The sequence below is a fragment of the Chrysemys picta genome, chromosome 21 (genome assembly GCF_011386835.1).
Source record: "Chrysemys picta bellii isolate R12L10 chromosome 21, ASM1138683v2, whole genome shotgun sequence".
In the NCBI taxonomy this organism is placed as follows: Eukaryota; Metazoa; Chordata; order Testudines; family Emydidae; genus Chrysemys; species Chrysemys picta.
In genome coordinates this window covers 20,125,296-20,268,079 of record NC_088811.1, presented here as the reverse complement: position 1 = coordinate 20,268,079, position 142,784 = coordinate 20,125,296, and the positions used below count along the sequence as shown (strand labels likewise).

The following is a 142,784-nucleotide window of genomic DNA, read 5'->3' as shown; positions in this document are numbered from 1 at the left end:
AATATTGATTAGGCCTCAAAAGCAGTATTGTGTCCAGTTCTGGGTGCCACATTTCAGGAAAGATATGGACAATTTGGAGAAATTCCAGAGAAGAGCAACAAAAATGATTAAAGGTCTAGAAAACATGACCTATGAGGGAAGATTGCGGGGGAGGGGGGAAGAGAATCAGGTTTGTTTAGTCTGGAAAAAAGACTTAGGGACATAAGTTTTCAAGTACATAAAAGGTTATTACAAGGAGAAGGGAGAAAAATTGTTTTAAACCACTGAGGATAGGACAAGAAGCAACGGGCTTAAATTGCAGCATGGGAGGTTTAGGTTGGACATTAGGAAAAACTTCCTAACTGTCAGGGTGATTAAGCTCTGGAATAAATTGCCTAGGGAGGTTGTGGAATCTCCATCATTGGAGATTTTTAAGAGCAGGTTAGACAAACACCTGTCAGGGATGGTCTAGATAATACATAGTCCTGCCATGAGTGCAGGGTACTGGACTTAGATGACCTCTCGAGGTCCCTTCTAGTCCTATGATTTGTGCACCTTAAGTGTTCCAGGAATCCATGTTGAATTTTGCGAATGATCTTATCACCAGGAACACTTAAGCCTGCAAAACACATCTTTGACAATCTTTTTCCTTTTCCAGTTTAGTCATCAAAGAAGAAAAGAATATGAAATAAAGAGAAGAATATGAAATTCCAGCAATAAGAAATGAACAAAAGAATTGGAACTGAAGACCTTAAGTGCTTGCTTTTTGCTGTTGACCAGATAACTAGACTATCTGCATTATCTATGCAGCATGGGATTTTTATTATTTTTACCTAAAGAAGTCTCCTTTTGGGAACGACAAAAACGTTTTTTAAAGGCCTGTTTTTTCTCAATACACCTTTAAAGGTTTTTAAATTGTTTCATATCTGGTCAAGTTGAGATTTTTAAGAACCTCATTTTTAATTTGTATGAAATGTACACCTGATTTTTTCAAGTCAAACTGCAAGCATCTGTTAATAAAGGTCTTAAAGAATTGCCATGTGTGTTTGTCTGTTTCAGCTCAGCTTTTCCTTTTACTGAAAGGTTACAGGCTGCACCTTAAATGTTAGTGTAAAGCAATATAACTGCTTCTTTTTTAAAATACTTATAAGGGGACTTTGGACTTACTCGATGGTATTTAGTACTATATTCATCGGCTGTCGTTTTGGATTACTTGGAGGTCTTTATCAAAATTCATCTTGAGCACTTGTGCTAGTCAGTCTATTCAAAAGCTCCCTCAACTCTTGCCCCAGTGAGCACATCTTTATATCCAAAGTCCATGTACTTATGCATTCTGTAGCCAACCACTTGATTGTTCTCCCTTCTACCTGCCCTGCTGCAATCTATCTGCCCCATCTCTTTTCTTCAGCTTTCCCGTAAGTGAAGTTAACTTGGTTATCAGCATATGTTTCTGCACTGCAGCAGCAAAATACTGATGGGCAAGGAGTCGCTAAAGCTTCCTGCTTCTCTGGCAGGCACAATTGTGGGTGTGGAGCTTGAGCTGAGTTAACTAGAAAACACTTAAGTTTGTGGAGCTGCAGTTGAGGCCCAGGCAACTAGAGGTCCTTGGAATAGTTTATTCAGTATTTCCCAGCCTTTGGTGACTCCATGTAGTCTGTATCAGTCTTCTCTCTCATGTGTCAGTCAGGGAATGGGAGAGACCCTTGAGCCACTGAAGCCTGCTAGGAGACCACCCCATGTCCTGCGAAGGTAGAGGGACCCAGGTGCCATAGCCATCCAAGTTATCCTGGATCTGCCTTCATTCCAAAAGATAAGGCTTGGTAAGCAGTTTCAGTGAGTGGTGTATAGAGAGGAGGAAACAGAGCCAGTGTTGATAGCAGCAACATAAAAGGGGTAGGAGGGAAGCTGCCTTAGGCAAAACCAGAATGTGTATTCCAGAATATAACAGTTTACATTGTTTCAGAATTGAGTTTTCTGCTGTAGGACTTGGGATCATTGTAGCATGAAGTACATGGGGCCCCGATGATTGTATCCTATAGCCTATTATGCACAATGTCCATTTTTTTTTGTTTTTCACCAAAAAGTTTAGTAGCAATTGGACATCTAATTTAATGCCAATGAAAATGGTAGAATCAGAGGCTAAAATAGGGAAAGAACAAATTAAAAATTACTTAGGCTTTGTCTACACTAAAGAGTTTTGTTGAAGTCAACAATCAAAAACCGGTATAATAACATGGATTGTGCATGTTCACACTACGCTCCTGTCGGCAGTGTGTGTCTAGGTTCTCTAGCATTGACAGTGAAGCAGTGTACTGTGGGTAGCTATATCATTGTGCTACTTGCCACCTTCTGGAGCTAGGAGTTGTGGGAAGGCAGAGTGGATCGCAGTGCATCAAGGGGGTGGGTTCAATGTCCCAGGATGCAGTTCTTTCCGTCTCAGCCTTCCATGGGCTTCCAGCTGCATTTCACAGCATTTTTCAATGGCCCCTGTTTACTGTGTGCCCGCCATCTCTGTCTGAAAGGATGGATGCTGCACTGCTTTCTACAGTTGTAGTTACTTTTATGAACACATCGCGGATGGTCAGGCAGTATACCTTGAGCTCCTCATCTGAACAGGAATCAGTTGCCTGACCTGCTGTGTTCCATGGAAAGAAACACCAGTTTACTTTTGGCGTTCCCGGAGCAGCTGAACATGGTGGACTCGCTTTTGGGCTCGGGGAAACAACCACTGAGTGATGGGATTGTATCATTATGTAAGTCTGGGATAAAGAGGCAGTGGCTGTAGAACTTTTGGATGTGGAAAATCACCTTCCAGGAACTATGTGCGGAGCTTGCCCCAGCACTGCGGTGCAAGGACATCAAAATGAGAGCTGCCCTCTTGGTGAAGAAGCACGTGACGACCACTGTGTGAAAGCTGGCAACTCCAGACTGCTATCAGTCAGTCACAAATCAGTTTGGAGTCGAAAAGTCGATTGTTGGGGCTGCGTTAATGCAAGTGTGCAGGGCCATTTATCTCATTGTACTACGAAGGACTGACTCTTGGCAATGTGTGTGAAATAGTGGATGGCTTTGCGGCAGTGGGCTTCCCTAACTGCGGAGGGGCGATAGATGGCATGCATATTCCAATTTTGGCCCTGGACCATCTTGCGACAGAGTACATCAATAGAAAGGGGTACTTCTCTGGTATTGCAGGTGCTTGTGGATCACAGTGGGCATTTCACTCCTATCAACCTGGGGTGGTCCAGGAAGATGCATGAAACACACATCTTGAAGAACTCTGTCCTGTACAGAAAGCTCCAAGCAGGGACTTTATTTTCAGAGCAGAAGATTCCAGTGGGGGATGTTAAAATGCCCATCATGATCTGGGGAGACCCATCGTACCCCTTACTCCCATGGGTCAATAAGCCCTACACAGGAAACCTGGACAGCAGCAAGAAGCGCTTCAACAATAGACTGAGCAGGTGCAGAATGACTGTGGAATGTGCCTTTGGCAGATTAAAAGTGTTTTGGCACTGCCTTTATGGGGGAAACATACCCATGGTCATAGCAGACTGCTGCATGTTCCATAATATTTCAGAGGCTAAGGGTGAAAAGTTTCCCCCATGGTGGAGTGTGGAGGCAGATTGCCTGGCTGCTGAATTTGAGCAGACAGATACCAGGGCTATTACATGGGCACAACAGGGGGCTATTCAAATCAGGGAGGTTTTGAGGGAACATTTTGATAATGAGAACCAATAATGTCTTTCTATACAGTACTCTGCCATGCTTTGTTAATTTTCTGCCTTGCATGAAAATTGTGATTCCTGAGCTGGATTGGTAGTCAGCAAATGATCAAACTGCCACTATGTATTACTATCAGCAGCAACCACCATGTGTAGGAGACAAAAAACTCCCTAAAAGATGACCAATCTAATTAAATACCAATTAACACTCTCAAGGCTTGGTGGGGAGGGAGATAAGAGTGCAGGGCAGTGTAGGCTCTCATAGCTGGACTTACACACAGCTATCATTTTGAAAGGGGTCCGAATGGGTGGAGTGAATGGGGTGGAGTGAATGGGGTACCAAGATTTTCTGAGAAGTTGCAAGGACCGGGTGGAAGGAGATTGGGGAGGGCATGGGAATCCGTTCTGTATTGGCTGCATGGTGGGGTGCGCAAGCATGTGTTCTGCCTGGCACATGATTAGGGACTTCATCTCTTTGTTCCTGCATCAGTTTTATCATCCACTCCAGGCCCTTTACAATGCGCTTTGGAGCACCTCTCTGAACATGTCCTTGATCCACTTGGTTGCTTCCTTATCTGGTGGAGGCACTCCATTGGTGTGTAGGAGGTTCCCCTGAAAGCCACATGTAGAAGCACAAGAAACAGTACATAGAAGCATGATTGTTAGTTTATGCACTGCACTGAATCATTACAGTAAAATACACCTCTTTACATATGAATCACTTTCTCACTGTCTCTTGGCAAGCACACATCTCAGCGAAGACCCTAAACGTGGTGAGTTGGGCTTGGGTTGTGGGTTGGGTTGGGCAAAAGGTCTATGTGGCTTTTTAAGGGGATCAGTGCAGGCAAATAGGGACAATATTGTAAATTCTGCCACCATTTTCCACAGGCGGGGGTTATCAAAGCCAGTATCTCCTACTGAAGGTAAGCAAGGATGCAAGAATGCATCTGCATACGTGTGGTTTCAGAGCCAGGCCCTATGCTGCTCGCCTGTGTGCTGCTTTTGTCCCTGCACAAGCAATTGCCAAATTGGTGCAGGAAAGCTTCCTACAATGGGGGAAGGAACAAAGCAGCTCTGCTAAGGAACCGTTGGCAGAGCATTCGGGAGTACCTCCAAGCAAGTTTCCTAGAGATCTCTCTGGAGGATTCCCATTAAATCTCTGTGCATTAGCACACTGTTCCACCACACTGCTTAGCTGCACAGGGGAATGTGGCGCACACTCAAACACAACTGGTCTTGTACATTTCTATCCCTCCATCCACTTCTAGAATATACAGAGCAAAAGCCAGCTCTACCTCATATAAGCGAGCAGCATCAACTCAAAAAGATCACTTCCCAGGTTATTCCTCTCCTGCATCATGTGTGCCAGAGATGGACTGTTGGGACTGGCTCGTCCCTTCTGGAGTGGAAAAGAGGTCCTGACTCACTGTGTCACCGGGCGACCCTGCCGTGTGCACCACATTATCCCCCACTCCACATCCACAACTTTGTTGTCAGGGTTGAGTCCACTGTCTGCCGCCTCCAACCCCAGTAAAGTATCCACAGGGCTCTTGGAGGTGGAGGTGGGGTCACTGCCAAAGATAGCATCTTGCTCCTCATAGAAGCAGCAGGTCTCCAGCACAGCACAAAAGCGACAGTTTGCCTCCTTTGGCCTCTGGTACACCTGCTCAGCTCCTCCATCTTCGCGTGGCACTGTTGCATATCCTGTTCATAGCCCTTCTCCAACAAACCATGAGAAATCTGACCATTGGTATCGAAGTTTCTACGGCAAGAGCAGAGCTGGGACTGCACAGCCTCCTCTCCCCACAGTACCAGCAGATCCAACATCCGCTTGAAGCAGGAGAGCATTTGCTGTGTGGAGCTGCCATGGGAAGATGGGTGGTGAGCTGTCCATGCTGAGCAAACAGGAAGTGGAATTTCAAATATTTCAGGGCCTTTAAAGGGGAGGGGCAGAAGCCTGTGTACAGTACTTGAGTGCAGGGCAGTGGAGTTTGAACTGCTGACCAGAGCAGTCCGGATTAGCATTGTGGGACACCTCCTGGAGGCCATTTCCGGTGACACACGTGCGGTGTCTACACTGACATTGTCTATATAACTTTGCCTCAAAAAGCTCTGTCTCTTCTTGAGTTCGTTTTATTTTGTTGGCAAAGCAGAAGAGTTTTGTCAGCAGAAAGAGCATCGCAGTGTTTACACCTCCACTTTTTTTTTTTGTCGATGAAATCTGACCCTTGTCAACAAAACTGTGCAGTGTAAACCAGGCCTTAGACAAGTTAGATGTCTTAAAGTTACCATGCCTGATGAAATACATCCTAGAATACTCAAGGAGCTGACTGAAGAGAGATGAGTCATCAGTGATTATCTTCGAAAAGCCTTGGAAGATGGGAGAGCGTGCAGAGGACTAGAAAAGGGCAAATATATTTCTACATTTACAAGTGTACAGTGGCAAAGCTGTACCGATACAGGTGTCCTGCTGTAAGAGCATTCATGTAGCCGCGTTATTATGCCAATGGGAGAGAGCTTTTCTGTCGACCTAATAAAACCACCTCAATGAGCAGTGGTAACTATGTCAGCGGGTGAGTGTCTACTGTTGACAGAGCTCTGTGCACACGAGCGCTTATGCTGGCAGTATTTGTTGCTCTGGGGTTTGTTTGTTTTTCACACCCCTGAGTGACAAAAGTTATACTGACATAAGTGCTAGTGTAAACATGGCCATATTGGCCAGCTATAAAAAAGAGAATAAGGACAATTCTGGGGCATTACAGACGAGACAGCTTAACTTCAGTACCTGGAAAGATAATGGAGCAAATAATTAAGCAATCAATTTGCAGAGAGCTAGAAGATAAGTAACAGTCAACATGGGTTTGTCAAGAATAAATCATGTCAAACTACTTTTCTCCGACAGGGTAACAAGCCTTGTGGATGCGGGGGAAGCGGTAGCTGTGGTATAGCTTTAGGAAGATTTTTTGATACTGTCTTGCATGACCCTCTCATAAAAACAACAGGGAAATACAATCAGGTGGGTGTGTAACTGTTTGGGAAACTGTTCCTAGAGAGCAGTTATCAGTGGTTCACATTCAAGCTGGATGGGCATCATGAGTGGGGTGCCAGAGGGATTGGTCCTGGATCTGGTTCTGTTCAATATCTTCATCAATGATTTAGATGATGCCAAGCTGGGAGGAGTTTCCACTGCTTTGGAGGATAGGATTAAACTTCAAAATGATTTGTTCAAACTAAAAATGGTTTGAAGTAAATGGATGAAATTCAATGAGGGCAAATGCAAAGTACTCCACTTAGGAAGGAACAATTAGTTGCACACATGGAAGATGACTGCCTAGGAAGGAGTACTGCAGAAAAGGGTCCTGGGGGTCAGTGGATCACAAGCTAAATAATACCCCTCCCCCCAAAAAGCAAACATTCTGGGATGTATTAGCAGGAGTGTTGTAAGCAAGACCCGAGAAATTATTCTTCTGCTCTACTCCACACTGATTAGGCCTCAACTGGAGTATTGTGTCCAGTTCTGGGCACTATATTTCAGGAAAGATGTGGACAAATTGGAGAAAGTCTAGAGAAAAGCAACAAAAATGATTAAAGATCTAGAAACCATGACCTATAAGGGAAGATTGGGGGAAAGGGGGGGGGGGGAAGGGGGTTGTTTAGTCTGGAGACAAGAAGACGGGGGGGACAGGATAACCTTTTATGTACTTGAAAACTTGTTACAAGGAGGAGGGAGGAAAATTGTTCTTTTTAACACCTGAGGATAGGCCAAGAAGCAATAGGCTTAAATTGCAGCATGGGCGGTTTAGGTTGGACATTAGGAAAAACTTCCTAACTGTCAGGGTAGTTAAGCACTGGAATTAATTGCCTAGGGATGTTATGGAATCTCCATCACTGGAGATTTTTAAGGGCAGGTTAGACCACCACATCTGGGAATAGAAATTGTATGGCGGGCCATGAATGCTCACAATATTGGGGTTGGGATGTGGGAGGGTGAGGGCTCTGGTTGGGGGTGCAGGTGGGGTCAGGTCAGAAATTAGTTCAGGGTGTGGGCAGGAGCTCTAGGCTGGGTCAGGGTGTTGGGGTGGGGGGGGAGCCTGAGGACTCCAGCTGGGGGTGGGGGGATGAGGGGGCTGGGGTGCAGGAGGCTGCTCCGGGTTGGGTTCGAGGGGGTCGGAGGGCAGGACGTTGAGGCACGGGGAGAGGCTCAGGGATGCAGGCTCTGGCCGGCGCTTACCTCAAGCAGCTCTTGGAAACAGCAGCATGTCCCTTCTCTGGCTCCTACGCGGAGGTGTGGCCAGGCAGCTCTGCATGCTGCCCCATCCGCAGGGCAGGCACCCTGCCTGCAGCTCCCATAGGCTGTGATTCCCAGCCAATGGGAGCTGTGGGGGTGGCGCTTGGGGCGGGGGCAGCGTGCAGAGCGGAGCCCCCTGGCTGTCTCTATGCATAGGAGCCAAAGGGAGGCCATGCCGCTGCTTCCAGGAGCCGTGTAGAGGGCCCCTGACCCTGCTCCCCAGCAGGAGTTCGGGGGCTGGATTAAAACAGCTGGCAGGCCGTAGTTTGCCCACCCCTGGTCTAGATAATGCATAGTCCTGCCATGAGTGCAGGGGACTGGACTAGACGACCTCTCGAGGTCTCTTCCAGTCCTACACTTCTATGATTCTATAAGTACCTGTTGTACATCAATGGAGAATGATTTTTCCAATTCTGTCATACTCGATTGTTCATGCTGTCAGATTCAACAAAAGTGGGTCTGAATGTACCCTTTCCCTTGCTGCTAGGACAGGAAATCTACTGTCGTTCCCTGTGGAAAGAAGGAGCACCTCTCTGTACCATTGCTGTCTCAGCCATGCAGGGATAAGTATCATACTGGCTGAGTTCTGTCTAACCGTCTTTACAAACTTCAACTCATACATTAGATCTGTACCCCAACTGAGGAGGAATGGATCTGTTACAGAGTAAGCATCCTCTTCTGCTCTTCAACACTATTTCAGCATTTCACCCAGGCGTTTCCAGGCGCTCAGTGTTTGCACACCCTATCGTGAGTCATTTCCTTAAAGGTCTGGAAAAGGTCCATCCTCCTGTAGATGAAGCCCCCTGTCCCGGCCTGGGATCCAAATTTAGTTCTGGCTCAGCTTATGGGACCTCCCTTTGAGCCTCTAGCCTCCTGCTCGCTACTCTACCTCTCCTGGAAGGTTGCCTTCCTAGCGGCCATCACTTCGGCTCGCCGCATCTCATAACTACGGGCCCTCACGTGCGAGCCCCCGTATACCATTTTCCATAAGGACAAGGTGCAGCTTAGGCCTCATCCGGCCTTCCTCCCAAAAGTCGTGTCCCTCTTCCACGTCAGCCAGGATACTTTCCTGCCGGTTTTCTATCCAAAGCCGCATGCCCACCTCCGTGAGCAGCAGCTGCATTCGCTGGACGTTAGAAGGGCGCTTGCCTTCTACATAGACCGAACAAAGCCGTTACCCCTTCAGGACATCTGCAGGGCTGCCACATGGAGTTTGGTGCACACCTTCACGTCACACTACGCCATCGTTCACCAATCCTGTGATGATGTGGCCTTCGGCAGGGCGATTCTTCAGTCTGCAATACCTTGACTCTGACCGCATCTCCGAGGTAAGGCTTGGGAGTCACCTAACTGGAATTGATATGAGCAAGCACTCAAAGAAGAAAAAACGGTTACTCACCTTTTTGTAACTGTTGTTCTTCGAGATGTGTTGTTCATATCTATTCCATTCCCCTCCCCCCCCCCACCACCTTCCCCTCTGTCGGATTTGCTGGCAAGAAGGAAGTGAAGGGGGTGTCGGGCCAGCAGGGTCATATATAGAGCGCTATACCGGCGCCACTCCAGGGGGCTCCACAGCCGGCCCAATGGGAAGCTGCTAGGGAAAAAGTTCCGACGATTGTGCACGCGGCGCGCGCACACCCAACTGGAATAGATATGAGTTCTCGAAGAACAAGTTACAAAAAGGTGAGTAACCATTTTTTCTCCTTCGAGTGATTGCTCATGTGCATTCCACAGTAGGTGTGCGTGCTCGCCACGTGCACCGGTGCCGGAAGTTTTTCCCCTAGTAGTACCTGTAGGGGAGCGCCCCTAGCAACCCCTGGAGTGGCACTGCCACGGCACAGTATAAGAGCACTGCGCGCTTCCCCCCACCCCTCAGTTCCTTCTTGCTGCCAGTGACGGTGCTTTGGAACTGCTGTGCTCCAGCTCTTCGCTGTAGCCTTCCCTGTTTGGACTGTTGTTTAGTTCTGTAGATAGTTAGTAACTGTAGTTTAAGAGTAAAAATAAAAAAAATAGTAAAGTAGAAGAACCGCACCCGAGTCGGGGCATGCCCCGGGCTTTAAGTCGTGCGGCACTTGTAAACAGCCTATGCCCAATAGTGACCTGCACACTAATTGCTAATGCTGTCTTGGAGAATCCCACGTCAGCAACCGCTGCAAAATTTGCAGATCGTTTAAGCCCCAGACTAAGAAGGAGCAGGATATACAGCTCTGAGCCATACTGATGGAATCGGTCCTGACACTGCTGCACCGCTCCGAGTCGGCACCGAGCACCATAGCATCGGTGCGCAGCAACTCAGCGGTGCTTTCCAGGTCAAAGGCAGCTCCAGGTCACAGATACAGGACTATGTAGAACTCCTCCTGTCCACGTGCCCCACACTGGGGCTGTTGGTAAACAACATCAAATCTACATTGGTACTGGTACAATGAATAGAGTTCATTGGCGCGATTCTTGACATGCCATCATCCAGAGCCTCCCTCCCGCCGCACAGGTTCGAAACCCTGAGGGACCTCATCAGGGCAATCACGAGGTTTCCCATGCCAACTGCCAGGGCGTGCCTCCAACTCCTGGATCACATGGCAGCATGCACGTATGTGGTATGCCATGCCAGACTCAGAATGCGGCCCCTTCAGCTCTGGCTGGCCTCGACTTTCTCCCCAATCCAGACAGGTTGGACAAAGTCCTCACCATGCCCGAGTCCGTATTAGCCTCCCTCCTTTGGTGGACCACCCTGGAGAACATGCTCCAAGGGGTCCCATTCAGGAGCTACTCCCCAACCATAGAACTGGTGTCCAATGCGTCGGACTTGGGGTGGGGAGCCCACGTGGGAGACCTCCAGACCTAAGGCCTGTGGTCTGCACCGGAACTAGGCCTGCACATAAACGTCAAAGAACTCCGAGCAGTCCATCTACCCTGCGTGGCTTTTCGCTCATGCCTTACAGGCAGGGTAGTCAGAGTTCTCACGGACAACACGTCCTCGATGTTCTACATCAACAGGCAAGGTGGAGCCCACTCCACTGCCCTCTGCCAGGAAGCCCTCTGGCTTTGGGATTTCTGCATCGCCCACAATATCGACTTGGAAGCCCAGCACATATTGGGCATCTGGAACTCTCGAGCGGATTGCCTGAGCCAGGACTTCTCCTCCCAGCATGAGTGGTCGCTACACCTGGAGGTGGCTCACATGATTTTCTAAACGTGGGGCATTCCCCAAGTGGACCTCTTCATGACCAGGCAGAACCACCGGTGCCCCCGGTTTTGCTGCAGGAGGGGCCTGGGCAAGGGCGCAATTTCCAACGCCTTTCTTCTGTCCTGGTCGGGTCATCTGCTATATGCCTTTCCCCAAATCCCGCTGAACAGCAAGGTCCTGGGAAAAATCAAGATGGACAGGACTCATGTCCTCATGATTGCCCCGGCTTGGCCCAGACAACACTGGTACGGGACTCTCATGGACCTGTCCATTGCCCCACCATGGCCGCTGCCAACCCGCCCAGACCTGCTCTCTCAGGACCAAGGTCGCCTCCTCCACCCCAACCTTTCAGCCCTACACCTCACGGCGTGGTTGCTCAATGGTTAGACCAAGAGGAAAGGACCTGCTTGGAGGGCGTCCAGCGAGTCCTGGAAAGCAGGAGGCCCTCCAGGCGTCAGGCTTACCTGGCAAAATGGTCACGGTTCTCTCAACGGGCCGCTGATCGTGGCGTCTCACCAGTGGCTGCCCCGCTGCAGCTAATTCTGGATTACCTCCTTCATCTGAGAGCCCAGGATCTAGCGCCCCCATCTGTCAAAGTGCATCTGGCAGCGATATCGGCCTTCCACCCGCCTGTGCAAGGCCACACAGTATTCTCTCACGCCATGACCGGTCGATTCCTTAAGGGCTTGGAATGCCTCTTTCCTTATGTTAGGCCCCCCGTTCCAAAGTGGGACCTGAACTTGGTTCTGGCCAGGTTGACGGCCTCCTTTTGAGCCTCATGCTCCTGGTCCCACCTTTCATGGAAAGTAGCCTTTCTTGTGGCAATCACATCTGCTAGGAGGGTCTCAGAGCTCCGGGCCCAGACCTCCAAACCCCCATATACGGTGTTTCATAAAGATAAGGTCCAGCTCCGCCCATACCCTTCGTTCCTCCCCAAGGTGGTCTCAGCCTATCATATGAGCCAGGACATTTTCCTTCCGGTGCTCTGTCCCAAGCCTCACGCATCTAATGAGGAGCACTGTCTACACATGCTAGATGTGAGACGGGCCCTAGCTTTTTACCTGGAACGGACAAAACCATTCAGGAGGTCTACACAGCTGTTTATTGCCATGGTCGGACAAATGAAGGGCCGGCCGATCTCCACTCAGAGTCTCTCCAGCTGGATCACTTCATGTGTCCGTACTTGTTATGACCTGACGGGAGTTCCCCCGCCATCAATTGTAAGAGTGCACTCGACAAGGGCGCAAGCCTCGTTGGCTGCCTTTCTAGCTCATGTCCCTATTCAGGACATTTGTAGAGCTGCAACGTGGTCATCGGTCCACATGTTCACCTCGCATTATGCGATCGTCTCCCAGACCAGGGAGGACGCCGGGTTCGGCAGGGCAGTGCTCCATCCGCAGTGTCTGTGAACTCTACCCACCTTCAACAGGTATAGCTTGGGAATCACCTACTGTGGAATGCACATGAGCAATCACCTGAAGAAGAAAAGACAGTTACCTGTTCTGTAACTGGTGTTCTTCGAGATGTGTTGCTCATGTCCGTTCCACATCCCGCCCTCCTTCCCCGCTGCTGGAGTTGTCTGGCAAGAAGGATCTGAGGGTGGGAGGAGCACGCAGCTCCCCTTATACTGCGCCAGGCAGGCACCACTCCAGGGTGCTTCCCCCCCCCACCCCACGGGTACTGCTAGGGGAAAAACTTCCGGCACCGGTGCACGTGACGAGCACGCACACCTTCGAGATGTGTTGCTCATGTCCATTCCACAATAGAACACCAGTTACGGAAAAGGTAACTGTCTTTTCTTCTTCAAATGATTGCTCATGTCCATTCCAAGACCCACCCACCTTCCCCTCTGTCTGAGTATCCGGCAAGAAGGAACTGAAGAGGTGATGGGGTCCACAGGGACCTATATACACTGCCATCAAGGCGTGACTCCAGGGGTCTCCACAGCCAACCCAACAGGTACCGCTAGGGGAAAAACCTTCCGACAACTGTGCACGCAGCATGCACACTATTTGGAATGGAACACATCTTGAAGAACAACAGTTACAAGAAGGTAGGTAACCGTTTTTTCTGAAATAGACTCCGAAGTAAAGATTGAATGGTATATTTCATTTTCAGGAATTTCTTCTCTGGCATGTAAGCTCTCGCCATTGTGGAGTTAAGAAGAACTCCTATGTGTTGGGGTCAGTAAGGATTTCATTTTGTTGATCAAAAATCCTAACCTTTGGAACAGATAGCATGTGAATTGAGTGACTCCCTTCAGTTCTTCTTTAGAAGCTGCTTTTACAAGCCAATTGTCTAAATACAGAAAAGCAAAAATCCCCTGTTTTCTCAGAAAAGCTACTACTACAGAGAAACATTTTGTAAAGACTTTGGGTGCAGTGGAAAGGCCAAAGAGGAAGACCCTGCATTGGGAATGGTCCTGCCCTCTTGCAAAACAAAGGTACTTCCTGTGTGACCCTTTTACCAAAACATGAAAATAGGGTTCTTTTAGGGTTGAAACAGTAAATCTATCTAGATAGGACAGGGAGGGGATAATGGATCCTTAAATTAACATTCTGAAGTGAACCCTTCAGATGTACTTGTTTAGCTTCCTCAGATGCAGGATTGGATGAAGATCTCCATCTTTCCTCAGAATTAGGAAATAACAGGAGTAGAAACCCTGATTCTTGAGATTTACCGGAGCTGCCTCTATTTCTCCCTTCCTTGGTAGAGAGTTGATTTCTGCTCTTAACACCAATTTGTGAGAAGAGTCCATGAATCAGGAGGGAGGAGGAGGTTGGTTTGGAGGGAACATCTTGAACTGGATTGTATAACCATCTTTTATGGTGTCCAAAAACCATTGCTCTTTTGCCACTCAGTGTAACATTGGCATAAATAGTCTCCAAATATTAAGGGAACAGAATTCAAAGTTGGTTCGCTGCTCTCAAACTTCATGTCAAACCTGCAGTCTAACTGCAGGTGAAGAAGAAGTGGAGTATGAATTCTTTTGTCTCATTTTGGATTTAAAGGAATGTCTTTTATACTGCTGTTGAGAAAAAGATGATTGCTGCTGCTGCTGGTAGTGTTGTCCAATAGATGAAGAAGAAGGTGGATAATATTGTCTCTCATATCTGAAAGCAGGTGCAGAAATACTTTTCTTGAAAGGCTGCAAGAGACCCGAGATCTAGCTGTTGATTGTGTCTTTCATTTTCTCTACAACTTTGTCCGTTTTAGAACTAAACAGCCCATCCCCTTCAAATGGAAGTTCTTCAGTCTCTGACCTTGTTTCATGGGCAGTAGAGAAGGAACATAACCAGGCATGTGTTCAAGAGTTATTGCTACAGCTATTCATTCTGAAGATGTATTTGAGACATCAAAGGACACTCACAGTGTGTGTTCTAGCAACATTCTGGTCCTCCTTAAAAAAGCATTAGTCAGACTGCAATGTTCATAGGGAAGATTCTGGGTAAAGAGTGAAGTCTTGTCCCACAGATAAAACTGATCTCTAGCCATGATGGCTGGGTAATTAGCTATCTGCGTGTTTGCAGAAGATGAAAAGAATACTTTACTTCCCAAAGAATCTATTGTTTGCCCTCTGTCACTGAGAGTAGAATTGCATTGTTGCAGCCACCACCAGAGAATTAGGAGGAGGATATACGTAGAAACAAGAAAACCCTCATAAGGGATCTGATAAAGCTTATCTGCTTTTTTAGCAGTTGATTAACAGGAAGATGGAGTATTTCATAAGGATTTTGTTGGCTGCTGGAGACCCTCCAGAAGGGGCAGAGAAACTTTGTAGAGGTATACCCAAGAATATCAAAAACAGGATGAGGAGTTTCCTTCAGTGAAATAGAAGGTAATTTTAAAGTAGAAACAATTCTACTGACCAACTCTTGGAATTGGAGGGATCCTCATATGGTGAGGGAGCTGAGGCTCCTCTGCTGTTTTTCATCTGGAGAGGAGTCGCCTGTGGGCTCCTGGTTCTGATCAAAACATGGAATTTTTTTTTATTTTTTATTTTTATTTTTTTTGGTGCATCACCTTGCTCTTCTTCATCATGTAAGATATCTTGGATCCATGTAGGGGACTTATCTCTTGGTATCTCATCAGTTGGTGAAGGATCAGAGTGTCTGGGAGCTTAATGCCATGATCTATGGAAACATCTCTGTCTTTCTACGGAACCAAGGTTGTAGCTCTTGAAGGAGGCGGATATGGAAAACCTGGAGTTGAACAATAAGGCCAAGACATCCAGAAAAGGCTCTTGCCACTCCTGCCAATTTGTCCAGTCTGGTACCAGGTCATAAGTTAGGGAAATACATGTATTTGTGATAGTCCATCTCAAAAGAACTGCCCTGAGGTCACAGATCCAGATGAACCGTTGGATCCAACTGTTCATCAATGTGGATCCAAGCCCAGATCCAACAGTGAAATAATTGGGGATACCACTGAGGCAGGGATCCAAAACAGACACGACAGAGCTCTCCGAGGTGACCCATTAGGTGTTGTGGGAGGTGAAGGTAACATCACCAAAGTCTTGTGTGGTAAGTAATCAGGCTTGTGAGGATAGTGTTGGGAGAAGGGTCATATCCATCAGTGGTCAGCAGTTGGAATGAACTGAGGTGGCAGCCACTGCTGTACCCCCTTTTATAGCCTCACCCTCAGGAGGGGAAGGAAAGGGGGGGCATGTGAGTGTTCTAATAGACATGAATAGGCTGCATCATTCAGTGGTACCAGTCAGCACATATCTCAGGAGAGGAACTCAGGAGTAGTTATATGCAGAGAACACTCAAAGAATTGTCTTTCTCTGTTTTTGTACAGTTCCTAGCCGCAGAGGGGCCCTGATCATGGTTTACAGAGAGGAAATTAAGGCGCTGAGAAATAAAAGCCAAAAGTTTGTGAGCTTAAGTAGTCTGTGACAGAGCCAGAAATCTGTTCTCCTTGGTCTAAGGCTAATGTTCTTTTGCTTTCGTGCAGCTCCCTGCCTCATTTACTACACAGACATGGAATTACCCAACTTAATTGCTAGCCAAATTCCTGTGTCTTGGAATGCATGGCAGGACTGAGTCTGCAGACATTATTGCCACGCACAGACAATTAGCTTCATCTTTCCAAGAACCACCATGGATGTGTTCATGTTACTGGGAGCTGGTTTAAATGCCTGGCTGTACCAGGAGTGATTTTGTGGAATCTGCCGCTGCTGTCAGAAGGGTGTGATCGATCCATACTTCCTCTAGGTCAAAGACTGATTTATGGGGCTGAGTTTATCACACTGGTTCAGTGCACATTGAGTTCCTCTCTGAAGGCTTTCGACATAAAAGAGCTCGCTACTGCTCCATGATAAACGAGTTATCTACATTGGTTCAAATGGTTGAAATCTGGTGTTGGACATCCTGACTCCCGGCTGACAAGGGAGTGGCATTTTGCATGGTCATTCTGGATTCCTATTTAGCCTTGGAGGGGAGCTGTTAGTGAAGCTATTTCAGGAGACCTCAGCAAGAATTCTGTGTGGGCTGCCAGCTGTCTAATCACTGGACTCCTGTGACCTATTAGCAGACCAGCACCTCTGTCATTCCACTCCAAGAATTCCCAAGAGACTGAGCAATGAATTGGGACAATTTTTAAAGCAGAAGAGGTAGTTTGGTCAACAGAGTTAAAACACACACTGCCTCGTGGCACTAATTGACCAAACTGGACCAGAGTGCTTTGCAATTGGGCTATTGATTAACTTGAATCAGTAGGTCTTTGACTTAGCGGCATACAATGTGAAATAAAAATACAGCTTGTGAAATCATAGCACTGGTGTTGCAATGACAGCTACCATATAAATATCAAAGCTCTCTGAAATCTGTCAAGCTGAGCTCTCGCAAACAGAACTATTAACCAGGAATGTAAACTGTTTTCTTATGCAGTGCCAGTTCGTCTGGATAGACCATATTGGGAAATCAGTTTGATAGGTGTGCGGCAATTCTCCGTATTTTTGGAGTTTAATGTATCTATCTGACACGCACCCACAATACAGATCTTTTGAAAACTTATTGTATATGATGAGGTGTGATGTGGAGCTCACAAATGGTGCTGTAAGCAAGGTGAGACAATGGTACTTGACATTGGAAAGTGTTATTTTTTCCACAGTGCCAGAAACACTGCAACATGACTGACTACAGTTTTTACTATTTAAATTAATTTCAATACCTTCATGTGGGGTTTATTGGTCAAAGCTGCCACCTGACGATGTATTAAGATTTATATTGGCTTTGCATGAGAATGTTTTTATTTTTTTTCCTCCCAGCAATGATGAAGCTGTTTAACAGATGGAAAAAATGGCAAATATCAACATTTTGCAATATACTAACTAACATGGAATGGTTGCACATAGCATATACCTGATTGTCAACTTATCTCACCAGTGATAATAGTTTTCTATATTTTCAATTGAAATTTGCTGACCAGACAGTCTCTCACTGAAGGTGGAGCATCAGTAGTGGCAGATTTCGTGTCCCTAGTTTCTCATGCATAGATACAAATGTATTTGAATTTATAATGTAATGCTTCTCCATTTGTAAGCTTTCATACATTTAATATAGCATCTAGTCTGCCTGGTAGAAGGCTTTCATTTTTAATTGTCTATTCATGCAGTGCTAGCCTTTGAAATATCCTAGAAACGAGCCTTTCATTTTAGTAACACACATACAGAGCTCAGTATTCGTGTTAGTGATGACAATACACAGCTTCATATTATGACTATGCAAAAGCTATGAGAGAAACCAGTAGCCTAATATAAAATAGTAAAGAAAGTTCACAACCAAGTCCTTGCCTCTGCACTGAAGGGTGATGAAGAGAATATTTACAGCTCTTACTAACCATATCATCAATAATATGACAAAACCCATTTGACTGTGTGTGACGTTCCTCTCTGGTGTTATCTGGACCGGTGATCTGCTAGGTCACCCCAATCCTTGACTCTGGGAGCCAGCCTTACCCTGCTCTGCTGTGAGAACCCCCCCTCCTGGGCTGGTCACGCACAACCTTTAGCATGTAAGCTGCTCCCAGCTACTTGCAAGCAAATAACACTAGCCGACATCTCCGGTCCCAGACACGACCCTAAGAACCTCCATCTTGCAGTGTCCAGTTATGCCCGCTGGACACTGCAAGCTTATGTGAGTTTGTCAATTTAACAAAGAAATTGATATGCGCCAGGCTTGTGATCCCCAGGAGAGTCTCTGACACGCTTCAAACCAAACGCACTACTTCAGATAGAATAAACAAACAGATTTATAAACTATACAGGTGTTTACAAGTATCTTTCTAATACCACGCCCTCTGTTCAGATAGTGTAGTTTGAAGTTGTTCATTACCCATGATGTCCTTTGACTCTCTCCCATGTAATCAGTCACTGGCTTTTCTTTCCCTCCAGTGTTCCCTTCTGTGTGGGCTCTTAATTTAATCATGTTTCTGGCATTTTGATATCTCAGGGTCTGGCAAGCTAAGGGTCCCGTGGGATCCTGCACATTGGCTGACCCTTTGGGGAGCAGTCTCCCAACCCCAGGACTGTACATATGTAGAAAATCCAGCTCTCCTTTTGGGGTTACCCTGTGTTTCCCCCTCCCAGCACTGAGAACTTGCCTGCCATAGAGGGCTGTGATCTGTGCTCTCTGGGCTGCGTGTGTTTACCCTTCGATCAGATTCACCTTTTCCCAGCAGCTTTCCCATAACTGTTCTCTGTGTCTCACCAGCCTGGGGGAAAGCAGACCCCCTCCCCCCGTCAGTTGGGGTATTTGTGTTTTGACAAACTACCACCTGGCAATTTCCTGGTCTCAACTCCTCTGCTGTCACAGGCATTGGAGCTGCATCAGTTAATTTTGCAATCAGGGTAGAAACTCTCTTATCAGGAATTTCATGTATTACACACAGTGTTTCGAAGGTAGTCAGATATTCAGCAATATCATCTTCTTCATTGTATGCAGGACACAAGTGTTCCTATTGGTGGATTTTTGAAGTGATGGGAGTCATTGGGGTCAGGGGGTTCTGGTTCTGCTTCTCTAGCAGGTCCAGTTGGTGTTTTTGCTCTTTCTCTTTTTTCCCCGCTCACTTTCTCTTTCTTCTCTCTCTCTTCTCTCTTTTTCTTCCATGGCCCTTCTGTGTGCAGCCGCCTCCCTGGCTGCCTCTGCCTCCATAGTTTCCCTGGCCACAGCTGCTTCTTTAAGCCTCATTTCTGCCTGCCACATTTGAAATTCGCGGTCCTTTGCCTTCTCTTTTGCCTCCAGTCTGGCCAGCTCTAGTTTGGTAGCTGCCTCACGGGTAGTCATTTTTCTGCTTTATTTCAGTCAAAATAAACAAACAGAAAATAACAAAACTGTGACCTCTTCCTGACTGTTCTTAGCCACTGCACTTAAGACTCACTTAAAATCACAAATATCAGGGCTTAAAGTGTGAACTTCACTTAGAGAAACAAGCCGTACATACACCCTGCTCACTGCGCCGCTGTGACGTTCCCCTGGTGTTATCTGGACCGGTGATCTGCTAGGTCACCCCAATCCTTGACTCTGGGAGCCAGCCTTACCCTGGTCTGCTGTGAGAACCCCCACTCCTGGGCTGGTCACACACAGCCTCTGGCATGTCAGCTGCTCCCAGCTACTTGCAAGCGAATGACACTAGCCAATATCTCCGGTACCAGACACAGCCCTAGGAACCTCCGTCTTGCAGTGTCCAGTTATGCCACTGGATGCTGCAAGATTATATGAGTTCATCAATTTAACAAAGAAATTGATATGCACCAGGCTGGTTATCCCAAGGAGAGTCTCTGACACGCTTCAAACCAAACAGATTTATTAACTATAAAGAAGAACAGGTTTCAGAGTAGCAGCCGTGTTAGTCTGTATCCGCAAAAAGAAGAACAGGAGTACTTGTGGCACCTTAGAGACTAACAAATTTATTAGAGCATAAGCTTTCGTGGACTACAGCCCACTTCTTCGGATGCATATAGAATGGAACATATATTGAGGAGATATATATACACACATACAGAGAGCATAAACAGGTGGGAGTTGTCTTACCAACTCTGAGAGGCCAATTAATTAAGAGAAAAAAAACTTTTGAAGTGATAATCAAGCTAGCCCAGTACAGACAGTTTGATAAGAAGTGTGAGAATACTTACAAGGGGAGATAGATTCAATGTTTGTAATGGCTCAGCCATTCCCAGTCCTTATTCAAACCGGAGTTGATTGTGTCTAGTTTGCATATCAATTCTAGCTCAGCAGTTTCTCGTTGGAGTCTGTTTTTGAAGTTTTTCTGTTGTAATATAGCCACCCGCAGGTCTGTCACTGAATGACCAGACAGGTTAAAGTGTTCTCCCACTGGTTTTTGAGTATTTTGATTCCTGATGTCAGATTTGTGTCCATTAATTCTTTTGCGTAGAGACTGTCCGGTTTGGCCAATGTACATGGCAGAGGGGCATTGCTGGCACATGATGGCATATATCACATTGGTAGATGTGCAGGTGAACGAGCCCCTGATGGTATGGCTGATGTGATTAGGTCCTATGATGATGTCACTTGAATAGATATGTGGACAGAGTTGGCATCGGGGTTTGTTACAAGGATAGGTTCCTGGGTTAGTGGTTTTGTTCAGTGATGTGTGGTTGCTGGTGAGTATTTGCTTTAGATTGGGGGGTTGTCTGTAAGCGAGGACAGGTCTGTCTCCCAAGATCTGTGAGAGTAAAGGATCATCTTTCAGGATAGGTTGTAGATCTCTGATGATGCGCTGGAGAGGTTTTAGTTGGGGGCTGAAGGTGACAGCTAGTGGTGTTCTGTTATTTTCTTTGTTGGGCCTGTCTTGTAGGAGGTGACTTCTGGGTACTCGTCTGGCTCTGTCAATCTGTTTTTTCACTTCAGCAGGTGGGTATTGTAGTTTTAAGAATGCTTGATAGAGATCTTGTAGGTGCTTGTCTCTATCCGAGGGATTGGAGCAAATGCGGTTATATCTTAGAGCTTGGCTGTAGACAATGGATCGTGTGGTGTGTCTTGGATGGAAGCTGGAGGCATGTAGGTAAGTGTAGCGGTCAGTAGGTTTCCGGTAAAGGGTGGTATTTATGTGACCATCGCTTATTAGTACAGTAGTGTCCAGGAAATGGACCGCTTGTGTGGATTGATCTAGGCTGAGGTTGATGGTGGGATGGAAATTATTGAAATCATGGTGAAATTCCTCAAGGGCTTCTTTTCCATGGGTCCAGATGATGAAGATGTCATCAATGTAGCGCAAGTAGAGTAGGGGCGTTAGGGGACGAGAGCTAAGGAAGCGTTGTTCTAAGTCAGCCATAAAAATGTTGGCATATTGTGGGGCCATGCGGGTACCCATAGCAGTGCCGCTGACTTGAAGGTATATATTGTCCCCAAATGTGAAATAGTTGTGAGTGAGGACAAAATCACAAAGTTCAGCCACCAGGTTAGCTGTGACATTATCAGGGATACTGTTCCTGATAGCTTGTAGTCCATCTTTGTCCATCAAAATACTCAAAAACCAGTGGGAGAACACTTTAACCTGTCTGGTCATTCAGTGACAGACCTGCGGGTGGCTATATTACAACAGAAAAACTTCAAAAACAGACTCCAACGAGAGACTGCTGAGCTAGAATTGATATGCAAACTAGACACAATCAACTCCGGTTTGAATAAGGACTGGGAATGGCTGAGCCATTACAAACATTGATTCTATCTCCCCTTGTAAGTATGCTCACACTTCTTATCAAACTGTCTGTACTGGGCTATCTTGATTATCACTTCAAAAGTTTTTTTTCTCTTAATTAATTGGCCTCTCAGAGTTGGTAAGACAACTCCCACCTGTTTATGCTCTCTGTATGTGTGTATATATATCTCCTCAATATATGTTCCATTCTATATGCATCCGAAGAAGTGGGCTGTAGTCCACGAAAGCTTATGCTCTAATAAATTTGTTAGTCTCTAAGGTGCCACAAGTACTCCTGTTCTTCTTTTTGCGGATACAGACTAACACGACTGCTACTCTGAAACCTAACTATAAATATAGATTTTAAGTGATTATAAGTCAAAGCATAACAAGTCAGATTTGGTCAAATGAAATAACAGCAAAACGCATTCTAAGCCAATTTTAACACTTTCAATGCCTTTACAAACTTAGATGCTTCTCCCCACAGGCTAGCTGGTTACGCTTCAACCAGGCTCTCCCCTTTGATCAGCGCTTCAGTCGCTTGGTGGTGATGTCTGTAGATGGAGGTGGAAGAGAGAGGAAGAGTATGGCAAACATCTCTTCCTTTTATCATGTCCTTTCTTCCCTCATGGCTTTGCCCCCCACCTTCAGAGTCAGGTGAGCATTACCTCATTACAGTCCTAAAGTGACCAAAGAAAGCGGGGTCACTCACTCGAGAGTCCAAGAGATCCTTTGTTGTTGCCTAGGCCAGTAGGCGGGCGCACATAGATGCCTAGGCACCGCGTTGGGGACCACTGGACTAGATTATCATGATGGTCCCTTCTGACCTTAAAATGTGAGTCTATAATAAGCTGTCAAGTGGAGGATGTGTGTGTGTGTAGACAGAGGATATATTATGTTGACTAAATTGGTGCTGCATGCCAGTCACCTATTGCAAAGGTTAAAATGTGGGAATTGATTATTGTAGCAACTATAAGTATAAATGGAAAAGGGGTGTTATGTAACCAAAATAAGAAAATCATAGATAATGAATAAATATATCTGAAGTTCTCTATATTCATGTTAAATTCTTTTAACTATAGGATAGGTAAATGCTGTGACCTTTGGACAAACTCCTGCTTTGAAAGCAAAATTCAGGGCTGTCAAGAAAGGATAAGAACTATACCTATAATGAGCAAGATGGCTGGCAAACTTGTGTGGGAGGTGGCAGTGGCATGTGTGATTGAGGAAAGCTATTCATAGACACTTCCGAGGAAGTGTTATCTATGTGGCCACCCCCAGCATACTGCACACAGCTGCCGGAGCATCCTGATGAACTAGAGGCACAGTAGAGCCTAGCAAATGAACTTGCAGGACCAGATGTATGGCACCGTGGAAAGAGCTAAACATGCTGCTCCCATTGTCCTTCAGACTAGACCACAGAACATGGCTACCAGAAAGCAGAAGATAGACAAGGGAATTTCCAAATTCCTTAGACTGAAAACTGAATTCATTTCTTCTCTGGGCTTCCCTCAACCAGTGATTACTGGGGTATGACTGCCTTAATTTTTCTCCCTCCTCTTTGTAACAACATTTAATGTACTTGAAAATTGTTATCATGTCCCCTCTCTGTCTTCTTTTCTCCAGATTAAACAAACCCAATTTTTTCAATCTTCCCTCATAGGTCATGTTTTCTACACCTTTAATCAGTTTTGTTGCTCTTCGCTAGACTTTCTCCAATTTGCCCACATCCTTCCTGAAATGTAGTACCAGAACTGGACACAATACTCCAGTTGAGGCCTAATCAGTGTGGAGTAGAGTGGAAGACTTACTTCTTGTGTCTTGCTTACAACACTCCTGCTAATACATCCCAGAATTATTTGCTTTTTTTGCCACAGTGTTACACTGTTGAAATTTAACTTGTGATCCACTATAACCCCCGGGTCCCTTTCTGCAGTACTCCTTCCTAGGCAGTCATTTCCCATTTTGTATGTGTGCAATTGATTGTTCCTTCCTAAGTGGAGTACTTTGCATTTGTTCATATTGAATTTCATCCTATTTACTTCAGACCATTTCTCCAGTTTGTCCAGATAATTTTGAATTTTAATCCTATCCTCCAAAGCACTTGCAGCTTGGTATCGTCCGCAAACGTTATAAGTGTACTCTGTATGCATTATTATTCCTCGTGGAATTCTGTGCCAAAAAAATAAAAAATATGCCACAATATTTTAAAATTCGGCATATTTTATTTGTCAAAATAATGCAATATAATCACGCCAGTTTCAATTATTTTGGTAATTTGTTTAAACTACAATAGAATGAATGGAGAATGGGAGTGGGGAGCATTGGAGAATATCCCCACGACCCCTTTGTCTAATAGTAATGTAGTTAGGTTTGACCCTTTATTTGTAGTTATTAGTCAACACATTATATGCAGCCATATGCTAGTATGACAACTGAAGAGCAAGTGAGGGCTGGGGAATCAAATTCACAATTTATATTGGCTATTGACTGTTTCCAGAAAGGCCAGTAGTAAACAGGGCATGGAGCACATTTTGTTAGGAAATGTTTTCAGTCCAAACATGTAGACCAGTTCTAATCACTAAAGCACCGTCTGCATTTCTAAGCCACATTGTCCTTTGCAATACGGCTCCTTTACATCACTCTGGCAATGTAGGAGCCTTGAAACTTTTACACCTGTTTTATGCTCCTGGGGTAATGCGCTAAGCATGGGAACGATTCACTAACCACAATGGGAACAACTCAGCAGGCAGGCTGCGACGTTATGCTCTGCCTGAAGGGACAGAGCTTGCCTCACACCTACCTCCAAGCACCTCGAAGTCCTGCCCTTCCACACCGGGCACGCTGCAATAGCGAGCCAGAGGGCCGAGTCTCTCTCATTCACTTGGATGCCAGCCTTGCCTCCCTGGCGGTGATTGACATCTCCCCACACACGCACACCCAGCCCCCACCCCCTGGCTTACGTCTCTGCTGGCACCTTTGGGCGGCTGGGGAGAAGCAAGTAACTGCTCTTGCGGCTTCCCTTTGCTTCCCCTCAGGAGTTGTTTTTCTGCAGTGAAGCAAAAGTCTGTGGACAACATGAATTCTGCACCTGTGCAGTGGCTCAGTATTCCCCCAGGAGTACATTTATCTAAATCATTGATGAAGATATTGAACAGAACCAGGACCAATCCTTACAGGACCCCGCTTGATATGCCCTTGTAGCTTGACTGTGAACCACTGATAACTACTCTCTGGGAACCGTTTTCCAATCAGTTATGCACCCACCTTATAGTAGCTCCATCTAGGTTGTATTTCCCTAGTTTATGAGAAGGTCATGCAAGACAATATCAAAAGCCCTACTAAGGTCAAGATATACCACATCTACCGCTTCCCCCCAGCTTTTACCCTCTCAAAAAAAGTTGTTAGTTGGTTTGACATGATTTGTTCTTTATAAATCCATGCTGACTGTTACTTATCACCTTATTATCTTCTAGATGTCTGCAAATTGATTGCTTTATTATTTGCTCCATTATCTCTCTGTGTACTGAAGTTAAGCTGACTGGTCTGTAATTCCCTGGGTTGTCCTTATCCCCTTTTTATAGATTGGCACTATATTTACCCTTTTCCAGTCCTCTGGAATCTTTCCCATCTTCCATGACTTTTCAGAGATAATCGCTAATGGCTCAGCTATCTCCTCAGTCAGCTCCTTGAGTATCTAGGATGTATTTCATCAGGCCCTGCTGATTTGAAGACATCTAACTTGTCTAAGTAATTTTTAACTTGTTCTTTCCCTATTTTAGCCTCTGATCCTACCTCATTTTCACGAGTGTTCATTAAGTTAGATGTCTAATTGCTACTAAACTTTTTGCTGAAAACTGAAACAAAGTCATTTAGTACTTTTGCCATTTCCACATTTTCTGTTATTGTTTTTCCCCCTCATTGAATAATGGGCCTACCCTGTCCTTGGTCTGCCTCTTGCTTCTAACGTATTTGTAGAATGTTTTCTCGTTACATTTTATGATACTAGCTTAATCTCATTTGTGCCATGGGCTTTCTAAGTTTGTCCCAACATGCTTGTGTTATTTGTTTATATTCATCCTTTGAAATTTGACCTAGTTTCCTCCTTTTGTAGAACTCTTTTTTGAGTTTTAGACCATTGAAGATCTCCTGGTTAAGCCAGGGTGGTCTCTTGCTGTACTTCCTATCTTTCCTACACAGTGTGATAGTTTGCTTTTGTGCCCTTAATAATGTCTTTTTGAAAATGCCAACTCCCTTGAACTGTTTTTCCCCTTAGACTTGCTTCCCATGGGATCTTACCTACCAACTCCCTGAGTTTGTTAAATGTTATAAGTGCTCAGGGGGTATTACTTTTACCTTAGGCGCCGACTCTGTGGGTGCTCTGGGGCTGCAGCACCCATGGGGAAAAATGGTGCGTGCTGAGCACCCACCGGCAGCCCCCCATCAGCTCCCCCCAATTTTCCCCAGCACTTCCCGCCCACTAGCAGGCCACATGGATCAGCGCCTCCCCCTCCCTCCCCTCGCCTCCCACCTGCTGCGAACAGCTGTTTTGCAGCGGGCAGGAGGCTGGGAGGGAAGAGTGAGGACGCGGTGCGCTTGGGGGAGGGGGTGGAACTGGGTGGAGGTGGAACAGGGGCAGGAAGAGGCAGGCGGGGGTGGGGCCTTGGGGAAAGGGGTGGAGTAGGGGTGGGGCCTGGTCAGAGCCGGGGGTTGAGCTCCTCCTGGCAATTTGGAAAGTCGGCGCCTGTGATTTTTACTTACCTTTAAAAATGTAAAACTGTACTGAACAAGTGCCAAGCACGGAGAGAGTGTCTAACTCTCTAAGGCATGAGCTGATGGGGAACTTTTGATTCTGAGGTTTTCCAAAGTGAACAGCCACATGGAGTCAGTGTTGTTCTTTACATTACAAAGCTTTAATCAAAGGAGAGGTTGGCTCTATAGGGCTTGCTTTGTTGGCCGCCGGGAATCACTAGCTGCTTTACAGGCATGTTGTTTTCATGTAAGAATTTTACTGTATCAGATCAGACCAGTGGTGCATCCTGTCCAGCATCCTGCCTCTGCTGCTTCAGGGGAAGGTGCAAGAACCCCAACGTGGACAGTGATGGAATTACCTGTCCACACGGAAGCTTCTTCCCTAATCCTAGTCAGTGGAAATTAGTGAAGCAAAATTAATGTGTCAGTATTTAGACTTAATTGGTGGACAAAATAATGAAGGGCTGGGCTAGTCTGCCCAGCTACCCCTTCTGGGGTCCTTAAAAGAAGAGACATGGGCGGGTGGACGCAAACACTGACTGACTGAAAGATGAGAGAAGGAAAGGGGTGAACATCACCATCATGGCTGTCATTCCCACCGTTTCCTGGGATCCTGAACCTTCATCTCCATAATTCTGAGAGATGTCCTGACCAGACCAGGCCAATGGAGAGGGACCCCGGGGAAACCACCACTATCAGCTCTGGCTAAATACCAAATACCACCTGGGATGTGAGACGTCCACCCCCTCCCTCAATGTATCCTTTTCCTTCCCTGCCTTATTTCTTTTCATTCCTATCCCCTTCTGTCTAATAAGGATCTGGCTTAGCAGGCCAAGACTGTTATTTTGCAACGCTGCTGTAAGCCTGTGACCAGAAAGGGTGGTACAAATTTGCCAGGTCTCGGAGTGGTTGATAAGACCCTGTGTTTTTTCAGCAACAAGGCTGCAAGCAAGAATTAACACCAGAGACAGAAGTATTTTCTATCATTGCTGTTCTTTCCTTTCCCCTTTTGTGTGGGTTTGTCTTGTTTTGTCTTCTAGAAACAGGATTGGATTTTAACGACACCAACAATGACCGCTCCAGCCTCTCTCAACTAACGTCTTCTCTCTTCCCCAAAAGGACAGTTGTTACCATCTTTAATACCATCTGGGAGATGGTCAAACAAGAGGGGTTTCTTTCTAAAAACTCTCTTCACTAAAGGGCATGGGGACAAGGGACGTTGTTAAAGTGAAAGCCTGGCTTAATACTTGGCATTTCAGATGCTTTAACTGGTTTTACTTTTCCCCCTGTATCTTTAATACACATCTAAAAGGATTTTTAATTGTGCGTTTGCCATGCGTTAAGCAGGCTGAAGTCTCTGTGTACCAAACCCTGAACTTTGTTTAACACTGTTTCAGGTTGGACAATTACAGAGTCACATTAACACCTTTGACTCTTCGGGCCCATTTATTCCATCTAAATTATTCATAGATTCCAAGGCCAGAAGGTGCCATTGTGATCATCTACCCTGATCTCCTGTGTAATCCAGGCCAGAGAACTCCCCCAAAATAATTCCTAGAGCAGAGCTTTTAGAAAAACATCCAATTTTGATTTTAAAATTGTCAGTGATGGAGAATCCACCATGACCCTGGGTAAATTGTTCCACTGGTTAATTACTTTCCTCATTAAAAATATATGCCTTATTTCCAATTAATAACTTAATCCAACAGTGGGGTGCTGCAAGAGGTGACACCTTTCAATTCATATACAAACCTGAGCAATTAGTATTTATCAAGGCTCCATGTCAGTTTTCACAAGACAGTTTAAAAAAAAAATTGCAGACATCTTTAAAATTTCCCATTTTTTGCAAAAGCTTCTGCAACATTTGAATTGATACTTTTTAACTGAAAGCAAGATTGACCATTTTGAGTTTCCAGTAATGAAAGTGTTCAATAACGATTTCAAACATGATTTTCATTTATCAAGAACCAAGTCTTCCAGAAACATTTTCAGTTAAAACCAGCAGTGAAAATTTCACAGAAATTTTTACGGAATAGGGTCAATTTTGAACCCTGCAAAATTGAAACATTTCTCAGGAAACTGTTTTTCCTCCTCACCACCCCCAACCACCTCTAGTGTCAGGATCCCACTTGAGAAGTATACATTCAGTTACTGCTCTCCTGTATATTGACTAGCCTGCTCTTCCTTCCTCTCCTGGCACCCATGGCTGGAGTTCCTTGTGGGGAATGGCTGACATGATCAGAGGCAGATTAAGGTTTCTTGGGACCCTGGGCCAGAGCAAGTGGGAGGGGGCCTCCCCATCCCTTCCGTCTGTGGCCCCGCCCACAACCACATCCCATTTTACCCCTTCCCCCATGGCCCCACCCCTGGTCCACCCACAGTCGTCCCCCCATTCCACTCTCCCCACTGCAGCCCCGCAACTTGTTTGCTCCTTTCTGCCCTCTCAAGACCAGAGCAGCTCTGTCCCTCCACCATGGCCCTGGGGCCGCCTCAGGGAGCGAGAGCTCCTCCAGTCCCGCGGCCGCAGCTGGGGTTGAGGTGCTGGGCTTCCTCTGGCGCTTCTGCTGGGGAGCAGGGTTGGGGCACGGGGGCTTCTCCTGCCCTGTGCATCTGCTGGGGAGCAGGGTCGGGGTGTGGGGGCTTCCAGTGGTGGATTTTTTCCAGGACCCCCCAGTTGGCCAGGGCCCCTGGGCATGAGCTCCATCAGCCCAGTGGCTAATTCACCACTGGCCATGATCCCTTCTAGAAGTAGCTGCATTGTATCTTGGGCTTTGTAGTGCAAATCCTCATCTGCTCTTCAGCTTGGCGCTTGTGGGATGAGGCCTAGGGTCTTGCAATATCGGTTAAACAAATGTTAACTTGCAAATGTCAATCTGTGGTGGCTGTTGTGCCTGTTCACGCAGCAGCCGTATCAAGAACCCCATGTGTTCTAAAGCCACGGGTAGAAAATCATTAGATTGGCTTAAAAATAAGATCCAAATACGTTTTTTGGTCTGTTCTCTGATTTTTTTGCTCCTAGGGGAAAGTGTCCCTCTCTCTTTGTTTTCTTCCTAATGGGTGGAAGGGTCACTTCCTCCGGGTCCCTCCCCAAACCAGCTATCTCCCTAGCCCACCAGGAATTGCTTCCAGCTCCCTCTGGTGAGAATTGTTCTTTGTCTGTCCCTTGCCACTCATCTTCCCACCTCACCGGCACTGTCCTCTGTCTCCTCTTGTAGAGTCATAGATTTTAAGGCCAGGAGGGACCATTATGACCATGTAGGTAGACAATCTTCATGGCCCAGCTCAGACAGACTAGGGTTACCATATTTAGTGCCTCCAAAAGGAGGACACTTTAAAGGGGCCCCAGCCCCGCCCCCAGCCCCGCCCCAACCCCTCCCCCTCCCCAAAGTCTCCGCCCCCTCCCCTGCTTCCCGCGAACATTTGAGTCGCGGGAAGCCTGAAGCAGGTATGGGGGGGGGGGGGGGTGTGGGGGGGGGGGGGAGGAGGCGCGGCCCACCCCCGGCACCGCAGGTCCCCAGCCCGTCCCCTGAGGGCCCGGCCCGGCACCGCCGGCTGAGCTCCCGACCCGGCACCCGAGTCCCCGGCCCGGCCCCCCGAGTCCCCGGCCCGGCCCGGCACCCGGCCCCCCCCGAGCACCGCCGGCACCCGGCACCCGAGCCGCCGGCCGAGCCCCCCGGCCCGGCCCGGGCACCGGGCCCCCCCAAGCACCACCGGCACCCGGCCCGGCACCGCCGGCTGAGCTCCCGACCCGGCACCCGAGTCCCCGGCCCGGCCCCCCGAGTCCCCGGCCCGGCCCGGCACCCGGCCCCCCCGAGCACCGCCGGCACCCGGCACCCGAGCCGCCGGCCGAGCCCCCCGGCCCGGCCCGGGCACCGGGCCCCCCCGAGCACCACCGGCACCCGGCCCGGCACCCGAGCCGCCGGCCGAGCCCCCCGGCCCGGTCCGGCACCGGGCCCCCCCGAGCACCGCCGGCCGAGCCCCCGGCCGGCACCCGAGCCGCCCGGCCCCGGGCCCCCCCGAGCACCGCCGGCCGAGCCCCCGGCCCAGCACCCGCCCCCCCTGAGCACCCCCGGCCGAGCCCCCGGCCGAGCCCCCGGCCCGGCACCCGAGCCGCCCGGCCCCGGCCCCCCCCGAGCACCGCCGGCCGAGCCCCCGGCCCGGCACCCGGCCCGGCACCCGAGCCGCCCGGCCCCGGGCCCCCCCGAGCACCGCCGGCCGAGCCCCCGAGCACCGCCGGCCGAGCCGCCGGCCGAGCCGCCCGGCCCCGGGCCCCCCCGAGCACCGCCGGCCGAGCCCCCGGCCTGGCACCCGAGCCGCCGGCCGAGCCGCCCGGCCCCGGGCCCCCCCGAGCACCGCCGGCCGAGCACCCGGCCCGGCCAGGCCCCCCGAGCCCCCGGCCAGGCACCCGAGCCACCGACCGCATGTCCGATTTTCCCGGACATGTCCGGCTTTTTGGGATTTCCCCCCGGACGGGGATTTGGAGCCCAAAAAGCCGGACATGTCCGGGAAAATCAGGACGTATGGTAACCCTAAGACAGACTCACCCAGCGAGTCCTGCATTCCGCTCAATGACTTATTTCAATTTTGAACTTTGCTGATTTCAACTTCAAACCACTGGATCTTGTTCTGCCATTGTCTGTTAGCTCTCTGCTGTCAGACATCTTCTCTGCACACATGGACTTATACATCGCCTCAGCCTTCTCTTGGATAAACTAAATAGATTGAGCTCCCTTAGTCTCTCACAGTAAGGCAGGTTTCCCCAACTGTAAAATGTTTCTTTAGCTCTTTTCTGAACCTTTTCCAATTTTGCAACGGCCCTTTAGATACTTTAAAAGTGTGGACCCCAGAACTGGACACAGTAGCCCAGTAGGGGTCTCACCAAAGCCCAATACAGAGAGAATGCCATCTCCTTACTCCTACTCAATTGTCCCCTCTTTATACAGTCATGTTAGGCCTCTTAGCCACATCATCACACTGGGAGCTTATGTTCAGTCTTTGTATGAGCTCTGAAGAGCAGAGTCCTGTAAGCGTGACCCACATGCTTGGTTTCTAAATGTATGACCTTGTATTTTGCTGCAGTACAACATACAGGCTGGGCACTGACCCTAGACATTCCCTCTATAAGTACCTTGGAAGACAAATCTGTGCTCCAATGTTACCAGCTCAGGTTAACAACTTCTCGTGGTGGGAGCGTAAATGGCACCTGTTCCTCTCAACCTGCCAAAGCCCCAGGATGAGATTCAATGAAGGACCCAAAACTATCATTCAACTGCTGCGGGATCTCTTCCCTTAGTGTTACTCATTATCTTCATAACCTCAGTGTGCTGTGTGGAACGGCTGCAAAGAACAAAGGTCATACTCCATCTTGGCAGTGGGAGCTGGGGCCCACAGGCAGATCAAGGAACTGTGTATAACCCACTGGTTACACTGATCCACTGTGCCTGATCCACTAGGCTATGAGTCTGTTACAACCCCACCTGTAGTGCTTAACAGCTTATATTTTTAGCTCTGGAGGTCCCCGGTTCAATCCCAGTGTTTGGGCCAAGATGGCGGCCATTTCACATGCACTGCTGCAGACAGCAGATTCTGATTATTGTGTTCTGCTGCATTTAAATACAAATAGTTTATTTAACACAAGATTGGCCACATTGGGTCAGACCAATGATCCATCTAGCCCAGTTCTTGTCTTCTGACCGTGGCCAATGCCAGGTGCTTCAGAAGGAATGAACAGAACAGGAAAGTAGTGAGCAATCCATCCCCTGTCGTCCAGTCCCAAAATCTAGCAGTCAAAGCTTAGGGACATCCAGAGGATGGGGTTACATTCCTGACCATCTTGGCTAATAGCCATTGATGGACATATCCTCATGAACTTAGCTCATTCTTTTTGAACCCAATTATACTTTTGGTGTTCACACAATCCTCTGGCACTGAGTTCCACAGGTTGACTGTGCATTGTATGAAGAAGTCAGGGCCGGCTCCAGGGTTTTGGCCGCCCCAAGCAGCCAAAAAAAAAAAGCTGCGATCGCGATCTGCGGCGGCAATTCGGCGGAAGGTCCTTTGCTCCGAGCGGGAGTGAGGGACTGTCCGCCGAATTGCCGCCAAATAGCTGGACCTGCCGCCCCTCTCCGGAGTGGCCGTCCCAAGCATCTGCTTGCCAAGCTGGTGCCTGGAGCCGGCCCTGGAAGAAGTACTTCCTTTTGTTTGGTGTAAACCTGTTGCCTGTTAATTTCATTAGGTGAGCCCTAGTTCTTGTGTTGTGAAGGGGTAAATAACACTTCCTTAGTCACTTTCTTCACAGCAAACATGATTTTATAGACATCTATTTTTTACTACAAACTCTCCATGCCTGACTGAGAACAACATGCCTGCATTGCCAATGTAGATCACGGGCTACAGTAGCAAAAGTGAGGTGTGGACACCACGTTTGTGTAGAACAGAGGTGATGTTGGGACTAAAAGGAGGGTGGTCCTTCCAAATGAGGGATATTTGAGAGGTTTGAGGACACCTCACTCACAGCAGCAGCTCAGCCAGAAACCCCATAGCCAACACAAAATCACAGAATCTGTCACCATTTCACGGCCCTGAAACAGCTGACCATGAGGCCTAGGTGAAACTCAAGCGGTACTGCCCTTCACTGGCGCAGCGTGTCACCCGAATGCGGGTTGAACTGCGCATGAGCTAAGGGGGCTGGAGTTCATATCGTCTGGCAGGAAGGAACCTTCACTGGAAAGGCCCGTATCCGCAAACGCTATTTTTTTTCTTTGCAGTTTAATCCTCACTTAGAATTTCCCAGGTTTTAGCTGTTTGGGCTTTTCAACAATCTTCTCTTACAGTTCTCCACTTTAAGTTGCTGATACTTTCTTAGCCAGAACTCCCTTTAGCCAAGGATCTTTTTGTTTGATAATGATAATCCTGAGCAGAGCTGAATTGTAGAGAATGAGAGTTGGGAGGGCAGTGTGACCCAAAGGGTGGAGCATGACTTGTATTAATTTTGCTGGGCCCCCTGGAAAATGAAGATCATGGTACTTACCCACCTTTTGAGAGGGACTCCGAGAGCAGTACATAATGCATATTAACCATGATTGCTATGAGCACTGATCCTCCCTTTCTAAGCACAACGAAGGGAGTTAAAGTCTTGGGCTTTTGACTGGTGGAATATTTGCATGTATCTTTGCTATCGCTCTAGAAGGGCTCTTTTGCCTTGAGCAAGCTGCCTGTAAGAACAGCAGGAGGCCATTTGCTCTGAACTGCGGCTCAGCTTTCTCTGTAGCTGGCTGTGTGGAAGGGAGCAAGGATGGAAATCCCAACCCCAGCAGCGGCTGTGGATATACTGGGGATGGCACTCGGAGGGCTGGGCCTTCTGTTGTTCGTCCTGTGCACTGGGACAGATTGCTGGAGGGTAAGAACAAGCTCCATGTTTTGTCATTGGCTTTTAACCTAGGAGCAGGGTTTGTTAGAAGTGACAAAAGTTCAGTTTCTGCCACTTCATGCAGGTGGGTTTTGGAGGCAGAAGGCTGCACGGGTAGCAGCATTCCTGGTCTTCGAAGCCGGGCGATGGCCCTGGCCTGTAGCGCTGCTGGGACCTTGGGAATGGTACATTGGCTACAGGCACAGTGGAGTTGGGGAGTCAGGAAGGGTTTGCTCTCCTGGGATAAGCATTGGCCAAGGCAGGTGTTGTGTTGCATAGATGAAAGGCAGAACCATCTGCCCTCCAAGGGAAGGGGCTTGGATTAGTTTTAGTTGCTTCCTGCTGTAGGAATTGCTTGTTTTTTAATGGTTGCTATAAGCTTTATATTGAGATTTGATGTTTTTTCTTAAAGAGCTGCCCTCGCTTAAGGTGGCAGTTCTGGGCTGGATGCAGGGCCGGTGCAAGGCGAAACTTCCACCTTGCGCGCCCCCCGCAAGCCCTGCGGCAGCTCCTCCCCCCCTCCGCCCCGAGGTGCCCACCCTGCGGCAGCTCCCCCCCCCCGAGGTGCCTCCCCTGCAGAAGCTCCCCCCCTCGGGGAGCCTTGCAGCAGCTCCCCACCCCAGCTAACCTCTGCTCCGCCTCCTCCCCGAGCACGCCGCCCCCACTCTAATTCTCCTCCCCTCCCAGGCTTGTGGCATGAAACAGCTGATTGGCGCTGCAAGCCTGGGAGGCGGGAGAAGTGGAGCAGTGACCGCACGCTCAGGGAGGAGGCGTAGGAACGCTGTAAAAAAATTAAAAAATTGGGGGCACCGCTTTTTGGCGCCCCCAAATCTTGACACCCTAGGCAACCGCCTACTTTGCCTTAATGGTAGCACCGGCCCTGGCTGGATGCAGGAGTCACTGGGTGAGGTTTCCTTGCCTGGGCTCTGCAGAAGATTAGACTAAAATCACAATGGGTCCCTTCCTGGCTAGAGTCAGATTTTACATTTTTTTTCTGTGGGAAAAAAAGGGACACATTTTCCAAATCCCCATTTTCTTTGTATCAGCTCTACCTCTGGCCTTAACATCTATGACACTAGTGCTAAAATCGCTGTAGTGTCCTGGACTTGGTTCTTATTGATGGGTGAATGAGAAATGATTAGCTAACTCTCTGCTTGGGATGCTCTAAGCATTGGGCTATAGGGTCATTCTCATACTTGTTCATTCTCTCTCTCTCTCATTTGGGCCAGAGAGAGAGCGAGAGCACATGCATGAGAATGACTCTGTAGCCTGGTGATGAGAACATTCACTTGGGAGATGGGAGAGCCAGGATCCAGGCTTTCATTATTTATCTGGAGAGCTGATAGGAGAGACTGAGGGAGTCTTGCATCAGAATATCTCAGAGCTCAGTGGTTTGAGCACTCAGCTGAGAGATGGTACAGCCCTGTTCAAATCCCTTCTCCCCCTCAGGTGGAGGGGGGACTTCAGTTGGCATCTTCCAGAGCCCACGTGAGTATGCTAACCACTGCGCTAATAGTTATGAGGGGGGTCCTCTCCCCGCACCTCCCAGATTGGAAGGTGGGAGGTGCCCTCTGAGTATGCCTACCGGATTGGGCCCTGCGTGCCCCTTAGCTGGGCAAACACCTGCCTTCCCCGGTTTGTGAATAGCTAGCCTTGGGGCTTAGGTGCGAGATAGTTGCCTGGGCACCCAGAGGGAGGCAGCACTGTGCATGCTCAGAGGCAGAAACATAGGTGCCAAGGGAACTGTTATTGCCCAAACTTAGGCACCGAGTGTGTTTAGGCACCTACAGGGTTCAGCATGAGTTTGTGCATCGCAGTGAAGCCAAACTGGGACTTGGCTGCCTAATTCCTTTTGTGCCAGTGACTTGCCCAAGGTCACACAGGGCACCCGTGATACAGCTGGCAAATGAACACAGATCTGACTCCCAAGGCAGTTCCTTCACCACCAGACCCGCCCTTTCTCTGTGGACTAGTACTGCTGTTGCATAATATTTTTATTTCTCGCATAGTCCGTGGGTTTGACGATGACATTTTCATGCTCTTTTTGTGGATTCTCAAGTGACTCTGAAGTCCAAAGCGCGATGCGCATGCTCGTGAGCAGATCGGGCAGACGAAGTCATTGGTGAGCGTCTTGATAGCTATAGCAGTAGTATGATGCTTTTCTTTCCCTTGCAGCTAACAATCGATTATTTCTGTCCTCTTCAAAGGCTTGGAAAGTTCTGAGTGCTGGGTGTTGTCAGGCTGATCTATTTGACGAAGCCTTCTCAAGATCATCTGGTTTTATTGCACCGAAGCGTGTGCTGTTCTTGATGCTGTCCTTCTAGCGTTTTCTGGGGCAGCCTTGATTCCAATGTCCTTGTGCCAATTCTCCATAGAACATTTTTCTGGGGAGTCGATGTTCAGGCATCCTAATGATGTGTCCAACCCAGTGTAATTGGGCTTTTATCAGCATGGCCTCAATGCTTATGGCATTTGACTTTTGGAGAACCTCCAGGTTGGTAATTTTGTCCTGCCAGCAGATCCCCATAATGGCACGCGCAGTGCGGTTATGGAAGGCCTCTAGCTGTTTGATATGCCATTTGTATGGTGTCCAGGTTGCACAGCCGTAGAGGAGAGATGTGAGCATAAAAGCATTATAATGTTTTGTTTTTGAGAGGGTTATGTTGTGGGATTTCAGGACTTTGCTATGTAGCTTTCCTAATGACTGAGAAGCTTTCTGTGTCCTGTTCGTGATCTTTGTCAAGAGATCCATCATTGGAGATGTTGCTGCCGAGATAGGTAAAATTGCCAACTTGCTTTAGTTGGATTCCAGTACTGGATATGCTAGGGGATATGGCATGAAGTGGTGAAGATGATTGATGCAACACAACAGTTTTCTCCAGGTTGATAGTGAGTGTGACGGGTTGAAACCTCCCCCCCCTCATCTGGGATGCCACCTGATGTACTGGGATACCACTGAGCCCGCCTGTTCCACCAGCCTGGGCTCCCTCACCCTGTCCTGCTGAGCCAGGCCCTCAAGCCTCCTCTAGCAGATTGGCAGAGGCCCTGGAGATTTTTCGCCTTCCTCTGCAGCGTGGGGCACGGGGTCACTTGCTAGAGGATTCTCTGCACCTTGAGGTCTTTAAACCACGATTTGAGGACTTCAATAACTCAGACATAGGTCAGGGGTTTGTTACAGGAGTGGGTGGGTGAGATTCTGTGGCCTGCGTTGTGCAGGAGGTCAGACTAGATGATCATAATGGTCCCTTCTGACCTTAAAGTCTATGAGTCTATGAGCACACACACAGGTAGGGACACAGCCAGCTGCAGAAAGACACAGACACTGAAATCAGCAGTGCTTGGTAAGGCTTCAGCTAGGGAATTGTGCAGCACTCAAGTGCACTCCCCCTCTGGAGCGTAAACCCAAACTTGTATTGTCTTGTGCTGCATAGAGAACTACACAGCGTAACCTAATTGAAATTCGCCCTCTCCCTCAATGCGGAGAGAGAGATGCACAGCTTCCCTTCTCTCCCCCCCCCCCAGTTATGAATTACACAAACTGGGTTAAAAACAAAAACAAGTTTATGAAGTACAAGAGGTAGATTTTAAGTGGTTATAAGGGATAGCCAACAGATCAAAGCAGATTACCGTAGTAAATAAACAAAAACCGCAAACTAATCTTAACACGCTAGATAGGTAGGATATAAATTAGCAAATTCTCACCCTGAGTGATAAACTTGCTGGCAGACTCTTAAGGCACAAGTTGCCTTGACTTTCCCAGGTTTTCATACACAGGCTAAAGATCCTTCTAGCCTCGGACCATCACTCCGACAGTTCAGTCCTTGCCCCTCCGGTGTTTCCAGGTGTGTTGTTGCAGGGAGAGTGAGGACCCCCCCATGATGTCATTTCCTCCTTTTATATCTTCTTCCCACTTGCTGGAAAGCTCTTTTGCTGTGACCTGAGTCAAACAGTTCCCATTGTGTAGTGCTATCTCTGAGAGGTTTCTATTGCACACAGTTCCTGGAGTAATCCTGATGCTTGTGTGCATTTCCTCAGTAAACCATTAACATTGTTCGGCCTTTTTACTGTTGTACCTGAAAGGCTGCTTGTGGGTGCGTTCAACCTCACAACATGTTTCAGTAACACACACATAGCCAAACTTCATAACTTCACATACGACAATAACACATACAATCCAATGAGATATTAATGTCTAGTAGATCAAGACTTTTAGAATGATACCTCACAAGACATACTTTGTGCAAAAATATCCTAATTACATGACAGTGGTGAATATTGGGGTGTCAGGGTGTCACAGTGAGGCCAAACAATTTTGATGCTTCAGTGAAGCGATCTATGATGCACTGGAGATCTCCCTCTGTATTTGCTAAGAGGGCACAAACATCTGCAAAGAGTGCTTCTCTTAGTTCTGTAGTTCTGTTACTTTTGTTTTTGCTTTAAGCCTTATAAAATGGAAAACTGAGCTATTGTATCTGTATCTGATGTATATACCTCTGTTGAGCCCGTTTGTAGCATGGTTGAGAACTTGGGTGAAGAAGAGGTTGAACGGTACTGGGGCAAGGACACAGCCTTGTTTGACTCCATTTGAAATGGGAAAGGAGTCAGTGAAATCTACATTAAAAAGTACCTGACCTTGCATCCCCTCATGGAATAAAAAAATGATCTTTACCAGTTTTGGGGGCAACTAAGTTTGCTGAGGATCATCCATAATCCTTCTCTATTGACTGTATCAAATGCTTTTGTCAGACCAATGAAGACGCTGAACAGATCGATGTTTTGTTTGATATATTTTTCTTGTATTTGATACTGAACATCATGTCTATGGTGCTACGACCAGATCGGAATCTGCACTGTGCCTCAGGTAGATTGGCTTCTGAGACAGATGAAATCAGTCTGTTTAGGAGGACACGAGCAAAGATTTTTCCAGCAACAGATAGAAGAGAGATCCCACAGTAGTTATCACAGATTGTTTTGCTGCCTTTATTTTTAAATAAAGGAATAATTGTGGCATCTTTGAAGTCTTGTGGCATATCTTCGTTCTCCCAGATGTCAGTAAAGATCTTCTGGAGTGTTGTTGCCATCATTGGACCAGCAGATTTATATATTTCTGCTGGTATTCCATCTCTGCCTGTGGACTTTCCTGAGCTCATCATACCGATTGCCTTTTCTATTTTTTCAAGTGAGGGTGGTGAGTCAAGGTGGTGCTGAATAGGCTTTTGAGGTATTTGGTTAATAGCACGTGTTTCAACTGAGGATGGTCTGTTCAAGAGTTGGCTGAAGTGTTCAACACATCTCTCTGTTCCATGCCATGTTTGTCTGTGATGACTGTCCTGCCACCAGCCGTCATGAGTGAACCTGTGCCCACCTTTGAAAGTCAATAGACTAGCTTCAAGGCGTCAAAGACCTTCTTTGTTTCATTTGTTTCCACATACATTTGAGTGTCTTCTGCTATCTTCTCCCACCATTTATCTTGAATTGAGCGTAGTTGTCTTTATGTCTTGCTTTGCAGGTGTTTGGATCTGTTGCTCTTTGAGGTGGACTGAATATCATTTTGCGAGTTTTGGAAAGCCTCATTTTTTCTTTCAAGAGTACTGTGATTTCCTCATCATTTTAGTCAAACCGGTTGAGGTGAGCCCTTTTCTTCCGTCTGAGGTTTTTTTGTACTGTCTCTTTGAATTCCTCCGATGAGACAAGGTTATTACCAAGGTTGGTTTCTAGCGCACTTTGTAGCTTTTCTCAAAAGGATGCATGGTTTAATTTAGCAATAACAGGTGACATCTTGATTGTTTTGAGGCATTTCTGGCAGGTGGATACAATGTGGACATTCAGTATTGACCTACAAAAACAACAAGGAGTCTGGTGGCACCTTAAAGACTAACAGATTTATTTGGGCATCAGAAGAAGTGAGGTTTTTACCCATGAAAGCTTATGCCCAAATAAATGAGTATTGACCTAATCATTCTATGATCTGTCCAGCATTCTGCTCCACGCATGGCTCTGGTGATCCTGACATCCCTTATGTCACATTGTCAGACAATGAGCTAATCTATTCGATGCCATTGTTTGGATCTGGGGTGCATCCATGTAAGTTTATATTTGCCTGTCTGAAGATGGTATTTGTAATTGTCAAGCTATGTTCTGCACACTTGCTTAAGAGTAGGAGATCATTTTCATTCATTTTTCTAATGCCATTTTTTCCCAATCACACCTTGCCAGTTGTTGAGATCATTACCTACTCTTGCATTGAAATCTCCTAGAATGATGTTTGTCACTTTGTGGTGTTGACTTAATGAGAGAGTCAAGATCAGAGTAGAACCATTCCTTAGCATCGTCAGGGCTTGTTAAGGTGGGTGCATATGCACTGAAGACGGTAGCAAATCGCGACTTATTTAGCAGTAGCCGGAGTTTCATGAGTCTTTGGTTGATGCCTGTTGGGAAGTCTTCAAGACATTGCAAGAGTTTGGTCTTGATGGCAATTCCCACTCCATGGATTCTATCTTCATGTGGTTCTTTTCCCTTCCAAAAGAAGGTGTAACCCCCAGCCGGTTCTGTAATAAAGCCCTTGTCTGCCAAGCTGGTTTCACTGAGTGCTGCAATGTCAGTATCATACTGGCCTAGCTCTTTTGAAAGGAGAGCTGTTCTTCTTTCAGATTGAGAAGTATCGTCTTTGTCTATCATAGTCCTGATGTTCCAAGCCGTAGTGCTTTTTTAGTTATCTTTGGTTTTTGTCCGCATTGCGGATGATCCACCAGCCGCGGTAAGCTGGCCGATTGGTTTTGGGCAGGCAATGTTTGAGGCACGTTTTCTAGCCCCTTCCCTTCCAAAGGGAGAGCCGTGCAATCCTAAAAAGGACTGCTCTGTCACCCGGGGTGTTGCTGAACTCCCCTGCTGCCCTGGTGTCAGGGATGGGCGACCAATGTCGAAGGCCCCCTGCGTGCAGGCTTGTGGCTACGGCTGCCAGGAATCCTCTTCACCTGTCACTTTGCCACTCCCCTGTCACCACAGGACTTTTGAAGCGAGATGTGCATGAATGAAGTGTCCATGAGCTTGATTAAAACGGGAGAGTCGTTGCACTGGGACAATCCCATTCTCTCGGCTGCTGAAGCTTGGCCCAGTGGCACAAAGACTGTTACAACTGGAGGCTTCTTTAGCTGCAGTGGATAGCCAGGACTTCTATAGTGCTCCGTCGTGCCTTTCGCCTTCCACAATGCGTTGCTGCACTGCTTTTCAAGCCGTTGGACTAATATATGGTCTCTTCTGCCTTGGCTACCAGAACAGTCTTCATATGCATGGGAGGACAATCCCTAGATCACAGTCACTTTCCACACTTCCGGTTACCTTCTCCTGATTTAGCCTACCTGCTGAGGTGGTTTACTAGGGTGTGGCCACTGTCACAAACTTACAGCTACTTGGAGTCACAGGTGAGAGCTGGGTGTACTGTGAAGATCAGAGAGGAAAAGAACCTCAAGGAGTGTGGCAGTTTGAATCATTCAAACCTGCTACCTCTCCTGTACCCCCCCATACACCCCAATATTTTTATCAATGAGGTGGAAAAAGGGGGTGAAGAGTAAGGTGGCTAAATCTGCAGATGGCACATTATTCTCTCAGTTAAGCAAGACTAGAGGACTGTGAGGAGCTCCAGAGGATCTGAACCATGGGCAACATGAAGGCAGGTGAAATTCATTGCTGACAAATGCTTGGTAGTGCACGTTGGGAGGAAGCATTTCAACTGCTCATGCATGTTGCTTGGTTGTAAATTACTTGTAACTGCTCATGTAAAGGACCCGGATGCCACTGTGGGCAGCTCAGTAAAGGCGGCTGTTCCATGTGCAGACAAAACAGCAAACAAACTATTAGCCTGCCTAAGAAATGGGGTAGAAAATAATGCTGAAAATTTTATGTCATTATATCCCTCAATGTTCCCAGTCATCTGGATTACAGCATTCAGTTCTGGGTTCCTATTTGCCAGATGTTTAGAAATGGATGATGTGTAGAGGCATGGGGAAATTTCCATAGGAGGAGAGATTAAAAAGATTGGGATTGAGTGGAGATAACAGAATAAAGGGATAACAAAATAATGAAAGGTACAGAGATAGCAAATCTGGTCTCCCATTTACTTTCCCATAATGCAAGAACCAGAGGACATCCAATGAAATTGAAAGGTAGCAAATTTCAACTTGATAAGAAACATTTTTCACAGTAGGCATAATTAGCCTGTGGAACTCATTGCCACTAGATATCAGTGAGGCTAAGAGGAAATGCTGGGACCAGGGTGTTGTTATGGCAGAATGGTAAACACAATTTGTCTTGGTCCACATTGATCATCGTCAGCATTATTCCAGCTAACTTGGACTGTTCACAATGGTCATGTATTCCGGTGCAGACAAGGGGGGAAATATTCCAAAGTGCTTGAGAAGTTTAGGAGCCTAAGACTCATTTTTTAAAAAGTGACTTAGTTCACTTAAGACCCCAAATCCAACTTTAAATGAGATTTATGCTCCTAAAGGCCAAATTTAATGGGATTTACAAAAGCACCAAAACCGATTAGGACCCTAATTCCTGTTTAAGCCAATGGGAACTGGACTGTCCTGTAGCTCCTCCTACTTATTCTCCCTGTGATGTCCTGGGTCCCAAACGAACTAGGCCTTTGCCCCAGCAGGAGGAAATGGAGGAGTCTGTTGAATAGCTGAGCACATGCCATGCCATGGCTGGCATTGCCTTGTTGTAAAATAAGAAGAGCGTTGTCATGACGACACTCAGCCGTGAAAGCAGGCAGCTGGGGACATTCACGCTTGTTAAACTGTTGACTGAGTTGAAGAGGCTGGAAATGTCACAGGCACTTCTTTCTCCTCTGGAAGAAACTTTCTGAGAAAACCCGCATTCCTGAGCCCTGGAACCTCCGGAGACTGCCCAGTGGAGGGTCTCTTCAGCTGTGCCCAGCATTTCACCAACATAAACTCCCATTGACTTCAAAAGGGCAAAACCCTTCTTGACTTGAATGGGGTCAGGTCCTACACACCCCACAGCCTCTGTATAGGGCCCTGCTGCACTCCTCACTGCACCCTGGGCCGGAGCGAAGCATACTTCTGGCAACTAGCAGAAGTTGCTAGATCGCAGGCCCTGGTTCTCATGGGAGACTTTAATCACCCTGATATCTGCTGGGAGAGCAATACAGCGGTGCACAGGCAATCCAGGAAATTTTTGGAAAGCGTAGGGGACAATTTCCTGGTGCAAGTGCTGGAGGAACCAACTAGGGGCAAAGCTTTTCTTGACCTTCTGCTCACAAACAGGGAAGAACTAGTAGGGGAAGCAAAAGTGGATGGGAACCTGGGAGGCAGTGACCATGAGATGGTCGAGTTCAGGATCCTGACACAAGGAAGAAAGGAGAGCAGCAGAATATGGACCCTGGACTTCAGAAAAGCAGACTTTGACTCCCTCAGGGAACAGATGGGCAGGATCCCCTGGGAGAATAACATGAAGGGCAAAGGGGTCCAGGAGAGCTGGCTGTATTTTAAAGAATCCTTATTGAGGTTGCAGGAACAAACCATCCCGATGTGTAGAAAGAATAGTAAATATGGCAGGCGACCAGCTTGGCTAAACAGTGAAATCCTTGCTGATCTTAAACGCAAAAAAGAGGCTTATAAGAAGTGGAAGATTGGACAAATGACCAGGGAGGAGTATAAAAATATTGCTCAGGCGTGCAGGAGTGAAATCAGGAAGGCCAAATCACACTTGGAGTTGCAGTTAGCAAGAGATGTTAAGAGTAACAAGAAGGGTTTCTTCAGGTATGTTAGCAACAAGAAGAAAATCAAGGAAAGTGTGGGCCCCTTACTGAATGAGGGAGGCAACCTAGTGACCGAGGATGTGGAAAAAGCTAATGTACTCAATGATTTTTTTGCCTCTGTCTTCACGCACAAGGTCAGCTCCCAGATTGCTGCACTGGGCAGTACAGCATGGGGAGAAGGTGACCAGCCCTCTGTGGAGAAAGAAGTGGTTCGGGACTATTTAGAAAAACTGGACGTGCACAAGTCCATGGGGCCGGATGCGCTGCATCCGAGGGTGCTAAAGGAGTTGGCGGGTGAGATTGCAGAGCCATTAGCCATTATTTTTGAAAACTCATGGCGATCGGGGGAGGTCCCAGATGACTGGAAAAAGGCTAATGTAGTGCCCATCTTTAAAAAAGGGAAGAAGGAGGATCCGGGGAACTACAGGCCAGTCAGCCTCACCTCAGTCCCTGGAAAAATTATGGAGCAGGTCCTCAAGGAATCAATTATGAAGCATTTAGAGGAAAGGAAAGTGATCAGGAACAGTCAGCATGGATTCACGAAGGGGAAGTCGTGCCTGACTAACCTAATTGCCTTCTATGAGGAGATAACTGGCTCTGTGGATGAGGGGAAAGCAGTGGATGTGTTATTTCTTGACTTTAGCAAAGCTTTTGATACTGTCTCCCACAGTATTCTTGCCACCAAGTTAAAGAAGTATGGGCTGGATGAATGGACTGTAAGGTGGATAGAAAGCTGGCTAGATCGTCGGGCTCAACGGGTAGTGATCAATGGCTCCATGTCTAGTTGGCAGCCGGTTTCAAGTGGAGTGCCCCAAGGGTCGGTCCTGGGGCCGGTTTTGTTTAATATCTTTATTAATGATCTGGAGGATGGTGTGGACTGCACTCTCAGCAAGTTTGCAGATGACACTAAACTGGGAGGCGTGGTAGATACACTAGAGGGTAGGGATCGGATACAGAGGGACCTAGACAAATTAGAGGATTGGGCAGAAAAAAACCTGATGAGGTTCAACAAGGACAAGTGCAGAGTCCTGCACTTAGGACGGAAGAATCCCATGCACTGCTACAGACTAGGGACCGAATGTCTAGGTAGCAGTTCTGCAGAAAAGGACCTAGGGGTCAGAGTGGACGAGAAGCTGGATATGAGTCAACAGTGTGCTCTTGTTGCCAAGAAGGCTAACGGCATTTTGGGCTGTATAAGTAGGGGCATTGCCAGCAGATCGAGGAACGTGATCGTTCCCCTTTATTCGACATTGGTGAGGCCTCATCTGGAATACTGTGTCCAGTTTTGGGCCCCACACTACAAGAAGGATGTGGAAAAATTGGAAAGAGTCCAGCGGAGGGCAACAAAAATGATTAGGGGTCTGGAGCACATGACTTATGAGGAGAGGCTGAGAGAACTGGGATTGTTTAGTCTCCAGAAGAGAAGAATGAGGGGGGATTTGATAGCAGCCTTCAACTACCTGAAGGGGGGTTCCAAAGAGGATGGAGCTCGGCTGTTCTCAGTGGTGGCAGATGACAGAACAAGGAGCAATGGTCTCAAGTTGCGGTGGGGGAGGTCCAGGTTGGATATCAGGAAAAACTATTTCACTAGGAGGGTGGTGAAACACTGGAATGCGTTACCTAGGGAGGTGGTGGAGTCTCCTTCCTTGGAGGTTTTTAAGGCCCGGCTTGACAAAGCCCTGGCTGGGATGATTTAGCTGGGAATTGGTCCTGCTTTGAGCAGGGGGTTGGACTAGATGACCTCTTGAGGTCCCTTCCAACTCTGATATTCTATGATTCTATGATTCTATACTGACCCCAGTTCTAGCAGCCGGAGTTGGCTATGACCTGTTAGCTCGTCCAGTCCCTCTCTCCAGAGCCAGTGCCGGAATAAAGGCAACGGGCACATGATGCTGCTGCCATGGAGCGCAAGGCAACAGGACTTAGCTCTGAGGCATCCATCAGTGGGCATCAGCTCTAATGCTCCTCTTTGTCCTCAGACCAATCAGCCTCTGCATGTGCTGTCCTGCCTAATCACCGATTTCCACCTCCTCCCCAGCCCATGGCCGGTGCCGTGGCCTCACTTCTGACCTTGTTGCTTCCTGCAATCTACAGCCCCTAGATTCCCTTCACTACGGGCACCACAGGTAACAGACAAAGAGACATACAGTGGGGAATACAGGCATCTGTGGGGCTACTTCAGAGTACAGGGCTCCCTGTAGGCACCTCCCTTCCCTGCTGCCTCTGCTCCTGCTTCTCCAATCCCAGCAACAAATAGGGAGGCCTTCTGAGCTGGGAGACAGGGCTGGTTTCCGAAGCTGCTGGTGGTGGGTATTGTAGCAGGGTTCCATTCAGCACTAAGGCACCTCCTCCTGGCCGCTCAGGTGATTAGCTTTTTCCAGGTCTGACGCCCCTTCTTCTGCTTGTTATGCATCCTGCTGCAACTCTCTGTGTCTCAGGGTGCTTTCTCTTCATGGCTTGGCTCTGGTCCTTCCCCCTCCCCCTCCCGATAACAAAGACTTTCCGGAGCAACTGTCTCTAGCAGCCTTATCATTCACTGCCCAGATGGTGCCACTTCCCCAGTGGCTGGTAGAGGAACCTGCCCCCCCGGGTTCCAGCTCAGGGACCCTCTACTCAGGAGCCAAGGTCTGCATCATCCCACCATGCAGTCATTTCCTTGAGCCTTTTCCTACACCCTCTCCCCAGGTCTTCTTCCTTTTCTAATGTCCAGAGAGGGGCTACAGAATCCCTCACTGCAGCCCCTGTCTGCTGACAGCTTCCTGGCTTTATACTAGCCCCGCCTGTTCCTTCTCAGCTGGGCTCCATCATGATTCAGGGGTTACTTATGCCACTTAATTCCCCTCAGCTGTGGTCTCTCTGGTTAATTGGCCCCTTCCCAGCCTCATTAAGCCCTTCCAGGCTAGGGTGGGGTGAACACCCCATCACCAGGTGAGGGGGAGTGCTGTACCTGGGAAGGGTTTTTTCTGAGGCTGCGGGATGTTGGGAGGGGCAGTTGTTTTGGGGCTGGGGGTGTGAGATAGGCTCAGGAAAAGGGGTTGGTTCTGAGCTGTGGAGAGGGTAGGTAGGAAGAGGAGGGGTTTTCCTGGGTGACAAGGGTGTGTCTGCGGCAGTTTCTGAGCAGGCGGGTGTTGGGTTGGAGGGGGATAGGTTGGGTTGGCAAGACCAAGTGCTGGGGAAATGGAGTCAGTTGGTGAGTGTGTGCATGAAGTGGGGACGGAGAGTAAGAGCTAGATTGGTGTGGGAGGTTGGGAGGGACTAGGGGTACATCTACACTACCGGGGGGAGTCGATTTAAGATACGCAAATTCAGCTACGTGAATAGCGTAGCTGAATTCGACGTATTGCAGCCGACTTACCCCGTTGTGAGGACGGTGGCAAAATCGACTTCTGGGGCTTTTTGTCGGCGGCGTTTACTACCACCTCCGCTGGTGGAGTTAGAGCGCCGATTCGGGGATCGATTGTCGCGTCCCGATGGGACGCGATAAATCGATCCCCGAGAGGTCGATTTCTACCCGCCGATTCAGGCGGGTAGTATAGACCTAGCCTAGGAGAGAACAGGGAAAGGGAAATGGGTATAAAGCCTGTTTTCTGCCACCCATCCCTTTCCTGTGATGCATCCCAGGGTTTCACTCCGGGAGGGGGTATCAGAGGGATGAGCGTGCTCCTTTTCCCTCCTGCTCTCCAGCAACCTACTACCCAACCAAAGGCTTCCCTAGGGTGACCAGACAGCAAGTGTGAAAAATCAGGACAGGGCGTGGGGGATAATAGGAGCCTATATAAGAAAAAGACCCCAAAATCAGGACTGTCCCTATAAAATCGGGACATCTGGTCACCCTAGGCTTCCCTGAGATGCTCCCGGCCATATTTTCCCAGTCTTTCCATTTTGACAATGTGGCCAAGCTGCCGGGGGTACTCCACCTGCAGCCCTGCCCTATACTTTGGACACCAGCTGCCACTGTTCAAAAGCTTCAAATGCATCCTCGCGTGTGTAACCCTCCTCCAGGTGGTGTCCGCACCAACAGGGGCTTGGTTCCTCTTCACATTCCAAAACAGAACAGACTTGAGCCCCCACCCAGGAGTCTGGGAAAACTGAACACCTTTAAGAGCAATACTTCCCCACTCACCAGCACTGAGTCTGTGGATAACACAAGAAAACTATTATTAAAGGGAGACGGAACTCAGCATTTATCTGGGAAAACACCACAATAATGATTCTAAAGTATGCAAACTCTAAGTAAACACCACCCCAGTGTTTTGAGTGGTGACCTTTGCCTCAGTTTCCCACCTTGTGGTGTGAAAGACCAACTGATGAATGTTCCATGGGTTCACATCCACCCCTGGGGGGGGGGGGCTGTCAAGTAATGCCTCTATTGCCTGCCACCTCTGCCTCTAGTTGTGATACCACATCCCTACCCTTATAGCCTGATTCTTAGTGATTATACGGGGCAGTGGGGAACCTCACTGGTGCTGCATCCTCTGTATTATCTTTCACCCCAGTGCTGTTCCCACACTAGGTCTACAACTCAGCCCCCTAGACCAGCTCCTAAATGATTTCAGCTTTAGCAGTCACTGAGCAGATACACTCTCCACTAAATCTGATCCACTCTGTCTTTGAACACTGGCGGAGTAAATTCAAACAGTACCTACAACTCTTTAACCAAGTCCATCCATCCACCTACATAGGAACAGCTTACCCCACCATCTGCTCTGACTTCTACTTGAATTTGGCATCACTATTTCCTGCTTAGCAAGTGAGTATCACATTAGGGTGATCCCCACTCAATTAGGGCATAAGTACAGCTCTGTGCCCTTTAGTCATACAGTAACAACATTTAATTACTCTTGCATCCAAGGGTACATCTACACTACAGCGTGGAGTCGGTTTAAGATACGCAAATTTAGCAACGTGAATAGCGTAGCTGAATTCGACGTATTACAGCCGACTTACCCCGTTGTGAAGACGGCGGCAAAATCGACTTCTGCCGCTTTTTGTCGGCGGCGCTTACTACCACCTCCGCTGGTGGAGTTAGAGCGCCGATTCGGGGATCGATTGTCACGTCCCCACGGGACGCGATAAATCGATTCCCGAGAGGTCGATTTCTACCCGCCGATTCAGGCGGGTAGTATAGACCAGGCCCAAGAGTAAAATGAATTTTAACCCAAAACAGCCAAAATTCATCCCTTTGGCAAAGCAGATCTGTCTTCTGATGACCTAGACAAAGTAGGTGTGTCTCTGCAAATACCATCTGCTCCTGAGGTCTTTTCCCCCAGTTCATCACTAGATGGCAGGGGAGAGTTCATTCAGACCCTGCCTGTGCATGAATCCCACAATCTCTGTTTTCAGCACTGGTATTACAGCAGGCTCTGACTCTCCCTTCCCTCCCCCGGCTTGATGTCATAATATCCTGCCTTGGTGTTATGAGGAGTCCTTGTGGCACCTTAGAGACTAACAAATTTATTTGCGCATAAGCTTTCGTGGGCTTACATTACCTTGTTAGTCTCTAAGGTGCCACAAGGACTCCTCGTTGTTTTTGCTGATGCAGACTAACACGACAACCCCTCTGAAACCTGCCTTGGTATTATGATTATTTATTTACATAAGAACAGCCATACCAGGTCAGATGAAAAGTCCATCTAGCTCCGTATCCTGTCTTCTGACAGTGGCCAGTGCCAAGTGCCCCAAAGGGAATGAACAGAACAGGTAATCATCAAGTGATCCATCCCCTGCCGCCCATTCCCAGCGTCTAGGAAACAGAGGCTAATGACACCATCCCAGCCCATCCTGGCTAATAGCCATTGATGGACCTATTCTTCATGAACTTATCTAGTTCTTTTTTGAACCCTGTTATAGTCTTGGCCTTCACAACATCAAGACATTTAGACTGGAGGCTAGATTCACACGGGAATTTGATCACCATTCAGACTGACACCAGAGAAAGTGGTGCAGGTCTTCTCCTGCTTTAACTTTTGGCCTAGTCTGGGGCAGGACCTGAACCCAGGTCTAGGTGAGGCCTTAATGAGCAGGCTATTAGCTCTTCTAATATTTGTCTTGCAGTAGCACCTCGGAGCACCAATCACTGACCAGGCCCTCACTGTGCTAACTGCTGTACAAACACAGAACAAAGAGAACTGACAATGTGAGTAAACTACACATAACAAAGCTGATGAGCTCTTCAGGGCAGGGACTGTGTGTGTGTCTCTTTCATTTCACTTGTGGTGCCAGGTCTAGAATGAATAAATGCTGAGAATCGGTTTCTTTCCACAGAATTCATTCGCTGCTCTTCCATCACAGCCCTTCTCCAGCATCATACAGCATCAACTTGCCAGGGGCAGGAAGGCAGTTAGACCCTCTCCCTCTCACTGGCATGAATGGGAAGGACAGAAATGCTGCCCAACCCTTGGACAAACTATTTTCTTTTCTTCTGCAGCAAGATGCCAAAGACCCCCACTCTTCAGTGGGGCTGAGCTCCAGGTGCCGGGGGCTGTGGAGTGAGTGTGTGTTTGATAACATGGCCAACCTCTGGACCTGCGACATCCCCATCTCCTACCTCAGCGAGCACTCTGGTGAGTAAAGGGTTCGCTTTGGTGCTGTGTTACTGCATGAATCAGGGCAGCAGGGGAAGCCAGCTGATTTTGTCCAGCATTTTAATTTAGAACATAAGCATGTGAGTGCTTTTCTCTAAGGGCCCCATCCCCACGGGATTGCCAGGCTTGGGATTTGTGCAAGCCCAGCAGGAATTCTCTAACTCATGATTTTGGGCTCTCTGAGGTACTGCTAACCACATCCAGAACCTCATGGTAAGCTTGGACTGTAAGCTTTTTGGGGAGGGGACTGTCTTTTCATTATACATATGGACAGCACCTAGCCCTAAGAGCCCTGATCTCCCTAGGAACTACAGCAATTTACATAATAATAATACAGTGAATTCCTTTCTTGCGGCTGAGAGCCCGAGCTCTCCTGCTGAGCTGCAAACCAGCTTCTTGGTCTAGCTCTCAGCTAACCCAGCCCGTCAACCAAATCGTTCCCTATCCTCATTGAATGTTAGCCTTGGTTTTGGGATTTTTTCATTGGATGCCCAAGCGACTTGACTTGAGCCTAGTGTAACCAATCTCTGCAAAACCTTCCCAGCCTCCATTTCTTAAGGTTTGGAGGGTTCATTGGTGCTGCCTGAGTAACAAAATCAGCACTGGATCTAACACCAGGGTCCTCAAACTGGGGGTCGGGACCCCTCAAGGGGCTGCAAGGTTATTACCTGGGGGGTCGCGAGCTGTCAGCTTCCACCCCAAACCCCGCTTCACCTCCAGCATTTATAATAGTGTTAAATATTTAAAAAGTGTTTTTAATTTATAAGCACTGAGGCTTGCTGTGTGAAAGGGGTCACCACTACAAAAGTTTGAGAACCACTGCTCTGGCACAGGGTCTGTCTACACTGCCGAGTGTTCCCATGGTAGGCTCGCATGTATGTGATCTGTGCTTGCCAAGCCCTCTGCAAGCATCCACACTGCAGGGCTACACGTCTCCCATAGCCATGTATCCGCACGCACACTGGCACTGCAATTACGTGAGTCTGGTGCTAGGATTTCTGGAGATGTACCCTGGGAATCTTAGCATCTCACTAACTGGAGCTGATCTAGGAACTGGTTTGCAATGTATTGTGGGAGAACTTGTCTGTCCTTCCCAGGCCCCTGTGTAGAAGCACTCTTAGCCTGCCCAACACATTTAGCTGAGGCACTTCCAGCTCTGCACACTCCTCACTTCTGTCTGTTTCGGCAGGGCTCTAGTCTCCAACCTCCGCTGTCCCTTTTGAGGTTCCATGGCTCTCTGGTGCCAGCTTTCATGGAATCTGATATGACTGGGGCTTGTCACCATCAAAGAAAAAAAGAACTGAGTATCAATGTGGACAGACCAGTGAAGACCTCTCCTCCATGTACAGCAGCAGACAAAAAGCAAACAGAATACGAATGGGATGGAAAATGATAAATCACAGTGCTATTATATAAATCAATGATTTGCCCTCCCCTGGAATGCTGTGGGAGGTACCAGTCACCCCATCTCAAAAAAGATGTAGCAGAAACAGAGGAGCTCAGAGATGGACGACAAGAATGATTAGAGGCATAAAGAAAATTCCATATAAGGAGAGATTGAAAAGATTGGAACTATTGATTTTAGAAAGGCAAATAATAGGGGACATAGTAGAAGTATACAAAATAAAGAATGGCCTAGAGTAGGTAGATCAGGTACTGCTATTCACTCTCGCTATACAAGGACAAAGGGACATTCAATGAAATTGAAAGACAACGTATTTAAAATTGATAAATGCACATCCTTTTTTACCTAATGCATAACTAACCTGTGGAACGCATTGCCACCAGGTCTTGCTGAGTCCAAGAGTCTAGTAACGGTTAAAAAAAAAAAAAAAAAAAGGATTATACGGGAAATGACAACAGTCGCCTTAGATGGCCAAGTTTGTTTAGGTTCTCAGCAAACATGATAAATGACTCTGCCAAGCTCCCTAGCTAGGCACACAGATTTGAAAGTGTCAACCTTAGCTTGCAGCTAACTTTGCTGTGCACAAATGCACAGTACGTGGGTGCACAGCTATGAAACCTGCTGTGCCTACGTAACCCACGGATGAGTGTGTCTGACACGTCCCCTCCTCGGCCTTACCGTCAGAAGATGTGAGTTGGTTACAGCCCCAGATAGGCCACTTTAGCTCAAGCTGTAGCTGCTCATGCTTTTGGCTCTGGAGGTTCAATTCGTGGTATGTCAGCCAAGAGACCATCCATCGCGCATGCGCAAAGTCTTGATTGTCACGTATGGGATGGCTCCAACAAACCCATTTTCTCCAAGACCAGCTCACCAGGGAGAGCTATTCCCATGCCAGCTTTCACCCTTCAGCTCTCAGCGTTTCCAACTGGAGGGTTGTTAAATAAACAAACAAGCAAAAAAAGCCACAACAATTTTTGACAATCCCTTTTTTCTACTTTTTCACACTGCTCTTATTCCAACAGGGCCGAATCACTACGGCGCCAAGTTCTGTTTCTTTTTTAAATTCAGCTGCAGGTGGGGATGACGGCTGGAAAATTTCAGCCTTAAAAGTGAACTATCCATAAAGCTCTGAGTGTCTGAACACAGAGGATTATAATGGAAACGTTATGCAACCTTGGCTACATTGGGTCCTGCTCTGCGGCAGTGCATAGCTTGGATCCCCAGCATTTACATGTGTTTTTGCTGTATAGGCATTAAAATGGGGACCATACACCTAATGTTGGCATTTGCCTAGCAGACATAACAGTAGTTTGTAGGGTCTGTACACTGTCTCTCTTGTCTTTCCAGCTGCCCTGGTGATTACTCGTGCTTTGGTGATTGTGACTGGCATTCTGTGCCTTGGTGCGGTGCCCTGTTTAATCGCAGGAATGAACTGCACCAAGCTGATCAGTGACCAGGTCCATCAGAAATACAAATTCTCCCTTGCTGCTGGGACCCTTTTCCTTCTGGGAGGTAAAACCAATGCTTTTATTTAATGCAAGCACAGTATAAATACTCCTGGATCTGCATCTATACACCCATCAAAGGGGCTTCAGTTTGGTAACTCTAGGGCTGCGTCAGGGCACTGGCTGAGGTTCAGTCCTGAATGTTGACTCAGAGTCCTGGGGTGGGATTTGAAAAGCACCAGGCACTGGTTTCACTCTGCCCCAATGGATGTCAATGGGAGTTTTGACCCTGCCTCCAGTCAGAGCGGCATTCAGCCAGCGCGGCAGGCTCCTGAAAACCCCACCCACTGCCTGTAGGCAGGGCTCTGTAGCGCCCTACGGCCTCGTGACAATGGGTGAAATCCCAGCCTAATGCAATCATGGCAAAACTCCCATTGACATCAAATGAGCCAGGATTTTACCCAGCTGTGGGCCAAATTGAGCAGCAGTGTAAGTGATAGTGTAAGTCCATGTCACTTACTGGGTGTCAATGGTGTAGCTAGCATGCCATGAAAATGGAGTGATAGCAGGAGAACAGCCAACTGACGCTTGTCAGAAGGTCCCTCCTATTTGATCTTCCACCTTCTGACACCCTCCTATTGGTTGCTCTCCTGCTGTCACCCCACCATCATCAGGCCATGTTAGTTACACCAGTTTACCCCCACCAGGACCGCCCAGAGGATTCAGGGGGCCTGGGGCAAAGCGGGGGAGCTGCGGCGCTTGTACTCACCCGGCGGTGGTCTGGGTCTTCGGCGGCGGGGGGCCCTTCAGTCGCTCCGTGTCTTTGGCAGCACTGAAAGCCCCCCCCGCCGCCAAAATGCCGCCGAAGACCCGGACCGCCGCCGGGTCAGGGCTCGCGGGGCCCAGGGTCTGGGGCAAATTGCCCCACTTGCCCCCCCCGGGCAGCCCTGACTCCCACTTACCGGCACAGAACTCGCATCACCATTTTTCATCATCTCTGACTTTGGCCCTGTATCTCTTGGCTCCGTGTCTGAACGCAGTGTCTCAAGAGGCCCCATTCAAGCACTCGATGGCCAGTGTGCTCTCTTGAATGTTTTTGGTTCTCGGGTGGTGCTTATTTGCTCTGCTTCACATTTCTTCTCACTCCCTAGAGGCAACACTGCTGTATTAAAACCCAGTGCCACAGTGTAGCTGTGACCGGTTTGTATGTGACAGGTGCTTAGAGCTTGTCTACACTGGGAGTTATTTGGGAATAGCTATTCCTGATTAACTCCATGTGTGGATGCTCTTATTCCAGAACATGGATTAAGCTAATTTGGAATAGGGCACTTGTGAGGGGGTGTACCAGGCATGAGTTGTCAACTGCCAGAAGCCCTGGTGCCTTGGTGCACCCCACCCTATGAAGCAGCCCTTTTGGAAAAGAAGTGCAGTTTGGAGTTAATCAGGAATAACCAGCTTTGGGGGAGGGATAGCTCAGCGGTTTGAGCATTGGCCTGCTAAACCCAGGGTTGTGAGTTCAATCCTTGAGGGGGCCATTTAGGGAACTGGGGTAAAAATCTGTCTGGGGATTAGTCCTGCTTTGAGCAGGGGGTTGGACTAGATGACCTCCTGAGGTCCCTTCCAACCCTGGTATTCTATGATTCTAATTCACACCCTAACTTATTCCAGATTAACTTTCAGGTGTAGACAAACCCTTATCTAGCTGGGAACTCTCTCCAGCTACTGCATTTGTGTAGTCCCCAAAGTTGCAAAATCCACCTCTGATGCTCTGCTAAGTCTGGTGCCTTTTAGCCGCTGGGTGCTTTAGAGGCTTTTCTGTTGCCATGGATACAGTAATGGGAAGTCTGTTTTTCCAAGTTCTCTTCTTCATTGCAAGGACACACTGCTGGCTGTGCTGACTGGCTACTGCTCTCTCCACAGACGTGGCTGCATTACAGTGGTGCTGTAAATATATATCTAGCACTAGAATTTCTGCACCAGCTGAGCAGCGCTCAGGACAAGTCCAGGGTTCGGGCAAAAGTGGCTGTAAACGAGGTACATCCCAGTGCCTGGCGCAAGTTTGTCTTGCAACAGCTGCCAGCAGCTCTCGTGAGCATTTAAGTAACCAGGACTGGCTAGTTGCCGGGGTACCCTGGCCATTTGCTCTTTTCTCTCAGCCACATCTCCTCTGCCCGAGGCCCGGTTGGCAGGGGGTTACTTACCATGGTGGTTCTGCACCAGATTTCTGGATCTGCCAAGCTTAGGGATGGATTCTGTGAGTAGCTAAGAGCTTGGTGGACTGGTTGCCATGGTCAGGGTTACACTGCTACTTTATCTGCTGAATCTGCAAAAAGTCAGATCAGCCAGTGGCTATAATTAGGGTTACCATACAGTACAGTTGAGGGGTGCTGCAGGAGGTATTTGGGGGATGATGGAGGGTGTGTGCATGTACTGCGAGGGGGCATTTGGGGACTGGGTATTGGGGGGTGCGGGAGGGGTGTGTGTGTCCTGGGAGGAGTATTTAGGGGGTATTTGGGGTGTGTAGGAGAAGGTATTTGGGAGTGTGGGAGGGGTGTGTATACTGGGAGGGGTGTTGGGGGTGCTGGAGCAGGGTTGCACACTGAGGGGTATTTGGACGATGCGGGAAGGGGTATTTGGGGTGTGTGGGAAGGCTGTGTGTACTGAGAGGGGTATTTGGGGGTTCTAGAGGGGTGTGTGTGTACTGGGAGGGGGTTTTTGGGGGGTGTTGGAGGGGGAGCGTGAAGCCTCACTCTTGAGGTGGCGGGCAGTGTTGCTCCCTGTCACGGTGGCAGGGCGGCTGGTGCAGGCCCGGGACGCAGTGCCAGCCCATCAGTCAGCATCTCCCTGAGGGTCTCTCCCCCTCCCCAGGGTGGGGAGTCGGGGCCGGGGCCTGGCACCCCCCGCCCACATCCTTGGCTGAGCCCTGTGGCAGGACAGGTGGCCCAGCTGAGAGGCGCTTGGGGGCTCCACTTACTTGGCGAGCTGGGCTGGGGGGGTGGGATCTGGCGGCTGCAGGTGAGGGACCAATCTGGGCGTGGAGATGGCTCTTTCTGAGCTGCAACATCTGCTCCACAAAAATCCCGGACGTTGCCTCTTATCTGAAAATGCCTCCTGGACAGAGGATGGGGGATCAAAAAAAGACAATGTCGATATATGGTAACCCTACTACAGTGCCACTGAGGTTCTGCTTTTGATTCCTCAGCACCACTAATTTCTATAACTGGAGGATTAGTGATTGGCAGGGCTTAATTTGTGCCAAGGCTTCCGGGGCTGAGCCCCGGCACCTCCGGGCCCGGCAGGTCAGAGCCCCGGCACCCCTGGGTCCGGCAGTTCAGAGCCCCGGCACCCCTGGGCCCGGCAGTTCAGAGCCCCGGCACCTCCGGGCCCGGCAGGTCAGAGCCCGGCACTCCTGGGCCCGGCAGTTCAGAGCCCCGGCACTCCTGGGCCCGGCAGTTCAGAGCCCCGGCACTCCTGGGCCCGGCAGTTCAGAGCCCCGGCACCTCCGGGCCCGACGGGTCAGAGCCCCGGCACCTCTGGGCCCGACGGGTCAGAGCCCCGGCACCTCTGGGCCCGACGGGTCAGAGCCCCGGCACCTCTGGGCCCGGCGGGTCAGAGCCCCGGCACCTCTGGGCCCGGCGGGTCAGAGCCCCGGCACCTCTGGGCCCGGCAGGTCAGAGCCCGGCACTCCTGGGCCCGGCAGTTCAGAGCCCCGGCACTCCTGGGCCCGGCAGTTCAGAGCCCCGGCACTCCTGGGCCCGGCAGTTCAGAGCCCCGGCACCTCTGGGCCCGACGGGTCAGAGCCCCGGCACCTCTGGGCCCGACGGGTCAGAGCCCCGGCACCTCTGGGCCCGACGGGTCAGAGCCCCGGCACCTCTGGGCCCGGCGGGTCAGAGCCCCGGCACCTCTGGGCCCGGCGGGTCAGAGCCCCGGCACCTCTGGGCCCGGCGGGTCAGAGCCCCGGCACCTCTGGGCCCGGCGGGTCAGAGCCCCGGCACCTCTGGGCCCGGCGGGTCAGAGCCCCGGCACCTCTGGGCCCGGCGGTTCAGAGCCCCGGCACCTCTGGGCCCGGCGGTTCAGAGCCCCGGCACCTCTGGGCCCGGCGGTTCAGAGCCCCGGCACCTCTGGGCCCGGCGGTGCAGAGCCCCGGCACCTCTGGGCCCGGCGGTGCAGAGCCCCGGCACCTCTGGGCCCGGCGGTGCAGAGCCCCGGCACCTCTGGGCCCGGCGGTGCAGAGCCCCGGCACCTTTGGGCTGGCCGGGTTAGTTATGAAAGTAAAAAAAATTGCTTGAGCCCTGGCACCTCTTTCATTACAAATTAAGCACTGGTCATAGGATTGAATTATATATTATTAACCCTTTGGTGTCATAGTGACTACATTACACTTGGAACTTGGCTGTTTAGGCAAAACAATGCCCCCTCCACAGGTACATTATCCAGGTCTCTGATGTCTTTTTAGGCCTCTTCCCAGGCCTTGTCACTGGCTTTTTAAAAAGGTTTTTCCTAGGCTTTCCTGGGCTCTAGACTGGAGAGATCCAGCTCTCCTCCCCCTTTCCTAGTCTTTCTCTCTCTCTGTAGATTGACCCACAACAGCTCTTGCTCCTTTCCCCGGTCTCTCCCTGCTGCTTCCATCCCCTAACACTCCTTCCCAGCCTTCCTACCTGTGACCGTTTTTAACACCCATCAGCCCTGGTGTCACGGAATCACCAGGCGATGCTCTGGAACTGCTCCATACGAAGCCAGTCAGGGCTCTGGGGAAGCCTCCTCTCTGTGAGCAGGGCAAGAAGCTCACACAGCTTCCACCTCCCTGGGTCTGAGCTCGGAGCATTCAACATCCTCTTCCACACCGTGCACTTCCCACAGCGAGTCCGCACAGGCAGGGCTCCTAGGGAAGCCAGAGGGCCCTGCACCCCAATTCCACAGTCAGACACGACTCTCTGCCAGCCAGTAAAACAGAAGGTTTATTACACGATAGGAACACAGTCTGAAACAGAGCTTGTAGTAGGGTTACCATACGTCCTCTTTTTCCCGGACATGTCCGGCTTTTCGGCAGTCAAATCCCCGTCCGGGGGGAATTGCCAAAAAGCCAAACATGTCCGGGAAAATGGCGGCTCTGTTTAAGAGCCGGGCTGCCTGAACGCTACCGGCTTCGGGCAGCCCCGTGCCTCCAGACCCTGTGCCGCCGGAGCCCGGGAGGGGAAGTGCCCGGCTGGGGGCGCAGGGTCCGGAGGCACGGGGGCTGCCCGAAGCCGGTAGCGCTTGGGCAGCCCGGCTCTTAAACAGAGCGGGGGCGGCTGGAGCCTCCAGCCCCCGGGGCTCTGTGTAACTGACCCAGTGTCAGTTACACAGAGCCAAAGAGGAGCAAAGCCTCCAGCCCCCTGGGCGGTGTGTAACTGACACAGTGTCAGTTACACAGAGCCCCAGCCGCTGGAGGCTCTGTTTAAGAACCAGGCTGCCCGAGAGCTACTGGCTTTGGGCAGCCCCCTTGCCTCCGGACCCTGCGCCCCAAGCCGGGCACTTCCCCTCCCGGGCTCCGGCGGCGCAGGGTCTGGAGGCACGGGGGCTGCCCGAAGCCGGTAGCGCTGGGGCAGCCCAGCTCTTACAGTCTAAGAGGAGCAGAGCCTCCAGCTGCGGGGGCTCTGCTCCTCTTCGGCTCTGTGTAACTTATACAGTGTAAGTTACGCAGAGCCGCCGGAGCCCCGGAGGGGAAGTGCCCGGCTGGGGGCGCAGGGTCCGGAGGCATAGGGGCTGCCCAAAGCCTGAGCGCTACCGTCTTCACGGTTTGCTGGGCAGCCTCCAGACCCTGCGCCCCCGGCTGGGCGCTTCCCCTCCCAGGCTCCAGCTGCGCTGGGGAAGCGCCGGCTGGGGGCGCAGGGTCTGGGGGCTGCCCGGCAAACCGTGAAGCTGGTAGCACTGGGGCAGCCCTTTCCCCCTGGCTGGGAGTGGGAGGGAGGAGGGGGCGGAGTTAGGGTGGGGGAAGGGGCGGAGTTGGGGCGGGGCTAGGGGTGGGGAAATGGGCGGGGCCATGGCCCGTGGAGGGTCCTCTTTTTTTATTTATGAGATATGGTAACCCTAGCTTGTAGGTACAGAAACAGGACCCCTAAGTCAGGTTCGTCTTGGGGCCAGAGAGGCCAGACTCCAGGTCTGGGCCACCCTCTCTTTTCCCAGCCAGCTCCAAACTGAAACTCTCCAGCCCCTCCTCTGGCCTTTGTCTCTTTCCCGGGCCAGGAGGTCACCTAATCTCTTTGTTCTCCCACACCTTCAGTTGGCACCTTTGCAGAGGAGGGGCCCAGGCCATCAGTTGCCAGGAGACAGAGCGTCGGCCATTCTCTGTGCAGACACCATCACACGGGCCCTCTAGGGCTCTGCAAAAATCACGTACCCTTATCCCACCACCTAGATACTTAAGAACTGCATAGGGGGAAACTGAGGCACACACACAGTATTCAGAGAAAACATTAAGAACATTCCCACTTCGTCACACCTGGGAACAACAATATCCAGAATTCCACGTATTGTGGGCTGAAACCAGTACCAGGACAGTGCTGGGCCCACAGCCTGCCTTAAAGAGTAAGCACACCCTCTTACAGGTTCAGTGCTAGTTTTCCCCTACGTTTTGGGGAAATATCCCATGTTAAAGTGCATTTATTTCTGTACAGAAATGCAAAGCATCAGCCTAGCATCTATTGGGGTGCCACCTTTTCTCCAGGGGGTTAATGCCTGCTTTCTTTTGCAGGGCTGTCAGGAGCAATCGCAGTTCTCTGGTATGCAGTGGACACTGTTCAGAAGTATAGGCTAGAGGTGAGTTTTGAGCTTGGAAGACGCATAAGAACATAAGAATGGCCATACTGGGTCAGACCAAAGGTCCATCTAGGCTAGTATCCTGTCTACCGACAATGGCCAATGCCAGGTGCTCCTAGGGTGACCAGACAGCAAATGTGAAAAATCGGGACAAGGGTGGGGGGTAATAGGAGCCTATATAAGAAAAAGACCCAAAAATCGGGACTGTCCCTATAAAATCGGGACATCTGGTCACCCTAGGTGCTCCAGAGGGAATGAACAGAACAGATAATCATCAATGATCTATCCCCTGTCACCATTCAAAGCTTCTGGCAAACAGGCTAGGAACACCATCCCTGCCCATCCTGGCTAATAGCCACTGATGGACCTATCTTCCATGAACTTATCTAGTTCTTTTTTGAACCCTGTTATAGTCTTGGCCTTCACAACATCGTCTGGCAAAGAGTTCCACAGGTTGACTGTGGATTGTGTGAAAAAATACTTCCTTTTGTTTGTTTTAAATCTGCTGCCTATTAATTGCATTTGGTGACCCCTAGTTCTTGTTTTTATGAGAAGGAGTAAATAACACTTCCTTATTTACTTTCGTCACACCAGTTATGATTTTATAGACCTCTAGCATATCCCACCTTAGTCGTCTCTTTTCCAAGCTGAAAAGTCCCAGTTTTATTAATCTCTCCTCATACGGAAGCCGTTCAATACCACTAATCATTTTTGTTGCCCTTTTCTGAATCTTTTCCAATTCCAATATATAAGATATATAAGATATCTTTTTTGAGATGGGGCGACCACATCTTCACGCAGTATTCAAGATGTGGGTGTACCATGGATTTATATAGAGGTAATGTGATATTTTCTGTCTTATTATCTCGCCCTTTCTTAATGATTCCCAACATTCTGTTTGCTTTTTTGACTGCCACTGCACATTGAGTGGATGTTTCCAGAGAACTATCCATAATGACTCCAAGATCTCTTTCTGGAGTGGTAACAGCTCATTCAGTCCCTACCATTTTATATGTAGAGTTGAGATAGTTGGGAAGCAGTGAGATGTGCTCTTAGTAAGATGTTCAGGAAAAAGATGTTGCTCTAAATTTTCTGCTTCTTCTAGCAGGCTCCTTAAGTCAAACCCTTTTTCCCCGGGAAGTCCCACCTGCCCACCGACAATCAGGTGGGCTGTCTGGACTCATTGCTGGGAGAAGAGGTTAAATTGCAAGTTGTCCTTGGTTTGACTCTTCTCCCAGCTGATGTTTATATTAGAGATCTCAAGAGACAGTCTAGCGGTCACTCCAAAATCACTTCTTTTTATGATCCTGGGTAGGTTTGGGGCATCTCTCTCTCTCTTCTGAGCACCTGTGTGCCATTTTTTCTTCTAGAATCCATGGGAAAGGATTAAATAATTCAGAGTCATACAAAATCTAGCCTTTTTCTGTGCAATACCTCTCACCCAGTAATCCATTGATTGCTGTCTACAGTTACACAGGACTAAAATAAGCAGAGAATTCTGCACTGAAGTTCACTAAACAGTGGGATTTCTGAGTTCCCTGGAGGGCCTGGAAGTTTTGATGCCGAGATCGGTCACTTTTCACCAAGGTGCATGAGAGACCAGTGGAGACGAATGTACTAGGTATATACTAGAGTTCACTGTTTCCCATGCTTGAGATTGTTCATTTCATTGAATGGGGCTCTGCCACTCTACCCTGGTTTGACTTTACAGCTGTTATCTTTTTCCTGTTGCCCAAACTGTGATGTTGTGAAGGCCACTAGCAATATGAATGCAGTGGCCAACCTCATCAGCATCCAGGTCTGGGTCTAGTTGTGTGGGTGTTTTACTGTTAGGATTTTGAAGCCATCCATGAAGACAACTTGCAGGAAGAAAGGGGTGGCAATTTGGATGGATGGGCGAGAATGTAGGATTCTTCTTCGAGTGCTGTCCCTGTGGGTGCTCCACTCCAGGTGACGGTGCGTCCCGGCGCCATTGATCGGAGCTCTTCGGTAGCAGTGCCTCGTCGGGACGCACACGCTCAGCTGCTGTCTCGTGGCGTTGTTAGGGTCTGCCAGAGCGTGCGCATCCCACACCCCCTCAGTTCCTTCTCAACCATCCTAAGCTGAAGACGGGACTTGGGGTAGTGTTCATCTCTTCCCTGGTTACTGTAGGAACTAAGTAGAGAAATAGAAATAGTTAGCTAGACATTTCCCCATTCTCCCTTTCCTTTAGCATAGTTCGTTAGTTTAAAAAAAAAAATTCCCTCAAGTTAGTCTCTCGTTGAGACTTCCCCGGCTGCTCATACTTTCATTATACCGGGGTCTCCAGGCTTTAAGAAATGTGGCTCCTGCAAGGAGTCTGACGGGCACTCACTCTGCGTTAAATGCCTCGGCGAGACACACGTCCCTGTGAAGTACCACTTAAAAACTAGAGCTCGCCGGGACAGAGACTTGCGGCTAAAAATGCGTCTCATGGAGAAAGCTCTGCAGCCGCCTATGGAGAAGGGCAGTAAACCCTCTCCCTCACGCTCCCCTGCCAAGTCAGAACCAACCGGGAGTGCGGCTTCACCCTCTCACGCGAAGAGGCAGGAAGCCCTAATGTCTCCTCTCAGAGACACTCAAAAGGGTAAACGATCTCCCACAAGGTCTTTACCCTTGGTGCTGACAGCGCCGAGAGCAGGCACCTCTGACCACTCCAGCACCTCAGCAGCGGTTCACGCGGGGCACAAAGGCAGGGACCCGACTTCCCACAGCAGGAAGCTCTCCTTGGCACCGGTCCCACTGGCACCGACGATGGACCCAGTGCTGGCAGCATCAAGAACGTCAGCACTGAGCTTGCCCGCCACCCCCGGAGCAGATTCAGACCCCCTGCGGGGCTCTCACAAACGTCTCGCGGCTCCTACTAAAGCCAAACAAAAATCACTCCGGGCTGCTGCTCACACTCCACGCTCCGCAGCACACCAGCCTAGGGAGCAGCAACAATTTCTGCACTAGCAGGATATCTCTGTGGCCCCTGAGCCTGACTCTCTGCTCCTCGACATGGAGCCCTCATTGTTTGAACAGCAGCTCTCGCCACCTGACCTGGCTACTTTCACTGACAGCGAGAACGACATACAGCAGCAGGCAGAGTTCTCCCCACCTGAGTCTCCCCCTCCCCTAGAGCCATACATGTCCCAAGACATGAGGCATCATAAGAACCAGCCTCAGTTTCCCTAATTTGTCCCCCAGTGGGTGGGAACCCACTTTTCCTACCCAGTACCCTGGCCTCAGTGGTACCCATGGTCAGCTCCTGCCACCATTCCTCCTTGCGCCCCTTCTACCAGACCGCAAGCTCGTCCTGCGCCTATATCCCCAGCTCCATCAACATCTAGAGCTCCTGAACCCCCTCTTGAAGAGGTGGGCTATGAACCCTTCCCAGATTTACCGGCTCCTGTCTCGCCATCAGCCGCAGAGGATTCCCTCATGCCTCCACCTCCACAGAACGTGGACAACTTTAAGCAATTCCAGGAACTTTTCAAGAGAGTGTCACTCAGCCAGGACATCCCTTTGGAGGAAGTCCAGGAGACACAACAAAATCCTCCAACCCTCTGCACTCTCAAAGATTGCACTACCCATAAACGAGGCCCTCCTAGAACCAGCCGATACTCTCTGGCTGACCCCTGCCTCCATCCCACCAACATGCAAGAAAGCTGAACGTAAATACTACGTGCCCGAGAAGGACGTCGATTTTTTTATTTTCCCACCCACAACCCAATTCTCTTGGGGTGGATGCAGCGACGCACAGAACAAAGCAGCCACAATACCGGCCCACTTCGCAAGGCAAAGACCTCAAACGCCTTGACCTCCTGGGCTGCAAGGTTTATACCTCTTCCACTCTACAATTTAGGATTGCAAATTATTCCGCCCTCCTCGCAAGCTGAGACTGAAAACTACAACAAGCTCTTTGATTTTGCCTCCCATATCCCGGAGGACAGGAGAGCGGACTTTAAGTCAGTCCTTGTCAAAGGACACTTTGTGTCTAGAATGGATGGCAGACACAGCAGCCCGGACCACTGCCACTGCAGTGGTGATGCTCCAGTCTTCCTGGCTGTCTGCATCCGGTATCCCCAAAGATCTGCAGACCAAAGTGGAGGATCTTCCCTTTGATAAAGATAAACTCTTCTAAAAAAACCAATAAAGTTATAGAATATTAGGGTTGGAAGGTACCTCAGGAGGTCATCTAGTCCAACCCCCTGCTCAAAGTAGGACCAATTCCCAACTGGCCCCTTCAAGGATTGAACTCACAACACTGGGTTTAGTAGGCCAATACTCAAACCACTGAGATATCCCTCCTCCCCGAAGTCCTTCACACTATGAAAGACTCAAGGGCCACTTTGCGCACACTGGGCATATACCCATCCTTCCCCAGGAGACAACGGTATCAACCTTATCAGAGGCCCCGCGCAGAACAATATCACTGACCTCAGTCCAGACCGTATGATACTGGGAGAAACCGCAACAGACCTCCTAGGCACAGGCAAAACCATGTGCAACCAACTACTTCCCACCCATTGGGAAACAAACAGCAATTTTGAAGTATTGCTCGGGGTCTGCGCAACCACCCCTTGACTCTGCCACCTATTTGCCCATTTGGCCACCGCCTTCAGGCTTTCCACCATGTCTGGCAACAGATCACGCAGGACCGCTGGGTTCTGGAAATAGTTCAGTCAGGTTACTCCATCCCTTTCCTATCTTCCCTGCCCACCCTTCCCCCTCCCTCTTCAGGGACCCCTCTCACGAGCACCTCCTTCATGTAGAGGTGGCTCATCTTCTCCATGTAGGTGCAGTGGAACATGTACCAACGCAACATCGGGGAAAAGGGTTCTACTCCCACTATTTTCTGACCCAAAGAAAGATGGGGGATGGAGACCTATACTAGACCTACGCCAACTGAACAAATTTGTACCTGTACAAAAATTCAAGATGGTCACATTGGGCACAATAATACCCGTGCTGGAATCAGGGGACTGGTTCACAGCCCTCGACCTACAAGATGCCTATTTCCATATATCCATTCATCCAGCACACAGACACTTCCTGCGATTTGCACTCGGACAAGACCACTTTCAATACAGAGTACTTCCATTCAGTCTCTCCACAGCACCGAGGGTATTCTCCAAGGGTAGTCCACCTCTGCAAACACGGGATTATACTTTTCCCCTACTAAGACAACTGCCTTATCAAAGCCAGCTCCTACGACGAGATGTTAAAAGCGACGAACTTTACCATTTCCCTCTTCCACAATCTAGGCTTGCAAATAAATTTCCAAAAATCCACCCTGATACCTACACAGCAGATAGAGTTCTTTGGAGCTCATCTGGACTCAATTTGAACCAGAGCCTTGCTTCCACACACCAGATTCCTCACTATTACGCATCTCAGACACACGATCTCTGTTCGCCCCAGAATACAGGCACGGACCTGCTTACACTTCTTGGTCACATGGCAGCCAACACCTTCGTGGTCAAATACACCAGGCTGCACATGAGATGCCCTCAGGGCTGGCTCAACTCCAACTACAAACCCAGCAGACACAGTTTCTCCATAACACCGACTCCGCCACTGAACGTATTGGCCTCCCTACATTGGTGGACAAAACCAGAGAACCTATGCACGGGTGTTCCCTTCCATCCACACCCCCAGTACTCATGCTCACCACGGACGCTTCCCTGATAGGGTGGGGAGCGCACCTAGGCAAACACAAGGTCCAGGGCCGCTGGTCCCTATCAGAGACACGTCTGCACATCAATCTTCTAGAGCTCAGAGCCATCAGGTACGCTTGCCTTCACTTTCTTCCCATCATAAAGAACAAATCCATTCGGGTCCTCACGGCCAATATAACATGTATCTTCTACATCAACAGGTGAGGGGAGCACGATCACATTCCCTATGCACAGAAACCATCCAATTATGGAATTGGTGCATACAACATCACATAGAAATCATCGCTTTATACCTGCCTGGGTGTCACAACGCTACCGCCAACACACTCAGCAGACACTTCTCCGAGGAACACGAATGAGAATTGCACCCCACAATACTCCGACAGCTCTTCTCCCACTGGGGCAGATCACAGAGGACAAGGCCCAGGTCATACTTATTGTCCCAGGTTGGCCCAGACAGACATGGTATCCTTACCTGCTACGCATGTCCATCTGTCCTCCAAGGACTCTCCCTGACAGGCCAGATCTGCTCTCCCAGAATTGTGGTCGGCTTCTCCATCCACTGCTCCGGAAACTCCATCTGACGGTGTGGTTCCTTCATGGTTTCAATCCCACGAATTAGCCTGCTCGGAACAGGTCCAGTACATCCTCATACACAGTAGAAGGGACTCCACTCATAAGACTTACCTGCAAAAGTGGAAACACTTCTCCATCTGGTGCTTCCACAGATGCCTGACACCCCAGACTGCAACCCTCCCTGACATCTTAGACTACCTTTTCAAACTAAAACAGGACGGGCTTTTGCTCAGTTCTATCAGAGTACACCTCATGACACTCTGGACTATTATTAACTTTTTGCCCACCCCACCATGAAACACTTCCTCATGGGCCTGCAAAATCACTACCCTGAGATTAATTCACCAGTAGCCTCCAGAAATCTTAACCTAGTTCTCCGCGGTCTCATGAAACCTCCTTTTGAGCCCCGGGCTACCTCATCCCTGCTCCACATGTCTATGAAAGTGGCTTTCTTGGTTGCCATAACGTCAACGAGAAGGGTTGGTGAAATAAGCGCCCTGATGGCCTACCCTCACTACACCATTTTCTCCAAAGACAAGGTTACTATGTGATCCTACCGCAAATTCCTCCCCAAGGTGGTGTCTACCTTCCACCTTAACTACCCAATACACTTACCTGTATTCTATCCCAAGCTTGACACGACTCCACAGGAAGCGGCATTACATACCCTCAATGTCCGACGGCTCTTGCATTCTATCTTGATAGAACTAAACCATTTTGTAAATCCCCTAGGCTATTTGTTTCTACTACCGAGAGATCAAAGGGTGATGCTATCTCTAAACAAAGACTCTCCAAGTGGATCTTAGACTGCATCAGATCCTGCTACCAGACTCAGAATGTTCAACCACCAGAAAGCGTCAGAACTCATTCTACTAGAGCAATGTCAACATCCGTTGCCTTCCTCCACAACGTACCTATTACAGACATATGCATGGCGGCCACGTGGACATCTAACCACACATTCGCCAAACATTATGCTATCACACGGGATATCATGGCAGACGCCGTAGTCGGCCATACGGTACTGTCTACCGTTATTACTGCCGCAACTCCAAAATCCCACCAACCATAGTGGGTACTGCTTCACGTTCACCTGGAGTGGAGCACCCACACGGACAGCACTCGAAGAAGAAGAGAAAGTTACTCACCTTGCAGTAACTGAAGTTCTCTGAGATGCGTGTCCCTGTGGGTGCTCCACTACCCACCCTCCTCCCCTCTACTTTGGAGTACTAATCAGACAACTCTACGTTAGAGAAGAAACTGAGGGGGGTGCAGGACACGCGCGCTCAGGCAGACCCTAACGATGCCGCGAGACAGCAGCTGAGCGTGCCGACCAGGCACTGTTACCAAAGATCTCCAATCAACGGCGCCGGGACGCACCGTCACCTGGAGTGGAGCACCCACAGGGACACACATCTCGAAGAACCGCAGTTACTGCAAGGTGAGTAACTTTCTCTTCCCTTTCAAATATCTCTGCAGACCAACATGTCAGTAACTTCATGAAGCATCTCTGCTTGCTGGGACTGGCCCTGGGCTGTGATCAGAGGCATCAGTTACAAGGAAAGGGTGAGGCAAGAAAACACTCAGCCTGAGACTGTCCAAGCTGCCTAACGCCTCTGGATGCCAATTCCCATTCAGAGGGGTGGGAAGGGTGGTCTAGTGACTAGGGCACTGGGCTCGGACTCAGGAGACCTGGATTCAATTCCCGGCACTGGTTCCCAGTGTGACCTTGAACAAGTCATTTAATCTGCCCTGTCTCTAAGTTCCCCATCTGTGAAATGGGGATGCCCTTTCCTTACCATGCAGTGGTGTGAGGATAACTGCATTATGAGGCCATCGGATACTGCCGTGATAAGGGCCATATAGGCATGTTATGTTGTGAAATGTCAGCGTCAATGCGCCCGACTGTGTCAGTCTGGAAAACAGGGCACAAAGACATGGAGCCGTGGGCAACCCCCCCGGGAAGCTTCACGTCCGGGGTGCAGCCTCAGGCAAGGTGCAAGGTGGGGCTGGTGAGCTGTAGCCTCTTCGGAGCCTGGGCATTCCAGAGGGACACAAAGTTCAGCTACCGCGGCTGTTTGCCACTTGCTGCGTCGGTCGGGGTTTGGCAGAGTGTTTATTCTGAGGACCAAATAATTAATCATAACAAGATCTAATGGCTGGAAGTTGAACTCAACAAAGTTCAAACTGGAAATAGGGTGCAAGAAAAGTGAGGCTAATCAATCATTGAACAGAGCCCTAAGGGAGGTAGTCAAGTCTCTGTCACTTGGAGGTGTTAAATTAAAAATGGATTTATCTCCAAAAGATATGCCCTAGCTTGGTCACAAGTTGTTGGGCTCGATGCAGGAGTCACTGGGTGAGGGCTCCTGGCCTGTGCTAAGCAGGCAGTCAGGCTGGGTGCTCATTACGAGCCCTTCTGGCCTTAAAATCCATGAATCGCTGAAAAAGGCCAGGAATTTCAATGGAACCTTAAAGGAATGGGTGCCTAACTCCCTTAGGCCCTTTTGACTAGCCCAGCCCAGGATGATTGCTGCCCCATTTCTCACTGGATCATGGCCATAGGCGCCAGCTTCCTCCGGGCCCAGGGGGCAATCAACCCCCTCTCCACCCCACCTCTTCCCCCAAGCCCCACCCCCACCCCACCTCTTCCCATCCCCATTCTGCCCTAGGCCCCGCTCCCACCCCATCCCTTCCCCCAAGCCCCACCCCCACCCCACCTCTTCCCACCCTGTTCTGCCCCCTAACCCCCAGCATGCCCCATCCCCACTCCTCCCCCTCCTTCCCAGAGCCTCCTGTACGCCATGAAACAGCTGATCGCAGCGGGTGGTAGGCGCTGGTAGGGAGGGGGAGGTGCTGATTGGCAGGGCCACTGGTGGGCGGGAGGTGCTGAGGAGGGAGCTGGTTGCCAGTGGGTGCTAAGCACCCACTTATTTTTTTCTGGAGCACCCATGGAGTCAGCATCTATGATCACGGCAGCTCTTTCAAGCTATGTACTATGCAACGCTATGACTACTAGTGTCGTTTATCCTTGGGTCAGTAATTATTGAAATATGGGAACAGCTTCCCTTGACTTCCATGTGCTTTGGATCAGGCCTTGTGTCTTTTGACAATGCCTAGCACATTGTGGGTGCTACTGCAACACAAATAAACAATGATCATGGCAATTCACACAACTTCACTGTATCTTTCAGACTGCCAGAGCCAAACCCAAGAGAGCTCTTTGGGCCTCAGATAAAGCACCTTCCTCAAAGGATAATGGCAAACCCCAGGAAGGGAGAGGAGCTAGAAGAAGTGATTAAGTCCTGCTGGCTCAGTGTTGTGATTTCTGAGTCATGTGACTGGCACGGCAAGGACATCCGGACTTAAGGGGATTTTTTTCCACAGCTAAAGAAAAATAATGTTTGAAGAATGTATGGAATCCCATGTCTGCACGGTGCCGGTCATCATGATTAGCTGGGAGCACGGCATGTAGTATAGCCATTTCTAGGCATTCCTCCACCATGGCATGGCAGAGTAGACTCTAGCCGCCACTGCTGCTCCCTGGCTCTATAACCAGAGTGGTCCTGGGCTGTGCTCAGAATTTAACCTCATCTCTTTCTGTCAACGGTGTATTTTTCCTATTGATGGTAATTCACATGAAGAGCTCTTAGGTCTTGCTCAGTATTATCCCTCCATTTCCTCCATGATCAGCCGTGAAGTCGGCCACCATAAGGATGTCCTTCCAAGAGACACATGGCTGGTCTGTCTTCTATCATCCTAACCACACGCCCTGCCCACTGAAGTTACTGGGATTTTACTACATTTACTATACTTGGTTCTCCATAAACCTCCCAAAGTTCCCTATTAGATCTTCTCCACACATCAGTCTCCTTTACCGGCTTAAAAACTCATCTCAACACTTCATTTTCAAAGGTTTTCTGCTGTCTTTCTCCCTTCTTAGTAAGTGCCCAAGTCTTACATCCATATAAAACAATAGGCCTTGATATCTGAAGCCTGGTCTTTCTCAGTAGATGTCTGGAGCTGAAAATTCCAAGCAGGAGATAAGGGGGCTAGTTCACAGTGGGCAGAGTTGATAATGTGTTGGGAAAATAACACAGCGGGGCACAGACTATCCAACAAATTCTTGGACTGCATTGGAGACAACTTTTTATTTCAGAAGGTTGAAAAAGCTACTAGGGGGTAAGCTGTTCTAGACTTGATTTTAACAAATAGGGAGGAACTCGTTGAGAATTTGAAAGTAGAAGGCAGCTTGGGTGAAAGTGATCATGAAATCATAGAGTTTGCAATTCTAAGGAAGGGTAGAAGGGAGAACAGCAAAATAGAGACAATGGATTTCAGGAAGGCAGATTTTGGTAAGCTCAGAGAGCTGATAGGTAAGGTCCCATGGGAATCAAGACTGAGGGGAAAAACAACTGAGGAGAGTTGGCAATTTTTCAAAGGGACACTATTAAGGGCCCAAAAGCAAGCTATTCCACTGGTTAGGAAAGATAGAAAATGTGGCAAAAGACCACCTTGGCTTAACCACGAGATCTTGCATGATCTAAAAAATAAAAAGGAGTCATATAAAAAATGGAAACTAGGACAGATTACAAAGGATGAATATAGGCAAACAACACAGGAATGCAGGGGCAAGATTAGAAAGGCAAAGGCACAAAATGAGCTCAAACTAGCTACGGGAATAAAGGGAAACAAGAAGACTTTTTATCAATACATTAGAAGCAAGAGGAAGACCAAAGACAGGGTAGGCCCACTGCTTAGTGAAGAGGGAGAAACAGTAACAGGAAACTTGGAAATGGCAGAGATGCTTAATGACTTCTTTGTTTCGGTCTTCACCGAGAAGTCTGAAGGAATGCCTAACATAGTGAATGCTAATGGGAAGGGGGTAGGTTTAGCAGATAAAAGAAAAAAAGAACAAGTTAAAAATCACTTAGAAAAGTTAGATGCCTGCAAGTCACCAGGGCTTGATGAAATGCATCCTAGAATACTCAAGGAGCTAATAGAGGAGGTATCTGAGCCTCTAGCTATTATCTTTGGAAAGTCATGGGAGACGGGAGAGATTCCAGAAGACTGGAAAAGGGCAAATATAGTGCCCATCTATAAAAAGGGAAATAAAAACAACCCAGGAAACTACAGACCAGTTAGTTTAACTTCTGTGCCAGGGAAGATAATGGAGCAAGTAATTAAGGAAATCATCTGCAAACACTTGGAAGGTGGTAAGGTGATAGGGAACAGCCAGCATGGATTTGTGAAGAACAAATCATGTCAAACCAATCTGATAGCTTTCTTTGATAGGATAACGAGCCTTGTGGATAAGGGTGAAGCTGTGGATGTGGTATACCTAGACTTTAGTAAGGCATTTGATACGGTCTCGCATGATATTCTTATTGATAAACTAGGCAAATACAATTTAGATGGGGCTACTATAAGGTGGGTGCATAACTGGCTGGATAACCGTACTCAGAGAGTTGTTATTAATGGTTCCCAATCCTGCTGGAAAGGCATAACGAGTGGGGTACCGCAGGGGTCTGTTTTGGGACCGGCGCTGTTCAATATCTTCATCAACGACTTAGATATTGGCATAGAAAGTACGCTTATTAAGTTTGCGGATGATACCAAACTGGGAGGGATTGCAACTGCTTTGGAGGAAAGGGTCATAATTCAAAATGATCTGGACAAATTGGAGAAATGGTCTGAGTTAAACAGGATGAAGTTTAACAAAGACAAATGCAAAGTGCTCCGCTTAGGAAGGAAAAATCAGTTTCACACATACAGAATGGGAAGAGACTGTCTAGGAAGGAGTACGGCAGAAAGGGATCTAGGGGTTATAGTGGACCACAAGCTAAATATGAGTCAACAGTGTGATGCTGTTGCAAAAAAAGCAAACCTGATTCTGGGATGTATTAACAGGTGTGTTGTGAGCAAGACACGAGAAGTCATTCTTCCGCTCTACTCTGCTCTGGTTAGGCCTCAGCTGGAGTATTGTGTCCAGTTCTGGGCACCGCATTTTAAAAAAGATGTGGAGAAATTGGAAAGGGTCCAGAGAAGAGCAACAAGAATGATTAAAGGTCTTGAGAACATGACCTATGAAGGAAGGCTGAAAGAATTGGGTTTGTTTAGTTTGGAAAAGAGAAGACTGAGAGGGGACATGATAGCAGTTTTCAGGTATTTAAAAGGGTGTCATAAGGAGGAGGGAGAAAACTTGTTCACCTTAGCCTCTAAGGATGGAACCAGAAGCAATGGGTTTAAACTGCAGCAAGGGAGGTCTAGGTTGGACATTAGGAAAAAGTTCCTAACTGTCAGGGTGGTTAAACACTGGAATAAATTGCCTAGGGAGGTTGTGGAATCTCCATCTCTGGAGATATTTAAGAGTAGGTTAGATAAATGTCTATCAGGGATGGTCTAGACAGTATTTGGTCCTGCCATGCGGGCAGGGGACTGGACTCGATGACCTCTCGAGGTCCCTTCCAGTCCTAGAATCTATGAATCTATGAATAAGAGCAGCTGCTCAGGTTCAGATGAGTTCTTGTGGACAGTCTATTTGGGAGGTGAGTAGGAAACTGTGGGCACCAAGAAATTAGGGTTCAAAACTCCACCTGTAATTATACACACCCCAAAATATGGAGGCCACAGTCAGCAAATCTGGCCCAGTGAAATGCAGAAGGCGATTGTGTACAGTGGCTAGTGTATGTTTAATGACGCCAGATGTGTGGATTAATGAATTGCATTGAATGTTGCCTGCAGTGCCTCACTGTGGTGTCTGTGGGGAACCCACTAGGTAGCATATCTGACAAACAGAATTGTGTGTGGGCTGCATTTTAAGCCCAGGAAATGTTAACCCCACTGTGAGCGTGACCACAGTTACACGGCCTTATCTGTACCACACAGACCACTCTGAAGGAGAGGAAGGTGTCCTGGCACTAGAATGGACAGCTCTAGTGGTTCCACCAAGGACGGTCTGGGGTCTGGGCAGCACATTGACAGGTGGGCTCTGGAGCTGCACCTTGGACCCACCTGCAGCTCTTGGTGCTTTGCAGTGTGGAAATACTCTGTTTTGCCTGGTGTCACGGATCCACAGGATCGGTGCTCTGCTCCTAGCCTTGGAACTGTCTCTTGGAGGAACCCTTTGATGTGCCAGATCCCAACAGGTCTGACTCTTCCTTTGTCCACTGCCTCCTGCGACTGAACTTCTGGGGCTTCAGCACTCCTGTGTCACATCATGAGCTCTGTTCAGTGTCTCCAACGGAGATAGATCCCTGGTAGAGACTTGTCCACTCTTCAGGGATTTACACACATCACTAAGTATTTACAGTGATACTCAAGCAGTGTTTTCAAAACAGTTGGGTTTCAGTCAACTGGAACACAGCATTGGAAGTCCTTAGGTTAGCATAGAGAAATGAAGATTAAAGCATAGATCATCCTGGTCAGCGAGAGCACCAGCCAAATTGTAGCAAACTCCATTTTCAGGCTCTCTCTCTCTCTGACTTCCTTCCTTAGTATCTGCATGTGAACATTGCAGAACTAACAGACCAACACAACACAAAGAACCTTTAATAACAACACCCCTACCAGACAGGCCTTGGAAGAGACGACCGGCAGGTTTATGTGAATTCAGAGGACATCATTACCTGGTCATAGTGGACTATTTTGGTCTGCGAGGCCAGACTCTTTTTGGAAGCCAACCTTTTATTCCCCCACCTCATACTTTCTAGTCCTTTGTCGAGCTGGGGTTTCTGCTCAGCTTCCTTGCTGAAAGGTGGGGAAATCTATGAGTCATTGGAGCTTGCATTGTGTCTCTGGCCCCCTTGTTTATCTGCGTCTGTTTCAACTAGTTCCTTAACGACTCTTCATTCCACTCAGAAAGGGAGGTGACACACAGGTTTATGTCCCTTAGCTTTCTCTAAGAGCAAACGTAGTACTCCTCCCTGCCCGGGTAGCCATGCAAAATATAAGGGAAACTGAGGCACATATAGGATTCATAAAAATATTTCACAAATTCCCATTTCATCACCCATGGCTAGTCTTGATTTATGGCTACTGATTTGGAATATTTGAATATAAGAGCTGACACACTGGTACAGGCCAATTGTCCTGTCTATGAGCATGACTAATTGCAGATTCTTCAGTGAATCCCCACTAATCCATCTGGCCAATTGTGCAATGGATTTCCTCCCGAGTGTGGCCGAAGACAATGGCATGTTCTCTTACCATTTGTCTTACCGCAGCACCAAAAGGCCCCCTTCTCCCCTCTCAGGAGTGTGGCTTTTCTGTGCTATGGCGATTCACACCCAGATGACAGCTGATGTCATCTTTCTGGCCCAGCATGTACTTTACATGGAGTTCTTCTCTTCTTTCCTGATGGGAATAGTTATATAAAAACAGCTCCTTTGTTTCTGAAGCTTCATTTTAGCCCAGCTAGTCAGTAAAATACCTGCCAGTTTTGGTTAAAAACATGAAACTTATCAGTCCAGTCTGTCTTGTTCTGGGCATTTTTTATACTATCCAGGTGACAGTCATGGAGCTGATATGGAATGTTATGAGTACTGAGACGTGATCATTTTATGGACACTGTATGTGAGTGGGTCAGTCAAAGTTCCTCCAAGCCAATGGCTTGTCAGGATGATGTGGTTAAAGGTACATCAGTTTCATAGTCAACAATACACAAGAGAGTGAGGTAGCCAGCATCAGACTGCCTCAACCTTATGGGTCAGGTACACCGTTTGCAGCTGGGTGAACTGGAAAGGGCCTTTCAGTGGGAGATCAAGTGAGATGCAAACCCATACCCTGTAGGAGTGTAGTCAAGCACCTTTCAGCCACTGCACCTCAAGAAACTGAGTGAGTGAGAGGAAGTTATTGTGTATTGATTATTAGAATTTCCTGTATGACTGTATGGCTCTAAATTTCATTGTTGGTAGTGAATGTTTAGTACATGCTGTGACATATCGGTGTATAATCCAGAGCAGTGAGGGGCTATGTCACACCTGCTTTGTAACCTGGGGTGCCTTGCTGTGCCTTGCTGTTGTAGCTTCCAACCTAGACTGCTCACAACCAGCCATCAGCATGCAGGCCATTCCCCAGATGTGTTTGTGTAACTGCAGCCTGCCGGTCATACCCTGGCTCTCACCAGCCTGGGTTATACTGCAAGGCGACCTCCACACACTCCCAGTCCTGGACTTTCTCCCCAGAAATGTATGTCCTGCACTGTCCAGCCTTCTCCCAGACAGACCAGAAATATTAAGTTTGTTATTCCTTTATGGAAATAATATACACCAGTTTGGTGCTACATGAGTTTTGAACATGCACTCTTAATCATACAGGGAAATCTTATAATTTCACATGCAATGTTGCCACACATATGCTATCAGGACAATACTGACCAGCAGATTATGAGTTTTCAGATGGTACCTCAAGAGGCACACCATGTACAAAGGTTATTACAACAGGGTGTAGGGTGTGAATACAGGGGTGTATTCCATCACACATACCTTTAATGCTCAAATTCAGTGGGGTCTGTAAGGAAGGCAGCACAATGACTTCCCAGAGACGAATGCCCAAGCACACACTTGAAAGGCAACAAGATCCTGGCTCTGAGGAAGGTGCCAGCTTGTTTTCCAAAGCTGGAGGTTACCAGAGCAAAGGGCTATAACCAGTTACAAAGTGATTTGATCCATGCAAAGAGGAGTTGGCACTCTCCAGGAACTGCCACGGGTGTTGTCCGTGAGCTCAGACACAGACAAGCTGCCCCAGAGAGAGGCTTTGCAGAAGTGTCTATCGGGAGTTAGTCCTGCTAAGGTCCCCGGATGGGAGATAGCCAGACCCCTGGTAAGCTGGAGAGGTGTATAGAGTGTTTTACCACAATGTGTTCTGCTAAAGGCATTTGTTCTAAATCAGCACTACTTTGCGTGAAGAAGGCCGTTTTGGTCACCACTTACCACTGTCATTGCGTGGCTCAAGCTTTCTCCCTGCTGCCTTGGAGTGGCTTCTCATCTCAGGGGTCTGAGTCCAAAGTTCTGTATCTTAGCACCTGGTGCCTCTACCCAAGGGGGCCCCTCCCAGTGCCTGGGACACAAGGGGTGCTGTCCCTTGGGGAATTGTTTACTAACAAATAATACACAAGGAGTGTATTTCAATATACAAGGAATAAAATAATTATCATAGTCCCCAGAGTAGCTATACAAGAACAGGGAGAACTTAGGTACAGGGAACAAAGGATAAGGGATAAGGAAAGAATAGGAGTAACTAGAATAATACAATAGTAACAATACTTTAAACCTTCCACCTCTCAACATTTACAACAGGCCCAAACTACCCAGCTCCATCCCAGCACCTGCCTCAGCAGACAGTGGATTGAGAGTCAGTTCTCTTTACTGGGTGATGCAATGCTGTCATTATTAGCCAGCTTAAAACTCACCAGCAAAATAAATAGATGCAGGATTTCTTACAAGATCTTCACCCCTAAAAGGCTAGTATCCTCCTGATGCTTCCTGCTCTGGAGTCCAACGGAAACTTAGGCTGACGCGGTGCCCTGGTCTGTAATCGCTCCTCAGGCTCCTCGGTTGCTGGTCTCTGTTGGGTTGATGCTTTTCAACAACCCAGGAATCACCGACAGAGTTCAGTTTCCCTTTGGATAGGAATGGGAAGTTTAATGGGGACCTCCCAGGCCGCGATGTTTCTCTCACCACTCCACAGCAACAGCCAAAATTGAGAGTAAAGCCAAACCTTTGGTCTCTGAGTTCTGGCTTATGTTTGGTTCTGGGAGTAGCAGTACCCTGGACTCTAGGCATTCTGGGAAATGGAGTCCTGAGCCTCTGTAGCCATTGTTACTGTAGCCCAGGGGCCAGTTCCTCAGAGGCTTGGAGGAATATGTCAGGAACAACCATCTCCAGAGGGGGTTACCCGTGCAACCCAGCGCCTGGTCTCAGAGTGGGAGAATTGCATGAGTCCACCCCCAGAGACAGGTGACAGCCTGAGGTCTGAGACTTTGAAGGGGTGCACACGGAGTCGGCAGGAGATGTCAGAGATTCCAAGGCCAGAAGGGAGCATTTCGCTCCTCCAGTCTGACCTCCTGTGTAGCACAGCCAGAGAACTGCCCTACAAGAACTGCAAGAGCATTTATCCCAGTAAACGTACCAGACCCTTCTGAAAACTTCACTTTGGTGCTTACGGCCAGCACCTGGTGTCCCAATGAGCTCACTGGCTACCTTCCCTTTCAGGTCAGTCTTGGGATCCCAGGGGTGACCTATGAACTGGGCTACTCATACTGGATGGCTGCAGCCGGCACCATCTGCACCTGTGTGACAGGGATCCTGCTGATTGTTGCCAACTGTCCCAGCACCCGGACACCAAGACGGGGGAGGAAACGTCCACGTGCCTGCCTGCCACCTGTCTCCCCGAGGAAAGGCACCTACCTGTGAGGCTGGAGCTGAGCACTTCACTCCCTGCCAGCCACTGGAGACGCAGGCCTTTGCTTCAGTGCAAGATGCTCTGGAAAACTGAGATGAAATTTTGTTTTTGTCAACGTTTACTGTCCCCCCCACCCCCATTTTTTTTACCAGCTCTACTATAGCCCAGTGCTGTGAGAAGTCCCTCACTCCCTTGGGAGAGCAGTCACATGCACGCTGACATCAATGGGGCTACAGAGGAGTGAAGGCTTTGCACTCTGGTCCAGAGGGAGGGTAGGATGGCACTGCAGGAAATGCAGCACAACCTAACGATGGTCAGGCAGCTTCACAAAATAGTTGTAGAAACCGTTAAAGCTGCAAGTCACCTTGGGGGCAGGAGATTGTCCCGATGTCTGTGCTTAGCAGTGAAGGCAGGATCATTGCAGGGCACTGAGCTCTGGAGAAGCAGGACTAGCCTGGGGACAGAAGGCAATGCCAGCGACACTGGGTTTCTATCTGTGCTCATTTCTCTTTGTGTGTGTGTGTGTGTGTGTGTGTGTGTGTGTGTGTGTGTGTGTGCGTGCGCAAATGGGAGAATCTGTGTGAACTAGATGATATCAGTGTCTCAGCAATGAACTGATTCGCCCTCAGATAAGAGCAGTTAGAGCACTATGAATAAGCAGCAGTAATTCTTCATTCCTGTTTGCTCTAGCGAGAATTAGACATTCCTTTGTTTTCAGCTCTTTTTCATATTAATCTATTACAATTACACATTATTACAGGGGAGGAAACCTCTTATTTACTAGAAGAAAGCAACAAATGGTGCTCTTTAAACAAGGCTGTGGAAAGCCCTACAGATGGAGCACTTAGGAATGAGAGCAAATGACTTCTTTTTGTTCAAAATGTGGAGAAAAGAATCACTGTGCCAGTGATCTCAGGGCAAAGAAAGACTGAAACTAGGAAACATCACAGTATAAATGGCACCACACCGTAGTACTTTGTTGTGCATAGTCTGTATTATTCAGCTTGCTTAACTACAAAATCTCTGTAAGAATATTCCACCTGGTTGTGGGCAATAGAACAGCTTGTATGGAAATGCTCCCCCATCGGGTATGGCCAGGTATTAATTTAATAGAAACAGCCAGGTGGACTCCTCAGATTTCTGCTAGAAGCAGAATTTAATAGGGATCCAGGCTTGTTTTATGACTAGGAAGAGATTCCTATTGTCAGAAGCACACAATGTTGGCCTGACTCTGCTCCCCCTAACAGCACTGAGATTTTGGGCTGGGGTTTTCCAAGTAGCCTCTCAAGAGAGTTAAGAACTGGAATCCCACTGGGAACCTAACTCCCTTAGGCTCTTTTGAACACCCCGGCCTTCACCCAGTAGTGACTCTGGGAAGGATTTGGGAGTTGTGGTGGATATCAGCTGAACATGAGCTCCCAGTGTGACACTGGCCAAAAGGACTAATGGGATCCTGGGATGCATAAACAAAGGAATCTCGAGTAGGAGCAGAGAGGTTATTTTATCTCTGGGTGTGGCACTCGTGCGACTGCTGCTGCAATCCCGTGTCCAGCTCTGGTGCCCACAACTCAAGAAAGATGTTGATAAATTGGAGAGGGGTCAGAGAAGAGCCAAGAGAATGATTAAAGGGTTGGAAAATATGCCATATAGTGATAAACTCCAGGAGCCCAATCTATTTGGCTTAAGAAACAGAGGGTTAAGGGGTGACTTGATCATAGTGTATAAGTATCAACACGGGGAACAAATATTTAATAATGGGTATGACACTGGCAGACAAGGTGCAAGCTCATGCCAAGGCCCGGGCCTCACTGAACACATACAAATGCATGGCTGGAAACCAGTCTTGCTTACTTGTGTTTTAGCATTATCAAAATCGCTATTAGATGTTAAATTGATGAAAATGTGTTTAGTGTTTAGACTTTATAAAATGCTTGTAGGGTGCTGGGTGTATTGATCTCACTTATAATCTCTATAGCCTATGGTATAAAGTTATATTGTGTGTTTGCATTGTAAACCTCTGTAATTGTGTAACTCAACAAACAGGCAAAGAAGAATTGAGTAAGGGAAAGTGCTCATCCTGCATACAAGAATAGCCCATGGAAGGCAAAAGATGTATTGTGTAGCATCAAAGCACACACTGTTGATTTCATTCCCACCTCCCTCCAGGAACTCATCCCATCAGTTTTGGACTTTGGAAAGGAGGGGATAAGGAGTTTCAGGAGAAACTGAATCTCTCTTATGCTGCCTGGTTTCTGAGGGGCAGGGACTCCTAAACATAAGCATTGAGAGCCCCATGCTGGTTAGCCGGGGTTAGCCCTGAAAAGGCATTCAGTGCTGACAGATTATTACCTCTTTGTCACCTGTTGAGACCGTAGCCTGAACTCACCTGTGTGTATATGTTGCCTGCTTTAACCTGTAAATAACTCTCTTGTTTCTTTTTCCTTGTTAATAAACCGTTTGTTAATTATGTGATTGGCTACCAGCGTTCTTTGGTGTGAGATCTAAGGTACAAATTGATCTGGGGTAAGTGATGTTAGGGCTCCCCTGCCCTTCCTTGGTTCTTGTCACGCAGACAGAAAGCAGAAGAGCAGAGTATGAAGTGCCGGCAATGCAATGTTTGTTGGGGTTACCAAGCAAGTATAATGCACAGCTCCGTACACCAGTAGAGTTTTTCCTGTCCCCCCCTCCTCTTTCTTAGCAGCTCAGTTATACCTGTAGTGCATGCCCTGGCCCCACCCCTTACAATTTATGGTCTGTTCCGTTTTGGAGGGTTGTGAGTCTGGGGTTTTCGGTACCACCTCTCTTGTACCCCATGAGAGGGGCAGGGGGTGAGGTTGTGTACTGGCCAAGGCCAGGCTTTTCTTTGGCTTTTAGTGTTTCTTACGCCTCTCCCACAACCCCTTTTGCCCCTCCCAACTGGTTGCTTGAGCTTGTCTTGTGATAAGAGTCGAGGCAGTCGTATATTAAACTCCCACCAAAACCAGCAACACTTTAGCTCGATTTCTTATCTTTTCTCATTATACTAACAAACCCATCTGGTTGGGCAGAAGCAACACAAAGTGTCTTTGTTCACACTGTGACACACCCAAACCAGTGGGGTACAGGAGTCTGATAGAAGGCAAATATACTGGTCACTGGATGAGTAGTTTTCTGTTCCCTGAGTGACCAGAGCAGGGGCTGCACTAGAGTAATCAGGAACCTGCTAGAACCAGTTAAGGCAGGCAGGCTAATTAGGACACTTGGAGCCAATTAAGAAGAAGCTGCTAGAATCAATTAAGGCAGGCTAATCAGGGCACCTGGGTTTTAAAAGGAGCTCACTTCAGTTTGTGGTGTGAGTGTGAGGAGCTGGGAACAAGAGGCACAAGGAGCTGAGAGTGAGAGGGTGTGCTGCTGGAGGACTGAGGAGCACAAGCATTATCAGACACCAGGAGGAAGGTCCTGTGATGAGAATAAGGAAGGTGTTTGGAGAAGGCCATGGGGAAGTAGCCCAGGGAGTTGTAGCTGTCATGCAGCTGTTACAGGAGGCACTATAGACAGCTGCAGTGCACAGGGCCCTGGGCTGGAACCCGGAGTAGAGGGCAGGCCCGGGTTCCCCCCAAACCTCCCAATTGACCTGGACTGTGGGTTCTTCCAGAGGGGAAGGTCTCTGGGCTGTTCCCCAACCCACCTGGTGAATCTCTGAGGCAAGAAAATCTGCCAATAAGCGCAGGACCCACCAAGATAGAGGAGGAACTTTGTCACAACACATATTAGTAAGGATATAAGAATATCAAAAATCAAATGGGCAAACAAAACCCCAGAGTCTATCTCCGGCAAATATACAGGCCTGAATGCTATATTACCATCACTAACAAGTGACTGGTCTCTTGGGACTGGACGCAACCTGATTATTTTGATCTTTGGTTAAAGTGAGCATTTATCACTAAGGCCAGTCTGGGTGGCGAGATAGACTGGCGTGTCCAGGGGGACTGTCTGTGACGCCATCTTATCTTATCTTATCTTATCACAGGATAAGATTATTGTGAGTTCACTTTGGGAGTTCACATTTGTTACTGGGTTGGTGAAATCTAATTATAAAACTTGCCACCAGTCTGGGGTGTCTGCCCTGCCTTTTGACAGTCTGCCATGAGCTTGGCGCTCTCGGCTGGGCATCACTCCAGACAGCGTGACAATGAGCTCTTCATTCTAGCAGAGAAAGTTCTAACACAATCCAGTGGCTTGATGCTGAAGTGAGACAAATTCAGACTGGAAACAAGATGTAAATTTTTAACAGAGAGTAATTAACCATTGCAACAATTTACCAAGGGTCGGGTGGATTCTCCATCACTGATGATTTTTAAATCAAGATTGGGTGTTTCTGTAAAAGCTCTGCTCTGGGCAGGTCTCTGGCCTGGGTTATACCGAAGGTCAGACAAGATGATCACAATGGTCCCTTTTGGCCTTGGAATCTCTGAATCGACATCCGTGGGAGCAAAGTCGGGGCAATGCGTAGCACCTTAGAAAATCCCACCCTGACTGTACAATGCAGGAGAGAAAAGTCGTTGTGCTCATTCTCCATCCCTGGCGATTTTAAAATCAAGATCGGACGTGTTTCTCAACGATCTGCTCTAGATCACACACAAATGAATTCAGGACATTCGCGGGCCTGTGTTATACCAGAGGTTAGACAAAATGGTCATAGTGGCCCTTCTGGCCTTGGAATCTATGAATCATTATAGGCCTGGTGCTGGAGCCCTCCTGATGTTGAGTGGCACTTACTTATGCAAGTAGTGGGATTGAAACCAATGGGATGGTTCATATGAGTAAGCAGTGTCCATCCCGAATATGGGATGCAGAACTGGGTCCTGTAATAGCATCTCCTGCCCGGGATAATATCTCCTGAATATGACACATTTAATGGAGGAAACATAATTGTAAAGGACTTGGCACTCACTACTCTGTCACCTGTCCTTAACTAAAAGTGATGACTGCCATCTTGGCCAGCAAGCTGGGATTGAGCAAGGCTAAAAGCATGACCTAGCTGCTGCCGTACCGTCTCATAGCCTGGGGGAGAGGAAGATTGTGTCACACTCCCGCCAGTAGGTGACACAGACACTCAGCAAACACCTAGAGAAACTGGGCAAAACTTTCACTACAATGGGAGTTTAAAACAGCTGTGATAGATGATAGGTTACGCAAGTGACTTGTCCTCGTTTGTACTTGTAATAAGCTGGTTAAGTGTGTTGTGTCCTGCTCTAGGGGCTGGTCTGCAGAGAGGATAAGCACCTACTACCATTGCTAGTGCATGGAGCTATTTCTTTAGCTAAACTGTAGAGGCTTTTCTGTGGAGCTGCATGTGACAGGTTCATTTTCCGTGGGTCACCCAGGGCGATGGGGTTGCTGCATCCAGAGAGCAACGTGCTCCGTGTACATGCACATCTCAACGCCACCTAGAATGTTTACTTGTCAATAAACTTATCTGATTGGTCCAGTTTTGTGAAAAAAATAGGAGTGTAAAACAGAATGTTTGTGAGTTGGTGGTAGGGTGACCAGATCCCAATGTGAAAAATCGGGACAGGGGGTGGGGGGTAATAGGAGCCTATGTAAGAAAAAGCTCCAAAAATCGGGACTGTCCCTATAAAATCAGGACCTCTGGTCATCCCTAGTTGGTGGCTTCCAGCAGCTGCGCAGGATACATAACCATAAGCAGATCTTTTTTCTCATGTCCAGTGCTCCAAACAACAAGAATTTTTGAACTGCGTGTGTATAGCCTGGAAGTGCCTGTATTTCTCTGGGAGGCAGTTATACCCTGGGCATCTCTGTGCTCCTCCCTGTGAGCCAAGAGCTCCTAGGAATCTGTTAGGTTTACGGTCATTACCATTTCTTGGATTCTCCAACCCTGCGATGATGCTGGAGGCTCTTCCCCCCCCCCCACCTCGCTTTCTGATGGGGGTCAGTGATGTCAGAAAGCCTAGATCTGATTTTATCAAAGGAAAATATGAAGGGCCAGCTCCTTGGCTGGAGTAGATCAGCATAGCTTCATTAACATCATTGGAGCTCCTATGGTGACATACAGAAACTGAGGCTCTCCAGGATGTGAAGGGGGTAAATGAAAAGTGTCTCTCTTTGTTAAGGCCTAAAGCAGCTACCACTGCATTTCTCCAATGGACGTGGGGTAGCTGAGATGCCATGGGATGGGGCAGGGCTAACCAGGCTTCTTAGGGCTCCAGAATCCAAGATAAAATTCTGGTTTGTTGGCGACTCCCTTGCCAGATTGCCAAAGTCTTGGCGAGTGGGATGGAGCTAGTTACATCAGCCAACTGAACTAGTTACATCAGCCAACTGAAGGGTTGGCAGGAGGGACAGGCAGCCTGGAAAGAAGTGATCAGACTGGCTGGATTCACACTGGGCTTTGGCTGAAGGGTGTGAGCCTAAGTGAACTGGGCTGGCCAGAAAGGCTTGTGGACCCAAGTACAGCTCCCCTTAGGCCCAGGCAGCGCTGGTGAGGTCACTGATGCATTTCACCCTTTATGCTGGCTTCTGTAAGACAGAATCTTACAGGTTCTAATCTAATATGGAGATATACCTATCTCATAGAACTGGAAGGGACCCTGAAAGGTCATCGAGTCCAGCCTCCTGCCTTCACTAACAGGACCAAATACTGATTTTTTTGCCCCAGATCCCTAAATTGCCCCTCAAGGATTGAACACTCAACCCCAGATTTAGCAGGCCAATGCTCAAACCACTGAGCTATCCCTCCTTCTTGGGGAGAGGGCATGGGATCCACACAGGACTGCCTGTTCCACAGATAAACGCTGATGACAGATGCAAAGACGCTTCTCTCCAAGAAAGATGGATCAAACCCACAAATTCCTGGAAAATTCCCCGAGAATAACAGCTACTGCGCCTGGGTGCTGTCGAGGTCATTTGAGGGGGGTTTCAGCATGTTTTTGGCCAAAGAGATGATTTTAGTATGAATTGCACAAGTGCTCTGAGTAGAGAAAGTAGAACTGATTAATTAACCCAGGCTGGATTTTCAAAGAAGCCAGTCAGGTGCCCAACACTCACTGCATTTCAGTGGGAGCCAGGGCTCAGATTTTCAAAGATATTTAGGTCTTTGAGGCACCTAACCCCCTTAGACTAATTGGCAAATCCCAGCCTAAAAGTAGAACTCAAAAAGCCATGCTGTGATTCTGGGTCCTTTAAGAAAAAGACGGGCATCTGAGTCTGTAGGCATCATCTTAACTCCACATTTATTTCTGAAATTCCTACAGAAGATAAAGAGTCCTAATTGCTACAGGCTCAGGAGAAGCGAATTCATTTTGCTAAATTAAGAATCCACTCAGAGATCATGGGCATGGGTAGCTCGGAGGCACGAGTTCCATCTTGTCTCTGCACTGCTGCATCTTCATTTTAAATCCAGCCAGCTGTCCTGGAGCCAGGACAGAAGCTGAAGGGGAAGGCGGAAGGGAGAGGAACTGAGAGGTCGCAGAGGTCAGTGATAAGGAGGATGGGGTCACTGAGGGCGAAGGAGAGGCAGACAGGCATCGAAATGAGAAGAAGGTGGATGGTTGTCAGGGGGTGTGACATTCTGTACCTTGGGGGAGCTCTCTGTAACCCCCATATTCCTCATTTACATATAATTGTGATCTTTCTTATAAAGCAGGCCGTGTGAGGTCTCAGGGGAAAGGTTATAATCTGCTGAAAATCATATCTATATCTATACATATATATATATATCATTAATGCATATGGAGTTATGAGAATTGTGTTGTATGGTTGTCACTAAAACATGCTGTAAGTTGAGGAATCAGCCAGATATTAGCTCTTCAGAGACAACAGCAAGGAAAGTAACCAACACCTGGGTCAGGTGTCAATCAACCCATCAACAACCATTGTCCAGCAAGAAGCTACAATTCAATGATTCACCTGCATGAGGCCACACCAGGGGAATTGCTCAACCTTGGTTGGAGACTCAGCAATGCCCCCAGACATGCCTGGACTTGTGTTTTCCCAGCACGTGGACTGAGGGTATAAAACAGACACAGGGGGCCCCATGCTGGGCCTTTCTCCCTCACCCACCTATGCTGCAAGCAACAAAGACACTCAGAAGAAGACTGAAGACTCTAACTGAGGGGACTGGCCAGGTTTTAAGGGTGAAATCTGTGTACTATGAACTGCAATATCCAGTGGGGTGAGAAAAACTGCTTAGCCTAGATGTGTTGCCCAGTCTAATAGGGTTGAGAGTTTAGACTGTGTGCTTATATTTTATTTTGGTAACTAACTCTGACTTTTTGCCTATCACTTATAATTACTTGAAATCTATCTTTTGTAGTCAATACATTTGTTTAACTGTTTATCTTTACCAGTGAGTTTGTATGAAGTGTGTGGCAAAACTGCTCAGGTTTGCAAAGGCTGGTGTATGTCCACTTTCCATCGATGAAGTGGTGAACCAATTAATAAATCTTGAGCAGTGCAAGACAGTATATTCCTGAGGTACAGTGCTGGGCGCTGGGGGAATTTGGCTGGTGCCTTTCTCTGTGTGATTCATGAGTGTCTCTGGGAGGATTCATGCAATAGAGCTGGGTGTGGGTCTCCACATGCGGTTGTGCCGAGTGATCACAGCGCCTAGAGGGGTTGCTGCTGGTCACTAGTAAAGCATGGTGAGAGACAGCCCAGGCTGGAGAGTCTTAAGGCGGCACAGCGGTCCCACAGTACCCCGGGGATCCAGTCACAGGGGGGATGGTAGGTGATATCTCCTCCAGCAAGAGGCAAAGATGGTGTGTGGCTGGAAGAAAGAAAATGGTTGAGAAGGATGGAAGCTGAAGGGCTGGAGGTAGAAAGCAGAAGCCCCACATCACTCTTGGGGTATGAGTGTGTGGCCACCAGAAGAGAGGTGAGCCACTGAGTCTGTGGGATTCAGCCAGGCTTTGGTGAGGACGAAGGGCTGGAGGCGGTCAGAGCTGAAGGGTTCACGGTTAGGGAGAAGGCCTGGGACCTCCAGGAGAAGGCAAAGGATGGGAGCAATGTTAGAGGGAGTGGAACCTTTCAACATGATCCCTGTCAACACTAAGGGCACTTTGTGGCCTCGGGAATGACTGAGATATTTTCCTCTTAGCATGTCTGTTTGCAGTTGGTTTTCCTCCCTGCTGCCGATGGGGAGAACGTAGCCCCTTCCATGATCAGTCGGGATTTACACTGCACCTTCCATCCGCAGAATTCAAAGCGCTTTATAGCCCAGCCTCCCCTTGCCCCTGGGAGGGCAGTTTGCACTTGGGGCCTGGGTCTGCCAGCTGCAATCTGCAGATTTGGGACCTGATTCTGAACATACTCCACTGATACCAGTGCGGTCCCTGCTGACTCATGGGGGTGAGCTCAGGATCAGAGCAGGCCCCTTCTCAGGAGGGGGCAAAAGCAGCTTTTCCTGCCGACACTTTGGAATATTTGTGTTACATGTAGAAAACATCATGAGCCCCAATCAGAATCCACACTGCTCGTGACAGACCTTTATTAAGCAGATGCTCAGCCTAGCACATCTAGATCATGCTAACATGACACCATCTTCGACAGGCCCGTGTCTTGCCAACATGATGCCAGCCTCTGTGTGGAGTACCTTAAAGCCCCTTGCAGCTACGCTACACTTACAGAACACGACAGAAACGTTCATTAATTGCCCTAAAAACACATCAAGGTTCTGGAAAATTAATTGCTCACGGTCAAAGAGTCACTGTCACAAGCTGGAACCTGACATGATGCCTTCACTTCAAAAGCAAATCCAGAGAAAAGGATTCCAGGCTGCGTAGAACAGTCTGGCTCTGTCTGGCAATTTCAGGAGGTTTGGTCGCTCTGGGAGAGCAGCAGACGCCGAGAGTGGGACTGGAGGCAGGTATCCTTGGAGGTGCAGCTACTTCATTACACTCGGGAGTTTATCACGTACAGCCGCCCAGTGGCAGTTCTTCCAGAGGGGTAGATGGACCTTTGAGGTCTCCTGGAGGGGCTAGCATCTGACAGAGAGAAAAGATGTAAAATAATGTAATTGAGAAAGATTATCATCTAGAGAAGAGGGGAAGTCAAGTTGTGACACTACACCCCATATTCTTTGTAGAGATATGGCTACGCTATGAATGTGGCATAACTAAGGGCAGGTGTCGATTTAAGATACACAAATTCAGCTACGTGAATAGCGTAGCTGAATTTGACGTATCGCAGCCGACTTACCCTGCTGTAGGGACGGCGGCAAAATCAACCTCTGCAGCTTCCCGTCGACGGCGCTTACTCCCACCTTCGCTGGTGGAGTAAGAGCGTCGATTCGGGGATCGATTGTCGCGTCCTGACGGGACGCGATAAATCGATCCCTGAGAGGTCGATTTCTACCCGCTGATTCAGGCGGGTAGTGTAGACCTAGCCTTTAATATGTTTTAGGCAAGATGGGTCGGGTGAGATATCATTGGGAAGGTTATGAGTTACTGAATGTGATTATCCTATTTGTATGCATGTATCATTTCTGTATCTGAAGTTAGGGATATTGACTATGTATCAATTACGAAAGTGTTTGCACCTGGGGAACGCCCATCAGACAGAATGCCATCAGTCTGGCTGGTTAGTCAATGGGCCATGAGGGAGGACAATAGGACTCCGAAGATGCTAATCTCCCTCCTTCCTGAGAAGCTTCCTGGGATGCTGCTTTGACACTGCAGGGTCATGTGATCATGTCACCTGGTACTGGACCCCATCTTGACCTGCTAGTATTTTTCCACAAAAGGGGTGGAGACCAAACTGGAAAACAAATTATTCCTGCCATATGTAAATCCTATTTAAGGCAGGGAAGTGAGTTAATCAGGGCTCTTTTCTTCACTGAATCCCCGGCCAGGATGACGGCTGAGAAGATCTAAGAAACTAGGACTGGGGGGAGGGAGTGGGGAGAAGAGCTGAGCCCAAGCTGGAAAAGGTGTCTGGCCTGTGAAAGAAATGCCTAAAACAACATTTAGGGTGAGAAAATTACCACTTCTAACCGGTTTCTTTAGTGTATTGAGCTTAGGTTGTGTGTTTTAGTTGCTCAGTAATCTGCTTTGATCTGTTTGCTGTCCCTTATAATCATTTAAAATCTAACCTTTGTGGTTAATAAACTTGTTTTATTTTCTAAAACCTAGTTTGTGGAATTCATAACTGGCGGGGGGGCAAAAAGCTGTGCATATTTTCCTCACATTGTGGGAGGGGGAAATTTTCATGAGCTTACGCTGTACAGATTTCTGTGCAGCGCAAGACAATATAATTTTGGGTTTGCCTCCCAGAGGGGGAGTGCGCTTGAGTGCTGCACAATTCCCTAGCTGAAGCCTTCCCAGGCAATACTGATCTCAGTGTCTGTGTCTTTCTGCAGCTGGCTGTGTCCCTACCTGTGTATGTGCTGGAGGAGGCTTGAGGGCCTGGTTCAGCAAGACAGGGTGAGGGAGCCCAGGCTGGTGGAACAGGCGGGCTCAGTGGTACCCCAGTATATCAGGTGGCACCCCAGAGGGGAGGGGGCAACCTGTCAAACAAGTGACTCATTATTAGAATCATAGAATATCAGGGTTGGAAGGGAACCTCAGGAGGTATCTAGTCCAACCCTCTGCTCAAAGAAGGACCAACCCCAACTAAATCATCCCAGCCAGGGCTTTGTCAAGCCCGACCGTAAAAACCTCTAAGGAAGGAGATTCCACCACCTCCCTAGGTAACCCATTCCAGTGCTTCACCACCCTCCTAGTGAAAAAGTTTTTCCTAATATCCAGCCTAAATCTCCCCAGCTGCAACTTGAGCCATTGCTCCTTGTTCTGTCATCTGCCACCACTGAGAACAGCCGAGCTCCATCCTCTTTGGAACCCCCTTCAGGTAGTTGAAGGCTGCTATCAAATCCCCCCTCATTCTTCTCTTATGCAGACTAAACAAGCCCATTCCCTCAGTCTCTCCTCGAAAGTCATGTGCCCCAACCTCCTGATCATTTCCATTACCCTCCACTGGACTCTCTCCAACTTTTCCACATCCCTTCTGTAGTGGGGCCCAAAACTGGACACAATACTCCAGATGTGGCCTCACCAGTGCCGAATAGAGGGGAATAATCACTTCCCTCAATCTGCTGGCAATGCTCCTACTAATGCAGCCCAATATGCTGTTAGTCTTCTTGGCAACAAGGGCACACTGTTGACTCATATCACTGCTCTACAGCCAAAATGCTTCTGAAATAAATGTAGTCAAACTTTACTAATTCTGGGTCACTGAGAACGAAAATGATGCTTAAAATTGTTGATTGGCTCTAGTTTTCAAGATATGCTATTGGGTCAATATATACGACCCTTGACTTGGGAATGGCGGAGGATAAGTGAGTTATAAAGGGAAGGGATCTCAATTTAAACCAGAAATGACTAAAATACATCTTTGACTGGATCTATGAATAAATCTATGACTGGGTTTGGACAGTACTTGCTTTTTAGGCAAAACAATGAATGATGCAATCTGAAGCTGGTATTGCGTCATACATGATATGAATTGCATCATGTTATTCCTAGAAGTCATGGACGATGCAATCATAACGAAGCTCACATCACTCTGCTGAACAAATTGCCCTACATCAGCTCTAGAAATCATACAGTGTCGTGCTCTCTTATTTGTCAGTGTTTGATTTTGCAAAGGGACACATTTCTGTTTAGCCAAAGTGAGCAGAGATGCCTCGTACTTGTGTGAACAGTGCAGATAACTTCTGCTATGTTTGTGGTGAAGTGACTTTTGCATCACAAAGCGCAGTATAACCACGATGGTTAAGAAAGCCTATCACCTTTATTTTGGCTGCAAAATTGGAGATCAGGACAAGAGGTGGGCCCCACTTGTGCAACCAATCTTCGCCAGTGGTTGAACAGGAAAAGGAAATCTATGCCTTTTGCAGTGCCAATGATTTGGAGAGAGCCAACAGATCATACCAGCAATTGTTACTTCTGCATGGTGCCTCCAGTTGGGAGAGGTGTGTCAGAGAAGAAAAAGTGGGCTGTGCATTATCCAAACATTCCATCAGCTATATGCCCACTACCCCACGGAGAAGGACTGCCAGTTCCTGATGCACCAGAATCATTCTCACTTGAGTCAGACGAGGAAGAGGATGAAACTTCTGGTCCTGAACCATCAATGTCACAGGACCCACGTTTTCTCCCATCCTCCTCCTCTGAACCACACCTCATAACACAAGGTGAACTGAATGACCTTGTCAGGGATTTGGAACTACCCAAGAATAAGGCAGAGCTGTTGGGCTTCAGACTACAGCAGTGGAATCTCCTGGCAGGTGATGTTAGGGTTTCCATGTTCCGTGACCATCAAAAGGATCTTGTCCCATTCTTCTTCATAGAAGGTGATCTTGTAGCCTGCAACAACATCGATGGTGTGATGACAGCCCTCAACATCATTCACGATCCAGATGAGTGGAGACTGTTCATTGATTCATCGACGACGAGTCTTAAAGCTGTTTTACTGCATAATGGCAATGTTTTGCCATCAATTCCAGTTGGTCATGCAGTCCATATGAAGGAAACCTATGACAACATGAAACAACTTTTGAGGTGCATAAACTATGACCAACATCAGTGGCAGCTTTGTGGCAATTTGAAGGTTGTTGCTCCCTTGCTTGGTCTGCAGACTAGATACACAAAGTACTGCTGTTTTCTCTGAGAATGGGATAGTCAGGCAAGAGATTCCCACTACATCAAGAAAGATTGGCCACTCCGACAGTCATTGGAGCCTGGGAGGAAAAGTGTTCAGCATCCACCACTTGTTGAATCAAGGAAGATTTTGTTACCACCCTTACACATCAAGCTGGGTCTGACGAAGAACTTTGTCAAGGCCATTGACAAAACACAAGCAGCTTTCAAGTACCTCCGTGGAAAATTTCCAAGGTTAAGTGAAGCTAAGATAAAGGAAGGTGTCTTTGTTGGTCCTCAGATTCGTAAACTTCTTCGAGATGATGCATTTGACCATGCACTGCATGGCAAGGAAAAGACGGCATGGAAAGCCTTCCAGTTAGTGGCAATACATTTTCTTGGAAACAAGGCAGACAACTACAGGTTGTTGGTGGAAAACCTCCTCAAGGCATACAAAAGCCTTGGTTGCAACATGTCACTAAAGATACATTTTTTGCACTCTCATCTAGATTTTTTTCCACTGAACTGCGGCGCAGTGAGCGACGAGCACGACGAGCGATTTCACCAGGACATTGCAACAACAGAGAAACGCTATCAGGGCAAATGGAGCCCATCAATGCTTGCAGACTGTTGCTGGACAGTGACAAGAGATGCTCCATTTAATGAATACAAGAGACAAGTCAAGAAGCGCCGAGTAGACACTGAATAGGACTAAACTATGTACATAATAGTTTTTTGCCTTTTGTTTCATAATAAATTTTATTTATATAACCCTTTTGCTGATTTTTAAAGTGTTACATAAACAGAACAGGTGAAATATCATCATGTAAAGCAACCATAAACACATGAAAAGACCTAGGTTTACAATTTATGATTAAAACTCTACTATCTACACAATATACCTAGACATAAAATGTAAAAACTTAAATATCTTAGAAACAGTAGCCAATCAATTGTTTTAATTGTCATATTTGAATTCAGCACATCAAAATACATAATAAATAGCACATTTTATCTGTGAAGCAGACGACTTCTCAAAAATTGTAGACCAGTGTATCCAGCTTCTCATCCACTGTAATCGCCAGATCCTTTTCTGCAGAACTGCTGCTTAACCAGTCAGTCCCCAGCCTGGGGATTCTTCCTTCCTAAGTGCAGGACTCTGCATTTGTCCTTGTTGAACCTCATCAGATTTCTTTTGGCCCAATCCTCCAATTTGTCTAGGTCACTCTGGACCCTGTCCCTACACTCCAGCATATCAACCTCTTCTCCCAGTTTAGTGTCATCTGCGAACTTTCTGAGGGTGCAATCCATCCTATCATCCAGATAATTAATAAAGATGTTGAACAAAACCGGCCCCAGGACTGACCTCTGGGGCACTCCACTTGATACCGGCTGCCAACTAGACATCAAGCCATCGATCACTACCCATTGAGCCTGACAATCTAGCCAGCTTTCTATCCACCTTATAGTTCATTCATCCAATCCATACTTCTTTAACTTGCTGGCAAGAATACTGTGGGAAACCGTAGCAAAAGCTTTGCTAAAGTTAAGATATATCACGTCCACTGCTTTCCCCATATCCACAAAGACAGTTATCTCATCATAGAAGGCAATCAAGTTGATCAGGCATGACTTGCTCTTGGTGAATCCCTGTTGACTGTTCCTGATCACCTTCCTCTCGTCCAAGTGCTTCAAAATGGTTTCCTTGAGGACCTGCTTCATGATTTTTCCAAGGACTGAGGTGAGGCTGACCGGTATGTAGTTCCCCAGGTTCTCCTTCTTCCCTTTTTAAAGATGGGCACTATATTTGCCTTTTTCCAATCGTCTGGGACCTCCCCCGATTGCCACAAGTTTTCAAAGATAATGGCCAATGGCTCTGCAATCACATCAGGCAATTCCCTCAGGACCCTTGGATGCATTAGATCTGGACCCATGGGCTTGTGCATGTCCAGCTTTTCTAAATAGTCCTTAACCTGTTCTTTCACCACTGAAGGCTGCTCACCTCCTCCCCATACCGTGTTGCCCAGTACAGCAGTCTGGGAGCTGACCTTGTCTGTGAAGACCGAGGCAAAAAAAGCATTGAGTATTTCAGCTTTTTCCACATCATCTGTCACTAGGTTGCCTCCCCCATTCATTAAAGGTCCCACACTTTCCCTGACCTTTTTCTTGTTACCTGTAGAAACCCTTCTTGTTGCCCTTCACACCCATTACTAGCTGGAACTCCAGTTGTGTTTTGGCCTTCCTGATTACACCCCTGCATGCTCGAGCAATATTTTGATACTCCTCCCTAGCCATCTGTCCAAGTTTCCACTTCTTGTAAGCTTCCTTTTTGTGTTTAAGCTCACCAATGATTTCATTTTTAAGCCAAACTGGTCGCCTGCCATATTTGCTATTCTTTCTGCACATGGGGATGGTTTGTTCCTGCGCCCTCAATAAGGCTTCTTTAAAATACAGCCAGCTTTATATTTATATTCCAGTAGCTCCTAGAGGCCCCAGTGGAGATCAGGTCCTTCTTGTGACACTCCCTGAAGAACTCAGAGTTGACTTTCAATGAAATTTAGGGTGCATTGACACTTCCAATCTGGAGTGTAAATTCCAGCTTGAGGGGACATGGCTGCTCTAGTTCTGGTCAGTCTAGTGTACTAAGAATAGAATGTAGTCATGGTGGCGTGCAGCCCCTAGCATTTTGGATGGTTATGTGCTCGGATGGCGCTAACTCCTCCCACCAAATGTGCAGTTGCAGGTCTACTTTATTTTTAGCATGCTAGCTTGATCAAAGCCAGAATTTACCTCCATCTCCAAGTGCAGATATACCCGAAGTCTCACTGGAAGTCAACCCTGAGCTCTTCAGGGAGCGTTTCTTGCTCTATGTCTGTGCAGCACCTGTCACAACAGGACCCTGATCTCCACTGAGGCCGTTAAGTTCTACTGAAATACTCTTAAGCTCCTAAGTACCTAAGACCCAGAGCTACAGAGGTATTTAAGCATCTAATTCCCATAGAAATCAATAGGAGTTTGGCACCTAAATACCTTTGAGGATCTGGGCCTAAATTACTTTTGAAAATGGGACTTAGGTGCTTTTGAAACTTTTACCGTATATCTTTAGGTATTTGTGCTTCAGATTCCATTCCAGCCTCCTAATTAATTTCCTCCTTTCATTCTGCCTGCCATAGTTTATGCTCCTTTTCCTTGGCTTCACCATGACAGGACTTCCATTTCCTGAAGGACCCCTGGCTTGAATAATCTCTTGACCTTGCCATTTCACCAGGCTGGTTTACTTCTTGTCTTCCTGTTGCCCTGTTTGCATGCAGGTATTCACGCCTTCTAAGATTCCCATGCTTGACTCAAGTAGTCACACTTATCCGGCCCAAAGGGGACAGTGGCTTAGAGAACTGGGACAAGGTCTGCTTCCAGTTTCCTGGCCCGTGGTAGATGCGGGAGAGGAGGCTGCAGCCACCTAGGTAGTGGGGAGTCAGGGGACAGCTTGTAACAAGCACTGGGATGCAGGGAGTGCACTCTTGGTGCCTTACTATATGTTCAATAATCCTGTGCTGAAGTCCCACATGCATGGCACCGTGTTCTCCAACCCCGAAATGGGTGAACAAAAGCCAGAGCGATGCTGAGCCCAGGGGAGTATGTGTGTGTGACGTGCTCCTTCTAACTGACATTGGGGTGACTCTACCTGATTATGCTGGGCTGCTGGGTTTCCTTCCTGAGCCAAGGCAGGTTGTCACAATCACTCACTGTCCATGTGATACTGAGAAAGGGGCGGGGAGGGAAGCGCCTTGACAGGCGCCAATAGCTCAGCATCCCCTGAGGCAGGACACCAGGGGCCATATTGCCAAAGGCAATTTGCAGCTCCCATTGACTGCAGTGCAACGTGTGGGGGCCCAGCACTTCTGACGACCAGCCACATGAGGGCTTCTGCTCTGGAGGCAGCAGCTCGGCCCATCCAGACGCCCTGGAGGCTCTGGCTGTTGCATTGTTGACAGGTTCTTCTTTCACTGGCTTGAACCAAACTGGGAATGAAAGCCATTACTGAGCCTTCCTTAACATGCACGCCTACAAACTCATCTTCACAAAGCTTCCACTAACAGGAAGTGAGTGTTTTACATACATCTGGCGTACAGAACAACACAGTAATCCCTGTGCACTGGGGGAGCAGGGCAAGCATCACAACCAAAGGCCAAATACCAACTGATCTCTTACACCGGCCGGGGCAAATCCAGAATACATTGACTTCAGTGGAGTTACTCTAGATTTAAGTTGGGACAACTCAGAACTGAATATAGGCCAAGGAGAATCTCCTGGTGTTTCTGAGCTGGCTCTCTATCTAAATTATTTTCCTGTCTAAAGATAAATTATGCTGAAAAATAATAAGTTTGTATTAAAGCAGAAGACATGTTTTGTGCTCTCTAAGGTACTGTCTTGACTAGAAAAGGGGATGGTTGTGTTCTAGGCTAAGCCACAACTTGAGGTGTTACCCTGCATCTGCATGAGGAAAAAGGCTGAGTTTACATCTGGTTTAGCTAGCACACGTCAGCTAAACCTAACCTAAACTCAACCACTTTTCCTAGTCAAGAAAAGCCCAATGGCTACATGTAAAGCAGCAAGTTTAATATTGATTGATCAGTGAGATTCCTCAACTGTTACAATTTTCTCCTAAATCTGGGCCAAAAGTTTCAAACTTTGTGTCACTAGGTTTCTGAAGATACTGGACAGTTTGCAAATCTGTTTGTAATCGACTTGTCCCTAGTAGACTGGTATTGCCATTACTGACCTGTGAAGATATAAAGGCAGCAGGTTAGCATGATGGATGCCATAAAGCAACCTGTCGAACCAACCATTCCCAGCCAGCAAGACCACCCGAAGTCGTAGTGGATCCCCAGGAATACGTCATGTAATATCAGAGTAGCTCTCTCCACATAGACATCCACCGCATACCACACGGAGCCGACCATGCCAAGGACGCCTAGCCAAAGAACAAAGTCAGCTGAGAAAAAACAGCACAGAACACACTCCACACCAGCCACTCTCCTTGGGGGGACAGGCCAGGCCAGTCTGACCAGGGCTGCCAATCCCAAGGCTTCAAATATCATGAGTCAGACTTCAAAAGTCAGGAGATTTTTTTTTTAAATAATATAATATTTGGGGAGGGGAAGAGAAGGGGAGAAGGGTAGTAAAATCTCTCTGAACCCCTGGGGTGAAGGACCTGCCTTTCTATCCCTCTCCATCTGCCTTCCCTAGTACTGCCCTTTTTGTCCCCTCCCTGTCTCCTTTGCTGCACCAGGCATCATGCTCCCACTCACATTCACTCACCATGCTCCCCAACAGTCTCCTTTCCCCACCTGTTGCCTCAATTCATCTTCCCGCACATTTCTCTCCCTTTCCCTTCCCGGCTTCCTACTCCTCACATTCTGCTTCTCTGCTCCTCCTTTTGCCTGCACTCTCAACCTCTGCCGGCACCTCCAAATTACCCTTCACGCCCTCTCTCCCTCCAGCTCCGCCATTTCCTTTGCTCCCCATTCCACTGCACCCCAGTCTCTTTCTGGTGTTGTCCCTTTCCCCTACCCCCGCCCAATTCCCTGTCCAATTTCCTAGCCATAGAACACGAGGGTAAACAGCCTCCTCTAAAGACAGTCTGGCTTCAGTTCCATTGGGAACAATGGGATACAGTGGCCATCTTTAGTAGGTGCAGCCTCACTTTTACCTGTAGGGAAATGGGCACCATCTTGAATGAGGGCAGCCTGTGGCTTCAGCCCCAGTGGGTCAGGAGTAAGGACCTGAGGAAGAGCTGGCCTCTGGGCAAACTAATGAGCACAGCTGGCCAGTAGTTGGTTGCCTAATTGGCTATGCTACATGATTGGTTGGAAGAGTCAGCAGACTGGAGCTGAAGCCCAAAAGCAGCAGTTCAGCGGCAGCTCAAACCAGTTGCCCATGGCTGCAATAGCTCTTATGCCGGCTTGTTCCCAACCTTGCCCCTGCCTTGGCCCCAGCCCTGCCCCTGCGTTGGTCCCAGCCCTGCCCCTGCGTCGGCCCCAGTCCTGTCCCTGCTTTGGCCCCGGCCCTGCCTCACTCCACATAATCCACTTCTGACCCTTGGCTCTGATTCCTGCCTTCTGACTCCAGCTGTGGCCCTTGGCTCTGGCCTCTGACTCCAGCTCTGACGCTGGGCTCCAATTCCTGGCTATTGACACCTGCTCCAACCACTAGGCACGACCGTCCACATCCCAGTCATTGACAGTTTGAGCAGTCCCTCTACAAACAATAAGAGAACCAGAGCTGATGCGGTGAGCATGGACTCTACAATCCCTCTTTGACGGAGATCGTGGGAGCCCTACGGACCTTGTGTAGAATGCAATCCTGTAAAACTCAAGTCATGCCGCCTTCAACCCCAACCCCTGCTCCCCACGAGCCCAAGCCCCTCCTGCCTGACAAATTTAACAATGATCACAACAAATTTTGTGTGTTCCTAAATCAGGGTCCACTCCTATTTCTGCTATGCCCACGGTCACACCCACTGACCAAGCCCAAGTGGGATTGATTATCAGTCTGCTTATCAGGGAGTCCCTGGCTTGGGTGTCTTTGCTCCTGGAAAAATCAAACCCCTTTCTGGGACATCTTGAGGACTTCATCAGAGCTATGGCCGTGACCATCGATGACCCAAGTCATGAGTGTATGGCCGAAGTGTTGCAACAGGGATACTGGCCCTTAGCTAAATATGCAGCAGAGTCCCAATGCTTGATAGTAGAAACCAAATGGAGTAAGGCTGCCCAGCATTATCATTTCCGGCTTGGCCTCATGACCATATACAAGATGAACTGGCATGTTGGAATCCTCATCTGGCTTGGATGCCTTAGCTGACCTATAGATCAAAATCAACGACCGCTTGCCCAAGCAGCAGGATGGTCCTCCTGGGTCCTACCAGGCTGCCAGATCTGGTTCCCCCCCATCGCCAGTCCCTTCCCCATCACCTCAGCTCATGCTAGTTGAGCATGTCTGGCCCCACCTCTCTGACTTGGAGAAGAATCAACACTGGACATAGGGCCTCTGGCTGTAACGTGGAGAAACAGGACACTTTGCATCAAGCTGCCCTGCCAAGGGGTTGGGATCCTGATCTGCACCTGGGTTGGGAAACGCCAAGCCGCAGCCCCAGGAGCAGAGTTGGGCTGGGTTGGCACCTTCCTCTCTTCCCAGTAGCCCAGACCAACACTCAGGTATTTCATTTTTAATAATGGAGATATCCCATCTCCTAGAACTGGAAGGGACCTTGAAAGGTCAGTGAGTCCAGCCCCCTGCCTTCACTAGCAGGACCAAGTACTGATTTTGCCCCCGATCCCTAAGTGGCCCCCTTCAAGGATTGAACTCACAACCCTGCATTTAGCAGGCCAATGCTCAAACCACTGAGCTATCCCACCCCCCAGTACCCCGGTGATGGGCAAGCAGTGTCCAACACATCTCCAGCTCCCTCTTTGGCTCTGGCACCCTGCAATTCCCAACACCTCCCTCGAGGCACAGGTGGAGTCAGTTGCTTCAGGCAGTTTCATGGATTTGGAGTTTTCCCAAGCACATAACCCCATCCAGTGCAAGAACCCCCAAATTAACAGAGGCCATAGATAGGTCACTCCTTTCATCAGGACCAGTCACCCACCAGATGGCTCCATTAGAGATAATTATCCTTTCAGGCCACCTAGGAATCCTCCAGGTTGGGCTAGTTCATGCATCTCACTCATCAGTTGGGCTCGGTGCCACGACCTGTGCAGCTGATGGCAATCAGGCATGATACACTTTGATTCCCTGTCTTGCAGACAATCCTGCTTCCTGAGAGCCAAGCCAGGGCCAGCCACCTGTTGTGGCTTACTTGGTCCTCCAAAGAAGTCAGAGATGTGAACAGAGGATCCAAAGCCAAACTTGGCAACCCCTAGGACCTCCCCAATGGCTCTAGGGATTCCTATTAAATATCAACTGATGTGTCCGACAATAAGAAAGCAAACACCTCATTGCTGCTATGACAGCTCCATCGACCTCCAGTCAGAAGCAGAGGGTCCCTTTGGGAGCAATTACTCCCTCTCCAAATCTGAAGTACAGATATTCCCAAAATATCTCAAGGAAAACCTGCAGAAGAGGTTCATTCACTCCTCCACATCCCCAGCGGGGGTCCAGTCATCTTTCTGGCAAAGAAAAACTGTTCCCTTCAGCCTTGTGTGGACTACGGAGTGCTGAACAAGATTACAATCCAAAACTGGTACTTCTTCCCACTTACTAATGACCTGTTTGAAAGACTCCACTCTGCCAAGGTCTTCACAAAGTTGGACCTCCACAGAGCTTATAACCTGGTAAGAATCTGGGAAGGATATGATTGGCAGACTGCCTTTTGTACCGGCTATGGGCACTTGGAGTGTTTTGTCATGCCATTTGGATTGTTCAGCACCTTGGCAACTTTCCAGCATTTAATCAATGACAGCTTTCAGGACCTTTTGGACCAATTACCTTATTGACTCATAGACTTTAAGGCCAGAAAAGACCATAATGATCATCTAGGCCATAGACCCTCACCCACCCACTCCTGTAATATACCCATAATCTCTAGCTGAGTTACTGAAATCCTTAAATCATGATTTTAAGACTTCAAATTACTGAGAATCCACAATTTACACTAGCTTAAACCTGCAAGTGACCCATGCCTCAGGCTGCAGAGGAAGGCAACAAAGCCCAGTGTCTCTGCCAATCTGACACAGAGGAAAATTCCTTCCTGACCCCAAATATGGCACTCGTTAGACCCTGGGTATGTGGGCAAGACTCACCAGTCAGACACCTGGAAAAGAATTCTTTGTAGTTACTCAGAGCCTCCCCATCTAGTGTCCTATCACCGGCCATTGGAGATATTTGCTACCAGCAGTTGCAGGTTGGCTACATGCCCTTGTAGGCAGCGTCATCACACCAGCCCCTCTATAAACGTATCAAGCTCAGTCTTGAAGCCAGTTAGGGTTTTTTGTCCCCACAGCTCCCCTTGGGAGGCTGTTCCGGAACTTCACTCCTCTGAGGGTTAGAAACTGTTGTCTAATTTCAAGCCTAAACTTATTGATGGCCAGTTTATATCCATTTGTTCTTGTGTCAACATTGTCACTTAACTTAAATAACTCCTCCCCCTCCCTGGTATTTATCCCTCTGATGTATTTATAGAGAGCGATCATATCTCCCCTCAGCCTTCATTTGGTTAGGCTAAACAAGCCAAGCTCTTTGAGTCTCCTTTCATAAGACAGGTTTTGCATTCCTCAGATCATCCTAGTAGCCCTTCTCTGCACCTGTTCAGTTTGAATTCTTTCTTAAACATAAGAGACCAGAAATGCACACAATACTCCAGATGAGGTCTCACCAGTGCCTTGTATAATGGAACTAACACTTCCCTTTCTCTACTGGAAATACATTGCCTGATGCATCCTAGGACTGCATTAGCTATTTTCACGGCCCCATCACACTGGCGGCTCATAGTCATCCTGTGATCAACCAGTGCACCCAGGTCTTTCTCCTCCTCTTTCAATTCCAACTGATAAGTCCCCAGCTTATAGCAAAAATTCTTGTTAGTCCCTATGTGCTTGACCTTGCACTTTGCACTATTAAATTTCATCCCATTTCTATTACTCCAGTTTACAAGGTCATACAGATCTTCTTGTATGATATTCTGGTCCTCCTCCGTAGTGGCTATACCGCCCATCTTGTATCATCTGCAAAACATTTTAGCACATTCCCATTTGTTGTGCCAAGGTCATTAATAAAAATGTTAAATCAGATTGGTCCCCAAACCGATCCCTGAGTAACTCTACTAGGAATGTCTCTCCAGCCTGACAGTTCACCTTTCAGTACGACTCGTTGCAGTCTCCCCTTTAACCAGTTCCTTGTCCACCTTTCAGTTCTCTTATTAATCCCCAGCTCCTCCAATTTAACTATTAATTTCCTGTCTGGAACTGTATCAAATGCCTTCCTGACATCCAGGTAGATGAGATTTACTGCATTTCCTTTGTCAAAAAAAAATCAGTTATCTTCTCAAAGTAAAAGATCAGGTTGGTCTGGTACAATCTACCTTTTGTTGTATTTTATCACAATTACCGTTACCTTTATGTCTTAAATGATTTTTTCTTTCAAAATTTGTTCCAAGACCTTGCATACAATTGTGGTCAAACTAACAGGCCTGTAGTTTCCCCAATCACATTTTTTCCCTTTCTTAAAAATAGGAACTATATTAGCAACTCTCAAGTCATAGGGCATGACCCCCTGAGTTTACAGATGTATGAAAAGTCCTTGCTATTGGGCTTTCAATTTCATGTGCCAGTTTCTTTAATATACTTGGATGGAGATTATCCAGGCCCCCCAGTTTAGTCCCATTAAGATGTTTGAGTTTGACTTCCACCTCGGATGTGGTAATATGTACACCTCTACCTCGATATAATGCTGTCCTCGGGAGCCAAAAAATCTTACCGCGTTATAGGTGAAACTGCGTTATATCGAACTTGCTTTGATCCGCCGGAGTGCGCAGCCCCGCCCCCCCCCCCCAGCACTGCTTTACCGCGTTATATCAGAATTTGTGTTATATCAGGTCGCGTTATATCGGGGTAGAGGTGTAATTCCATATCCTCGTTCCCATTAGCCACCTTGCCACTACCCCTAAGATCTTCATTATACTTATTAAAACTGAGGCAATTATTTATTTATGTGTTGGGCCATGCCTAGATTATCATTAATCTCCACTCCGTCCTCAGTGCTTAACGGTCCCACTTCTTCTTTACTTGTTTTCTTTTTATTTATTTGGCTATAGAATCTTTTACTATTGGTTTTACTCTCCTTTGCAAGGTCCAACTCTGCTGGCTTTTGGCAGCTCTCACTTTTCTCATACACTTTCTGACCTCCACGAGGTAGCTTTCTTTGCTAATCCATCTCATCTTCCATTCCTGGTAGGCTTTCTGCTTTCTCTTAATCACCTGTTTGAGATGCTTACTCATCCAGTTTGGTCTGCAACCCTGCCCTATGCAGTTATTCCCCTTGCTTGGGATGCAGACTTCAGATAGTTTCTGCAATTTCGACTAAAAAGTTCAATCCACTTCCCTAATTAATTCCCTTAATTTTTTTAAGTTTGCCCTTTTGAAATTAAGGACCTTAGTTGCAGACATATTTTTGTTTATCCTTCCATTTAGTTTAAACTGAATTAGCTCATGATCACTCAAACCAAGGTTGTCCCCTACAACCAATTCTTCTATGAGGTCCTCTCTACTCACAAATACATAATCTAAAGTGGCATCACCTCTTATTGGTTCAGTGACTATTTGGTGAAGAAATCTGGGAACTATCCCATCCAGGGAAATCTGCGCCCCACTATTTGTGTAGCTCTTGTCCTCCAGTCTATATCTGGGACATTAAAGTCTCCCATAATCACACAATTCCCAGTAGTATTTATTAAAAACATTAAAGAGGTCTCTATCCATATTCAACTCAGATCCTCGGTGTCTGTAGCATATCTCAATCACTATCCTAGGAGAATCTCTGTTAGCTTTCTTCCTCAGAGTGTTTTTGACCCAAATAGTCTCTGTTTTATCCATCCCATCACTTCTAATTTCTTGACAGTCCACCTCATCATTGATATACAGTGCTACTCCACCACCTTTGCCTTTATTTTTGTCTTTCCTGAACAGCACATACCCTTTAAACCCTGTACTCCAGTCATGACCACTATTCCACCATGTTGTTGTTATCCCTATAATATCTAGTTTCATTCCTGCACCAGTAGCACTAGTTCCTCCATTTTGTTACCCAGCCTCCTTGTGTTGATGTATAAACATATTAGCTGTTCCTGCTTGAATTCGCCTACCTTCCTCACCCACTTGGAAACAATCATTCTACTGCCAGTATTGCCTACCTGACTGTTAGCTTCACTGGTATCAGCATTATCGTTCATCTTACTGTCCATTCTCCTACCCACTGCTGTTCCTTTCTCCATTGCTGGGTCCGTTCTTACTTGATTTTCCTCCCAGTCAATATTAAAATCAGGCATGGAGATGTAGCGAGGCGGTAGGATACCCCACCGCCTCGCTGAGGGCCGAACCTCCCCTAACACCAATGTGGGCGGAGCCACTGGGTCCGGCGTCCACCCCTCAGAGGTCACGGCGCCGACCCGGAAGTATAAAAGCCCGCCTGCAGAGCTCAGTGTAGAACAAGCCGCCGGAGAGAGCAGACGTCTGTGGATGAGCTCCTGCTTGGGAGACAGCAGCAGGCCGCGACCAGCCTGAGGACTCACCAGGCCAGCCGAGCCTACCCCTCACCCGTTACTCCGAGGAGGACTGGCCGAGCCTGCCCCTTTCCAGCTACCCCGAGGAGGAGCCTAACCTACCCTTCGCTACCTACCTGGAGGAACCGATGCTGGTGGAGAGCCCCGAGGACACTAGTCTGGCCCAGGTACCATACGAGGGGGAGAGTGGAAGTAGCCCAGGGGCAGCTGACCCCAGTCTGGCTACAGAACTGCCAGAACCTATGTTAGTGTGTTGCGGCCAGGATCCCCACTGACAGCAGCGAGTTTCCGCCGCTGCTAGGGCCCCGGGCTGGGACGCAGTGGAGTGGGAGAGCCTGCGTCCCCCCTGCCACCCACTCCTTGGGTGGCAGACTCCCCCTTTCCCTGGCCTAGAGAGGCTGGGACCTCTAACTCATTGGCTCAGCCCCTGGTTAAGGGCCTGAGCCCCTAACCATGTGTTTGCTGTCCCACACTACCGCCGGACCAGGACTGACAGCGGACCAGAGCGAGGCGGTGGGATACCCCACAGCCCCGCTGAGGGCCGAACCTCGGCCGAGACCTCTACACGTGGTACCAGAAGTGGGGATTTTGCCCAGGATGTGGGCATGAGCCCTTGACCCCTGTGAGAAAGGGTCTGGGGGGAGCGGTCCCCCACAGGAGACATGGATCTAACCAAGCTCTACACGCTCCTGACGGAGAGCCAGGAGCGACAGCAGGCGGCCCAGCTCCAACAGCACCAGCAGCTGGGAGCCCAACAGCAGCAGCTGATACAGGACCTGACGGTGCAAAACTGGGAGTTCCAGCAACAGTGTTTACAGCAGTTGGCAACAGCCCTGACCCGGCCCGCGGGGCCCCAGCCGGGAGACCCGGACGGGGCTCCCCGACTCACCCCGCCTGTAAGACTGACCAAGATGGGACCACAGGATGACCCCGAAGCCTTTCTGGTGACCTTCGAAACGGTCGCACACGTTGCCGGGTGGGCGCCAGACCAGAGGGCCACCCTCCTGGCACCGTACCTGATGGGGACGGCGCAAACGGTCTACCGGAGGTTATCCACGGAGGATGCAAGAGACTATACCCGGGTAAAGGCGGCGATTTTAGACACCCTAGACATCAGCCCAGAAACCTTCCGGCAGCGGTTCAGGGCTCTGTCCTACACCCCGGGTGCCCGACCCTGGTTGGTGGCCAGGAGCTGAGAGACCTGTGTCAGCGATGGCTACAACCTGACAGGTGGCACCCCGAAGAGCTCACGGAGCAAATCCTGTTGGAACAGTTCATCCACATCCTCCCGTCACGGGGGAGGGCTTGGGTCCTCCGCCACCGGCCTCCAACTGTAGCGGCTGCCATCGCCCTCATGGAGGACTTCCTTGCGGCGGAAGCCCCAGTCGGGCCGGTTATGCGGGGCCACCCTCCAGGGCTCGATTGCCCCAACCCCGAGAGACGGACGAGCACCCAAGTCGAACCACGGAATCCCCTGCAGAGTCAGGAGCCCCGGTATAGACGTCCCGAGGGTTCCCCTTGGCCCACCCCCACGGGGCCTGAGACCGGGACTGGCCGTGGCCCACGGAGTCCCCCTAGAAACCGGGGGGAGGCTCAGCCCGACCCAGGCGACCCGAAATCGGGCCCTGTTTCTCCTGTGGGAAGCGTGGGCATCTCCAATGGGACTGCAGCTTTGGGCACGTTTGCGCCGGAAAAAAACGTGCCCGACCACCGCAGGCTGCCAAGGTCACCGTGCCCGTAGTTGTCAGAGACTGCCAGACGCGGGCCCTGGTTGACTCTGGCTGTGGACAGACCCTAGTCTGCCAAAGCCTGGGCTTCCCTGAAGACCCCCATCTGGGAAACATTCTATTGCAGTGCATCCATGGCGATGTTCGACCTTACGCCAGTGCCCGAGTCCCACTGACCATCGACGGACTCACACGGACCATGGTGGTTAGCCTGGCCCCGCAACTCGCCTACCCCATGATCCTGGGACGGGACTGGCCGGAGTTCCCATGCGTCCTGGGTTCCCATGCGCAGGAGAGCCCCGATATCACCCCAGCATTGGAGGGGGACTGCCGTGAGGACCCCGCAGAGGAGGCTGAAGAGGCGGGACATCAGAGCTAGGAAGGCGTGCCTAAAGACCCCCCACTAACGTCGGCGAATGACCCTAAGATTGGCACGGACTTCTGCCGAGACCAGAGGGAGGATCCCACCCTGAGTCGGGCGTATGACCAGCTGGCGGCGGTAGACGACACTCTGATTGATCCCGCCCGGGCCAAGGTATGGCCCCATTTCGAGCTACGACGCGACCGCCTCTATCGGGTGGACCGAGATTCCTGCAACGGGGAGGTCCAGAGACAACTGATGGTGCCTCGGTGCCACCGACGAGCGGTGATGAAGCTTGCCCACGACGTCCCCGTGGCCGGGCACCTGGGTCAGGAAAAGACCCTCGCCCGGATTCTGTCCTGGTTTTTCTGGCCTGAGGTGCACCAGGAGGTGCGAAATTATTGTAGCTCCTGTCCGGAGTGGCCAGCTCGCTGCTCCCCCACGGACGGCCCCGGCCCCACTAGTCCCCATGCCCATTATGGAGACCCATTTGAGCGGGTGGCCATGGATTTGGTGGGACCCCTCCCGAGGAGCCAGGCCGGGTTTCTATACATCCTGGTCATGGTGGACTATGCTACCCGCTTCCTCGAAGCCGTCCCGCTCCGGAGCATCACCGCCAGGACCATTGACGACGAACTCGTCAAGGTCTTTGCCCGTGTGGGCTTGCCCCAGGAGATCCTCACTGACCAGGGTACCAACTTTACCTCCCGGTTGCTGCGGCAGGTCTGCAGACTCCTTGGGATTAAGCAGCTACGCACCTCTGTGCACCACCCGCAAACCGACGGCCTGGTCGAGCGGTTCAACCGCACCCTGAAAGACATGCTGCGCAAGTTCTCCCCCGAGGACCTGCATCGATGGGACCAGTTGATACCACCGTTGCTCCTGGCTGTCGGAGAAGTACCCCAGGCCTCCACAAAATTCTCTCCCTTCGAGCTGTTGTATGGCCGTCGTCCGAGGGGGCTGCTGGATCTCATGAGAGAGACCCGTCACCCACTCAGGGCCTTCTCCAGTATGTCCTCCAGCTGCAGGGACGCCTAGCACAAGCTGGAACTCTCGCTCGAGAGAATCTGAAGGCTGCGCAGGAAGCTCAGGCCCAAACATATAACCGAGAGGCCCGAGTCCACGAGTTCCAACCCGGCGACCGGGTTCTACTTCTCTTACCCGCCAGTGAATCCAAACTACTGGCTCAGTGGCAGGGGCCATATGAGGTGATCCGGAAGATTGGGCTGGTCACCTATGAGATTAACCAGCCAGACCACCGGAGAAAAGTCCAGCGGTACCACATCAACCTCCTGAAACCCTGGCGGGAACAGGAAGGCCTCTTAATTAATCCCTGTCCACCAGAGCCCGAGTTAGGGCCCCGGGTTACCCCAACCGAAGACGCCACAACACCTCAGCTTGGAGAGTCCTTAACTGTGGAACAACGAAAACAGACCGGGTGCCTCCTGCAGGCGTTCCGTGGGACATTCACCGCCCAGCCGGGCTACACGACCCTCGTATACCATACCATTCAGACGGAGCCACGGGTGGTGATCCAAGAGTCAACTAGACCCCCTACCCTATTGTATGCGGCAGGTCGTCGAGGAGGAAGTCCGAGCGATGCTAGAGCTGGGCGTCATTGAACCATCACAAAGCGAGTGGCGCAGCCCAGTAGTCCTGGTTCACAAACCGGATGGCACACAGTGCTTTTGCATCAATTTCTGCCGTGTCAATTCTATCTCAAAGTTCGACGCCTACCTGATGCCTTGGGTAGATGAGCTGCTGGACCGTTTAGGCAAGGCCCGCTTCCTCACGACCCTCGACCTAAGCAAAGGGTACTGGCAGATTCCCCTCGACCCCACGTCACAGGAAAAGACTGCTTTTACCACCACCACGGGCCTCTACCAGTTCACTCGGGTGCCCTTCGGTCTCCATGGTGCCCCCGCAATGTTCCAGCGGCTCATGGACCGCCTCCTTCTTCCTCATCGAGAGTACGCGGCCGCGTACCTGGACGATGTCGTCATTTATAGTGACTGGTGGGAGAACCACCTGGAGCGGGTAGCGGCTGTCCTGAGGTCCCTACGAGCCGCAGGGTTAACTGCCAACCCAAAGAAATGCCGTATTGGGTGGCAGGAGACCACCTACCTATTGGAAGGGGACAAGTGAAACCGCTTGTGGGAAAGGTTCAAGCCCTAGCGGCACGCCCACCACCCACTACGAAGCGCCACGTACGCCAATTCCTCGGACTTGCGGACTATTACCGGAGGTTCATCCCTGACTTCGCCTCCATTGCAGCCCCTTTAACGGAGCTTCTGACCAAAACCAGTCCCAGACGGGTGGAATGGACCCTGGAGCATGACGGCACCTTCCAGGCCCTCAAAGACTGTCTCTGCTGCAAACCCATCCTGTACTGCCCCGACTTTACCCGAGGGTTCATCCTCCAGACCGATGCCTCGGAGGTCGGACTAGGGGTGGTCCTGTCGCAGGAGGTGGATGGGGAGGAGCACCCAGTTATATATCTCAGCCGGAAATTATTCCCGTGAGAAAGGCACTACGCTGTAATAGAGAAGGAGGCCCTGGCAGTAAAATAGGCCTGTGACGCCCTGCGTTATTACATCCTAGGGGCCCCCTTCATACTGGTCACCGACCACGCCGTGCTTCGGTGGTTGGCCCGAATGAAGAACAATAATATGAGGCTAACGCGGTGGTACCTGGCACTACAGCCCTATGCTTATACCATCCGCCATAGGGCCGGTAAGGACCACGCGAACGCGGACTTCTTGTCCCGCCTGGGAGAGTTGGACGGGTCTGACCCCGATGGACGGGAGCCAGCTTTGTGGGGGAAGGTGTAGCGAGGCGGTGGGATACCCCACCGCCTCGCTGAGGGCCAAACCTCCCCTAACACCAACGTGGGCGGAGCTACTGGGTCTGGCGCCCGCCCCTCAGAGGACATGCGCCGACCCGGAAGTATAAAAGCCCACCTGCAGAGCTCAGTGGAGAACAAGCCACTGGAGAGAGCAGATGTCTGTGGACAAGCTCCTGCTTGGGAGACAGCAGCAGGCCGCGATCGGCCTGAGGACTCACCAGGCCAGCCGAGCCTGCCCTGTGCCTGCTACCCCGAGGAGGACTGTCCGAGCCTGCCCCTTTCCAGTTATCCCGAGGAGGAGCCAAACCTACCCTTCGCTACCTACCCAGAGGAACCGATGCTGGTGGAGACCACCGAGGACACTAGTACGACCCAGGTACCATACGAGGGGGAGAGTGGAAGTAGCCCGGGGGCAGCCGACCCCAGTGTGGCTGCAGCACTGCCAGAGCCTGTGTCAGTGTGTTGCGGCCAGGATCCCCACTGACAGCAGCGAGTTTCCACCGCTGCTAGGGCCCCGGGCTGGGACGCAGTGGAGTGGGAGGGCCTGCGTCCCCCCTGCCACCCACTCCTTGGGTGGCAGACTCCCCCTTTTTCCCTGGCCCAGAGAGGCTGGGTTTCTGACTAACTATTTGATTGCTGCCCCGCCCTGACCTAGGGCCTGGGCTGCTATAAACATTGACTCAGCCCCTGCTTAAGGGCCTGGGATCCTGACTATTTGATTGCTGCCCCGCCCTGACCTAGGGCCTGGACTGCTACAAACCCCTTGACTCAGCCCCTGCTTAAGGGCCTGGGATCCTGAACTATTGGCTCAGCCCCTGGTTAAGGGCCTGAGCCCCTAACCGTGTGTTTGCTGTCCCACACTACCGCCGGACCAGGACTGACGGCGGACCAAAGCGAGGCGGTGGGATACCCCACAGCCCCGCTGAGGGCCGAACCTTGGCCGAGACTTCTACAGGAGATTACATGTCTCCTCTGAGTTCCTAATTTAAAGCTCTTTTAATCAGTTATGCCAACCTCCCTCCCAGAAGTCTATTTCCCTCCCTCCTCTGGTGGAGTCCATCCCATGAGAACAGTTCTCTGTCCATCAGTGCCTCCCAGTGGTCAAACATCCCAAAGCTGCCCTCATAGCACCACTGCTTGGGCCATCTGTTGATCATCATAATCTTACTTGGTCTTCGTTCTCCTCCTCTAGGGACAGGTAGAATCCCACTGAAGATTCCCTGAGCCTCCATTTCTTTAAGTATCTTCCCCAGCCTGGCATAGTCTCCCTTGATGTGTTTGAGTAAGAATCTAGCAGTATCATTTATTCCTATGTGAAAGACAATCAGTGGATTCTTTCCTGCTCCCATTAGGTCCTCTTCAGCCTCAGGTTCACATCCAATATCTTAGCTCCCAGCAGACAGCACACCCATCTGTTCTCCAGATCAGCTCTGGTGACAGGCCTGTCTGTTCTTTGTAGACCTGCCCCTTCCTGGTGTGGGTGTGATTCTCCAGCCTACTTCCTGTTCTTTCTGGCTGCAAGTCCTCTCATCTTTTGTTCCCCCTTGCAGTCTTCTGCGAGTCATCCTGTATCCTCCTGGGGCTCTGAACTCTGACTATCTCCACTGACTCTTCCCCTCTTCTTATAGGACTAGCCGCTCTTCTCTTCTTTCTGGCCCATCCACCTTCTGTTACTGCCTGATGTGCCCCTTCTTCATTTTCCAACTCAGCAAACCTGTTCCTGAGCTCTATTTCTCCTTCACTGGCCAGTCTTTTCCTCTGCCTAGTTCTCATAGTCACTTGCTTCCACTGGTCACTTTCCTCACCCAGCAGTCTCCCCGCAGAGTTCTCCAGTCTAGCTTGCATCTGCGAGTGTTAACTTTTGCCTTCAGCCTCCTCTTGCCTTCCTTGCATTATCTGCTCAAATCCCCTTCAAACCTCAACCATAGTTTCTACCTGCATCTCCAAACCTCAGATCTTCTCTTCCATCAGCTCTGTCAAGCAGAACTTCATACAAACAAAGCTCTTTTTGGGTACCCATTCCACGATAATGTACATCCGCAGCTTCCACATCTGGTCATCTTCACTGTCTCTTCCATTCCTTAGGTCACTACCACTTCTGCCTTCCTGCCTAAGCACCTGTCAAGGGAAAAAAACAAACAAACAAAAACAAAAAACCAAACCCCAGACAAAACCAGACCACCGCACAGTCCCTCCCACATAAACTTCCTCAAACTCCCCCTACTTTCAGCCCTGTTTGCTGGCACCTGTGCCACTGCGCCTATGCCGTTAGCTGCCTGAATGACATCCTCATTTCTCTGAAAGTCAGGACTGCCACAATCATCAAGTGCACACTGTCTTGGAGAGACTCTGCCAAAACCACCTCTACATCTTGCTTATGAAACGTGAGTTCAATAAGGACACCGTAGAAGTTCTGAGGGACTCACCAGGGACTCATAGAGGTGGCAGCAATAGCCAATTGTGCTGCACCCAAGTATGTATCCGAAGAAGTGAGGTTTTAACTCACGAAAGCTTATGCCCAAATAAATCTGTTAGTCTTTAAGGTGCCACCAGACTCCTTGTTGTTTTTGTAGATACAGACTAACACGGCTACCCCCTGATACATGGGGTGCAGCAATTCCCGGGGTTTGCCAATATCTAGGTGCTTTATTAAAGGATTCTCTAGCCTGGTTGCACCCCTAATGGCACTTCTGCAAAAGAGGGTCTGGTTTGCCTAGTCCACAGAGGCTCCGTTGGTCTCTGATCAACTGAAGAGTGCATTCACCTCAGCACCTACCCCGCATCTGTAAAAACACAGAACCCTTCACAAAGCTACAAGCAGGGACATTCTTTCATAACTGGCAGATTGGCAATAACAAAATGCCAGTAGTGATTCTGGGGGACCTTGCTCCCCTGGCTCATGAAGCCATACACTGGCCACCTCAACAGCAGGGGAGGAGGGATAGCTCAGTGGTTAGAGCATTGGTCTGCTAAGCCCACAGTTGTGAGTTCAATCCTTGAGGGGGCCATTTAGGGATCTGGGACAAAAATCTGTCTAGGGATTGGTCCTGCTTTGAGCAGGGGGTTGGACTAGATACCTCCTGAGGACCCTTCTAACCCTGAGATTCCATGATTCATCAAGGAAAGATTCAACTACCAGTGCAGAATGACAGTTGAATGTACTTCTGGTAGATTGAAGAGATGCTGGCAGTGTTTACTGACTAGATTGGATCTCAGTGAGGAAAAATATCCTCATGGTTGTAGCTGCCTGTTGTGTTCTGCATAACATCCGTGAGACAAAGTGGGGAAAAGCTGTCCCCAGATTTGGGGGCAGTGATGGAGTGGCTTTCTGCTGACTGTGAACAGCCAGACACAACAGCTATTACAACATGGAGATATTGGTTGAGGAAGGCTTTGAAAGAGCACTTTAACGGTCAGCCAGTAGTGTTCTGTGCTGGAGTGTTCTCTGGGCCCGGAGCTTTTGGTGCTACTAGGAATTGTGCACTGCTTGCTGTATATGTATAAGTATGACTGGGTATCTTTCTGAAGCTATGAACTGTGTGGTGCTAAGTGTGCATTTATGAGAATTGTTTGTTTTGACTTAGCACCATGCAGTCTGGTGTATTTGCTGTGCACTAATAAAGATAATTTGATTATCTAAAAATAGAACTTTATTGGATGGCAATAAACCATGCTGAAAATCAAAGTGCAACAAAACCCATATGCAATGTTATACACATTTTTAACATAATGGGATGAAAATTTAAAATTAGAGAGGAAGTAAACATATACGTCCATTTGAGTAAACAAATGTAGTCTGTTGTGGCTACACATACCCCAGTCATGGTTCCCACAGGTGGTTTCCCACAGGAAGCTGTGGTTTTCCTTGCTGTCCTGCAGCGTGAAGTGTTAGGGGTAAGATTACATGATGCCGTGTGGTATGTTGGAGGGTGTATGGAGAAGTAACCATGGAGTTCTCCAAAGAATGCAAAGGGTGGAGAATCCAGGACTTTTGGACCTGTAGATCAACTGGGCTCTGCAGCATTTGGCCTTGCTGCCTGAGAAATCCCATTCTGTCCTGGTTCATTTCCCATTCTTTCACCTGCTGGGACTCCTGGGCCGTTTTCCTGTCCTCTCTTTCCTTCTCCATGCTACAGTCACATTGGCACTCCAAGCCCTTTGTTCACGGGCCAATGAAGCACTGGCTTGAAGGATCTCACAGAACATGTCCTTCCTAGTCCTCTTCTTTCTCCTCCTCCTCCTCATTGTCAGGTGTTCTGTGGGTGAGAAGCTCCCCTTCTTTATTCCCATAAACACTTTTAATAAGACTTGCATATTGACACGTCAGTTTTGGAGCACCTCGGCACAGCACCATCTCCAGCCCCAGCCATGGTGAGTATGGCCTGCCAGGGGTGAGGTGGGGAAGGATTTTCTGTTGCATGAAGCTATAAAATTTCGGTCTCTACTCCACAGGCATAGGAATATAGGGAAATGACACTGAATATTGGCACTATGTTTCACAGGCAGTGGTGATTTTAGTTGATGTCTAACTCCTGAGGGTCACAAAGGCACAGAGGACACAGCTTGTGCTGGTGTCCCAAAGCCACCCTGTAGCGGGGCGGCCTGGCTTCCAGGCGCCCCAGGAAGCGATGAGCCAGAACAGCCGCCAGAGTGGGCGGAGCCACCACGGCCTGTCCCCGCCCCCGGAAGTCAAGGGGCGGGACAGGAAGTATAGAGGCCAGGCCACAGCGCTCAGTAGCTGGCCGGCAGCGGGAGAGGACAGACGCTGGTGCCCGAGCTCCCGCGGACCTGAGCCTGCTGAGAGCCCGGTACCCCGAGGAGGACTGGCCGAGCCTGCCGAGAGCCCGGTATCCTGAGAAGGACTGGCCGAGCCTGCTGAGAGCCCGGTACCCCGAGGAGCGGCCTGAGCTTCCCCCCGCCGAGGGCCCAGAGGGAGCGACAGACCTACCTGGTGCTCGGGGCCCGGAGGAGCCCATGATCTGCGACCCAGCAGACGGAACTCAGGAGGAGCAGGTACCCATGGAGGAGGAGATGGGAAGTGGCCCGGGGATAGCAGACCCCGAACCCATGTCAGTGTGTTGTGGTCAGGATCCCCACTGACTGCGCGGCAGACGGACTGCTGCGGATAGGGCCCCGGGCTGGAACACAGTGGAGTGGGTGGGCCTGTGTTCCCCCCTGCCACCCCGCGCCGGGTGGCAGTCTCTCCTCCTCCTTGTCCAAGGGGCCTGGGCCCCTGACTGACTATTGGTTTGCTGCCCCGCCCGGACCTAGGGCCTGGGCTAACCCAAACTGACCCAGCCCCTGCTACAGGGCCTGGGCCTCTGACTGACGATTGGTTTGCTGCCCCGCCCTGGCCCAGGGCCGGAGCTGTTAATTGTATGCTCAGCCCCTGCCTAAGGGCCTGAGTTCTGAACTGTTAATTGTGTGCTCAGCCCCTGCATAAGGTCCTGAGCTCTGAACTGTTAACTGTGTGCTCAGTCCCTGCCTAAGGGCCTGAGTTCTGAACTGTTAATTGTGTGCTCAGTCCCTGCACAAAGGTTGAGCTCTGGACTACCAATTGCGTGCTTAGCCCCTACCCAAAGGTCGGGGCCCTAACTGTTATTCACTTTGTAGCGGGCGGCCTGGCTTTCAGGCGCCCCAGGAAGGGACGAGCCCCACCCCGGAACTACTACACACCCATTCCTGTATGCCACAAGCCTGTTAATTGCAATGGTGCAGCCAAACTCATCACAGAGTGGCGTGGGAAACTGTCCTGCCTTGGAGGAAGAAATAAGGCAGCCATGCTTAGAAACCTTTGGGAGGGGACTGCAGAGTATCTCCACCTAAGTTTCACTGAGCTCTCTCAGGAGGATAAAAGGGATTCTTATTCACATAAACAAAGTGTTCCGTGTTCTCCCGCACACCCGCATAACCCAAGAGGGGAATGAAAGGCAGCTGCCAACTCTGCCATCTCTGTTGTACCACTAAAGTCAATACCTTTGTCTTGTTAACTCGGGGCTGGGCTGGGCACCAGCTTTGAATTTAAGCACTGTAAGGAAAAATGCCCTTACACACTTATCCAAGTTCCCTTTCCCTTCGTCAGGCTCATCTGTGCTGACCTGGTGGGACTGGCCAGATTGTGGCAGAATCTTGAACAGGTCCTGGCTTGCAGCAAGGCTAGAGTGCCCTGCCTTGTCTCCTCCTTGCTGTTCATGGCAGCAATCTCTGTCTCTGAGGGATCCACAATAGACTACAGGCTGCTGGCAGGATCTCTGCCAAGTCTGGCATGCAATTCATTGTAGAAATGGCCGGTCTGCACTGCAGCATCAGATCTATTGTTGTGTTGCGTGGCCTTTTGATATGCCGGGAGCAGTTCCTTTGCTTTCGCAGAGCACTGCTGTTGATGCCTGTTGGAGCCCATCACCTGCATCCCCTGTCCAGATCTACTCATAGGCGTCCATATTTCTAGAGCTGGTCTGTAGCTGCGCTTGCAGAGCCTCTTCTCCCCAGAGGCCCAGGAGATCCAATACTTTCAGTCTACTCTAGGCAGAAGCGCATCTAGTACTTCTTTGAGTGCGTGGAGCTGATCTGGTCGGTTGGGCAGTTGCACACAACAGAGGTGGAGTTGAGGCAGTGGTGGCTTCTGGTCTCTGTGACCAATGGGCATTGGAGTTTAAAATTGTGAACAGAGTGGTCACTGTCGTAGGGAAAGGGGCATTGTGGGACAGCTGCTGGAGGACTGTTAGGGTCGACACAGGTCGTTCAGTGTTTACACTTGCACTAAGTAGGCCTTCCAGGGAGGTGGTTTTACTGTGTTGCCATAATGGGGCGCTTATGTCAGCTGGAGACAAATGCACAAATAGCTGAGTGCTTAGCGGCTTACAGTGACCTAACTTTGTAGTGTAGACCAGGCCTTAGGTTTCTATGCACATCCCACCCAATGATGCTATCCAAATTCACTGTATAGTGTTTATGTGTATGTATGTATTATCACTGCACCCTTTTCATCCTCCTTCCACCTAGCGCTTCAATTCAACCCAATCTCACTATTCCCAGCTCAGCCTTTCTCAACCCAATGCCATTTCACTCACCCCATCTGCCCTGCCCCACCCAATGCCATTCCATTCTTATCTCTACTGTTGCCCTCCAGCAGTGGTTCTCAACCAGGGGTAGGTAGCAGCAGAGATCTTCCAGGGGGTGCATCAACTCACCTAGAGATTTGCCTAGTTTTACAACAGGCTACGTCAAAAGCACTAGCGAAGTCAGTACAAACTAAAATTTCATACAGCCAATGACTTGTTTATACTGCTCTATATACCACTATACACTAAAATGTAAGTACACTATTTATATTGCAATTGATTTCTTTTATACTTGTATGGTAAAAATGCGACAGTAGCAATTCTTCAGTAATAGTGTGCTGTGACACGTATTTTTACGTCTGATTTTGCAAGCAAGTAATTTTGAAGTGAGGTGTAACTTGAGGGTACGCAAGAGAAATCAGACTCCTGAAAGGGGTACAGTAGGCTGGAAAAGCTGAGAGCCACTGCCCCACAGCAATCCACTCAACAGCCCCTCCCTCCAGTCAGGGCCGGCTCCAGCATTTCTGCCGCCCCAAGCAAAAAAAAAAAAAAAAAAGCCGCGATCGGCAGTGGCAGTTCAGGGGCCGGTCCTTCGCTCCTAGAGGGCGTGAAGGACCTGCCGCCCCCGAATTGCCGCAGGTGCCGCCCCTCTCCCTTGGCCGCCCCAAGCACCTGCTTGTTAAACTGCCTCCAGTTGAGACTATCACATACAGCACAGCTCTATCCTACCCACGCCACACCACAGCACCCACCATGATCTGACCCCATCCCACTCAATATTCTTCTAGCCTATCCAGCTCCACCAGCCCCAGCTTCACTCAGCCAGCACCACTCCCCAGGTCCATTGGACTCAAATCCCATTCCACTACACAGTTTTGTTATTGACAAGGCAGATTGCTAGTGCTTTGGAACACTTACTTCCAAGGCCAAGGGTTAACCCAGCCATGTAGCACATCTTCAGTTTGATATGGGGCGCTTCCTTGAGAAACTTGATGCAGTCCAGACCCAACAGCAGCGTAATCAAAGCCAAGCCCGCCAGAATGTCAGCTGCGATCAGCAGTGCTCGCGTCACCACGATCTTCACTGAGAAGAGCGAACAAAGCAAAAACTGGACAGATCACAGGCATGACAGTGTGGATTTGACTCCAAACACCTTCTATCACTCTGTGTTAAGCGTGCTGCTGTTCTATGGGTAACACACGTGTGCTATTGTAACCCACTGGTGAGTGTTTGTTACAGGTCCCCCTCTGGGTCCGATCCAAAGAGGACACGAGTCTGGTACAACCCCCAGCTGCAGAGTCTTGGCTTGGTTTAGCTTAGCCATGGAGGTCCCTGGTTCAGTCCTGATGTGTTGTCTAAGGGGGTGGTTGTCCCACACTATAACCACTGCTTATCATGCTGGCCAACAGTGTCTCATTGTTTCCTTGTTGTGTCCATCTGTTGTCTTATACTTAGACTGTGAGCTCTGGGACAGTCTTTTTATTTGTGTTTGTACAATGGGGTCCTGGGCTGTGACTAAGGCTCTTAGGCAGTACTTTAACAATAATAATTAATAATATAGATATCACAGCGTGAGCCGTGTCTGGGTGTTGTTGTGTTCCTAGTATCAGTCTTCTCACTGCTGCAAGGATTTCACCATGTTACGCAAGACACAGCAGCCTGAATGTCAGGAGAGTTATTTCCCCTTTCCACCACACTTAAAACTACGGGACATCTACCAGGCAAATACGCACAGTGGAGTGTGTGACAATCCAGGCAGCACAGCACTGTTTGGACACATGGTTTGATTGTAATGCAGCTGACGCCAGGGTGAACGCCCACCGTCGACATCGATGTATGATCCATTGGTAGAACTCGTATGTTTAGATAACGCCTTCGTCTTATCGCGAACAGGATAATGACAGGAACAACTGAAGAGCATCTAAACCTGACTATGGCAGATCCTCTGCTGGTGTAAATTGTCGAAGCTCCGTTGGCATCATCGGAGCTATGGCAATGGACACCAGCTGAGATCTGCTCCACTGCCTTTATCTCGGTCTGGAATGGTCTTCACTCGGGGTCTGGTTGGGGAGTGTGGCCTAGTGGTCACGGCCACAACCCCTGACTGCCAAGGGGATTGTGGGAGGGGAGCCCGGGCCCTCGCACTTCACTGAGCTCCGACCCAGGGCCCTTTGTGCTACCAGTATTCTGGCAACCAAGGCTGCTTAAGGATGTCCTCCCTGGGCCACTTCCTCTTGTCCTTCCCCTAGGTCAGCTTAGTCCAAACCTTAGTTCCCTGTTGGGAAGTCCAAACCAAAATACGTAAAAGGGGGCTATCAATGTCCAGGGTCCACAGATGGGAGAGAGGGGGCTATTTCCCTCTCTGGTTGTCTCTGGGGTGGGTCCTCTCTTCCCTCAGGTAGGGCCCCTTTGGGCAGCTTTGTCAGAGCCTTTAGGCTTCCCTCTGCTCTCCTGGAGCTGTAGGCTGCAGATCTGCTCACCTCCGGCTCTGCCACCCAAATGAGCTAATTCCCTGTTTTTTAATTCCTCCAGTAGATGGAGCATTTGTTGCAGGTGTGGCGGGGCGGGGCTGGCTGAGCCCAAAATAGTCTCTTAACCCCTTGTTGCCCAGGGGTTTGTATACCCCATCACACAATTAAAGCTTTTAATACCATCTAAATGTGACTGCTAAGCAGGGGACTTACCCCTATAAAAGAATCTAAACAACTAAAGGAAAAGAGATGAAATTTTTCACATGAAGTTTTACTTCACTTTGGGTTTTTAATGTTTTAAATGTTTTATATGTGATTAATTAAAGGTTTAAAAGGATTTTTTTTAAAGCGTTGGTTGTTACAGTGGGAAGAGGCAAACTATATAGCTCAATGCAAACTCCAAATCACAATGAATTGCTTAACGTTGTAACATATGTTTTGTAAAAACACCCTCTTCCCGAACACCCACTCTCATCACGACAAGCAGGACTCACATGGATGGCCTGCTAAAATGGAGTCATACTGGTCACAAGTCCTGATGCCATCCTGCACGTTGGTGACACATTCCCTCCACAGCCCCCGGCATTTGAGGCTGACCTAGAAGAGGAAGAAAGAAATTAGAGATAGAGACACTCAAGCAAAAAACATCCCATGATCCTCTGGGGCTAGCCTAACCCAAGAAAGCATTCAGTCTCAACGGGTAGTGATCAATGGCTCGATGTCTAGTTGGCAGCTGGTAGCAAGCGGAGTGCCCCAGGGGTCTGTCCTGTTGCCGGTTTTGTTCAACATTTTCATTAATGATCTGGATGATGGGATGGATTGCACCCTCAGCAAGCTTGCAGATGACACTAAGCTGGGGGGAGAGGTAGATAGGCTGGCGGGTAGGGATAGGGTCCAGAGTGACCTAGACAAATTGGAGGATTGGGCCAAAAGAAAACTAATGAGGTTCAACAAGGACAAGTGCAGAGTCCTGCACTTAGAAAGGAAGAATCCCATGCACCGCTACAGGCTGGGGACCGACTGGCTAAGCAGCAGTTCTGTAGAAAAGGACCTGGGGATTACAGTGGACAAGAAGCTGGATATGAGTCAGCAGTGTGCCCTTGTTGACAAGAAGGCCAATGGCATATTGGGCTGCATTAGTAGGAGCATTGCCAGCAGATCGAGGGAAGTGATTATTCCCCTCTATTCGGCACGGGTGAGGCCACACCTGGAGTATTGCGTCCAGTTTTGGTCCACCCCACTACAGAAGGGATGTGGACAAATTTGAGCGAGTCCAGCGGAGGGCAATGAAAATGATCAGGGGGCTGGGGCACATGACTTACGAGGAGAGACTGAGGGAACTGGGGTTATTTAGTCTGCAGAAGAGAAGAGTGAGGGGGGATTTGATAGCAGCCTTCAACTACCTGAAGGGGGGTTCCAAAGAGGATGGAGCTCGGCTTTTCTCAGTGATGGCAGATGACAGAACAAGGAGTAATGGTCTCAAGTTGCAGTGGGGGAGGTTTAGGTTGGATATTAGGAAACACTATTTCACTAGGAGGGTGGTGAAGCACTGGAATGGGTTACCTAGGGAGGTGGTGGAATCTCCATCTTTAGAGGTTTTTAAGGCCTGGCTTAACAAAGCCCTGGCTTTGATGATTTAGATGGGGTTGGTCCTGCTTTGAGCAAGGGATTGGACTAGATGACCTCCTGAAGTCTCTTCCAACCCTAATATTCTCTTATTCTATGAGCTGCCAGCCAATTGAGACAGTTTGAAAACTCTCTGTAGTTCACAGGCACAAATCTGGAGACAGGTTTCAGAGTAGCAGCCGTGTTAGTCTGTATCCGCAAAAAGACGAACAGGAGTACTTGTGGCACCTTAGAGACTAACAAATTTATTAGAGCATAAGCTTTCGTGGACTACAGCCCACTTCTTCGGAAGCATATGAAATCTGCATAGCCACAAATCTGGAGACAGAGCAGAAAAGAGCCACGAAAATTATTTGAGGGCTGAAAAAATACCTTGCAGTGTTAGTCTGAGAGCTCGATATGCTTAAATTATCAAAAAGAAGCTTGAGAGGTGATTTGATTATGATGCATAAGTATCTTCATGAGGAGAAAATGCCAGGTTCTAAAGGGTTTTTAATCTAGCGGAAAAAGATGTTACAAGAATCAATGGCTGGAAGTTAAAGCCAGACAAATTTAAATTAGAAACAAGGCACACATGTTTAACAGCGAGGGTGGTTAACTTTTGGAACAAACTACCAAGAGGAGTGGTGGATTTTTTGTCTCTTGATGTCTTCAGATCAAGATTGGCTGCTTTTCTGGAAGATACATGTTAGCCAACACAAGTTCCTGGGCTCAACCCAGGGGTAACTGGGTAAAATTCTCTGGCTTGTTCTAGGCAGAAGGTCAGACTTTGATCTAATGGTCCCTTCTGGCCTTAAACTCTATGAACCTATAAAATCTATGAAACGTTAAATGCAAAACACTGTATGCTGACTGTATGGTGTGTAGGATCTACCCAGCTATGCCCCATCCTTGGGTCATCTTCAGCCTAATGGGGTGCAGCCACGGGGCAGAGCAGGGGGAGGGAAGAGATGGCATGAACTGCGCCTTGCTTTGCTACAGCTGTGAAACATCAGTCCAGTGATTTCATGAGCTCGCCACAGTTTTTGCTACATTGTGAAATATTCTTCAAATTCTAAGCTTGCATTTAAAAAACCTTAAGTTGATATCTATTTCCGTGTAAGACACAGCTATGAAAATGTATGCAGATGTGCTGTGGCCCTGTTCATGCCATAGTGCAACCCCCCCCCCCCCACACACACACACACCTTTGACTGATACTTCCTAAATTCAAGTATCTCCTTAGTCACAGCACTGAACACTGAGCAAAAGGCTGTGCTTTTTCTGCTCACCTCCAAGCTATCATCAGCATTAACCATCCAGCAATCGGTGCAGGTGGCTATGACCAGGAGGAGGGTGGAGAGGAGACCCAGGCAGAAAGCCATCAGCTGGAAGATCACAGTCATCTGGAACACTGCAGGACCCCAAAGCACAGTGGGTTGGCATTGACACATCACCCGGAAGAGAAGTGAACTTCCCCACCCTAGTCTGGCACCATTTATACCTCCTGATCCCCCAAAGCAGGCACCATTACATTCCCCACCACACACGCAGGCACCATTTGTGCTGCCCACAAGTACTGCTAACTCTGTTTAGAACCAGGGATGAACTCAAGAGATGGAGAATGAAGTCCTGGCTCAACTAAAGTCAATGGCAAAATTCCTCTTGGTTTCCATGCGGCCAGCAATTCGCCCCTTGTTTCCAGAACTGTAGTGCAGGATTGCAAGGGATCCTAACAGGCAAATGTCAAACAAAAGTTAGGGAAACAATTCTCACACCAAACTGAACGCTCAGCCTCTGCACACAGAGTGTGTTCAACAGGCACATTCCACTGCCTCACCAGTCCCCAACAACTATGGGGGCATGAATGATTGTGGGTCTGTGCCTGGAGGGGGGATCGGTGGGTTAAACCACACGGTTCAGGGTGAGTGGAAGCAAGCGATAGGGGTACATGTTGTTCCACTGGAGAAGCAGAGGTGGATGAAAAAATGACTGAGGTCCATTTGAAATGGAAAAAGGCTCCTTTGGGGGGGTGTTTATCATTTCTAAGCTATGTAGCCCATACTTCTGGAACGCTACAAACATTTTCTTCTCTCAGCTAAAATTGATCATAAGCAGCATGATAGCAATATACCGGCTTTATTAAAACATAGACGGGTTCCTGGGTGGGTGTGTGCATGAATGCACATGTGTTTATATTGCATGGGGGCGTTTGTGCATGTGTGCGCTCATGTGCATATCAAGAGGAGACAAGTCTTCACGGCAGAGTTAACTCAGGTGATCGGCACCTATGTCTCAGCACTCGCGTTAGCCTAGCACCAGTGCCTGAGTCCATCGGAATGCTCTAGGACCCCATTCCAGCGCCCCAAAAAGGTCTGGAATGGTATCGTGGAACTTCTCATCCTCGTGGTCCTGCACTGCTTGTGTGTAGCGCTCACCACTGCCTAGCAGCCACAGTGCAAAGCCATACCTGAGTAATTAGGTCCTCATCAGGGCTTCACTCACCTGTGTCTGTCGCTAGGACTTCTGGGGGCACATCCCATGGTTCTTTGTGCTGCAGTGAGTTGAGTTGCTGTGACATTGTGTACCTTGGGGGAGCGCCCTGTAATCCCCATCTTCCTCATTTATAGATGATTGTGATCTTGACTATAGAGCAGGCCTTGTAAGGCATGAGGGGAAAGGTTATGATTGGCTGAAAGTCGTTTCTCTGTCCATATATGTGTATCATTAATGCATATGGAGTTATGAGAATTGTGTTGTATGGTGGTCACTAATGCTGTAAGTTGGGGGATCAGCCAGAGATTAGCTCCCCAGAGGCAACAGCAAGGCAAGTAGCCAACGCCCAGGCGGGGTGTGAAACAACGCATCACCAGCCCTTGTCCAGCAAGAAGCTACTATGCAATGACTCACCTGCATGAGGCCACACCGGGGGAATTGCTCAACCTTTGCTGGAGACTCAGCAATGCCCCCAGACATGCCTGGACTTGTGTTTTCCCAGCACATGGACTGAGGGTATAAAATAGACACAGTGGCCATATGCTGGGCCTTTCTCCTGCCCCCATCTACGCTGCAAGCAACAAGGACACTCTGAAGACTCCAACTGAGGGGACTGGCCCAGACATCAAGGGTGAAATCTGTGTACTAGGAACTGCAATATCCAGCGGGGTGAGAAAAACTGCTTAATCTCAATGTTGCCCAGTCTAATAGGGTTGAGAGTTTATTTTGGTAACTAACTCACTTGATAAAAGCAACAGAGGGTCCTGTGGCATCTTTAAGACTAACAGAAGTATTGGGAGCATAAGCTTTCGTGGGTAAGAACCTCAGTTCTTACCCACGAAGAAGTGAAGTTCTTACCCACGAAAGCTCATGCTCCCAATACTTCTGTTAGTCTTAAAGGTGCCACAGGACCCTCTGTTGCTTTTTACAGATTCAGACGAACACGGCTACCCCTCTGATAACTCACTTGATATTACTTAAAATCTATCATTCGTAGTCAATACATTTGTTTTACTGTTTATCTTTACCAGTGAGTTTGCCTGAAATGTGTGGTAAACATGCTCAGGTTTACAAAGGCTTGTTGTGTATGTCCATTTTCCATTGATGAAGTGGTGAACCGATTAATAAATTTGCACTGCCCATCTTGAGCAGTGCAAGACGGTATATCCCTGAGGTACAGTGCAGCTGGGGGGATTTGGCTGGTGCCTTTCTCTGTGTGATTCAGGAGTGGCTCTGGGAGCATTCATGCAATAGAGCTGGGTGTGGGCTCCACATGCTGCTGTGCTGAGTGATCACAGCACCTGGAGGGGTTGCTGCTTGTCACTAGCAAAGCACTGTGAGAGACAGCCCAGGCTGGAGAGAGTTAAGGGGGCACAGCAGTACCCCAGTTCCAGGCTCCACTCTGGGGATCCCGTCACAGTCATTCTGTGATTCTTTCCCAGTGAATTATGGGAGAAGTTGTCTGTCTTTCTAGGCACATGGGGGAGGGAATTGTGGGAAGTCAATGGAGGACTATCATCAGCACTCAAGTGATTAGTCTGTGTCCTCACTGCAAAATGAGTGAGTTACCAGCCTGAGTGAAAGTGGCACCCGAGCTCTAGCCTCTCCCCAAGCTCGGCCAGCAAGTCCAGGTTGAAAGCACCACTAAACTCACATCAGAAGGTTTTGTGTGTAGACAGGAGGAAATTAGGGACAACACCCTACTAGGAGCCCAGGTTAACTCTGCAGTGAAGACAGACCCATGAGCGGCGCATGAACCGCTGGCTGGGGAGGCTAGCCCCCAGCCCTACCCTTCCCTCCTGAAGCCCCACCCCTTCCGGCCCTGCCCCAGGCTAGCCCCCACCCAGCCCCAGAGCACCCACAGCCTCCCACTCCACCCCTAGCCCTGGAGTGACGGGTGGGCGGGTTGCGCGGCCCGAGCCGGCACCACCCCACAGGGAGACTGGAAGAGCCACACGGAGCGGGAGCAGGGGGAGGGGGCTGGGGGCAGAGTGTGGGAGGGGCCACACCTGACTGTTCGGGGAGTCACAGCCTCCTCCAGCCTATGGTACCCGCCACCCATGGACTGACCCATAATGAAATGCTCCTTTGGACCTTAGCTATGGAGTTGCAACCAGCTCTCTCATAATACACCGTACTTAAAACTACCAGTCTATAACTTAGACAAGCCCTTCCTGGGATCTTTAACAGAGCTGAGAACTCTCTTGACTTTACAATGAGTTTCATGAAATCTGGTGTTTTCTTATGATTAGGTGAGGAGCAAAGCTTGTTATTTTTTTAAGTAAATTTCCGGAGCTCATGGTTGCAACGAAAAGCTGGAAAACATGACATGGGTGCTCCCTAAAGACTCAGAAACCAGAAGGCAAAGAAAAAGAACGCAAATGTTATTATTTTTAACACATGATTTTTAAGCTAATATGATGATTGTTGTGACCTGACTCATGATTTTTACATGCTGAGGGCTGGCAGTGCTGTCGTCTGTATGTTGTTTCTGGGCCTGCAGATTGTGACACCCTCTTTCCCGCAGTCTGTGCCCCTTTCTTCACTACCTGTTCCACATCATTTCCTGTCTGGTTTGTTGTGTAATTTGTTGCTGCGGGTTCAATGACAAACACTGAACATGAAACAAAGGCAAAGATCCCAAATCACTGACAGCCAGGATGGGGTCCCCTGAAGCATGCAGGGTTGTTACGTTTCTCTCCCTGACGACCCGTTGATTTCAGTGACTTCCAGAGTAAGTGGCTGCTCAGCAGGATTAAGGGGACGAGCATGTGGCCCTAACAAGTGATCAGAGACCATCTCATCAAATCTTTGAATTAGCCGCTCGACCTTGCCTGGTTCTAGCAATAATTGAAATGCTGCACCCAGAGCTGCCCAGGCCCCAGCAGCTGACACCTGGCAGCTGTGCTGTCTTTTCTATGGCCAGGTGGTGCCCCAAGGGCAGAACACGTCCCTGGCATTGCCAGTGGTGTTTGGGGTTAGCAGGTGGCATGGAAACTGCTCCCATTCTGATCATGGATCCCATGTGCTGTTAGGGAAATAGTCCTTGGGAGATTCCCCAGCTCACTTGTTCATAGATTCCAACACCAGAAGGGATCACTGTGACCATCTAGTCTGCCGTCCTGTGTAACGTGGCCAGGGAACTTCTCAACAGAATCCCTAAGAAAGATTATTTAGAAACACAGCTAATCCGGATTGAAAAATCGTCAGGGGTGGAGACTCCACAATGACCTTTGGTTCCAATGATTAATTACTCTCACTGTTAAAAATATGCAGCTTATTGTGATGTACCTTTCTCTGCTAGACTGAAGAGCCCATTATCAAAGGTTTGTTCCCCAGGCAGTTACTTATAGACTGAATCAAGTCACCCCTTCACCTTCTCTTTGTTAAACTAAATAGACTAAGGTCCTTGAGTCTATCCTTATAAGGCACATATTCGAATCCTTCAATTATTCCTGTGGCTCTGAACCCAGTCCAACATCCTTCTTGAAATGTGGACACCAGAACTGGACAGAGGATTCCAGCAGTGGTCACATCAGTGCCAAATACAGAGGTAAAATAACCTCCCTACTCCTACTCCGTATTCCTCCATTTATGCAACGCATTAGCCCTTTTGGCCACAGCATCGCACTGGGAGCTCATGTTTAGCTGATTGTCCACCACATCCCCCAAATCTTTTTCAGAGTCGCTGGTTCCCAGGAGAGAGTCCCTCATCCTGCAAGTATGGCTGACGTTCTTTGTTCTCGATGTAGATATTTACATTTAGCCGTATTAAAATGCCTATTGTTTTCTTGGGCCCAGTTTACCAAGCAATCCAGATTGCTCTGAATCTGTGACCTGTCCTTTTCATTGTTTACCACTCACCCAGTCTTTGTGTTATCTGCAAACTTCATCAGTGATGATTTGATGTTTTATTCACGGTCACTGGCAAAAATGTTAAATAGCAGAGGGCCAAGAACCGATCCCTGCGGGACCCCTCTGGAAACACACCCACGCGATGCTGATTCCCCATTTACAGTTATATTTTGAGACGATCAGTTAGCGAGTTAAGAATCCATTTAATGTGTGCCATGTTGATTTTGAATCTTTCTACTTTTTTAATCAAAACATCATACACTACCAAGTCAACGCCTTACAGAAGTCTAAGTCTATTACATCAACACTATTACCTTTAGCGTCCAAACTTTGTAATCTCAACAACCACAAAAGAAATCAAGTTAGTTTGACAGCATTTATTTTTCATGTTTTCTCACACAATACCTCATTGTCTGGGCGTGTTGCTGCATTCATGAAACTCATGGGGTCTCCTGTGCGTGTACTCATGCAAACTTTATTTGAAGCAAGAAACTCAGGCAGGGCCCTAACAGAGACCATCAATGCACAATCTGCAAATTCTCACAGCCCTCTAGTGCTATAAACAAGGGAGCAACTTCCTCGAAACACAACACTTACCTCTCCCTACTGGATGGGTCTGCTGATGCTCAGACTAGGGCTGGGATTTTCAAAGCCACCTAGGGGCTTGGATCCATCGCTTTCAGTAGGAAGTAGGCATCCAAATCCCTTAGGCACCTTTGGAAACCTACAACCAGGAGTATGAACCTTAAAGTCTCTAAAATGTGCTAATGGGCCCTGAGTGTTCATTCCTCTCATCAGCTGCGGAGTGACCAGGAGTTCACCCTTCCTGGTGGCAAATGGTAACGGATCTGCTAACAGGCACAAACTAGCCCACTGAGGGAGGCATATTATTAAATATTTGCAGATGTCCAAGCTTCTGAGGTCAGTTTGAGTGCCACTTTTGCAATTACTCGCTTCATGAATCATGAGCAGGGTTTGAAACTGGGGCATTCAGTACTGCCCCACAGACACCTTGAGCTAGCTGTGTTTCTTTGTCATTTCTAGGGGTGACATTACTTATCAGTCATGGATTCTGGGGTTCTGGGCCAGACACCAAATCCTATTGGTTTCTCTTCCTAGGTAAGGTGGGCCTTCTGGTAGGGGGACAAGAGGCTGAAGGCATTAGGCCTGACTCCAGAAGGGAAAGGGTTTAGGCCATAATACCACATATGGTACAGCGTCATTTCCTGGGACATCATGTATGGTGACATCACTTCCGGTGATGGCATCAGCCTTATCTTATTTCGTGACCAATCTTTTATCTCATCCATCAATCTCATTTCAACACAAGCTAGGGGCCACCACTGCATTCTAAGCCTCAATCTGTAGTCACTAACTTTCTTAGTCACTCTTTGGAGCGAGTATGTCTCATGCTTGTTCTCAGGCAAACTGTGACTTGTTCCAGGAAACTTTGAAGAAAATCTCTTCAGCCATTTGAGTTATGTGAGCATAAAAAAAAATCCATCTCTAAAAGAAATGTTCAGTCTTTGTTTGCGCTCGGATAGCTCAAAAACAAGTTAGTTTCAACATCCAAGTCTTGGCCTGGCATAGCTGTTGGGTGGGATGCCAGCTTTGCTGTGTTTGAAAACATTTTGTCAAGAAATAATGAAGTTAGAATCAATTAAAAATTGCATCCCATGAGAGCCGCAGCACCTCGTATTCCTTAAAGGAAAAGTCCAGGGACAGTGCAAAATGCCAGACCCAGACAATCCTGCATCAACAGCAGGGGAATCAGACTTCTTTTGAATGAACATTGTTCATCAATCCTAAAAAGAATGTGAAACATATTCATCCTACGGACCCAGTCATCCATCCTGTCTGTCTGGCCTAGCTATCTAGCTTGGGTAGTTTGTCCTAAAGCACCTAAAGTAAGAGAGTGCTACATGTTCCTGTGGAGAGATGGGCAGAGATGGAAGTTCAGTGGGACCAGCAGCTAGCTCTGAGTGCTGTCTTAAGCTCTTTAACGTTTTTTGCAGGAGGAAGTTTATTTTTGGTTACTCATTAGAGACACCCGGGGGTCTGAAATCTGCACAAGATGAACCCCACCTGATCCAGCAGCCTTCAACTACCTGAAGGGGGGTTCCAAAGAGGAGGGAGCTCGGCTGTTCTCAGTGGTACCAGATGACAGAACAAGGAGCAATGGTCTCAAGTTGCAGTGGGGGAGGTTTAGGTTGGATATTAGGAAACACTATTTCACTAGGAGGGTGGTGAAGCACTGGAATGGGTTCCCTAGGGAGGTGGTGGAATCTCCTTCCTTAGAGGTTTTTAAGGTCAGGCTTGACAAAGCCCTGGCTGGGATGATTTAGTGGGGGATTGGTCCTGCTTTGAGCAGGGGGTTGGACTAGATGACTTCCTGAGGTCTCTTCCAAATCTATAATTCTATGATCCCCTTCAAGGAGATCTCCTGAAGGTCCCCCCTTTACCTGCAGAGTGACTGTTTATCACCAGGGCCAAGGGCAACTGGGAAGAGGTTTCCCTGCCATCTACTTTCTGTTTAGTCTCACTGAAAACAAGCTAGTGACATCAATGTGCCTGTCCTATTTCCCATCAGGCTCCTGGGTTCTCCTCCCTGGCAGCTCGGAAATTTCTTTTAGCTCACAGTCCTGCAGGAAACAGGGAAGCAGCCCATAGGACCATTCCTCTGGGAGCAGCAGGGCACTTAGTCAGTGACTGTCTATGACCCGCACTTCCTGGGGACTTCTCAGTCATAGGGAATAACCATGATCCCTGATCCTCCTCATGAATGGGGCTCAGTGGGCAGGTGACCTGGGCCAGCTGTTGGCAAAGGATAGGCCCAGGGAACCAGGCAGCGCATGGATCAGCGGCTGTAGACACACAAACACCAGCTAATGCACACACGTGCGGCATCAGAGCGAGACTCCAGGGTGTTCAGCTAAAGGAAAATGCTTGCTGGGTGTACGTCCACTGTGGCCCAGCCATGAGAGGGAGACACGGCACCTCGTACAGTGCTCTGCGATTGGAATACGCCTACTAATTAATAATAACCTTAAGCATATCAGGCAATATTCCATGCAGCAGACGGACGTGGTATGGGCACCCTCCCTGCCCGGCACACACCCAGCTGGCCAGGCACATTACAGCTGCATTTCCCAGTAGACCTATAGGGTACAATAGCCATTGTTAAGAGTGGCTGTTTTACATGTTCGATGGTGTGAACCCCCTGGGGGGAAAAATTCCTAAGTCCTCAGTACCAAGTCTCCTGTCTAGGCACCACCCAAGGTAGTCGGATTAATAAACCTGCCAGGGCTTTGTATAACAGGATTAGGCAGAGCAAGGACTAGCACGTGTGGGACAGAACGGGAGAGGCCAGGCCATGGTGCTGTTAAACTGACTCTTGGAACGTAAACAGTAGCAACAGCCCCATTAAAAGGAACGACTATTGCCTAACCCTCGGAGATGTACAGGCCTTGATGTGCAATAGTCTGCTCACAGGACACTGCCAGGAGGGCACAGAGATGTGGGGCTCGGACTCTGCACTTGCCCAAGACACAGGCCGAGTGTGCTATAAAGAGAAGGCAGAACATGGTGAGTGAGGTCATGGCTGGCTGGCTGGGCACAGTGCACACCGCACCGTAGGTCAGGGGAATGAAGAGAATAGATTCCAGGGATGGCCAGTGAGGCGTCATCGCTGCGGAGGTTCTGCATGTGGCTGGATAAGGATGGAGTGAGGTGAGAGTCCTGCATCTCCTTTAGCCTGGCGGTCTATGGTGTCTGACGTTCCCGCTGATCACATGTGTACAGCGTTCTGCGGCAAACATAAAGGCAGTGACCGGAACTGGAGTCCGGCCAGTGAATTCCCAGAATTTTCTGCCCTCTTCCTATCCCAAAGGAGAAAACCCTCCCAAACCACGTGAGCCACCCTATCTGCCTCATGCCACACAGCCCAGAGCAGTGCAGGAACCATTCCTTCCGGGCGACTTGGACCAGCTCAGTCCAGATCAACAACGGGCACTTCCCTTTTGAGGCTGCACTGTGACGCTCCAGAGCCGCAGCTTTCATTTTAAAGAGGAACCTTTTGAATGTGTCCCACAGCCCTGCCCAGTGCCCAAGCTACCCCCTGCCACTGGCCCACCTCCTTCGGTTGCAGCTCAGGGGCCAGCAGCTCCCCCCACCCCGCCCTGTTCAGAACCTCCAGCCGCACCCAATGCAGCAGATGACCCAGCCCTTATCCTTGCCCCCCACACAGAAGGAGCCTAAACTGCCTAACACCCAGGCTACCCAATAAAACACAAGAGGAGCATTAACCCTCGCAGGCCAGAGAAGGTGAGCACGCTCTCTGCAGGCCCCTGCCAGTGAACTCCTATGAGATGGGGGGAAATCCTAGCCCTACAACCTGGCAGCATTTCTGCAAGAAACACAAACACCTCTGGAAGCTGCCAACGGATTAACGGGAGTAACTGGATGCCTACTAGACACTGACATTCATTTTTATATTCTCCGGGTCTCTTAAAGTCCAGTTGACTGTATTTTACCCAACCTGGGTTTATCACAGTACCAGCTGCAGGGGACAGGTTGCCCAGATATTACCTCACCCACCTTCTCCCTCTATTATCCTGGGACCATCATGGCTACAAAAAGACTGCAAACAACAACCGAAGGGTAAGTCAGTTCTGTACCTCTGAGAACCCCGTAGGGCTGCTCCTCACATGTCTTGATCTGAATCCCCCTGGTGATAATTCCAGACTCACTTCGCTCGAGGAGTAAGCAGAAGAGCAGAGAGCGTTCACTCATTGATATAACAATGGGATCAGCAATGGGAGTCCTCTCTCTCCAAGAGCACCATGCCCCAGCATCCATGACAGTGTATAATATGCTATGTAATAACTCATTGCAACTGGAAACAAACTGCATGCAAATCTTGTTAATTCAGCAGGCTTCCTTATGATTGAGCTGGCTTGCTTTATGTTTGACTATGAAAGCTGGATGTTAATTAACACGTTTCACTCCCAACTTTAACACAAGTTTAACTCCTTGCTGATGTGAAGCTGCTGTACATTTTATCCCAACCCCACCAATGTCATTTAAAGACATGCAAAGACCTTAGACTTATGGCAAGATTGCCTGAGAGTAACTGACAAAACAGAGGTCAGGGAAGAGGATGGGAGTGCTAACCCAGACTTGTCCCACTGACAGTAATGCCCCCCTCAGCAATGAAGAGGAATTTAAGAGGTTACCTTTACTGTGCACAAGTCAGACTCATCCTTGTTGTTCCCAGGAGGAGGGACGGAGAAATCTCTCAGAAGCCACGGACTAGGGTAAGAGATTTTGTTTCAGAAAGTTGTAAAGGTAAAATGAGTTTGATCCAGAAGGATCAGTTGGGGGCCTGGAATCACCTGACTGAGTCTGGAGAAAGCAGCGCCCCCCTGGGACTGGCAGCACTCAAAGCCAACACCTGGGTTAGACCATTTTAAGTTTTTCCAAGTCATGTCAGATGTGCTTTGCATTGTAAGATGTGATGTGCGGCCTCGTAATTAAAATGGTAATGGGTCAGAAATCAAGTGCAATGTCCATGTGCCGGTGTCCGCAGGAGACCGGCTGGTGGTTGTGGGGAGACATCATGCTTGCTAGGTTGGGTAGTCTCCGCCCTGAGTTAAAATCAGGGAGTTCTTCATTTCACCATCATTGCCCTTTATTATTTTTAAGTGCCCCAAAGTGTACTAGATATCGAGAAGCAGTGCAAGAGGAAGAAAGACAAGGCCACTGCCTCCAGTGTCCGAGATACGTCAACGTGACATCGGCAGGGCACAGGGGGAGGAAGGATGAAGATTATAACCATAAGAGTTAATGGGATCTCACTTGTAGAGTCACAGATTTTAAGACCAGACGGCACCAGTCTGACCTCCTGCGTAGCTCAGGCCATGTGGTTAAGGCATGTTCCTGTCTTGGGGATCCCGTACAGATATTATGTTTATTGTTGTTGTCATCTCATATATGAGCATCAGACAAGGACGTGAGCCTGAGGGAGGGTCTGAATTGGGAGAGGTGAGTGTCATGCTCTGAATCAGCTACTCTTTCTCCAAATTGTTAGGTGCCAATTGCACCAGTCAACAAGCGTGTGACTCAAAGGGGCATTGTCAGCTCACCTTAGTATTCAACACTGTCCTTCCCTCTCTGTGTTATTTATGTGGCCCCCATCACTGCAGGATCTGAGCGCCTGGTCATCTTCCTTATATTTCCCCCCACAGCGCCCTGCGAGGTAGGGAAGTGCTGTTACCCCATTTACCCAGGAGGGACTGAGCAGCTAAGTCTGCCACAGGACAGAGCAGAGAATCAAAGGCTGGGCTCTCAGTCCCAGGCTAGTACCCCACGCCACTGGGAACATCCTTCCTCTCCCCCGATAAAGCCCACGCATTTTCTGGAGAAGGTTCTCAGAAAAGATGAATGCCTCCTAAAAATCTTAAATCTCAGGAAAAATTTCCTAACTGTAAGTTCAGTAGGACAATGGTCCAGACACCTATGGAGGTTGTGGAAGCTCCTTCACTGGCGACTTTCAAAAGGAGGCTGGATAGTCACCGGCCTTGGATGCTTTAGACCCAACAAATCCTGCATTTCGGCAAGGGGCTAGACTGGATCAGTGTGTGACGGGTTCTCCCCGGGGTGCAACCTGGAACTGGGGTACCAATGAGCCCTTTGACTCCCCAGACAAGCTGCAGACCGGTCCTGGTCCTACACTCCCACCAGCATTCACAGCTGCAGTTACATGCAGGCTCTGGCCAGCCACTGTGTGAACCAAAAATAGAGATGCTACAGCCAAAATACCCACAGCTCCCCACCCTAGGCCCCCAGAGCCGTACCATCCTGCCCTGGTCAAAACTTGAACAGTATGAATTTATTACTCAGTCCGCCCTTCCCTCGATGTGAAGAGGACGATGCACAAGCCCTTATTAATCGAGCTGAGATTTCCCCCCCAAACACTTCACTCAAAAACACACTGGTTAAGATAAAACAGGTTTATTAACTAAGAATGGTTGATTTTAAGTGATTATAAGTGATAGCAAACCGATCAAAGCAGGTTACCTAGGAAATTAAACAAAAACGGAATCTAAGACTTTTATAAATTAGATCGGATTTGAATCAGCAATATCTCACTCTGACTGATGATACAAGCACTCCCCCGAGCTTCCATACACAGGCTAGAAATCCCGTTAGCCTGGGACCAGCATATTCCCCAGTTGAGTCATTTTTCCTTAGGTGTTTCCAGGTGTTCTCTTGTGGGGAGTGAGGCCAAGAAATAATGTCACACCCCATCTTTGATGGTCTTCCCATATGGCGGGAACCCCTTTGTTCTAAGCTAAGTTCCCAGCCCAGTTTGTGGAAAAATACAGGTACCAAAATGGAGTTCAGTATCATGTGGTCTGGTCACATGCCCTTGAATGCCTCACTGAGTCATAGCAGCCACTATCCATAGTCTGTTTGACGCATCCCCAGATTTGGACAAACCTTTTCCATGGCCACTGTCTTTGTTGATGGGCTATTAGCACTGTCTAGCATCTTTATTGTTGTACCTGAAAGGCGCTGTGGGTGTTACCCAGAGCAAGCACATTTGAAATGAAGATGCATAGTCAATATTCATAACTTCAGGTACAAAAATGATACATGCACAAATAGGATAATAATATTCAGCAAATCATAACTTTTCCATAGACACCTCACATGACATATCTTGTACAAGGTGCGTCATAATCACACCACTATGATGAATATGGGGTGCAGTGTCACACGGTGTTTCTACCGGTGCCGGTCCCTGAGATCTCCCTGACACGGTTTTGGAAGGCAGCAAGCCGATCCCTGGTATCTAAAAGGTTGAGAAACTCTGGACTAGGTGACCCTTGCAGTCCCTTCTAGCCCTTTGGTTCTATGAAATAGGTGAGTATGTTGGTATCTCAGCCCCATATGGGTAATGATGTTAAGGGTCGTGGTGAATAATTCACGATTATAATAATGTTGCCCCTTGGCCTGAGCCAATATTTGGGCTTTGCTGGGTTCTGTAAGGAGGAAAAGGAGAAAAAGAGCCAGATATTTCTTTGGTGCAATCTTGTTTATTTACAAAGAATGCCCAAAGACCTGAACGCAGGAGGACCAAACAGAAGGCAGTTTCCTTGCTCACAATTTCTAAGCCTGCCTTAAATTCTGAGACTCAGATTCAGTGCCTCCCACTATCCTGCTCCTTGGACTAGAGTCTTGTGGCACCTTTAAGACTAACAGAAGTATTGGAGCATAAGCTTTCGTGGGTGAATAAGCACTTTGTCAGACGCATGACATGCGTCTGATGAAGTGGGTATTCACCCACGAAAGCTTATGCTCCAAATCATCTGTTAGTCTTAAAGGTGCCACAGGACTCTCTGTTGCTTTTTACAGATCTAGACTAACACGGCTACCCCTCTGATACTTGACTCCTTGGACTAAGTATTCCAGGCTATTCCAAAGGCCAAAGAGTGCAGTCTTCCCAGCCATGAGGGTTTGACACAGAAGCACCTCTAGTTTTCCAATTACTATTATTGACCATTTATATGAATGCCCTCAACAGGATGGAGAGTCAGCTGTGCCCTCTCTCTCCCCATCCATTGCATAGGAAGCCTAGTGCCTAATTCACAGTTCGTGGAGTCTACTGGCTAGATAGGCACCTATTCACTGAGTCCTTTTTAGAGAATTCAGGGAAGATAATGTAATTAATGCCAATCAACATGGGTTTATGGAAAACAGATCCTGTCAAACTAACCGGATATCTTTTTTTGATGAGATTACAAGCTTGTCTGACAAACGTAATAGTGTTGATGAAATATACTCAGGCCTTGTCTACACTACACATTTTTGTTGACAAAAGTCAGCTTTCGTTGACCAAACAGTGGAGGAGTACACACTGCAATGCTCCTTCCGCCAACAAAACTCTCCTGCTTTGCCAACAAAATAAAACCACCTCGACGAGAGACAGACCTTTTTGCAGCAAAGTTATATCGACAAAGCGACAGTGTAGATACGGCGCTTGGTTTTATTGCGGTAAATGGCCTTCAGGAGGTGTTCCACAATGCCCATCCTGACCGCTCTGGTCAGCAGTTCAAACTCTGCTGCCCTGGCCTAGGTACACAGGTATCCACCCCTCTCTTTTTAAAGGCCCAGGAATTTTTGAAATTTCACTTCCTGTTTACTCGGCGTGGAGAGCTCCTATCACACCCTCCCAGCTGCCCATGGCGGTTCCACGCAGCAAACGCTCTCCCGCTTGGAGCACACCCGAGTTGTTGGATCTGCCAGGGCTGTGGGGAGAGGAGCCTGTGCAGTCCCAGCTCCGCTTCCGCTGTAGGAACTTCGATACCTACGGGCAGATTTCTCGTGGCTTGTTGGAAAAGAAACAAACAGGATACAGGGCAGAGCCATGCGAAGATAAAGGAGCTGAGGCAGGTCTGCCAGAAGGCCAGGGAGGCAAATGGTCGCGCTGGTGCTATGCCGAAGCCCTGCGGCTTCTATAAGCAGCTGGATGCCATCCTTGGCGGTGACCCCACCTCCACTGCCAAGAGCAGACAGTAGACTCAATCCCGAGGATGAAGTCGTGGATGAGGAGGTTGGAGGATGATGTGGAACAGATGGCAGGGTTATCCAGTGGTGTGGCGAGTCAGGACCTCTTTTCCACTCTGGAGGGGTCTAGCCAGTCCCAACAGTCATCTCTGGCGTGCATGACATGAAGGAGAGGAGCGCCCTGGTAAGTGATCTTTTTGAGTTGATGCTGCTCGGTTATATGAGGTAGAGCTGGTCTTTGCTCTGTATATTCTAGAAGTGGGTGAAGGGACAGAAATGTACAAGGCCAGCTGTGTCTGAGTGTGCGCCACATTCCCCTGTGCAGCTAAGCAGTGCAGTGGAACAGTGTTGATGCACACCGAGATTTCATGGAATCCTCAAGAGAGATCTCTAGGAAACTTTCCTGGATGTTCTCACCAATCCTCTGCCAAAGGTTCCTTGGCAGAACTGCTTTGCTCCTTCCCCCATTGTAGGAAACTTTCCCATGCCAATCAGCAATTGCTTGTGCAGGGACAAAAGTGGCACACAGGTGAGCAGCATAGGGCCTGGGTCTGAAGCCGCACGCATGCAGGAGATGCACCCTGGCAACCTTGCCTACCCTCAGGAGTGAGATATCGGCTTCAAAGACCCCCGCCTGTGGAAAATGGGGGCAGAATTTGCAATATTGTCCCTAGTCATCTGCAGTGATCCCCTTAAAAAGCCACATAGACCCTTTACCCCATCTGGAATGCCCAATCCCCCCCCACCAGTCTGAACTTACCATGTTTAAGGTGCTGGCCGAGATGTGTGCTTGCCAAGGGACAGAGAGAAAGTGATTTGTATATTAAAAGAGATATATTTTACTATGATGATTCAAAGTTGTGCGTGAACTAACAATCATGCTTCTATGTATTGTTTCTCGTGCTTCTGCAGATGTGGTCTGCAGGGGAACCCCCTACACACTGGTGGAGCGCCTCTGCCAAATAAAGAAGTGACCAAGGCGGAGCAAGGAGGACATGTTCCGAGAGGTGCTCCAATATTCAGAGGCTGAAAAACGAGAAACGCGGGGAGGGGAGAGAGACCCCTGAAAGAAAAATTTAAAATAGAAAGGCAGGACAGAAAGGAACGTGAGAAGCTCATTTTAAAGGACCAGGAGTGGATGATAAAAGTGATGGAGGGGCAAACAGAGATGTTGAAGTCCCTAATCATGCTCCCTTCCCCCAGCCAATACAGAACTGCTGTCCATGTCCTTTCCAAATTCCTTCCTCTCACACATTCCTTGCAACTTCCTGGAACATCTTGGTACCCCATTCACTTCACCCCTTTGGACAGCTTCCAAAATGATAGCTGGATTTACACACAGCTATGAGCGCCTACATTGCCCTTCACCCTTATCTCCCTTCCCAGCAAGCCTTTTGTGTGTGTAGTTAATTGGCATTTAATAAAAACAAACTCTCTGAAACATAACCAATCCTTATTTTTCACCTACACATGATGGTTGCTGCTGGTAGTAAAACATAGTATCAGTTCGATCATTAGCTGGCTACCAATCCTGGTCAGGAATCATCACAATTTTCATGCAAGGTGGGAAGTTAACAAAGCATGGCAGAGTGCTGTATAGAAAAATACCATTACTGGTGCTTATTGTCAAAATGTTGCCTCAAAGCCTCCCTGATTCAAATAGTCCCCCATTGTGCCCCTCTAATTGCCCTGGTATCTGTCTGCTCAAATTCAGCAGCCAGGCAATCTGCCTCCGCAGTCCACCAGGGGGGAAACTTTTCACCCTTAGCCTCTCAAATATTAGGGAGTGCACAGCAGGCTGCTATGACCATGGGAATATTTTCCACATTTAGGTCTAACCTGCCCAAATAACTCTGTTAGTCTTTAAGGTGCCACTGGACTCCTTGTTGTTTTTGTGGATACAGACTAACACGGCTACCCCCTGATACATGACATCAAATACCCTGAGAGAACCTGATTCAATAGAGAAAAAAGGAAAAACCTCTGACTGCACACCCCTCGTTGTTGCCACTCACACCAAACTGGAACAGTTTGGGGTATTGTTAAACAGTTATAACCCTTACTCAGTGGGGACCACAACCTGAAAGAAATCTTTCCTGAACCCACTTCTGGCCTTCAAGCAACCCCTGAGTCTCACAAAGCTCATCATTAGAAGCAAGCTCCCCACAAACCAGGACTCACCAACTCAAAGCGGCCCCACGCCCTGCCAGAACAACAGATGCAAAACCTGCAGACATATCTTTACTGCTGTGACAATCAATGCTCCCCACAGCACACTGCTCAAGATCCAGGGGTCTGACACATGCCTGTCACAACATGTGGTGAACCTCATCCCATGCACTAAATGCCCAAACCACAACTATGTGGGCGAAGCCAGACAATCACTACACTCTCGAATGAACTCACACAGGAAAATGATAAAAGACAAAAATATCATATCACCCGTGGGCAAACACATCTCACAAAATGATCACGCCATATCTGATCTCTCAGTCCTCATCCTCAAATGAAACCTGCACAACACCATCAAAAGACGAGCCTGGGAGCGTAAACCTGTCATGTACCAGTTAAAATGCTGTACACAAATTCTCACTAAGGAAATAGTTTTATAATATTTTAGCGGATGTCTGGGAGAAAGTAATATCTGATCTTTATTATGATAGTTTGAAGATAAATCATGTGAAAAATGCTACATGACCATTGACTCCCTGGTTTAGTCTCCTTGAGGTGTAAAAGTTAAAAGTTGACCTCCAGATTGCCATGGCTCTTTATAGTACTGATAATTTCCCCCGCAGTTAGATCAATAGGAAAGCAGCTCTTATTTCCCAAAATTCCATTGGTTTGTAATGACAGAATGAAAGAAATTGAGCTCCCCGTTTACACAGCATTTTAGTTTAATGCAGAGCATGCAGGAGAGATTATTATTTATTGATTCCTGGAAGTGAAATACAGGGACAGAAGTCAGCTGCTTAATGGGGGTGGCTGTCTAATGAAGGTGGTGCCAGAAGAGTTCTTGGTACATGTTGGGGATTCTTTGAAGAGGTTTCAGGAAAGGAAGTTGATGAACAAGGGTGTACGCATTTTTTTTGGTAATGGAAAAGGAAGGTTAGTGGTTTGTTCCAGAATGTGATTGTGAGATACCACAGTGATGAGTGAGAGTAGCTGGATAGCTAGTAAAATGGATTTAAAACCATGTGAATCCAACAGCCCTATGCTCTATATGAAGTTTTACATTAGAAGAAGTGTCTAGAAAATGAATACTCCAAACCAAGGTACAGCATCCTGAACTCTGACTTTTATTGTGATTAGGGATAACACCTTGGGATTGGGGGCACCTACAGCTAGCTGATGTGTTAGCAGAACATTTTTTCCTGCTGGATAAGGGTTTTCATCACAAACAAAATTCTTCGTGGGAAAATGTGACTTTGTACTACATTTTTCAGTTTTTGATGGGAAATTTCTAAACGAAATTTTTTTGAAAACCAATTCTGGAAAAAAAGTAATCCTGAAACTTTAGATTTTTGTTTTATCCTCTTGTCTCACTTTTTTTTTTTTTGGTTGCCCTTGAGTGTAATATAATTAATAATATTTGGAGGTATTTTTCTACAGTTTTTTCTTTTTTCCTCTCTGCCTTTTTAAAACTTCCCCACCTTTGAAAAAGCAACAAAGAGCAACAAAAGGAAAAACAAAACTTTCTGCCACGCAGCAACTTTTCCAAAGTTGGACAAGTTGTGAAAAATTAGAATTAGAAATTGGAAAAAAAAAAGTGACAGAACCCACCCCCCAAGCCCAGACATCATTCATTCTATTGGATTCATTAACAACAACGAAAACAACAATGAAAAGTGCAGTGGGGGCAGGGTACAGAAAATCCAAAATTTTAGATTTTTTTTCCATTTTCAAAAATTGAAATGAAAAATGTGATACAAAATGAAAATTTAATTTTGTTTTCTTTCAACATTTCATAGGGGGTGGGGAACAAAACCAGGTCCTTCCACCAGTTCTTGTGGCATCTTTGAATCTGGAGTTGCAGCTAGCAAGGGATGTGAAGGGTAACAAGAAGGGTTTCTACAGGTATGTTAGCAACAAGAAAAAGATCAAGGAAAGTGTGGGACCCTTAATGAAAGTGGGAGGCAACCTAGTGACAGATGATGTGGAAAAAGCTGAAGTACTCAATGCTTTTTTTGCCTTGGTCTTCACAGACGAGGTCAGCTCCCACACTGCTGTCCTGGGCGACACAGTATGGGGAGGAGGTGAGCAGCGCTCAGTGGTGAAAGAACACATTAAGGACTATTTAGAAAAGCTGGACATGCACAAGCCCATGGGTCCAGATCTAATGCATCCGAGGGTGCTGAGGGAGTTGGCTAATGTGATTGCAGAGCCATTGGCCATTATCTTTGAAAACTCATGGCGATCGGGGGAGGTCCCAGACAATTGGAAAAAGGCAAATATAGTGACCATCTTTAAAAAAGGGAAGAAGGAGAACCCGCGGAACAACAGACCTCACCTCAGTCCCTGGAAAAAGAATGGAGCAGGTCCTCAAGGAAACCATTTTGAAGCACTTGAAGGAGAGGAAGGTGATCAGGAACAGTCAACAGGGATTCACCAAGGGCAAGTCACGCCTGACCAACCCGATTGCCTTCTATGATGAGATAACTGGCTCTGTGGATATGGGGAAAGCAGTGGACGTGATATATCTTGACTTTAGCAAAGCTTTTGATACGGTCTCCCACAGTATTCTTGCCAGCAAGTTAAAAAAGTATGGATTGGATGAATGGACTATAAGGTGGATAGAAAGCTGGCTAGATTGTCGGGCTCAACGGGTAGTGATCAATGGCTTGATGTCCAGTTGGCAGCCGGTATCAAGCAGAGTGCCTCAAGGGTTGGTCCTGGGGCCGGTTTTGTTCAACATCTTCATTAATGATCTGGATGATGGGTTGGATTGCACCCTCAGCAACTTTATAGATGACAATAAGCTGGGGGGAGTGGATGAGAAGCTGGATATGAGTCAGCAGTGTGCCCTTGTTGCCAAGAAGGCTAATGGCATATTGGGCTGTATTAGTAGGAGCATTGCCAGCAGATCAAGGGAAGTGATTATTCCCCTCTATTCAGCACTGGTGAGGCCACATCTGGAGTACTGTGGCCAGTTTTGGGCTCCCCACTACAAAAAGGATGTGGACAAATTGGAGAGAGTCCAGCGGAGGGCAGCAAAAATGATCAGGGGGCTGGGGCACATGACTTACAAGGAGAGACTTAGAACTGGGCTTGTTTAGTCTGCAGAAGAGAAGAGTGAGGGGGGATTTGATAGCAGCCTTCAACTACCTGAAGGGGGGTTCCAAAGAGGATGGAGCTCGGCTGTTCTGTGGTGGCAGATGACAGAACTAGGAGCAATGGTTTCAAGTTGCAGTGGGGGAGGTCTAGGTTGGATATTAGGAAACACTATTTCACTAGGAGGGTGGTGAAGCACTGGAATGCGTTACCTAGGGAGGTGGTGGAATCTCCTTCCTTGGAGGTTTTTAAGGTCAGGCTTGACAAAGCCCTGGCTGGGATGATTTAGTTGGTGTTGGTCCTGCTTTGAGCAGGGGGTTGGACTAGATGACCTCCTGAGGTCTCTTCCAACCCTGATATTCTATGATTCTATGAATCAAGGCAGTTGCATCCACCTGCTGTGGGGATTGTACCTGCAACCTGTGATGGGCATCAATGGTCATTCATAGTGGCAATTCATAGTAATTCATAAGGATAATGAATAATCATTGTGGGAGGGAACAAATGTTAGGCAGATGCTATATCCTGGTGGGTAGGGCCCTCACCTAGAGTATAGGGGACCCAGGTTCAAGCCCCTCCTCCTGTGACTGTGTACTTGTTCATACAAAGTGCAACAGCCTCTAGTGGTTATGGCACTCACTTAAGAGAGAAAATGTAAGGTCACATACCTTCTTCTCAGTGGAGGGGGAGGGACTTAAACTGTTGCCTCCAACATCAAAATGCCTGGAAGCTAAATGAAAAATTTCACATTAGGTCAAAACAAAGGGTTTCATTTCAACCTGACTTGAATTTTTTTTTTTTAAACTTTTCAAAAATTTCAAAAAACTTCAGTTTTTGGTTCAACATGAAACAAAACATGGTCTTTGATGTTCCAGAATTGCTGGGAACTAAAGAATCCCCTATTCAGCCAGCCCAGTGGGAGCCTGCTGTCTAGGCAATTAGATAAGGTGATGCGGTGCCCTTATCAAAGGCAGCTCTGTTCCAGCTCTGGCCACTGGGAAGCCACAAGTGAATTCTGGTTCCCGTGTCATCCAGCCTTGTCATGCACAAGCTCCCAGTGGAACTGTCTTAATGGCAGTAAAATGTTCATGTTCTGTCTAGTGCTACACATACATATTATTATCATTCCTTTAACAGTAACGCCATTTTTAACTCTTGGGAAGGTTCCAGACTTTGCAGCGGCTGCTAGATGGCACTGTCAGATATCTTGTTTGCTAAGCCAAGACTTGAACCAGCTCTCTGTTTCACACTTTGATCTTCTCAGGGTGGCTCTCAGCCAGTCAATTCCGAGTCCTGGGGCCAGTTTAGTAGAGTTGCATAGAACACATTGTTGTGGGGGCAAAGATCTTAGAGGCGGTTCATCAGCTGAGAGAGAGAGGCCTTTTTCTCAGGACTTCCCTGCAGTACCATTGCTTATCCAGGAGCCAGAGTTCCCAGGGCTACGGGCCACTTCATCACTATAGCTCTCATTTATGCAGGCTGACTTAGGAGTTAATACTTGGATGTTTTTCTCTTTTTCTCAGTTGCGATGGGTGCCTGAAAATCTGCAATGTTCACATTTGTAAGTGGATATTAGCTTTTGCCTCAGCCAGAGTAGAATACATAAGCCATGCCTGAGGCCTTGGGTCTAGGGTGACCAGATGTCCCGATTTTATAGGGACAGTCCCGATTTTTGGGTCTTTTTCTTATATAGGATCCTATTACTCCCCACCCCCTGTCCCGATTTTTCACACTTGCTGTCTGGTCACCCTACTTGGGTCGCTCTCCTATCCCCAAGGCCAGTAGATGGCCACTGTGGCCCAGATCCACAAAGGTCCTTAGGTGCCTAAAACCCAGATTGTGGCGCTATTGTAATCATTAAAACGGCTGCTCGGCTGCTGCCTAACCCTGCAGGGGCCTAAATGTTCAGAATAAACATTCCCAATGTATCTATGTTTCTGCCTCTG

General features: G+C 48.7%; 3 protein-coding genes across 9 annotated transcripts in view; 2 read left to right on the top strand and 1 right to left on the bottom strand.

The window, feature by feature from the left end:
- YBX1 (Y-box binding protein 1) overlaps positions 1-1,016 on the top strand; it is a 20,306-nt gene extending 19,290 nt beyond the window's left edge. For 2 of the 4 annotated variants that reach the window (XM_065575135.1, XM_005281736.4), the window contains exon 8: positions 643-1,016. The gene's annotated coding sequence lies outside the window, so the exon portion shown is untranslated. Of the gene's footprint in view, positions 1-637 lie in introns of all 4 variants that reach the window. The other 2 variants (XM_005281737.5, XM_005281735.5) reach the window with 1 other exon arrangement.
- A 48,278-nt stretch (positions 1,017-49,294) lies between these two features.
- On the top strand, positions 49,295-81,589 carry LOC101939304 (claudin-16-like). 4 transcript variants are annotated; one of them, XR_010594225.1, is made up of 5 exons: positions 49,295-50,342; positions 53,116-53,280; positions 59,947-60,011; positions 67,748-67,834; positions 77,479-81,589. XR_010594225.1 is itself a non-coding variant. In XM_065574968.1 (4 exons), exons 1-4 carry the CDS (start codon positions 50,144-50,146, stop codon positions 77,677-77,679), a joined length of 630 nt encoding a protein of 209 aa, XP_065431040.1. In that variant the 5' UTR covers positions 49,295-50,143; the 3' UTR covers positions 77,680-81,589. The 4 variants fall into 4 exon arrangements, 2 of the variants coding, with proteins under 2 accessions (XP_065431040.1, XP_065431042.1); XR_010594226.1 differs by lacking the exons at positions 67,748-67,834; positions 77,479-81,589 and adding an exon at positions 60,252-67,635 and having other exon boundaries at positions 59,947-60,120; XM_065574968.1 differs by lacking the exon at positions 67,748-67,834.
- Positions 81,590-87,138: 5,549 nt separating this feature from the next.
- Positions 87,139-122,230, bottom strand: LOC101935588 (claudin-16-like). The gene is made up of 6 exons (XM_005281822.4): positions 122,155-122,230; positions 120,942-121,063; positions 118,539-118,641; positions 116,492-116,656; positions 96,083-96,274; positions 87,139-87,651 (listed from the first exon to the last, which is right to left on the bottom strand). Exons 1-6 carry the CDS (start codon positions 122,228-122,230, stop codon positions 87,560-87,562), a joined length of 750 nt encoding a protein of 249 aa, XP_005281879.3. The 3' UTR covers positions 87,139-87,559.
- Between the last annotated feature and the right edge of the window lie 20,554 nt (positions 122,231-142,784).

Excerpts from the sequence above, each read along its gene's own strand:
- LOC101939304 (XM_065574968.1), top strand. The coding sequence starts at position 50,144 with ATGAATGGGAAGGACAGAAATGCTGCCCAACCCTTGGACAAACTATTT. Across the intron at positions 50,343-53,115 it reads CTACCTCAGCGAGCACTCTG|CTGCCCTGGTGATTACTCGT; the intron begins GTGAGTAAAGGG and ends TTGTCTTTCCAG. Across the intron at positions 60,012-77,478 it reads TTCAGAAGTATAGGCTAGAG|GTCAGTCTTGGGATCCCAGG; the intron begins GTGAGTTTTGAG and ends CTTCCCTTTCAG.
- LOC101935588 (XM_005281822.4), bottom strand. The coding sequence starts at position 122,230 with ATGTCACAGCAACTCAACTCACTGCAGCACAAAGAACCATGGGATGTG. Across the intron at positions 118,642-120,941 it reads ATGCTGATGATAGCTTGGAG|GTCAGCCTCAAATGCCGGGG; the intron begins GTGAGCAGAAAA and ends TTCCTCTTCTAG. Across the intron at positions 87,652-96,082 it reads CTGCCTTTATATCTTCACAG|ATGCTAGCCCCTCCAGGAGA; the intron begins GTCAGTAATGGC and ends TCTCTCTGTCAG.